This window comes from Chroicocephalus ridibundus, chromosome 4 (assembly GCF_963924245.1).
Source record: "Chroicocephalus ridibundus chromosome 4, bChrRid1.1, whole genome shotgun sequence".
Taxonomy (NCBI): domain Eukaryota; kingdom Metazoa; phylum Chordata; class Aves; order Charadriiformes; family Laridae; genus Chroicocephalus; species Chroicocephalus ridibundus.
Window position 1 is genome coordinate 43339249 of NC_086287.1, and position 107931 is coordinate 43447179.

At 40.3% G+C, this 107931-nt stretch overlaps 1 protein-coding gene across 11 annotated transcripts; it reads right to left on the reverse strand.

Annotated features, from left to right (window-relative positions):
- Window positions 1-1391: 1391 nt before the first annotated feature.
- On the reverse strand, window positions 1392-100054 carry NUMB (NUMB endocytic adaptor protein). Of its 11 annotated transcripts, none has more exons than XM_063331503.1 (12): window positions 99960-100019; window positions 91098-91375; window positions 37633-37776; window positions 25299-25373; window positions 19970-20047; window positions 14303-14377; window positions 12248-12388; window positions 10568-10769; window positions 8049-8351; window positions 6073-6222; window positions 5082-5225; window positions 1392-3361 (listed from the first exon to the last, which is right to left on the reverse strand). In XM_063331503.1, exons 3-12 carry the CDS (start codon window positions 37756-37758, stop codon window positions 2640-2642), a joined length of 2016 nt encoding a protein of 671 aa, XP_063187573.1. In that variant the 5' UTR covers window positions 37759-37776; window positions 91098-91375; window positions 99960-100019; the 3' UTR covers window positions 1392-2639. The 11 variants fall into 11 exon arrangements, with proteins under 11 accessions (XP_063187573.1, XP_063187577.1, XP_063187576.1 ...); XM_063331507.1 differs by having other exon boundaries at window positions 19970-20002; window positions 99960-100018; XM_063331506.1 differs by having other exon boundaries at window positions 8049-8348; window positions 99960-100018.
- Window positions 100055-107931: the final 7877 nt, after the last annotated feature.

Sequence of the window (107931 nt, forward strand, 5' to 3'; positions counted from 1 at the left end):
AGCATAGTCAAGGTCTGTGGCCCTGCTCAGGAGCACGGATAGAAGTTGACTGTGGTTGTATCAGAGCCTTTTGTCCCAGAATAAGCAGCCAGAGTTCTATAATAGCACTTTCTACTATGTCAGAGGCTCTATTTTTAGACTATTTAAATATTCTGTGTAGTCAGCTTTCATTTAAGCTGTATGATTATAGAAGACATGGCCAGGGAACGCTTTCTCAAGACTCCTGAGGGCTGTAGCAGCCACCTGTGTCCTGATGGGCAGGACTTGTAACATTGAAGGCGCTTCAGTTAAGCGAGTGTTTATTCTGCCCTTCCTTTCAGCTGCAGACCCATGGCAGTAGGGCTAGTAGTTGAAGGCACGCGCTCCACTGCTTTACATATGTGTCATCACTGTCACAGTTAACTAAAGGGTCTTTTTTACAGTTCTTCCATTTGGCAAGCAGAGCTTTCCCATCTATATAGTGCCAAATTGAATGTTTAACTTTTTTGATTTGAGAATCAAGATGGTCATTTTGGATTCTAAGAAGGTTGTTGGTCCTTGCTGTCACCTCCAGGACAGGGGACGGGTGTAGCGTTACTGGGCTGTTTTCAGCTGATCTTTGGGCACCGCTGTGAAAGATACGGAACTAAACATGAAAGAAAGCATGTATAGCTTATTCTATTATAAACGTTTGCTTGCTTTCTGAAAGCTGAAAAAAACATTGGTACCAACTCAAATACCACGGGGAGCGTTGGTTATTACTATTCATATTGTACTGAAAAGCGGTAAGAACCTGTAAAGAAGAAAAGCCCTGGTTTTCCAGACCACGTCACTGTGAGACTCGCCATCCTTGCCTGGAAATAGAAACTGCTGGCAAGCGCAAATGCTCGGGTCACACAAAGGGAGCATTTCTTCACCTTCAGATTATGAAGTCTGACTTTACCTTGTCTAAAACTACGTGGTGCGCATAAAAATGCGGTAAGGAAAAAGACATACTAACAGCACAGGTACCAACTTACTGGGGGAACAGAAAAGGAGTGAAAATACACCGTCTTCTCATGTGTACTACTTTTAGCAGCAGGGGCCATAAAACCAAAGTGAGTTTTCCTTTTTGAATGTTAGTGTCTTCATATTTGTCGCTATGTAAATACTCAGTGGTAGAAATTACAGTGATGCAAACCCGGAATCTGATGTTTTTCAGTAAAGCCCTCCATTTCAGAGCTTTAATTAGTTATGGGTCACAAGGATATTTGCAAGTCTTGAAGTTCAAGGTAATCTAACACAGGGCACGAAACGAGAGGTGTTAAGATGCCATTACTAAGCTTCTAGCTTGGGCTAATAACAGAGATAGCCAGAAGGGCAAATGCTGAAAACTGAAGCGGGGTGGGGGGGAATTAAGCTTTCGCAGACAGTGCTTCTACCACCAACATTTATTTCTGTTAAAGCAGATTATAAATCATCAGTACAAATATATATAACTTACATTTGCTTGTAAGGCCAAAGTTTAAAAGTAAAGTTAAAATGAGATGGTTTTCACAAGTCACCAGAGGCAGAACCTGGACCAGCTGCAGCCTTAACCACAAGGTTTCACAAATTGGTGGAAAAAAAAAATAAAAACAAAGTTAAAAAACTCTAAGAGCTATTGACAGACAAACATAAAATGGTTTCCCAGGTAGGCCCAGGATGTAGATATGATTACAGTAAAGTTGTCACAGTAGTGTTAGAACCAATAGATTAAGACAAAGAAACTGCAGCAATACATGAAAGGAAAAAAACCCCATACTATATATAATAAGTAGCTTGATTTCAATAAAAAACAGTAAATTTTCCCCATGGTTTTCAAACCATGACAATACTGTTCTTTAATTTTCTTTATTTAAAACTACGATATAATGACTTACTGGTTGTGATTGTTGTTGCAATATGCTACTTACAATGAACAGATACAAGAACAAGCTAGAGCCCCCTTTTCCACCCCCCCAATATTACTTACAATAAGAATCAGAGATAAATCAATCTTATGTACAATTTCTTACATCCAACCCCCTTTTTTTAACCTTTGGCAAGATTACTTACAACTCATACAGCTTTTAATATCCAACTATTTAAAATATTCTAAATGCATAAAAATAAAGATTTTGGCTTTACTTTATTCTTTACATATAGTATTCACTTTGTTACTCAAAATGGAAGCTCAACTTTTTCCACAAACCTAGCTTTTGCTAAGCAGGTGACAATCTCCCACCCACAGCCACCCCCCCACCCCACCCCAATTTTTTTTCCCTGAGGGGGAATGTCCAGGACTCGAAGGGCATCAGAAGGACACAGGTACAAAAATCTGCCTTCCTTTCTGTGAGATAATTGGTGTTTCTGCAGAACAGACTTCGGGACTGGGTGCCTTTCTTTGCTCTGTTTGACTTCCAGCTTTCCAAGTGAGGAGGGAACGCAGACTGGGGCGGCTCCGGGACTCCTTTTAAGAACCGCACGTTAAATTCTCTGTCTGTTTATATCCCTCCCCGTAATTGCTCCCTCTTTCTAACTCTTTTTCATTTGAAGGGACCTTTGGGATTATCAAAGCAAACTGATCAGAAACAGTCCCCTCTGCTCCCTTTATCCCTCTTATTCTAATGTACAATTTATCCACCCCCCCATAGGGCTGCTTAAAGTTCAATCTCAAATGTCTTCTGTAAATCACTTGAGAAGGGGTTAGTTGGAGAGGGATTAGTGCGCTGCTTTGCCTTGCTCTCCAGCGCTGCCCACTGTGCTTCAAATGGGTCTACCTGCGGAGCAGCGGCGGGAGGCTGCGAATGCTTGTCCTCTGCAGCCCATTTGCCACTGTCGACTCCGTTGAAGGCTGCCGAGCCGTTGTGCTGCGCGGGTGGGTGGAAGAAAGGGCTGGTGGTAGCACTGTTGCTTTCGTACTGAGGGAACGTCTGCTGTTTGACAAGACTGGGTGACTGATGGGGATGGGCTGCTGGAGTGTGGCTTGCAGTACCAAAGACGTTGGCTACCATCTGGGAAGGTGTGATCCCAACCACAGGTACGCTTGGGGCTGCATAGGTCACCCCGTTTGCTACAGCATAGGGCTGAGCCGGAATAAACGCTGGCTGCATGGGTGGTACCACCCCCACCGGCACAGGCTGGGGCGCAATGAAGGTGCTGACTGGGAAGGCTGGCGCTGACTGGGAAGCTGCTGAAGGAGGCTGTAGTAGCGGCTGTGGGGCTGGGGCTGGGGCTGGGGTTGGGGTTGGCTGCTGTTGGGCTCTGACAGTCTTTGAGACCTCTTCCAACCAGCGGTCTGCCTCGGAGGGAGTACGTCTGTGATTTCCTTGGAAGAGACTTGGCGAGGCCGCACCTGAGGAGGTGCTGCTCCATTCAGTGCCTGGGAAGGAAAGCATGGGCAAGTCATTAACGTTTCCAATCTTCTTCACCCTTCTATCAGTTAGAAAGGCTGGAGGATGTACACAAGAACAGACGCCTCCACAGTTGAAAGGACTGCCACCAACACTGGAAGCATCTTTAATGCATCCACTGTACTGTCCTCTTATAGTAAGACATTGGTCAAGAGGAAATAGAGAAGAGTTTCTTCGTTAAAATGCAAAATTATTTTTTTTTTCTTCATAGCAGATATCTGAGAGTTTAGGGCACGCAGGAGAGATGCCGCCTGCACTCATAACTTAGTGGCAATGATCTAGTGCATAACCACTAATTCCTCTAACTGGGGAGTATTGGTTTCTGAACGTACAGCTCAGGACTGGTGGACTGCCAGAACACAAAGCTATAAAGAAACCGGTTTTATGACTCGTTTGCTCTGTTTCCTAAATTAAGGCTTTACCCACTAAAGGACAGTAATGTAACGGTACTGGGAGTTCATTTTTCTGTCCCATACCCACTGAAGTGTGAGTACTCCCTATGATATACATGCACATTTAAGGCAATACATCTAATCAAATTACTATATATGTAAACTGTACTTACTATGACGCCTTTACGTTTTTCCTCCATCTCCACTCACTCCTCCCTTACTCTTTTCATATATAACTCAGGCTGTTAAACTCGCAAATTCTTTCGCAATATTCAACACAGCATTTTAGACTTTTCTTCTATAAAACCAGCTCTGATTTTAACTCAATTATCTTCAATGATTGATTAAAAAAAAAAATATTAAAAAAAATCACCATCATTTCCATTCCTCCCACAGTTTCAGAACTATTTCCCACCAGCTGAATTCTGGTTTTCCTTCTCCCTACAGTTTTCCCTCCCTTAGGGCCTTGCCTGGTTTCCAATGTGATGAGAAAAGCAACCGGGAATGCTGGAGATGCCTCTGCAATCCACGTGTTATTTGGTGTTTTAGAGACGTGGAAAATCATTACTGCTCAATAGTCTTCATTCAGCCTGATCTAATTAAACGCCATCCAAAGATCAGTTTACTGTTGTTTTCCCAGTGGGAACTGTTGGAGTCAGAGCTCAGGGGCTCTCTCTTATGGGGGAAGACTTACTGAAAATGGATCTAGTACTCTTACGAGGCCAAGCAGCACCTACTATTTCCCTAGCAAAATTTACCTTTTAGAGTTGAGCTTATACCAGGAAATGATGTTAGTTTGCTTGTAGCCTTCTAGCATACATGTACCACATGGGTGACAGCCATTTAAAGTACTACCTTACGTTGTATGTAACTATAGACAAGGATGTGAGGCACAGACTAAACTTATTACACAGAAGAAATGAACCTCGAAAGCCTTTAAGCGACCAACTTACTCTCTCCTTACGTACGTTAGTGGGAAGAACACACAAAAATTATTTTAGGTACACATACAGATTCTTTGCCCTTCATCCCCAAACACACACTATTTCATTACTTCCTTTTTAAGCACTGTATTTTCTAAGATGCTGCCAAAATAAGAATCAGTCCAGCTTATAGACCCAGAACCCATGAGTTCATCGCTTCCCTCCATCCACTTGTGCAAAAGGCTACTACTTCCGGCTTTTGTTACCGTTCCTTCCACTTGCCATTAAGTGGCACTGACAATTGTCTCAAGGGCTCAATTAGGCTTTTGATCCAAGTTCTCATAGCAGTGCACCGGATCCACTTCCAATCTTACCAGCGACCATGGCTGCAGCTCCAGTATTAGCAGCAGGAGCATAAGCCCAAGGATTGGTTTCCCGAACTGGCATAGCTGTGGACACTACAGCAGCTTGGGATGGTTTAGCAGCAAGCACACAGAAGGCAGAGGCAGTGCCATTAACTAAAATGGGAGCAGACAACATCAGTGCGATTAATTCATGCAAGGCATGCACGTGACGGGAATATTAGTGGGCCATGTCATACCTACCAACAGACAACAATTTTAGACACTTCCACATGACAGCAGTTGGTGTAAATTAGCCGAATGGGACTGACAGTTGATAAAGCCAGTAAATTCCATTTCACCAAGCCAACGCATGTTAACAGAATTGTGGGATGGTGGATTTTTATGTATTTGATGAGCTCTTGAGTTCTGATGACTGACGGAAGTTAAATTTGTTTTTACAGAGAAGAGAGATGGCTCACCAGAAGTTACTGTATGATTAATTTTAGATTCGAAAGAACAGATTTTTGATGTAAAGTAGCTATAACTACATTTAACAAGGAGAGGTTCTTCTTTCACACAACTGGTACAAAAGCCTATCAGGGAAATGAAGATTAGAGGCTGCTATGAGTTTTATAGTTGGCATCTTTCCACAACTTATCTAAGAGTTTGTGTGAAAAATAGTAATCATGTGGTGGCACAAAATCTCTTCCCTCGTGGGATGTGGTTCCTGTGACACACACTCGTTAAGGTTTTTGCAGCTCAGGAGAATGTTAAAATAGCCGTCATCTCAAAGCCAGTCCCTTTTACAGTAACTATCGTGTGGCAGGTGCATGAACTTTTTGTTAAAAACAAAAAACACAGAAAAACTAAACAGACGAGATGAATAAAGCAGGATGCATTCCCCCAGAATACTGATAACAGGACTTGCACAAGACATTAAGACCATGTGTTACGGGAAAGGAACATTCTGTGCATTCAAGCCTCATCCAGCACGACCACGGCACGCAAAGAAATCACAAACCTTGAAAGGCAGGAGACTGTGGTGCGACTACTGTCACTGGTTTTGTCATGGGGGCCGAAGAGAAAGGATCTTCTGACGGCGTGCTGAAAGCACTGGTGATTTGAGAGCACAGAGCACTAATGCTGTCCGTTTCCCCTTCTACCTCAGGGACTAAAATGTAAACAAAATTCATTAAATTGGAAGTTTAAAGGATATAGAAACAATTTACAAACACCGACGTAAAACTGAAATATAATCAGTTCCCTAATGTCCTAGATGTTCCTGCTACTGATTTGCATGACAGCTTTTTTTAAAATCTGTGTGGAAGACCTGACCTGAAATAGAACACCACATTAGTGTATTTTGTGACTAAGTCAAGAGGGTAAGGAGATCAGCGTTCCAGATTTAAAGTCGGTTATTACTGCTTCTCTGTGTTAATGTAAGAGGATGTTCATTTCAGAAAATAAAAGGGTTTTCTATAGCTTTAGTAGAGATCTAAATCTTTCAGTATTAAAGTGCTAAACATATCACGGATTTGGCACTCAGATTTGGCACTCTGTGAAATGAAAATACTTATGATAGATTTAAGTGTTCCAACAACATACTTCCCCAGTAACTAGTTGAAGCTGAAACGTGCTGACAGCAATGTACAGTGGCAAGTTAGGTCTAGAGTTAGAATGTTGACTGCTCCAGTTCAGCGGTAGCTGAAATCCCTAGCTCCTGTGGTAGAGTTATGAAAGGCAAAAGCTGACTGCTCAAATAAAACGGACGTTCAGTTTTAAACCAAGTATCAGCATAATGTGCATAAAGTAACATCTGGAGCAAAACTGCCATCTTACCAGATGTTCTCATTAGTAATAATTGCACTGCTTCTCAAAAGTACTGATCATCAGTCCTTCATTGCACAGAACTGACACGAGCAAGCATAATTAAGCACAAATAGTACAAAAACCATAAGATGTCAGAACACGACATGCACCGTATCTACAGTTCAGGGGAAGGCATGCCCAAAAATTGATTCTTCGAGGGATATTCCAACACAGGGCATGTGGTGTGACAGTAAGCAGCACTGGCAGCGGCATACATGGGAACATGCATCAGAAACGTTCTGAATCATGAAACACAGACTGTAGTGTGCTCAGTGAGCATCACCAGCGAGCATCACCAGTAAGCAGTGCACTGCTACTATAAAACCAATAAACTCAGTGCTGGTCTTAAAGTACAGGTCACCAAATAAGGACTATAAGAGAAGCCAGGCTAGGTATTTTTGTCGGTGTTGCCTTTGCCACAGTAATTCTTGCTTCAAAGCTTAGAAGCCTAAAACTAGCTCTGTTGCCAAGTGAGAGTACAGCTGGCCTGCAGGATAACCTAGCTAAGGGGATTCTAGGACATTATGCAAGGTACTGAGCACCCCGGGTGTTTATGTTGGGATGACTCTAGAAAAGCCCACTACCGTCATCTAAAAACTGTACCACGCATTACTGATACAGCCAGCTGTACCGCCTAAACAGTAAAGTTTCTTTTAATGCAAGGTGGAAAGCCATTTCATTGCTCTCAAAAAGAGGACTTCCCACAGGCAGAAGGACAGACTGCCGAAAAGCATCACACGATCCCACGACAAGCAGTTAAGGCCTTGAAGGGATTTGTCTCTCCAGATGCCCTGGCATTAAGTGGAGGAACTGGTTCGGTGACTCAGAGGGAAGAGCCAGCACCTACTACTTCACCGACACCCATTCCTGGAGCGCTGCAAGCTGTGCTCCAACATTTCAGACAGAGATTAGAACTGTTGGCTTCTGCATGTCAGTACTGCATTTGAAATTCTTGCCTACTCCCAAAGCAGAATTTTTCTGGCATGGTGCTGTTTGCTCACAAGAAGAGATCCACATGAGGTAGGAAGAAGGATTTACTAGAAAACAAGGAGTTATTTGAAGCCACAGAGAAGGAAAGGAGGAAGAGACAATTTAAGGTAATGTTTCACTGCAACCATTTGGTTTTACCTGAGTTTTTCATGGGGAAATCGGTCTTCCTTTGCACTGTTGAAGGCAGCTCATTTATTCGCAAAGACAACTGGCGTTTAAAAGGAGACATCTTTTGGCTAAGGGCAGGGAAGCCCCTGAAAGACCCTTGCCTGGCAAGCTGTTCTATAGGGGCATGCCTCCGTGGAATAGCGTGGGGATTGCTCATTTCTTTATCCAGAGAGGCAGCAACTTCAGCAGTAGGAGAGGTTGGTGAGCCAGAAGAGGGGGCAGTATTGTTTGGTGCAGCACCTGGTGCTACTGTTTTCACTTCTGTTTCAACTGCTGGAGGAAATACGGTGAGGTTAGAAAAGTAAAGCAAAGTAGTGTTCAACTGCCTGCCCCTACTCCCACTTGTTTTGAAAAGAGAAATGGCAGGAATTTACATAAATAGTATTCTTCCAAAAGAATTTCTAGTATCACAGTAGAAGAATCATTTCTTCTTCTTCGTCCTCACCATGTCACTTTACGTACATCCAAAGCAAAATTTACAAGGCTAGTCACTTCATAAAAAATGATAGCCTTATAAACGTATTCTTTCTAGCTACTCCCGAGACCCCAGCTCTAGAAATACTTGCAATTCATTTACGATTAGGACCAAAAAGCGTATTGAGACCTTTACTTTCCCTCACAAAAAACTGTGGCCAAAATATTACCACAGACTGTATTTTAAAGTTACTTAGGGCGGCACAGCTCAGCAGCAGCAGGGAACAGAACCCAGCTCTAGGACCTTCTTTTAAAAGCCACCCTCCCGCCCCCGCAGAATCAGCAGCAGCAGCCAAACACACTGCACAAGCTTCAGCGGGCCAAAGGCAGCAACAGCAGCAGCACTCAACAGGTTACGCTGCGTTCAGTGCTCAGGCTGCAGCTCCCCAGCTCCTCCGGGAAACACATTATGGACAGATGGAAGCGCGCTGCAAGGCAGACCCAGCCTCTGAGCTGACAGGCCTTGCTAACGCCAGCCACGTCTAGTGACTTCCTGTGTCACTTCTTTAACTGAACCGAGCTGTCACGTTACCACCCAGTCACTAGTTAGTTGCGCTGGAAGCTCCTCCGACTTAAAGTCAGCTGCTTCCTTTGGGAGGGTTCTGCATAGCACCACAATGCTTCTGTCACCCAGGCCTAACGGCAGAAATGTAGGATGAAGCCTAGTGTAAATCATGACACCTATGATTAGAATAGCAACAGGGATTTCTCCATCTCTAGGAAAACTCTCTCCCTCTTATCAAGGGAGTTGGCTCTGGGGGCAATAAACACAGGTCATCACCACAGCAGGAGAAGGGGAAACCTCAACACCCACGTGAACTCTTATTTTACCTATATTGCTTTCCAAACGTTTCAGGAGAAACAACGACTTTTTTTGTTGGCACATCAACAGAATAACTAGAAGTCTGGTACGAGAGGAGTCACGCTAGAGATTTCTGAGGAGCTGGAATGGTAGGAGGAACTAATTACGTTGTCTTGCAAGCTTCAGTACCCATGAGTTGCAGCTGCTCGTTCAAGTGAAACTTTTCTAATCAGTCTTTCTTGGAAAGGATTTCACACACCTTCATTGAGTCAAGACTTTGACTCATGCCCTCAAGTAACAAAGGCCTTGTGTTTAAGCTTCATTTAGCACATTCTAAAACTAACGTATGGGAACAAGCAGATGGATGATGAAAACGAAGATTAAAGTTTTGCAATCGAGTGGCGGCATAAAACTTGCTGCGGAACCCTCTGAAACAAAAGTTCCACTCCACTGTAAAGGGGGCTATGAACAATATTTATAATACTTATTTTTTGTTAGCTGTAGAACTCCACTACTTGTAATAAACTTGGGTAAGAAGCTCTACTTTCGCTTGAATTTCAGAATGCTTTAAATGACGTTTTAAATGGCTAAGAAGTAAAAACTAACTCCTCTCAAATCAGTTACTAGTTTTGAATGTAATTAACAGTGCAACAGTCATGTGTTTTATGGGGAGGGAGTTGCTGGTTGGTTTTTTTAGAAAGCACACTGATGGATCTGTTCTTCCCTCATGCAATATAACTCTATGCATACACTTTGTAACCTGCCTTAAAAATAAAAATACATAATTTTCTAAGAAAAATGCATATAATTTTCTGTTCATTTACCATAAGCGTTAGACTACAAAAAGGATTACTTCATGTTTGCCGAACTTGTTATATTTTTATAACATTTTTCTAATAAGGCCTTTTAGTACGGTACACCTACAGTGTTCTCTGCCATAAAGCAGGCTGACAACACAAAGCAGGAGCAGCTTTTGCATATGAAGCCACTTGTACTTTTTCTAGAGGAGATTTGGGAAAGTGCGCTATGAGTGAATCTGGGAGCATTTTTCATCTTGTGAAGTGACAAGCATCGGGGAATATGATTTGTACATAATCAGGTTCAAGAGAGGGAATGTGGCCAAGACGTTAAGCCTCAATCCCTGCAGGGGCTCCAATTCACCTTCGTGCTGGTTTTGCTCACTCTGGATGATTGTGTAAGTCGCACCCCGTACCTTTAGCATCCGGCATCTGTCTCATAATTTCCTCTCTCTCTGCTTGCTCAGTAGCTGTAGTGACCCTGAATGACCCCTCTCTAGTGAATGTGGTTCTGCTGGCATCAAAGGTGGCAGTCACTCCGCACTCCTTCTCTCGCTTCTGCTTTCGCTCCAGGCATGCTGCAAATGCACAGCCCACGGCATGACTCAACCTTTCCCCCTGTACAAGACAACATTGCGTCATACAGTAACTGGAACGGAAACATACATGTGCTTCGAGCATTGCAAAGTCATAACCTGCCTTTACAAGAGGGATCTAATTGAGGCATTAGAGAGAACTACTGTAATTGGCCACCTTTTGTATGGCTCTAAAATTAAACCCGGCGTATAAAGACCGCCAACAAATAATGCACAAGCAGTGCTCAACAAGGCCACCCAGAAATGAAAGAGATTGCTGGATATCTGTTTAGTTCAACTGCTACTAAGATGCGAGTGTGATAACGTGCCTGCACGGATCCCTTGCCTCTGGATACAGTTGTGCACAAAGAAACGCTTGTGAAGATATCTTAAGCAGGTGTAAGTCCTGAAGGACAGATAAGTGCTATTCTCAGATGGAGAAAGTTTACAGAGGGCTCAGGGAGACACTACGGTTGGGCGCAAGTGTGAAAATTAGAAATGCAATGGTGATTACTTACACCTCTTAATGGCCCTGACCAACTGCCCATGTTAGTATTAAGAGTGCCTTCTGAAAAGCACTTCCATTATTAACCAGTGAGGTCAAAAGGATCCACTGTCTGCAATAAGGAAAGGGAATTCAAGTCGGAGGAAGTCCAGCAATCCAGCTGATACGGCGGCTACAGCTGAGTCAGAAGTGCTACTACTACCAGCAGCTCAACTCATCGATTATAATCAATAAGTGAATTCACAGAGGAAAATAGAAACGCTCCAGCTCTAACATAGTTTTAACTGGGAATTTCTCTTTAAAGAAAAATGATAAATTGTCAAGTACAATTGCCCTGAACATGCAGCTCTGTGGAGCTCACGCAATGAATTTGCATGAGGTTTCAAGTGCTTTGTGTAATATGGGTGGGATTCAACACAAAGCAGAAAGAGGAAAAAGGCCAGATGAGGGAGTTAAATAACTTAAGTCTACACAGCAGGAGACTGATAGAAGTAACTTACTTTCAAACCTTCTACTGGAAAAATCTCTATCATTTAGAAGCAAACAGGATGCTAATTTAATTCAGTTTAACTTCATCTCTTAACATTCAGATGACTTTCCATTCAAGATAACATTCGCATACAAGAGGCTGCATTCATAACCACTCTGTATTTACTCACTATGATTTTATCCTGGAAAAACTGTCATTGCTGTTTCAGTTTTTGGCTGTATACATTTTCAGATGAGAATATCTCCTGTCTATTTTTAGAAGAGTAGTTCCCTTCTGCTAGAGATATCTGAGGCTGACTGCATTCCATTTATACACATGCTGGGCACCATTTCTCTCCACAAGATGACACCACAGAGGGATGGCAAATAATTCAGATATAAAGAATTAGAACTAAAATAATTTGCAAGGACTAACTAATATTTTAGCTGAAGTCAAAACATATTGCAGTGTTCTAGGTAGTTAATTTTTCCAATCATAACTTCCAGCTAGAAGCTGGAAGAGCTGGATACCACCATATTAAACTTACCGTGTCCTTTACAGCCATAAAGCAGTGGCATATCCAGCGTCTCGTCGTGCCATCTCGACAGATGTATGAGAATGCCCGGTCAAAGTTCCTGTCTGGTGCGCAGAAAGAAACCTTCTCTATTGTCTGATCAACTATAAGATCCTAGAGGGAAAAAAATCCCCGCCCCCCACAATAAAAGAAGCGTGAGGAAATACAGAGAAACACTTGAACAAGTCATTTTCAGCGTTAACTGCAAGAAGACAAGTTACAATAAAAAGAGGGTAACCTCATGTGGCTACAATGATCTGTCAATGAATTCACCATTCAGAATCTATTCCCAGTATGAAACAAAGAGGACAGATGACATTTTCCACCAGCCACCTTTGGAAGAAGCGTGCCAAGGCACCACTTAAGAATCTAGGAGGACAAACAATTCCTAAGATCTCTCCTCTAGACTATGGAGCTCACATTTTTGTTTTATTTTATGTTTACAGCAGCTCCGGTAGTCTTGCAATCAAAAAAAAAAATAAAAATCTTTACTGTGGTTAAAACACAATGCTGAAACTTATGGGAATGGTCTGCAAGTGTGGAAAGGTCTAAGCAGCTGCCACCCAAAAAGCAAAAGCTGATCTGCAATTAGCCAAGAGGGATGCAATGGAAAAGCACCAGCAGCACTGGTAGTACCACACAGCCCTGATTTGTTCCCACAGATTGATGGGAGAAGTGTTTCTAAAAAGGAAACAATATAATTTAACAACTATGCTATCGTCATTAAAAATTATTTTTTCAATATTTTTTTCAAAATCGTTCCTTTTAGTTAGTGGTTAGTACTTGGCACCTGTGCTAATGTAATCAACCACCAGGAGGCAATAGCATATTCTCTTTTTAAGCCCTGTGCTTTTAATTTCCTCCAGGGTCTGCACAATTTATTAAAATTCAGTTTTAAAAGATTAGATATATGCAGTAACATTTCTAAAAATAATACATGTACTGTTATTTTTAAGTGAGGCAATCAGTAGACTGAATTCAACTACCTAAGTACGTTTGTATTAGAAACTGAATTCTTAAGAGGCGGTAACTTTAGCGCTCAAGAACGACACAGTAAGCGCAGCCCTAGAGAAGCCCAGCCATAGAGCAGGTATGTGACTGGCAGCTGACCACAGGAGGATACGAATTATCTCTACCTGCTTCTCAGTGCTGGCTTGCAGAAATCATCTTTTAGGTTGACAAAGGGTTAAACGACATGAATATAAAACAAATTATTTTCAGACTAATGGCAGTAAAAAATGTTCCAGTAGCCAGGCCATCTTTTAAAATCCTAGTACACTTATAGAGGCAAGTCTAAAGCTCTTATTTCTAATTGCCCACATCTAGATAAAAGCAAGAGTCATTTGCTATTACACAGGCATCTTGGTGGTACATACTGTGCTATTTCCCAATTAAAAAAAAAATATATATACTTAAAACAATCCAGAAGCACGCTGCGAATACATTAGTCTTCCACTTCAGAACGACAGCTTAGATACTAGAATTAGAAATTATCATATTTGATACTCGGTTACTATTTAGCTTGAGTCTGAAGGCACAATCCCTCTCTATTTCATTTACTATGCTCGTTACATTTTTGGAAACTAGTTCTTGTTCATTCAGACCCACTCTGGGCTTTGGATGCACTGAAAATTATATTGATTAACGTGAGGTTGCTCACGTATTACTATGGCAGCCTCCTGCAGCGGTGCAGAACAAAGCCAAGGGACTCTCCTAGTTCAATATCAACAGAGCTTATCAGGATAAAAAACGGTTCATCTGGTAAATGCAACAAAAAATAGCCCAAGCTTTTGCTACCTGCCGCATTTTATGAAACATGTCTTGAGAGTAGTGTGGAATTAACTGGGGAAAAAAAATTAGCAGGCATACATATGTTTACAAAGCAAGGAATGATTAAACTAACCAGACACTTCAGTCTTCCTTTCAAATACCAACATTTGCAGTAACATAAAGATTGGTGTCCATTTAAAGTTATAGCACATACGTTATTATAGAAAGATTAAAAACTTTTGTCCAGGGAAATCTAACCTTTGTTTTCTCATCTACAACTCTGAGTCCATCCGCCGAAACCCACAGGACTGCTTTAACGGCTTTCTTCCCAGACTTTCAGAAAAAGAAAAAAAAAAGAAAAAAAAACAAAAACAGTTTTATGCCAACAGCATCAGACTGCCACCCGCTTCCCCTTTCCAAGAACCATAACAGTAAGTGTAGATGAAGTCCACGGTCAGTAGGGTGCCCAAAGCCAGATACTCAATCCAAGTTGCAAAACATTCAGAGAACCAAGCCAAAGCCAGTATTCCAGAAACAGCACGTTGTGGGGATGGGGAGAGGGCAAAGGACGGGTGGAGGCAAAAACAGGGTGTACGTCCACTGACAGTAAAGAATTCAAGACCGACCAAGTGGGTGAAGAATTCCACTAAAGAGTAAGAAAAACACTAATTCATAAGGAGTTACACCACAGGTAGCTTCTTGAGCACAAGTTTAAACATAGGAAAATTCTTACCTGGTATTTCCACCAGCCCTACCCTCTGCCCCAATAGTCGCATGGCAGAATCATGGCATCACCTTAAACCGGTGTCAAAAGCACCCAAAAATCATCAGTTGCTGTGTTATGAGCTTAATGCTAAGATCAATCATCCAAAACATGTTTCACTAATTTATTAAGAGCTAAATGTCACATCTTGGAAGAGAAGTGGAAAAATACGATTTCTTAACCATTTGGCGTGTATCTTGAGAAAGCAATGGTGCGTGGCAGGCTGACGCAGCGGAGGAGCTGTCTGGCTTTTATCCAAGATCTGACTGTGGGAACTTTCAGCTGCCACAAGCGGAGGGTAAGTAAAAGTGGGAAACACAGGAAGTCTTCAGGAGCCATTTAAACTACAGATTCTTTCTAGACTGTTTACTTTTTGAGGGAAAGTTACAGAAAACACTATAAACACTCGACACAATATTCTCCTGAAACCAATTAATTGAACATAAAATAGGTACAAGATGTCAACGTAATTTCACTGGTTGTTACAGAGAAATACTACTAGCAAAATAATTTATTTTTTTAATGTGTTACTTTAATTCACAAGGCTCATACTTTAAGCCAGCTAATAAACTATTCTCCCTATAACTTTTTTTGAAGCACTGGGTTTACATAGTTTGTGGCTGCTAATGGCACCCGCCACAGACCGCTGCGGGGAATGAAGAGAGCAACAACAACAACAAAAGATGAAGGGGTATCAGCTAATGGCTTCATGCAAGAATTGCAATTATTTTATTTTTTTTAATAGTTCATTGCGGATGTATATAATTTATATTTATATGGCAAGTAATGGAGCAGGCACACATTCTGGCATAAGCTACCAAGTCTGCAACATCAATTTTAATGCTGTAAGGATGAAATATCTTGGAGTGAAAAGTCTCCTGCTACATCACATCGGTTTCATTCTCAGAGAAAGCAGTAACTGTGAAGAAAACAGGCCTGGCAGGACTTCTGTTTGTTTTTGGGAAGGAACTATCTGTCCCAATTTCGGAAGCAGCAATGACAACCCGAGCATTTTCAAAAAGCTTGGTGAGAACAGAGAACGGTACTGACTTGTACGGAAGAGTGATTAAAAGAGAAAAGAGAGAAAATAAGCACAGCATGAAAGCAAGCTATGGAGAGTTGCCCACTGAAGCAAGTTTCTAAATGTCCATCAGCCTGCTGGATACCCCAGAGAAAGTTTAAAGTAAAACTGTCAGATTCTGGAATTCCTTAATGGAAAGAGTATAATTCACAAAGGAAGACGTAATTAAATTTACCATCATTTGTGTTTTTATATATATATATTTTTATATATATATATATATATATATTGCAGCATGTAAAAGTCACTTCTAAGTTTTGGTGTTAAAAGGCAGTAAATACTGATAGCCACAAAATATAGTCTATATTTTCAATGCTCAGACAGCTTCCATAGCATAAAAGTCCCTATTAAACCCAAAAGCAAGTGGTTTGTAGAGCTTTGTCTCCTTGAACTGTTTTTAAAAGGAGTACCAGTTACTTCTAAGCTGTTAATAGTTCTAAAATCTCTATTCCAAGCAAATACAAACAATTAAGTGAAGACAATGCCTGCAGGTAACTGTTTGGTTTAGATTATCAGCATTAGAAACTGAGATACATGTCTTTCCCCAACAAACAGTAAAAACCTTGTTTCTGCAGAAAGAGTGAATGGTTCCTGAAGTTTGTATTAAACAAGTCAAGTTTAACTGAGCTGGGTACTTCATAGAGCAGTACTGATCTTCAGCAGAGCTACTCCTCACCTGCTATTTTACCAAATGAGGATTTAGAAATAGCTAAGACATGGAACTTCATGTTTCTCAGAATAAAATGAAAAGCCTAAAGGGCTGTCTAAGTCCTCCTCTCCCACTGGAAACATAAGGTTCCTCATGCAAGATAACCAAACACGGGTTTGCTACACTAAGAAAAACAGAAAACACACTTTTATCTCCCAATTCCTTCTTCTAAATTTATGGTGCGTGCAGTGCTTAGAAGGGGTAAGTCCTTGCAGTCTATATCCCAAACCCACAGCTACTACTGTTGGGCAACGTATGATTTTACTGAATCGTCAGCTTAGCTGTGTCTGCAAGTGATGTATATGAACATACTTCTCCAATCAGTTTATATTGGCTATACAAATCAAAGTACTACTCTGTAATGGGTGGGATATTGCCACGTATATTGTGATTAGAAAGTAGAGATGAGCGTTTGCACTCCTGGCACCCACTGGACAAAGATCAGACCAGAAGCAAGATACTGCATGGGAAGTGACCTCCAATGCAGGAACGCTGAAAGGTTTAGGTGACTCCAAACAAATGTACAAATGTATTTAAAGCAAATGGTCAATATCTACTGGAACAGTGTGGTCTTAAATGTTGCTACCAAGGGACTCATCTAGACATCCGTATCAGTAGCTTGTCTTCATATTCAAGAGCTTTTGGATGACAGGACTGCTGGAGGAGCCACGGGTGCCACCGACTCCCAGGAGCCTGATCTGTCAGTGCTGAGTCAGCCCCAATAGAAACCTCGCCGCTCAGCACTTCTGAGGAGATCAGGTATCTGCTCCAGTGCGAGATTCGTTACCCGGACTAACTTCGGAGCCCTCAGAGGTCTCCAGGAGGGTGGGTGAGGCATTGGTCTTAACAGACAACAAGGCCCAAAGACAAAGCAGGACCACTGTGTGTTGGGTACAAGGGAAACCTCTCCAACAGAGATGGGCATCCACAAAAACAAAACAAGAAAATAAAATGAAGTGGACTAAATCTGAAATGCGCATTTTCTAATCAACAGTGCAGGTCACAAAAATTTAACTGTTAGAGGCAATAGGAATGTGGAGATCATAAGCAGCTATATTGTAAGCTGGAAAATAAAGTCTTAAGGATACCAGAGCAGAATTAAAAGTTGCCCAATAAGGCATTTTTTTAAACACTTTAAATTGTTTCTAGTCTTTCTGCTTATTTTATTCTGTCCTGGGACTTACAAACAGCTGTAAGATATATCTGGAGCCTAAGGTACATAAAAAGAAAATCTTTCATTTCAGTCACTGCATAAACCATTGCATGATGAGAAATACATGCGCTCGATGGAAGCAAAACATGGGAAAGATCACTGAATCCATACTACTATTCATTACAACAGAAAAGCTTAAGTTTTAAAATATGAAGAGCTGCCTAAAAAGACAGTTGATTCAGTTACATTGCATATGCTACATAAAATAAAACTGCAGAAGCCTAACCTGAAGCTATCAACAGACACTAATTTGTACTTAAAGCTGAAAAGAGAGTATTTTCAATACTAAACACTTGAAATCCATCAGTTTTACCTTTTAGGGGAGAAAACATGGGCAGGGAAAGAAGCAAACCTGTCTAGACTGACTATTTGAAAGCTAGTAGGACGTTTTAAGCAGCTCTGCGGTTTGGAATATTATATTAATCCCCATGCAAGGCATCTGTGGAAAAATTATAGATAAGACAGCCAAAAGATATTAGAGTTATTAGTATTTCTCAAATATTAAAAAGAGAACAGCTGTCTTTTTTTTTTTTTGCAGTTTTTCCCCTAGATTTGGCCTATTGTTGCCAGCACTGCCATACTGACACTGTGGGGATATCTTTGGATTTAAGTGCTTTCAATGCTATCTAATATAACTTCACAGGCTGAAGTAGAAGTAGGTGCCTCTTTGGCAAGGTATTATAACAAAAGGCAAAGCAAATCTACAAGGCTGTGGCAAAGTACTGGACTTCATAAAAAAAGCTACTAAGATATAATGGGGAAGCTGGCATATTTAATAGATAACTAAAAAAGTCAAAGACAGATTTTAAGTGCTATGCAAAGCTCTGTCCTTTTACATCTTTACTTCCTTATGTATCCTAAAATAAATTAATATCAGCAAGCAGAAAGAAATCTAACATATCTGATGAGGTTAAGGTGCAGGTTTTTCTATTTGTTTTAAACAAATTGTAAGTAGTAGTTAGCATTTTCGATTGTAAATCAAACAGCTTGTTTTCACTGCATTCTTTGTGGATCCCAGCTCTTAAATTTTGTTCGCCTGTAGGAATGATCTGATTAATCTGACAGATTACCACCTACCTACTGTATTTTGGCCCTTCACTATCACTACACTTTAGATACGCGCTTTCCCAGATCATAGGAAGAAACCTGAATTGGGGAAACAGCTGTCCCTCTGTGACATGCATCACTACCTGAGTGAAAGGTGAAAAAGGTGAAAAAAACAACTTTATTTACTCCCAAGTAATGCCAAAACAAATTTGTGACCAAATATGCTCCAAAAGATTTTTGTATGTATGAAAGTTACAAACCTGTTAGTTTCTATTTGAGCCAAAGTTCATTTTATAAGAAGATACTTCAGAAGCCATATCTTAGATTAACTCTACATGAAAACTAAATTAAAATGTTTTACAGGAATTGTAAATGCAGAGGCAGTGAACAGATGAGAGGCAAGAGAGAGCGCTCTTTCAGAGGTCTACACGCACCACCTTGCAGAGATGTAGACAGCAGGAATAAAACCACCCAGCCGCCAGTACAGTGCATTCTTAATAAGGACAAAGAGTTGCTTCTCTTCCCATCTAAGACACTGTCCTCATGAAAACAAGAACAACAATATAAACAGTAAATTTTTCAGTTCTACAGTTGAGTTGCAATTAGAAAAACATAGTAGGTAAATGCCTAGTCTCATCTTCGTATACTTTTGAAATAGGACTGTGCTCAAAAAAGAAAGGTATAAGAGTCGGTATGTGTAGGGACACTGCTTTCTCCCAGTGCTAACATTTGGGTCAACGTGGTGGTGCCAGGCAGCCGACCATGAAGCACTTACAAGGCACAGACCCCAACTCCTCTAGATGTTTTCCCAGGTGATGTAGGCCCACCCAAGTTTAAGGGTTTAGAAAGGAAAATTCACTTTTTTTTTTTTCCAGGAAGACCAAATCACTTCAGAACACTGGATTTCCGATACAGTCCACGCAGATTTAAGTTTCTGTTTCAGGTTGCTTTTTAGCCGTATTCTTTGTTTGATCAATGTATTTCCAAGTCTGTTTCAGAAGCAAATTATTCTGAAATGGATTAGGGGACTCTCAACACCCTGATTTTGTGGCAGTGCTATACCAGGGATGTAACTCCTTATAGTGCAAGCACAAATGAGGCATTAAACTTACTTTTCCAAAGAAGCCTTTGAAGAACTTCCTTTCCTGGAGGAACAGGGGGGACAAGTCGAGCGCTATTACTGTAGGTAGCTAAAATGTCCCAGGTTTTCAAACCAACAAGCACACACAAGAATAGGGTTTGGAGGGAAAGGAAGGGGTTTTTAGAGTTATCCATGAGAAGGTGCGACAGGCAAACGTGAAAATAATCCCATGAAAATGCAGATCAAAGGACACGCACACAATTCTAACAAGCTATTGCCCTGAAATTGGTGGAAAGAAGAGAACCTCAGCCCCAATTTCATGCAAAGTGTTACTTTATTTTCACTCTCCCTTGTTTAGTCCCTTTTAGTTAGGTTATAAACCAAACTTGGCAGCAGACATGGTGGTTAAACAGTTAAAATACTGTATGGGCTCTTGTAAAATGCAAAGTTCTAACTCCAGAATTACAGTCAAGTTTGCTCTATATCGATTACTCTTTCCCAAAGTAAGTGCTTTGTAAGCTGGGAAAGCATGTATAAAGCAGGGTTAAACACTGCTTCATTTTATTCTGTTAATTTGTTGCTTTAGTTTACATGGTGCTCTTAAACTTCACACCTTATGCAGTCTTCTCTGAACAGTGAGAAATTTCATCTTACCTTATGGTACAACCGAAACACAAATGAGATCCTTCCTCTTTCACTCCCTCTGAAGCCTTCCAAGGCTTCATACAATATTTATACAAATACTAGATATTCATTCTACAACTCTGAATTGATAGGCTGAAGAAGACCCCTTTAAAGACAGCTCAGACAGCAACAGTTAGGCAAGCGCTTCCTAAATTTCTTCAGCCTGGAAGTAATTGTACCGATTGCCCAATTCACATTAAGAAAAAGGCAGGACACATTTTTAAGTATATTTGTGTGCAGTTAAGTTTACTGGCTTTATTTTGTTACCAGACTGTGAAAAGCAAACTGCAAGATCTAAACTGATCTCCTGAGAGAACGCTTCTCTAGGCCACACACTGCTCCACGTTTGAGGGAAGCTGGCGTGAAGCACAGTGCTGTTCCCGCTATCTTTCCGAACTGTTTCGCTTGTAAGAAAGCTAGGAGCGAGGAAGAGGTGGAAAACTGCAGATGAGACAGAGAGCATCTTTGTGAAAGCCCCTGACCCCAAATTAACCCTGTGTAATTCCAACATGTTGATCATTGATAACAATACTATATTAAAAATATTATTACAAATATCCTGAGGCAGTGTCTCGAGAATTGATTGATAAACAAGGTTATATTTAAAACACAGCTATGGTTCTGACGCAAGCCAACAAAAGCCAGGAAACACAAAGTTAAGAAGGGAGTGTCAATCTTGACTTTGTATTTCCTGACTTCTGTTGCTGTGTGGCTCTGCCTGACATCCTTCCACAGAGCGTTTAACCAAGTATCTGTAACATATTTATGTCAACTCAGACACTGTAGAAAGAACATCTCTAAGTTCAGCCAGCTGAAAAGCTTAACAATTTTTAGAGGCAGGAATGGTTATGTATTTGGACAGGATATGCTGAACACTAGGAGGGGAACTAATGGATTAATCACAGTGTTGTGTACATAATGAGAAGGGGTTGGATGCTGCTGCCAAGTTGAGCAATGACTATTGCATTACACTAAATAACAGCTTTTTTTAAAGATAGCAAAAGCTAAAGAGATTCACCAGAAGCTACCTCATTTTTAGGTGATGGTTAATTTTGCTCTCAGCAAAATGCTTGTTAAACAAGATTTTTTGTTTAAATAAACTAGACAAGGTTAATGGAAAAGGCATCATGCAAAATGGGTTTTAAACAACACTAAGTTAATGTAGTTTAGAGATAACTAATGCATGTTTTAAAATATTAAATTATGTCTCTTTACCTGCTAAAACAAGAACATATATTAAAACAAATTCATCATTAAAAACAAAAAGTGGCAAGTTAGAAACCAATACTACAGGCTAAAGCTGATTTAAAATCGAAACATGACATGAGAGAGTATACTTTTGTCTTTATATGATGTTCCCATACCGGAGTCAAATACGCTTACAGGGCCCTTATGAAGTGATTTCCCACTTTGCACAAAATATTTTAAATTCAGTGAAATGGTTCCGAAGAAACCATTTAGAGATTAGTGTCCAAATACAAGGATCCTACCTGATATGAAATGTATACGCAGTTAGTAATATATCCCTACTAAGGGAAAAATGTAAGCTATATTGGTCATATCCTACTACTACGGGAAAAATGCAAGCTCCATTGGTAATATAAACCCATGTTAATAACAGACTGATAGCTGAATACATGGGTTTCTGATCTATTAATGAGACTGCAGTGCTATTTCATTAGACAGAAAATAGGGACATAACGAAAGTTTGTCTTCATTCATTCTAAACAATATTACAGACTGCACATTATAGTATTGTTGGTGTGCAATTTCAGAGCTATAAAACTGTAACAACAGAGTACAGTATGGATGAGGGATTCTCTAGCTAAAAGTGGCTTCTTTTACTCAGTTGTCAATTAAACAATGCCTGAATAAAATGCTCACCATCATTTGGTTTCAAGTTCTGCAAGATGCAATACTCAAAACCAATTATGCCACATTAAACAAGCAGGTAAAAAAGCCCTGTAAGGTTATTTCCCACAAGAAAAAAAAAGAGACAAGAAGATTTATTTGCATCTTTTCTTTCAAAAAGCAAAGCAGAAATTAAGCTGTGTTAACCAAGATTAACACTGTTCTATACTCTTCTTGACAAATTCCATAAAATGTTTTAAAGTCCATTAGTCAACCCTAAAAAAGAACAGACTTTGGTTCCCCAAATGAATTGCGAACTAGTGAAGAACAAGAATTAAGAGAAAAAAAATATATCTATTAAAATAAGTAAAGACAGAGATAACTTAATTTTTAGAAGATACAAGAGACAAGAATTCAAGAATTCTATCTCCGAGAACAGGACTATTATTTATTGACTGGATATGATTTATAAAACCTGCACATTACCTGCAAAGAAAGCAGTAAAGATTAAAATAGGCCACATACATTTTGATGTAGTTTAACCACATGAAAAGCGAAGTCCAATTTCCCTTAAGCTACTCTTTCAGTTTGAGCACTGCAGCTAAAACCTGTGATTCTTTCAAGACCAAGAGAAAGCTCATCAAAATAACCAAGCACTGTGAAAGCAAGAGACTTCCAAAGGAACAAACTGTTTTCTTATCGCATTCCTTCCATGCTGAAACATCATCCAGTGGTCTGGCTTTTGCTAATTAAGAGAGCATATTGTACAGGAGAGAGCTTTCAGTAATAGTAGAGTCCTAAAGAAATGCCACCAGTTTAAAACCTACATGCTGGGGCGAGGGGCAGGGGTTGAATTGCAGCAAGCAGCTCCAAATGAACCTTGGATCTGATGGAGTCTAGCAACCAAAGCTTACAAAGCAATTTCCGTAATCTGAATCTTCCTCTTGGGGCCCAATGAGAATTTCACCTCTGCTTCTCAACTTCCAACAGTGACAAAAGAGACAATGCGAATAGCAATCGCAAGAGACACGTGCTTGTGTCTGATCTATCAAAAGCTTCAAACAGCAGAAGAAATCAAAGTTATCTGAAGAAAACCATTGAATTTATGAGAATGGGTAAAAATTGATGCCATTCACAATTTGAAACAATGACGTAGCACAGAATAGGGAAATGAAATTATTTACTTCCAGAGAATGCACTGTAAAAGCTAGATATCGAAGTCTGACATTTGAATCAATAATTCCGGTCATCAAGAATCACAATCCTGGAATTATCCAGATTCCAGAAGAAACTGGGCGTTATGCTTTTACTGTGTCTCATTATTTATAAGCTTAGTTACACTTAACTGGCTTGTGGGCTTAAGGTTTATTAAAAAAACCTAGAGAACAAATACTTCACAGCATAGCTCCCCAGTGAACAGAATGAGAGAAGTTGCATGAAGTAGATACTGCAACGTTATTTGGTGTGCTAATAGCAAGTATTCTTACAGGACAAAAACCAGAACGAGACAAAAACGGATGCAATTCATTATGTGGTCGGTACTTGCACTTTTAGCTACGTAAACTAAATCCATAGAACAAAGAAACTCATTTATAATTTGTGTGTCCCTTTTTAATAAAAATCAATCACCAATCACTGTTGGACTGAATAGGAACAGATGGGATGCGGCTTTAGCAGGTTGCTATACATTAGCTGAGAGAGAAAAGAATGAAAAGACTTGATTTTAATCAGAGCACTAAACCAATTCAGAAACTTTACAGCACAACAGAAGAAAAGATAACCTATAATCCTGTGCTGTGTGCTAGGAAGAAGGGAAGAACAGGTTTAGTTGGAAGCCATTTGAGCTCTCACATTTGGGAGGGGAAAAAAGTGATGTCCAGTAGCAGATAATCTTAAATTAGCAAAGGTGCAGTAGAAGTGTGCGATGTACTTTCAGTAATTTTGTTGAGCTACAAGAATAAAAGAGTTTCTTCCACTAAAGGCATCACTGAAGAATGTATATAGCTAAGACACATAAGAGAAATGATGAAAAGGATTGCAATTCTTTATCTCCATTCAGACTTCAAATTTTAATGCCCTTTCTCCTTCTGTTCTCTTCAATGCTGTTTTAGCCTCAGTTCCTTGATAAACTGATCATTGCCTCTCTGGAGTTTGCTGTTTCTGCAGGATTTTGTGATATTACTACTGCAGGAAAGAGATGACAAGACCTCTTCAAATGAGCCATAGAAATAAAAGAGCTTTGAACGAGTGCCATTGACAGGAGCAAACGTTCACAGAAGCCAAACTAAGAGCAGCCCACTTCATGACATATCAGAATTAGGCAGCCTTCAGGCCACTCTGAGCAGATGCAAGCCAGATTATTTCATGCATGGCTACGATGTTGCAGTGCATTAGAAAAAAAGCAGCCTAAATCAAGTACTATTTTGTATAATAACAGTGAATTAAGTCACTATTAAAGTGGCAGGCAACAGAGGGAGAGAGAGAGAGGGAGAGGAAGAGAGAGAAAGAGAGGGAGAAAGAACTGTTAAAAACAATGGTTGAAGTCCCATGTGGGTACCAACTTAGCCTGAAAGGTCACACAGGATTTTTTACGCGTTTCTTTTGCAAATAGTTTCTGCAAGTCGAAAGCGCAGTTGTAACTCTCTCCCTCTCATCACTGGATTAGCACATCGCCCTAACTGCAGCAGCGCTCTCAAACCGGCCAACTGTTCTCCTAACGCGGGTCAGAAGTTCAGTCTTTAGCTGGGGCACTGCCGCCCCACGGACCTTCTCCAGTAACACTCACAGCCCCAAAGCCAGCTTTTCCATGAAACAAATATACATACAGATTTCAGTCTCTTCACAGCATCTTCACAGATATGCATCCCTCTGGATTCATCCACTTCGACGTGTCCCAAGTACTGCAGGAAAGAGAGTAGGGAGAGAAAAGCTTAACAACAGCTCCTTAAACTCCCTGGGTTTAAAAATCCAATCTCTGAACCCAGCTCAGTACAGCTGAGATGATGGACATTAACAGCACTCTGCTAGCCTTCTTTTGAGACCTGTATTTGGAGGTTTGACTTGGTATGTATATTGGGCACTGGCGTCAGTAGAAAGGCATAATACAACTAGAAATTCTGAGGGAAAGACAGATTCTGCTTACTCAGGGGAAAAAATGAAATGCAAAAGTAGAACTGTATTTTCCTTCTTATTCAGCTTGAGCTTTGGTCACTTTTTTCACTAGCATAGCATGAAAACATTAGGTCAAAAGAGTTGGCTGTGAATAAATTATTTTTGAATAATGATAAATACATTTAGTTATCAAAAACTGAATTATACTACATAGTAACATAACCAAATATATTTGAGTGTTCATGTCGAAATAGAAGAAATTTCATGTTACAAACAGGAAAAAAAAAAAGCCTTCTTCCCCCCCGCTTTTTTCTTAAAATTGTAAATCAAAATTGTTTAAGTTCATTACAATACCAGGCTCTTACATGGACACTGAAACATTCATCATTCTCACTAAAAGTTTTAAAAAAATACCAGTTTTCTGTATATTCGTCTTATCACAACTTATAAACAGCAACAAAACAACAATGTACAGAAACTGCAAATTTCAAAGCTTTTAAATTAATAACCTGGAATAATATTAGCCTATAGAGAAAGCAATTTCAAGAAATACATCAGAGTGTAGTGCTCAGGGTACTGTGAATAGTTTAATTTCACATTTTGTGGGTGGGGAGGAAGGTCTAAGTTTTCCAGTTTCTCCCTACCTTTTCCAATCATACTTCTTTTTGATAGGGGAAGGAAATGTTCTCTCAGAAACATTAATATCCGTATACAAAGTACTTAACTCTTGAAGTAAACCATAAAAACTATTAAATAACAGCTTTCTAATGTTTGGTAATAAGAGGTATAGGTCAAAGAAACCCCAATTTACATGGCATTGCAGGAACTGTATGCAATTCAGCATTTATATTCTATTCTAGCCGGAGAGTGAAGAAATGGGTTTAAAATATCGGAATCAATACTTGTGTCACTTAATGCAGTAGTAAACCTAGGTTTAATAATCTATCGAGAAGTCCCACTCCATCACAGAATATTCTGTCATGAGTTATCTGAAATCTCTGTTTTTGTTTCATTAATTAGGGTACCACACTTAACTAGATGGTCAAAAAAAGATTTTGCTGTGTAGCACCATGCTGAAGTGCTCTATCAGAATAATACAACAGATTCGACAAAACAGACAAACTCAAACTGTTTTAAAGATTTAATGGAATTTTGAAAGTTGAGGGTTTATTCATGGAAAGCAAGATACTCCAAAAGAGGAGATTCTACACGTTACCCTACATATCATTAAACTGCTGGAAGATTTGAAAGATCATAAGTGACAGAGGGCTTTAACATTAAATCTCACTATGTGGCATTTTTAAAACAGAGTAAATCTATACGGAACAATTCTGCAAGAATTTCCTTTAAACCAGCCCTCACAGCTGGAGAGCAGCTTGAAAAATAAATTGCATAGAAGCTACAAGGTAAAGAAAAGAGATCTGACACTTTAGAGCTTTTTCAAAATGAGCTCTGTGAGGCTGAAGCCTTATAATTGAATGCTGGAGCTGCCAAAACAGCAACTGTACTCCCTCAGCTGAGCTTGCTGAACACTTGCGCAAGATCTTCATTTCTCCAGAACACACACGAACTAGAAAATCTCAATCCTAAAAAATACACAAATATTAACAACTAAAGATGCATTTACTATATGTCTGCAAGTACATATTTATACCAACAACTAGATGTTCTTCTACCATGACTCCTCTGGAAGTCCCAGAGATGCAGAAATTCTGTGGTTGTGTATATTTGTCAGGGGAAAGTTTTGAGTTTGGTAACTTAAGAAAGTTTGTCAGCTTTTCTTTAAAAAGGCGGGGGGGGGGGGGGTGTACAGATGGGAAAAAAGCTGATGTTTATAGAGGACAGGAAAAAAAAGCTAGATGCATGGAATGAGCCATCTAATTTGCATGACCATTGAGTAAAGACAACTTTTGGATTTCCTGAGATACCTGCACATCTCATTTACCTCGGTGTAGGCAAAAGTTTCCAACTGAAGATTCAAACCATTCAGTCTCTGTACTTGGCAACCTGCCTTTTGCTTGGAAAAGGGAGAAACAGAGCAGGGTAAATATTGCCTCATGTCACACTCCAAAACAGACAACCCTTTTCCCCTGTGTTGCCAAACCTCTATTCAAGTCCCATGCTCCAACTTTCAGCAATCAGTCATGCCACTGCTGCTAGAGACAGCAAGTTTAGCTCCAGTTTTCAATGCTGCTTCCACTCCAGTGAATGGGGACATTATTGCACATATCAAGTGCATCTACCCACACCAAAAGGGTACAATCCACAGACCTCATTGAGCATCAATCAATTCTGAATTATAAAAGAAATTACACTGCCACACAATACTACTTCATGATATAGAGGACAAAAAGGTGCTTTGTTTGCACTTACACTTTACACTTTAAGCCCTTCATCAAAAAAAAACTTGTTCTTCCCATCACACCATTTTTGCAGAAGCCAGAACCTCATCAGTATCAGTATTGGTGGCCTTGTACGTTTTACAGCCAGTTTCAAAATTCTTCCTGGGGTTTTTTTCTAGTGTGCGGTGGTGGTGTGTTAATTTCTTATAGATACCCACATATTTTTAAGTTTCTTTCTTATAAAAATAACTTTCAACTGTATAATCTGAAAGCTGTGGTCCTCCTCTTTTTTTTTTAGCCAAGTGTCCCTTAAGCAGCAGGTCCCCTTCCAAGTCTTCAGGGTTATTTCTAAAAACTTTTTCCCCCCACCAGGCTGAGAGTAGATATACATGGTTCCTGTATTTAACCAGTGCTACAATATCTACCTGACTTTCAATGGGTAGTAATCAAAGACGTAAATATTTCTTCAAGATACTTGGCAAGCAGCTCTGCTCCAGACTGAGATTTTTTTTCTAGTACCCTTACATTTTAATCAGAACTGTTAAATTGTAGTTATATCACTGCCTAACCTTAAATTTGAAATATTATCTCAACTTATTAGTGCAACAGCATTTTATGAATAACATTTCAAAATTTAATAGAGAAAGAAAATACAGCTGCAAGTTAGATTAAGACATGGTCTGCTCTTCACAGCCTGAAATGGAAGTTAAAACACCAGAAATCAGGACTTAATAAAAATAAACCATCACCACTGCCACAGGAAGAGATTGCATGGAAATCACTTTAAAAAGCACATACACAAGTCCCACACTTCTATACACAACCTTTCAGGATCTCTGAAAAGGAACTTCCCTTTCAAACTAAAGGAGAAGAAACATATTGCGAAGTGCCTGGGCAACGACTTGTCCTATATAAGTAACGTCTCATGCAAATCCATCATGGCAACATTACCACACATGTGCTCAAGGACTGGGACGCATAATTACTGGGTGCACAAAATCAATGTGAACATCATAATCCATACCACAGTGGCTGATGACTTTGCAGAACGGTAAGGAAGGGGGTACCCTGGACATACTTGCAAAGAGCACTCCTTGTCACAAGGATCACTGCAGCTAGTGTTCCTCGAGAACGCGAGTACTTTTCCATCATGAAAGTGCACATAGCGGGAATGCAGTATTAATATTGAATGCATTCCTACTTAATTCCCATAGCAACCAATGAATGATAGCCATGACATCATCAATTCTCAGCCATAAGATGTTCTGTATGATATTTAATCATTATACCAGAAATTAACTACCAAGGCTTTTACAGAAAGCTAAAATCCTTGTGGGCAGAGTCCACATACAAAGTAACATAAAATAAAGCTGTAATTCAAATAAAATACTTTCAGGGGCTGTTGGGAGAACCCCTTAACACAAATATTTCTAAATAGAAGTATTGCTTATATTAACATTTTCAGGAAAAAAATAAAAAAATATGAGATGATGGTACAGCAAGTAATAATAATAATAATAAAAAAGAGACTGTTCTCTTTTACAGATGGTGGTGCTCGATATCAATCTCAAGTCAAACAGAAAGTAATCAACACAGGAACAAGTTAAACTGGCATGTAGCAAAACGCCCTTAGAACTTGAGAAGTACTTGAGAAACTTTATTATTTTTCAACATTTTAAATTTTTTCCAACTTCATCTGAAAACTAACAAGTTACCTTATCAAGTGGTTTTGGTGAGGCTATCCTACTGCCTTCCCCCAAAGATACGCTATTGAAATTGCTTCTAAGAAACATCAAGGGCTGATGTATCAGGTCAGAAACAGACCTACCATCTGTGTCCTAGTACAAGAAATACTGCCCTGATCTTCTTTCTTTGTTTTCATTTCTTTCACAAGCACTTGGCTGACTCAGTTTTCAAAATTTCAAAGTTCAACAATAACAGCTGGCAAAAAGAAAGATCCTTCACCAGAACTCCTTCCACTTGGACAACTCACTCGAGCCAGATTTGTTTGTTCAAGCCTGGTAATACGCTACTACAGCCTCTCTTGCAAACAGACGTAGCTACACAAATCATTGAAGTTCCCTCTGTAACAGCAGATGTTCACATGCGCTGTTTTATTTGCAATAACAGATTAGGTTCTTCAGGTTGCATTTGAAAGTAGACGGATGTGGGAAATGAGCTTACTCCAAGTCTTGGTCAAGATGTCCTGTGCTAGGGAACTAGCTGCCACAGAGAGAAGCACACCCCCGTTTCCTTGGTATTTTTCCTATAGGCAGTGACATTGCTCTTTCTTCTGCTGTGGAAGTACTATTCTCTCTACAACTAGGGTGTTATTTGTAACAGTAGGAGTGACTGCTTGGCATCTGCATGTGCAAATATGCTTCTGGAATTGGTATTGCTTAAGAACTGAAGCCTGAGCTCCACAGTTTCACAGTGAAATGCTGTCTTGCAACTAGCAAGCTTAAATCCAGAAAGCCTGGATACGTCTTAAAGCTGAGCTACTTTTCCACTGACTTCTGTAAGATTTACATTCCAATGTTCAATACTCTATTTCTCTCCACTCTCACACCCATGCTCCTGCTTTTTTAATTTATCGGTTTGAAACAGATGTTTGCTTAGACAGAGCTGTAGAAGAACAGACAACAAACTCCACGATTAAGCATCGAACAACAAAATAAACCTAATTCTGCTTAGTCAAAGCTACAGGTTAGTTATGATGCCACACATGTCCGTGGGGTCCAACTTCTTCCATTTCCCTAAGTCACCAGAAATGAAAATGTCTCACCAACCTCTTAAACCGCCCAAAACAGGAGCTGTAACAGTCTATGACTGCTAAATGTCTCTGAATAGTGCGGGTCAAAAGAATCTAACTCTAAAACCAAAGCAGTATTCGTACAAGTAGTTCTCTGTGTCTCATCACATCACACCCATCTAAGAGCCACACCGTGCATTTCACTTACTGGTTCTCATATCATATTTATCAGTGTGAACAGAAACAACACTGTGAGGGAATGAAAACATTTCCCCTTAGGGCTACTGAAGATGAAGCAGCAAAGCTCAGTACAGGACACACAAATGCTATACTCTTCATATTCTCACAAATCCCTAAAATGAGGCAAAGAAGGAACTCAGGAGGTTATATAAGACAGCACTTGCCTCAAGGCAGGATCTACTGCCACATCTACATCAGAGGAGTCAGCCTTGAAGTATGACGACATTTCTGTAACTGGAGATCAATAGGGTAGACCACCTACTCTGTAGTTTACATGCCTCACTGTTAGAAAGGGCGGTTGCTTTGCTGAGCTGTTGTTGTAGTGCCTATCCGAAATTTCCCTTGATGAGGCTTAAACCTGCTATTTCTCCTAGCTCCTTTACGGCTCCATGGATGTGCTGTTACACTTAGGTTTTCAATTGTTCACTCTGACATGCAATCCCTACTTTTCCAGGAATTCAGAATTAAGTAAGTAAATTTAAAGTTTTCTTTTTTTTTTTTTTAAAGAAAAGCACAAAGTTTTATAAACACACTGCACAGGTGCACATCGTACCTGTTCTTCAAGTCCTGCAAAAAAATCAGTTTCCACTTATGACACTGGAAACCCCCTAATTTTAAAAAACAGAACACCCGGAATTGAAAAATTTATTTCCAACACCTAAATTACATTTAAAAGAAGTATTTCTGCAAGGACATTCAAACCATTTTTATGGCTCTAAACAATAATAATCATATCTTTAAAACAATTTGAAGTTTACTAAACAATTTATGAATTTGACCTTGCCCAAAGACAGGAGAGTTTTAAAACTGAGTAAGAAGCTTCATTTAAAACTTCTTGTTTGCAAGGCTATTCAAACAAAACTAAAGGTTGGACACAAGCATGAAAAGTTTAAAGATGAGGGACTGCATGACATTCCTTTTAATCGTGACAAAAATACATAGGAATATATTTGAGGCAACTCTCACACCTTCTTTTATGATCACAATTCTTTTATAATTAGCTGTCTTCAAGCTTTTTTTCCTGTGATCTTAAATGCTTTAGGACTTTAAAAATGTGCCTTTGCTTGCTGCTGGGTTAGCATTCAATAGAAATGGTTATTGTTCAGTGCAAACATCAATGCGTGCCTTAAGAGGTAGGGATTTGTAGTGTTTAATGTGTAAGGCTCTGCAACATTTCAGAAATCAGCAGATTTGTCACATTAACTTCTTAAAAATACTTAACATAGTTTCCAAAGACTATTCAAGCATCTCAAGCTTTCACAGTCAAAAATATCACATGCCTAATTTAAAGGAACTTCAGCATTTAAATCTTTAAATTCTTTCACAGATACTATTATTTCAAACTAGAAGTGCATTTCAGACATAAACTGAAAGCCCCAGTTACCTGGGCTGAGTACCAGGCTTTCTGATCTGGAGAACAGAATCACATGCAAGCTGTGTTTACAAACGGACCAAAATAGGATGTTATTTCTAATATGAGATTTATGAATTAGACAATAAGCAATAAAGTTCAACATGCAAATTCCAAAGCTTAATGAGGACAACTGGGCAGCCTCGAGCGGCGCCAGAGCACACAGCAAAGTGACAGAAATGGCCTATGTCCCACTGATGGCAGTTTCCACACAGCCACGTATGGCCTAGTGACATTGCACACTGCCGGGTCACAGGGACTCCAGGGATGAAAACTGACACAGGTCCCAGTGAGGATACTCTACAAGACTCAGGGCGAGTTGCTCCCTTTTCTTCTGTCTCTGCTTGAATACAGAGCAATATGGTGTCCTCCAAACACCTCCCACCAAAGCAAAGGCTAGAGAGGAAACAGTTGAAGAGTATTTACACTGTGAAGTCAATTCTTTTATGTGTGAATGTACAACTGCGTCCATACAATTTTTATTTGTCAACACTAGCACAGAAATCAAGATTCAGTGGAAAGGCTAATTCATATGATACCAGGCACTCAGCAGCAAAGCCTGGACTTCAAATTCAAAAATAAAAATATGGTTTGTTACTCTACAACATGGACCTTTTTCACTGGAATAAATGGAATAAAATATGCAAGCAAACTTGCAGGCCTATAGGCAACAGTACCCTTCGGCACATTAAGGTGGGAAGAGACTGACCACCAAAAACATGAAAGTGAAAGAATAAGGCTAATTAAATTAACCCAAGATATATGTGACTGTTGTGTCTTCTACAACCACATATAGGAATCAGCTGTTACTATTCCATTTAACATGCCCAGTTGGTTAGAACCACCAAGAACTTGCAAATGTTTGATTTGTTTAGTCCTTTTAAGTAGAGGGAAATGACCTAATTTTTCTCATATAAATTTCACAGCCCAGCTACTCTAAAGTGCATTTGTATGAATAAAAACTACTTACCCAGAGGGACATTCGAAAAGGCATTTCAGACAAAAGAAGCCCTAGTGTCAAATATTTTAGTCATTAAAACATAGAGCAGCTGCATGTTCGCAGTGAGGTAGTGTCTGGAGCAAGAAAGCAAGTTTGAAAACGTGTATGTCAATGAGCTTCACTTCTTGCAATTACAGTGTATAAAGATTGCATAAAAATAAATTATAGCACTGATAAGCACGACTGTAACGTCTGTTAGAATAATTTACTTATGTAGTTTAAATACAATGTCTCAGTCTAAGTCCCTTACACATTACATGTATCTGTCATGCTTTTTCCCCCCTCAGAGAGAGGATTCACTACTGAAACATGGTCATTACTTTTTAGTTTGTTAGGACAGCGGAAGAGAATTGACCCCTGAAAATATACTTTTACACAGATTTTCCAGCAGCTGTAACAGTGTCATATTTAATAACAGGGCAACCCTGAGTACATCTATAGAAGCTGCAATGTATCGTGTCTCCACACCACAAAAGTTAGGAGAGCAACACCATTACATTCGCGATGGAACAGCAGAAGTTTGCAAGTGACACTTGTCTAAACACAAGTTTAACACCCTTTTCATACCCTTGCTGACAGACAGGCACCTGCTTCTCTGCTGATGCAGCGGAGTGCAGAAAAACCACATTCAGTTGTATGCTCCAGCATCCTGGCCCTTCTTCCAATGCAACTTTAGCTGATTCAAAGCTGTTTAACGCAGAAGAGCAGTGCAGGGAAGTCAGTAGCCACTACAAGGCCCTATATTGAATGTGTCAAATTACCACCTCAAGCGTGGTTAGATTTCCAACACAGTGAAGAGCTATCTTTAAATACATTCTACACACACTAAGATGACTGAGAAAAATACGATCAGTAGCTCATTACATACAACACAGTCACTCCAACTAGTGGAAAAACACAGACTGTTAAACAACAACAAAAAAGTGTTATTGCCTAAAAGTAACAGTACGTGCCCAGGATTATCACCATCTCCTAATTTATAAGCACAGCACTGGAGAGAACCAACTGTGCATCAAATCCACTTTCCTCAATTTTAAAGCAACAATGTATAAGGAATTTTGCCAATGCTTTCCACAGAGCATCTCCTCTACAGAAATGAAGATGATCCATAGATGCATCGGACTTGCTCAAAATCCAACAGCACGCTTATGGACTTTAATTACTAATAAGGATCAGCTGTGGACGTGGCACAGGAAAAGCATCGAAAACTGTGCCAACATAGAAATCCTTTCAACAACATCAAACCTGTTTGCAGTACAGCATCCTCAAAGCACAATGAACGAGCAGGTACGGGAGTCCCTATCCAACACTAACAGAATGAAGCCTGAGGCAGGATGAAACCCTATTTGCAACATGACTTTCAAAGCGCTTCCACATGTTCTGTAATATCTAAAAAAGGATAAATCTGTCCTAGCACTCTACAAACACCCCAACTCCAGGCAAAGTATAAATGCCCAAAGGCAAGAAGTTAAAACACACACGAACTTAACACTACTTTAAGAGAGTGACATTTCTTTCATCGATCAAACATTCATGATCTTTCTCTTTTACAAGAGAAACCAAGAGCAATTGTTCCCTACTCTGCATTTGTACTAGTCTCCTATCTCCAAAAAAAAGGATGTTGAGTCTTACCTAAATTAAAATAGCAAGCATTAGAAGAAACAAAGCTCTCAACATGTCTGCTACTACATTAGTTTCATGTATTTTACTTTCATACAGAAAACCCTAAAGACAGCCGTAGACACATTTGTTAACAATTCTCAGGTCTTCACCTGCCGTACAGGTAAAATCTTCATCATCCCTGCACAAGCCGGACTCCAGTCTTTCCACTCAGCTATGCTTTCAGCTCCAAAGAACCACAGCCAATGATTTTTAGAGAATGGGCAAGGCAGACTATAAACAATAAGGACAGACTAACACACACATACACACACACCCCCTGAAACATTACACTGTCGTCGAGCAGCTATACTACACGCAATGGGCCCCTCTGGAATACCCACTTAGGAACTTTGAAACATGGTGAAAATATCTTCATTTTCTTAGACTTGAATGCGTTCCTATTCATTAACTATTTTTCCCAAAATCTGTGTTTATTCTGCTCCACTGAGGAGCATCAGGAAGAAAAGTCACCTCATCGGCTATTTAAGAATCTAGGCGATAGCGTACTTTTCCTGGAATGTACGAATTTCGAATAATACCCAAGAACAGCATGACAGGATACTCTCCTTCAATAGCACAAAGTTCTATTCTTTTTGCAAGCAAAATATAGTACCACCCACTAAACCGATGACTCTACATCTGGTTTATCTCGTTCGCTCACAATGGCCATACTTCCTGTCTGTATCTATCAAACACCAGTTAACACCCACTTTGCATCCCAAGCCTAATAAAAGTTTCCACTACTGCCCATCTCAAGGCACAGTATGAATTCTAATCGACTAAGCTAAAATACCTCTTAATGTCAAATTGTTCTGATTTTAAGTTTTCATCTAATTGCAACTTCTTTAAAAAGTCTACCATTCTGATCAAATCAAGAAACATATGTAAAAATGCATTTACTTCAGAGTATTTTTTCCAATGAACAAATTACATTAATTCAGTGAATTCCAATATGAAGTGGGCAAATAAAGGCAAACAAGTGCCATGATGATGACAGGATGCAAAGACTCCTCCATTTCTACACCTCTTCAGCACAGAATAGCCTAAAACCTTTTTTGACTTTGGGTACATGTGCCCAGAATAGATTAATGCTTCATTTAAATACAGGAAGCATTTGTCATTCTAAGTGCAAGTCCTGACTGCAAGTCAAAGAAAAAGACAGTCTTTAAGCAGCAACAAATGGTTCACAGCCTTTGTGTTCAGTAAAGGACTGAAAAAGTTGGAGTGAAAGTAAATGTCTAGAAAGCCAGCATTTTGCTGTTCAACCTGCGTAATGGCTAAATTATTAAAGAAAATGACAATCCTTAAACTAACACCTCTGTTCTCTCCTAGATGGTGCTAAACCTTAACCTAAATTTGAGCTTCCACAGAGCGGTTACTTTCAAAGCTCTGGCAAAACACCATCACAGTTTAGCATTGGATTACAGTTCCTTCCTTCTACCTGAAAACTAACACAGGACAAAGACCAATAAGCAAGCAACCATAACAAACTAGAAACCTTATGAACACTTGAGTGTATGTAAAAGCACACATAAGCAACTATAGTAGGGTAAAGTGAATGTAGGAATGAACGTAGTGTGAAAGTTCTCAGATTTATTGTATATCTGCACATACCCACAGCTTTACAAAAACATGTAACAGCCAGTTTCAAGAGTTCCACTTAGCAGCATCACCTGTTTAACTATCAGACAGAATTACTTCACGTATAATACAGACAAAAACTAATAAGAGGTCCTTAGGCATCAGAACCATAGGCTGTTTTCCTTGTGCATAGATATTTAATCCCTTCGCTTTCCGTAAGTGTCATCTGCTTACAATCTATTGTAGAGTTAGTATTAGCGTGCTTTGAGGAAGAAAGCTTTTGATTACAAGGGAAGCATATGCAACAAGCCACCTTAATTTCATATTTACTTTTATTATTATAGTTCTTAAGCATTAGTATTATTCTAAAATATTAAAATAATATCATTTCTTAAATAAAGGGGAAGGAGAAATGGTGACACAAAAGAAAATAACTATTTCTAATACTCCAATAATCTGGAATGAGTTCTCAGAATTCAAAAAGGTAATTTCAGTTTCACATGCATTAACAGTCTGTAATACACACACACACAAAATCACAGCACAGAAGACACTCTCAGAAGTTAGCAAGTGCTTATAACCTCAAGCGCTGGAAGGAAACCCAGGTGTTACTTTGCAACGTTTTCAGTTATCAAAAGGGAGGAATGATTCCTTTCCAAGCACAACCCACCGCTTACCTTACAAGTCAAAACCGTAACCGTAACTCCACTTTTAACAGAGAGAACCGAGTACCTTTCCACGCAATCCAAGAGGTCTACCATTTCTGCTCTTCCAGAAAAATGAAGACAAATATTATATTACTCCTCTGCCTAGCTACATGATTTATTTCAACTAGATAATAACGCAGCATATCTCAGACAGTGATTTTCCAAGGCATTCGTTACATGACTCATCTGGGTTTTTAAAAAAGCCACATCCTTTGCAATGAGAGCTGATTGTAAAATAGGTCAGTGTGTAATGAAGCATGCTGCTGGCTTATGCTTGCCAAAAGAACCCACAAATAATAATTCATGGCAAGAGTATCTCATGGATATCTGAAAAAAAGGCAGAAAAATCTTACCTTAACAGGAAAGCTACACTTGCCAGTTCGAACGCCTTCTTCATCAGTCTGCCACTGATGAGGCCTACTGGCCTCTGGGACATAGACATCTTTCTTTCTCCTAAAGCTTTGCCGTAATTTGTTCATTTCTCAGATTTTCACGTCCTAGAAGAAGAAAAAAAGAACATTGCCAATAGGCACCAAACCACACATTTAGCCACTTTGGATCAACCACTATCTTGACAAATGTCCCTGTGAAAAATCTGAGCTTCTGCAGATATGAATGGAGGTACCTGTGAAACGAAAACATTTTGTATGTAGATTCAAAGATAGATAGATATTCACTTCAAAGTGGAAAACACAAATCCACATTACTTGTTTAATATCTTTCCACAGCAACTGATGTATTAGACCCAGGAATAACTATTACTCTTGGGCATAAGGTTACCTAAAATAGCTGACAGAGAAGCTCTGAAGAGTGACGTACACGAAATCCTGCCTCCCCAAACTTAAACACCTACCTTCAGCAACCAAGTGAGACACCAGTAGCACAGGCTTCCAAGGCACCCATGCAAGGCAAGGATTCATAGCCCTAAGACTGCCCTAAAATTAGGTGCCTGTGCTGTTCTTTAAGTACAAGTGACAGGTTCATGCTTTTATTGAGGGGCACAGTCCAACCCTTGCTTAGTCTACTCGTAGAAGTTCTTATACTTAAATAAGAAATGCACTGAAGTGACTACCATGTCCTGGGTAAATCTCTAAACAATTACATAGTCTTACTTCTTCAAAGGGGGAAGACAGTTCTGTAATAACACTTCCAAAGCCTAGAATTAGATGCTTTTTATACACGATTTTCTTATGTATCAGTTTCTATATACAAGCCAGTCTATACTTTAGACATGCTCACCTTTACTAGATTCAAACTACAATTAGCCAAGAAGATATCAAGGAAAGCACTACTAATACAAAGATTCAATATTCAGCTACAGAAGTAAAATCATATGGGATATAACGTGGGGGAATGTAGAAAACATGCTGAAAGAATTCTTGAGATATTGGTCCTCTTTCCCGAAAAATAAGCCTTCTTACAACTGTGACATCTAATTTTGATAGAAAAAAAAAAAAAAAAGACACTGCAGAATGCAAGGCAACAAAATCTCACTGGATTATATATGCTTATTTCCCGCTAGATTAACTAACTTACAGAATATAGATGTTTATGGGTGTCAATAGGCAGCCCTTGTAGGAAAGCAGGTTTAAAAACAGTTTGAACACTATTTTAAACCTTGAAAAGAACTAGTGTTTTCCAGTTAAAACTATTTCACATAGGTGAGAAAAATCAACACATTCATGTTTGTGGTATCTGACATTTAAGAAGCTTAAATTCAAAATGCAACAATTTCAAAGCTGAACAAGAGTCAGAAATTGAAAGCGTTACAGAAAAATCACTGCCCACCAGTACTAATTCCAATCAGCCAAATTAAAAATATTGTTTTATAACTCATGACGCACTTTAGCCACTCCAAACAACAAAAAGGTGTGAGTTTTGTCACTGACTCCCCAAACTCTCCTTCAGCAACTGTTACTTTCCTCCTCAAGCTGTAAGTCATTAGGGAAGCCAGTTCCCACCGTTCCTTATGGGCATGGCATTGGCTCATTTCTCTAGAATCTTCTGCCTTTCCATCATCTATTAAAAGTAATACTGTACAATACGTACTAATTTAAAGATATACCCATGGATAAGGAAAACACCACTAGAAGTGGGAAATTTAAGTGTGGTGACGTTAATACCTGTTGAAGTGCAAATACGCATGCTACTCATGCACGAGTTCAGTGGCAAATGAATGCAATGCTGCCTGATCTTGTAGCATTGTGGCGCATTCTTTCAGCATAAGGGATAGTTCCTGAAGTATTTCTACATTAGCGAAACAACCAGACCGAGCTCCACTTTTGCAGCAAACACCTGCGCCCAAAGATGCTTGAGGAGCGTTTGAAAGCAATAAGGTGCAGCACTCCAAGCAATCCAAATCTCTCTTGCAAATTAAGTGAAGGGTTCAGATGTACGGCAAAGGCCAGATGACTGTCCCTGGAAGGGAGCATGTACCTAAAGTAGCCACCAGCTCTAACAAACAGTGTAAGAGCAGGGATAGGAAGTTGCTCAGGGATTCTCAGTCCCAATTATCTAGTTATAAAGTAGCGTTAGCTTCATTCCTTCATAGATGCAAAGTGCCTGACGTAACTAGTTAAATGAAATATTTTCCTGAATTTACTTGGTAGGATTTCGAGATTAGAACATGTGTGCAAAATAAAAAACACGCACATTTCTTATCACTGAAGAAGCTGAGGCAGCTCCTCTACAAACACAGTTTCTTTATTTTACAAGCCATTTAAAAAAATCTTTGAAAGTGCAAAGGCAATTCTGAAAGTTTTAAGAGAAGATGCAAGGCTTCTATTCTCCATTAACGCTTAGAGAGGCATTAGAGCAGTATTAGTTATGTATTTTGCTTCACCAACTGCAGACAGAGGAGTCTATGCATCACTCAGCCTAAAGGAACCAGAATTTCATGGGGGAAGCCGTTCAATCACCTCGGGAAGGTGACACTGTACTGCAGCAGATTGACACACGGCACCTCAGCTCACGAGGACAGACACCCACTGTTGTCCCTGCGGAAGACTGGCACGATGAGCTCCTGTCGCGTCGGTGCAAAGCTCAGGAGTGCCGTCAGCCCAGCGCTTAGAGCCCACCCACCCGACTTGCGCTCGGGGGACTGAGAAACGGGCACAGACACCCTGCTCCGCCAAAAAGGACAACAGGTTCTCAAACTGGTACAAACAAATGCAGTAAGACTCACTTGCTGGCATTCTGAGCATAACAGATGAAAAAAACGTGTTGTGGATATTTCAACCTACACCCATGTAAAAGCAACCTGTGTAAGAGTTAGGAAGGTAACTCAGAAGCTTCAGTAAGTATCAAAACAAGAACCGAGAACAGCAGGCAGCTGCTGTACCACTTGTGAAATCACAGCCTAATTGCCTTATCGGAACATTTGCTTATGTGAGCATTTCCTTGGACTTCTCCCAGGAAGCATTGCTTTTGCCCATGAGACTGGTACCTTATCAGAGATTTATTCTGACCAGGAATCTCAGCCCACGGGGTAGGATGAGAAAAAAAAAGAGTTCTTCAACTACACTTCCTATGAGAAGCTGAAGTGGCATTTTGCCCAAAAGTATTTCCTTTTCACTGAAAAACAAACCCATTTTCCTGCATGTTCTAATTTTGAGGTCATGTTGGCAACAAGCAATTTAAAAATAGCTTGTTCTATTTAATAGCAATGCTGACAAATAGCAAAATTAATTTCTGGCCAGGCAACCAGTGAGCTTTCTCCAACTGCCATACTCGGATGTCTGAGATGTCGGACTGTTTGGAGTAGGTTGCAAACTAGGTTGCCCTATAAACACCTAATTTGCTTTTAACATGCATGTCAGCCCAATATAACCAGGATTGCCATCTGACTGAAGGCGTTAAGTAAAACAATTCACACAGGCGCTGGGTATTTGAGAGGAGAAGCACATGAATTGCTGCAATTAGGTGCTTAACTTTCTACTAATTTTGTCTGGAGCTCAAAATCCCTGCTCAGGAGCTCTAGAGAAGAACAAGCGAGCGTTTTCTACTTTGAATCTTTGCAGGGCACTTCACATTTCCATGCAAGCATAGCAGGCCCACCGACACAACGAGAGACACCAAGCTAGCCTGCAACCAGCCAGCAGGGTATTTTCTACTGACAGCATCACTGATACTGTACAGAGTTTTACACTCTGTCTCGGGATTAGGCAGGCTGGAAGTTATTCGTCCCTGATTTTTTTCTATATTTAGCAGCTGAATTGTGTCCTGTAATTAAAAGCATTTTGAAAACCCCCAAGAAGAAACAAATCAAACTACCACAGACACTATTTCCTCTTCACTTTTACAAACCCAAATCCAGTTCGGACCCGGAGAGAAGACATGGAGAAACAGTATTCAAAGATTAAACCTGGCAGAAAGCCAAGATGGGAAACTCAAAATTCTAGCTAAATCACAAAACGTAGTATTATATCAGAGACAAACCAGTAACAAAGGCTGAAAGCACTAAAATCTTCTGGAGAAGAGAGGAAACAGAGACACTTTGGGTTCTGTACATTTCAAGGTTATCTGAATGTTCATGCCCCTTGGAAAAACAAACAAACAAACCAACCCAACCCCGCCCCCCCCCCCCAAGAAAACCTTCACCACTTTTGCAATCCAAGAGATTACAACATTAGACTAAACATTACACCAGTTCCCAAAGCACCATACGAGCATCTACAAAAAGCATTGAAAAGACAAAAGTTATTCACATAGTGAGTTTATATATTTATGTTGCTATTTGTTTTTATGCGAATGGATGTATTTTAGGTATTTTGAAAACACAGCTCCAAAGCCAATTTAAAGAGAGCTTTGGCACCATTATTCTTCTGACCACCTGAAAAGGTAGCATTTTAACCCATATCAGTTCACTGACAACTCAGGGGCAACAGAGGGACAGAAATAACATTGTCACGGATAAAAGTGCATGTTGAAGCACTCTCGGCTTCATTGCCTTGTGCATCATCAGGTTATGGCTGCAGAACAAATGACTGCAAGATAAACTAGCATGTTAATTCATGTCTCGTTAGCTGCTCTGCTGTATGAACGTGTTCACTTTTACCCTTCAGTGAGCACAAGCCAGCAATTTACCCTTCAGTGAGAGATGGGTAAGCTTTCACATTAACTGAAGCTGGATCAGGTGGGGAGCTGCTGCTGATGCAAATGCAGTTTAGCTCCCCTCGCAGGAGTTTACGCATATACCCATACCTTCAGATAAGCAGTTCCTTTACATTTTGCATAAATGTTTCTTGCATAGCAGTTGCTGTTCCAAGATGATCCAAACTACAGAATCCGCAGGGCAGAAGGGCAGTATTGGTACCTGAACTGAGTTTGCAAATTTAAGTGGTTAGATTTTAGGCAAGGGGTACTACAAATTTCACACTAAGCAACCACCTACAGTTTCAACATTGAGGACGAAAAACCAGCATAACCCCATTTTTACCTTTCTTCTGAACTCTAGCCCTCACAAAGGTTATTTAATCCACATTCAATTACGTGGTATCTTTTTTGTTTGCAATGGAAAAGGATAAAACTTGATTTTAAGTCTTCAGTTCAGCTGTTTTTTTAAAACCATTCAGAGCGTTTGGGATTACTTTCTGTTTTCTCACAGAATTGAATACTGTTTTCTATTTACTTTACCAATTTAGGAAAAAAACCCCACAACAATTCATGGGTCAAGTAAGGGCAAAGTACTCTCTGCAGCCTGCAACAAGTACAGAGTAGCCAGGGCAGGGAGGGAACACACACACCCCGACCCCAGTGACATCCTCCTGCTTTATAGTATAAATGCTGCAAGCCTGAACCATCAGGAGTAACATCAATAAAATTCCTAGAAGTACGCATTTCAAACACCAGGGAAATCTAGGTTTAAGTACAACGTGTTACAGGGATCATTATAAAATTTACAAGCCTCCACATGAAAGTAATTCAATTAACATGTTACAATGAGACTAAGTATTTTAAAAAAAATAATCTCATTCATATCTCCATTGCCTGCTGGCCACACACAGGTGAGGTAGGGGCAGCTGCACAACTATCAGCTATGTCCTCTTTCCCAGTGAAACGCACCTAATATTGCTAATAAAAAAAAGGACCAAGCCAAACAGAGACCAAAACCCAAAGCAACAAGTTCATCCATCTCTAATATGTTTTTTGCCTAAGAAATACCAGGCATTTCAAAGCTTTCTGAATAAGGATGCGTTTTTCCTGACAAAGTTACCTGATACTTAAGACCTAAGAGGACATGCGAATTATCTTAATCTGATTAAAAAAAAAAAAAAATGCGTTTGCCTAACCTACTTAGTAGGAGAACACTCCAAAAAACATTCCTTGGCACAGCTGTGAAGATCTGTATCCTCAGAAAACTCCATGGCTTTGAGTTCTTTGTGCAAGTAAAACCTGGACACACCTGTCCGAAGACTCAAGTCTAACAGATATCTTTTTAGCATTACCAAAGCTTGAATTTTATTACGAAATCCACAAGGGTTCACACCAGGAAAAGCAAACAGCCTGCACTTCTGCATTTCAGAAGAGTATTCTGCATTGCTTTTTCCCATAAAACTCAGTTCACTGCTGACACTTGAACATTATTGTAAATCTTGGCTATAAGCAGGACACTAGGACATCAGTGAGGAATTATGCTTGTTCCAAGTCATTTCCTTGTGACAAGATTTTGGCAGGCTTATCTGCAGTATGAGCGCAAACATAAAGAAGTGGTTCAAAACATTTAGATCTATTTTGCTTTCTAATGCATATTTTGAATCTCTAAATTTAAGATGACAAGGCAAGAAGATTTTATTTATAAGAAAGAGGCAAGCTAGGAAAGCTAGTTGATTGCCGCCAAGGTAAATAGTCTGTCCCTGTCTATTATGAATCTGCCAAGAATGGAGTTTTAGTTCTCTGAAAAAAATCCTTATTAAGCATTGCTGCTAAACAAACAGTCTCCCCTCCTCTCCCACTCACACAGTACAAAAACATGTAATGCCCTATCTCTCCAAGCCTACTGTAAAGGTTAGCCAAAACTTGCTGCAATTGCCCTGCAACAGCTTCTCTGCAATTATTCACCAGCACAAGAACACAGAGTACCCTTATCTTCTAAGGAAGAAAAGGTCACCCCATGTGTCAGATTTTGAATGCAGAACTTTGAGCCTTTTTGTAAGTTTAGATCCCATAAAATCTAATTAAATCCAGCACTGTCACACTGGAGCAAACCAAGGCATGTAACCATATGAGCATGCTCACTAAAACCTTAACAGTCCTGCTTACGCAATACGGTATGACTAACCACATTACTCACCACATGGCTTTCCAACCCATTTACCCTTTCATTACCCAATTAAGATCTAATAATACAATACTGCAAGTAAACATTCTAAGACATCAAAATACACATAAAGGTGAAGCATGAGCTAATTTGTTGAGCCAGTAAATACATTTTGTTGTTGTTGTTATTATTTAGAATTCGAATTAAGGGGATTTTCCTTGTTGTAGAAAAATGCAGTGTTGGATACATAATAAAAAGATTACTGAAACAAGCACATCAGCTGTAGAAAACTCACCTTCCAGCAGTGAAAGTAATATTTAGATCATACTTTGAAAACACAGCAGAAACAGCAAACTCTTGATATAACCCCAAGGAGGTCAGAGCTGTAACGATAATATCAATTTCTCTGACAGTGTTCTTAGAAATTGTGGTGCCCTGTCATTGTAAGAAGTGAGGTACTAAGCATCCTCTCAAAGCCATCAGTTTTCTTGCTGTCTCATACCTGAGCTAAAGTATCATGTGAGAACTCCACAGCTGTTTCCAGAGCACTTGACAATTCTATCTGCACCACAGATGAGGGTGAAAGAAGGGGAAAAAAGAATGTTATGACAGCAACATCTTACTGGCAAAAAACAGAGTTAAACAAAAATTGCAGATAGCTTATGAAATATCAGGAAATGAAATCATGAACTGTACTCCAATACACCGTCAACAATTGCGTGGCTAAAACATTCGGCTACCAGAAGCCCTATCCTAAGTCTTAGAATTTTGCAAAATATGCCAGACTCTTCAAACATAAATATCCCTGCACTGCAGCAATTAAATACAGTATTCAGTATTCCATGACAGTATGTAACAGAACTACCAGCACAGCAGCTACACTCAGACTCTCAAACTGTCAGAAAAATACGAGTTTGATCATTGCAAGGCAGAAGTTATTCCTAAAGATAAGCCACGCAATAAGAAATCACTTGCCTCTCCCAAACCTGTGAGGTTCAGCAAATAAAAGAAAGCAAGCCCTGTTTTCTCCATCAATAACTATTCTAAAGCAAATGTGCCAATTCATCAGCCTCCACAGTGACTGCAAACTCTGACTACGGTCCTGACTATGGTCCAATTCAATATGCTAAAACGTTTTAAGTGCAGAGATATAAGGCAGTAATCCCCTTGTTTTATAGACTCACTCTAAAAATACCCTGCAATGACTGTCAGTCACTGGTGAAACGTGGGTCTCCTAAACACTCCACACAAAAAAAGCGAGTTGAATTATATATACTACCTATAACAACCGAAAATAAGCAAAAGTTTTCTAGAGAAACACTAGCTGTGCCTTGTGGAAAGCAGTTCAAGCAATTCTGCTTTGCAGCTCATCTGCATGCATGTGAAGAATTTTAACTAACCCAGTCACGCCATTTCCAAGTGAATCATTTACATTTAGGGCAGCTAAATTTCAGACGACTAAGCAGTTTTCAAACATGAACATCTCCGGTTCAAAAGGTATCTTTAGAAATATATATGGAATTTAGAAAAGAAATTGAATATTAAAGAGAGACAGACCAAAAAGGGCTAAAACAGTGGAAGAAGATTTCCTTAAATCACCCAAATTCAACAACCAAAGCTTGAAGTTAAATATGTTAAATCTCACAAAAATAAATGCATTTTCAAAAGTAAAAGAGAGTAACTTTTACAATTAAAAGAAGCATATTTTATTGGCAAATCAGTCACAAATCTCAGGTTTTTACAACAGTGTTACTTCAATAGAACCTATAAGTGTTTTAGAACCAAATAATCAGTGTTTGAACTGACAAGGAATTGTATCCAGTACAGCAGACATCTGCTGCTTAGAAGCTGAAAAAGTCAAACATAAATCAATCAATCATACCTTTGTGCTATTGACCTGACCGTTACCTACTTACTGTGAGTTCAGAAACATATGAACACACACTGTATTTTTGGTTCCAGATCCAAAGTGAGTGCAGAAACAGCAAACAAACAAGATACAGATGCAGAGCACGCGTGTCAGGAACCAACATGGACTCTAAACCAGATCACTTGGAGTTGGAGGATCCATTTTAGCAAGATTTGGGGAAAAAAAAAAAAAAAATTCATACTGAATCTTTACACAGTGTTTCATATACAATGGTCATGCTCAACACAGAAGCGAAAGCCACAGCATTTTGGTCAACTGATGCAGCAACAGCGCTCTGCACCAGCACACAGCAGCCCTCAAAGTCCAGTCTACGTGGCCCGTGTTCTGAAAGCATTTGCAACAGCAAACTTTAAATTCATATCGGCTTCATGAGAAGTCCTCAATGGGAACGGATAGTAGCGCTGCCCATCTGTCAGCAAGTAGGATTTGGGTATAGAGAAAGTAGGTAACTCACACTTGGTAAATCCAGAAGAATAACAGCATGCTCTAATGCAGAAAGAGGAGTTGTGGAAACAGTGATTTTTATTTCATCCATATATGCTCTCAAAAGCAAACAGTTAAGTGTCTGTTTACAGCTATTGCAAAATGTTCTGGAGTAGATTAAACTAAGCTAATTTCAGAGATTCAAGAGGATCTCACAAGAAGAAATTATTCTGTAATAAAAACAGCAGAGAAAAGCACACGGAAGAGGGGTAAGAGAATGACCCCAACTACAAATAATGCTGAATATGAATTCAGCTATTACCATTGTCTAGGAAAGATCATAAATCACATGTTTAGTCCTCTAAAAATGTAACTGTCAAATAATCAAACAGTAGGAAGAATTATCATGAAAGGAGCAAAGAAAAACCAGTGAGAAGCCGCAGCATAAAACCAGACCAGAACCACAGAGTTCTTGTAGTTACTATACCCTTTCTGAAATGAAACAAAAAGGTGCAGGAAGGTACCAAGGATAATTAGGACTGCATCAACAGTTTCTGCTCAAGGACAGATTAGATACAACAAAGGCCTTCACCTCAGAAAAGCAATTTACTGGTGGGGAGAGCTACAAAAACTATAGTACCACAAGTGTTAGAAAATGAACAGGGAATGATGATTGTCCAATTTTTATGTTGTAGAAATTGTGGAGAAACAATGGAATTCTGTAGCAGTCCAGGTTTCAAAGTAAGAGCATTTCCCTCATAATACAGAATTAACTTGCACAATTCCTTGCCCTGGGATGTTTTACAAACTAAAAACAGAAAAGGATTAAAAAAAAAATAAAATTATTTGATCAAAACTTCCAAAGGTTATTAGAAACTACAGTGGAGGTGCAGCCTCCCATTCAGGAAATCACTCAGTTTAATCCAACCAGCTGGGCAGGCTTATTTCATGTCTGCCTTAACCTTCTATTCTTCCTCGGGATCCAACACCGACCGTATCAGAGAGAATTACGGTGCTACGGAGTCTTTGTTGCCAACTAGCGTTAACTCACAAGCTGGTCTCCCTTCAGTACCAATCCATCCGGCCAAACCCCTGCGTTACAGCTGTCGCAGCATCGCAGCAGAGCTGTTGGCGCCCAGCTACAGCAGGATCGGCAAGAGCTGGCTCCCTGCACCTGCCTGGTAAGCATCTCCCTTTCCCAAGCCCACAGGAGCTTAAGTTTCTATAGCTCAAGACATTTCAATGAAAATCAGCACGTGAATTTGTATATTCCAGATAGCTCACAAAATTTGAATTACTGTGGCAACAGGCCATGCCTGCACTAGTCAATCTCAATTAGAAAATGAAAGTTAGCTTAAACTGCTGTGAAATACGTGTGAGGAAGAATTAGCTCATCCATTCCCAGGATGACAGATGACTCCTAGTTACGTTATACCATTACTGCAGTGGGCCCAAGCACTTCAGTCACTGCTTGGCAGCTGTTATGTGGCAGTTCAAGACACTTTACCCGCTCCCATCCTCCAACAGTTAGATAAATATAATTAAAGTCCTTTTATCTGTGCATTTTCTTCAGCTTGTTGACAATAAATCAGTCACTCTTGACTGCAGCCAATGCAGAGGAGGAGGGTGAGTGTCACAAGAGGCATTTTTAATATTAATTTATAACTCATGAAGTGAAATTGTGAAGGCTTTGCGTCAAGCTTGTGTGAAAACGACAGGTTGTGATAATAAAAATGAGCCTAGAGAAAAGATACGGTAACTTTTTCTGGCTGTCAGAATATTGGAAAAATCATTTGATCATCCCTCAATAAATCTAGCAACACAGAAAAGCTCACTTCCACATAAAGGATGGGCAGAATCATCTTAGAGAACTCGCTCTGGTGCCCAGCACAGCAACTGTGGCTGCCTTGTAAGAACATAATTTTTTCTTCTCAGAAATATTCTTATTTATTATATTAGGAATTAATGTTAACATTTGTACACCTGCCCAGTGCAAGTTTTGAGTTGTTCCATAACTCTTTTCTCCTAATAGCTCTTTGCAAAACATTACCGGGAACTAACAGGATTATATCTCAAATCTGTTCGTTCTACACAATTGTAATCAAATCAGAAGTCAGATACAAGCTACAAATTCTTTTCAGCACACAGGTTGCAATGTTTTCTGAATTCCCCCACCAGCTAAATACCTTCAAAAATATTCTGCGTCCTCCCTCAAGTCTAATACAAGTCACGTGTTTCATCACCACAGAAGAACTCACAAAATGTAGGGACTACGGTGACAGATTCTTTAAACAAGAGGTGTCTCAACAGGGTACTCTAAGACAATTCCATCTTTCTGGTACAATTTGGTACACACATATCTAGTGTTCCTTATGATTACACAGCACTTAAAAACTCATTTTGTGCCTAACGTTTGCCATGTCCGCTTACTGCGAAGCCTTCAGAATATCTAAACCCAACTTCAGTGGCATGCTTACTCAGCAATTTTGAAAATTATATATAGCAACATAACCAAAGATTTCTCTTTTAAAAGTATTTGACTTCATAAAATCTTGATCTACGTAATTTGTGGCAAAAAATGCCCCAACCACAAGTGTCATAGAATCAGTTACTAGAACATAATATTCATATGACAGCAGCAAGAATACACTGACTTGGTGACTGACTTACAGGTTTTTTCCCTCAGATTCTGCAATACTACTTTTCTTAAAAATCTCTCTCTCTTGAAGCTATAATCTTGACTGAATGGATATACAAAAAAATATAAACCTATGGGATGAAAAAAAAAACAGAGAGATGATAAAGTCAAGTCAAATATGGGCTAAAAAAGGCTTCAGCTGAGAACTTACGTCCTTTCCTCCCTGTGCCTCAAAAGCCAATAAATGTTTAGAATATTTCAAGTATTTCTTTTAAAGAACCACCCCACAATCTGAAATTGTTACACCATTATAACAACTTGCCACAACTCCAGTCAAGACTGGATTTTCCTTTGTTTATGGCAACAGACCTGAGGCTTCTCAGACCTATGGCAAAACCTTTTATCTTATTGATTTCAGTGTTTGCGTATTGGGTGTTGGGGATTGCAGTTGTGGGTAACTGGGGCAGGGAGTGTAATCTCAATGGAATTGGGAAAGATTTTGGGTGGGGGATTTTCCTGTTAAAAAAAAAATTCAAGGATAAAAAAAAAATCAAATCAGTCAGACTGCATTTAAGGTTTGGGTTTTTTTGGAAGAACTCCAAATCATGTTTTTCAGATGGGGTCTTATAAACAGATGCGTACTTCCCTCCCTACTCCCTCTTCCTATCGCTTGGCATTTTAAAGCCTTTTGCTTACAAGGACAGTAGTGTTCATCTTTATGGAGGCAGTAGATTGGAATTTAACTGCTATTGCTATGAAATTTCACAGGCGCTATTTTTTTTAAATATTGGTAGTAATCTCTCAGACATTTCCTTCCACAGAAGTCACCAGGTTTCATTATGATCACTAAAATTAGTAACACATTATTGCTGATCAGCAATAACATATTATGAATCCACAATTACATGCTCAGTGAAAATTGACACATACAACTTAAAATGCCCAACTTTAAACAACTTAAAGTCCAGGGGTCCACATCCAAACCAGTTATTTATACTCTGATTACGCTCAGTGGAGAGAAAAAACAGTTCAGTTATACAAACCTACTTTAAGTATACCTAACAATGAAAATGTATTTCTCTAAATACATAACTCAATAGACATCCAAACAGATTGTTTCCATCCTTTTCACCTAATATCAAATTAATAATTACAAAATTCCTCCATGTAGAGATTTTTTAAATCAAGAAATGTAAGCAGTACGTTCAATTCTCCAACAATCTAGTTAAAGTACTTCGTCTTTCAAGCACAACAATGAGATGTTAATTCCAGCCTGCAGACAACATTTAAACCACTTATTCCAATACAACATCCTCTAGTACAGGGGCCGGGAGGTGGGGGGGGGGGGGGTGTAGAGGGGGATAATCTCAATTTGTTACCTGAGATAGACTGTTCCAAACTAGTAAAACTGCTTTACCTACTAACTGCACTGCAAGCACTCGCATCAGCATTTCAGCTTCTAGTAAAAATTAAATCTATGGTAATTTAGCACACAAGCCAAGTCGTTGGCTTCGAATATAATGGATTCAGCCTTACTGTACCACCTTCCTGGACATAAAATATTGGGATCTTAATTCAACTTTTTTCTGTTAGCTTTCTCTTCCCCATATTAATTCAAACTGTTAGCATAGGTTTTACTACCTCTTTCAAGCTCAGCATGGACTTTCTGCTACAAGGCAAACAAGTACTACAAACAAACATGCATTAAAAGCCAGAACAAGCCTTTGCATGTATGTTTTCCTTGCAAGTTGTACTCGCATCTCGAAATGGATTTTAAGAGGAGGCCACAATGTGCGTCCTAATACCAACAGTTTAAAATAACCTTCACGTAATAATAAACAACCTCCACAGAAATTGTCCGTAGAATCTAGAAATTAAGATCAAAAGCGTTCCCATATTCTTAGTACAGCAAGATACAGAACACTTACTAATGAGACGAAGTTTAACCAACAGTACTTTAACAGTTGGTCAATCATACTTTCAAAAGACAAAGCTAAGATATGCATCTGAAAATGCTAGTGCTGCCTTCAAGGGCCCCAGTTTATCTATACAAGGAGCTAAGACTATCACCTTCTTCCACGAATACCAAAATCCCATAAATATTCACATGGACAAAACTCCTATTTCACCATTACTCATGAACTGTTCTCCCACCTAAGAGATTCTAACCTACTGTGTTTATTTTAGCCCTGATCTGCAAATACATAGTCAATTTAAGAAAAACAACAGAAGAGCATGAAAAAGTGCCTATTTCAGCAAAAGCTTCAAATGAAAGTATAATTACAAGCAATATCTGCTGAATTAAGTCAGAAGCATCTCAAGCCATCAGTAAAGCTCATCTTGTCAGCTAGGGACAGAAAAGAGCTACAGAAATACTGCATGATGTGCTGCAATTGTGCACCTATTAACTTTATTTAAAATAGTCTGCCAGCTGAGACACGGACAAAAAGACAAAGACATTCATTATTCGAACAAATTGAGTTCTTGGCTTTCTTGCTACTGTTGTTCAAATCCAGGAAGAAAGTCCAATATTAACACCAGACTGACCTACAGAGGTAAGTACAGAGAATACAGATCCCTAAAGTGGTCCTCACATTAGTTATGCTACTGGTATAGAAATTACCTACCTCACTACCGTGTTCTTAAGCAAAGTAGGATTTTGTTTATCATATATGGGATCACGTTTCTATCTCTTTCAGATGGTTACTTGTATCCCGCAGCCGTGTAGCAGGTGATGTTCTCCCGGGAGGGAGCTCAGGCTGCCCACGAGTCAGTACCGGAGTGCAGGCAGGGCTGCCCACAACAGCGGGAATTCATCAGCTCCACCAGTGCCAACAGTCCTCACAAGCACACCCATCTCACTGAATGACCTCGGCCAGGCTGGAACTCTGAAATCCACATATGTCTCTCACCTTTCTAAATCAGCTGTTGTTCACTACAGCAAAGCTGCTACAACGATCTTCTGCAACAACACAGAGGTTGGTGGCAGAGTGTGCCAAAAAGTGCTTTTGCCCAGAAGTAACACATGCTGGAAAACCACGCGGCTGCAGTAGCCTCTTGAATCATAAACGGGCTGTCATCTTCCCAACTTTAAACTGCTTGGCAAAGGAACAAGAAAAGCCAAACGGAAACAACCAGGAAAATTGTCTTCATCCTCCCTGGGCCTCATGTTCATCGGAGCAATCAATGAAGCTTCAAGCTTCGTACAGACAGAAACATCACCCGACAACCCTGAAATCCCGCACCCATCGTCAGCCTTCCTATGTCTGCAGCACAGCACACTGCTACCAGTCCCTCTGCAAAACCAGACACAGCACAGAGCAAGTGGCTCCAAGTCATCACTCACAGGAGGCTCCTCTGAATAACATATTCAGATTCTACCACTGCCATACTGTGCATTGCCTGCTGATGGACGCTGCAGTGGCAAGCCACAAATTTCACTCCTGGTATGAAGGAGTTTGACATGGAAGCAGTATGAGCTCCACAGCCTGGGCAAGTAGGCAATTGTGCTGCTGCTGCCCAGGCTGGACGATGAAATGACGCGCCTTGTTCTCCGTACCAAGACAGCAACACATCACCTTACTTCCACAAAAGACAGCTGCCTCCTGGGGTGGCAAGTGAGCTTGGAAGCAGAAGACAGGATGAAGAGGAAAGCAGTCTAAAAATGCCTGCAATGTAACAGCTGGCACCCAGCAGCAGGGCAGGCATGATAGGGACTTGGTACAAAGGGCACTGGATATTGTGCTGCAGATTCACACAATCATAAAAGTCACAACTGTGTTATCTTCACCATTGACTGGTCACAGGGTCCACTGATTTGAGCAGGACCTTGAATAAACTCAATTATTCTGGCAACTGACTGTAGCTTAACTACTCCATTCATAGATCACTATTCTTAACAGTGTCCTCTGCCTTCCCTGTCTCAGTCCAGAAACCATTAAAAAATAGTCTATTCCTTATAGAAGGTTCATTTGTCCCTTATACAATAGGCAGCATACAGGACATTGATAATATGGATTATTGTATTATAATTTAGAATGTCATTAAAATTATGTGGGAGACAACACTAACCTTCCTTTACAGGGAGTCAATTGTACATTCCTCAATTACCATACAATTCCTCTATATACATATAACTTCACCTTATTTACTACACTCACAGGAATGGAACCCGTGAGCAGGGGGATATAAATAGTAAGTCGGTGACATAGGTACTGAATTAAGATAGAAAGCTATCTTATACCACTCTAGGAAAATCAGATCTCCTAAGAAGCTGGCATAATCCCTGCTTGCTGGCAAGTTCCACAAGAGTGGATCTTGACCACAACCCCTGGGAGACCAAGCATGATCTTATGTCCCTTTGAGATTACCAAAGCCCCATGTTTCACTTGGCCAGAAAACATCAGTGCCCATGGCTGAACTTTGAAAGTCCACTCAAACTGCAGTGTTGTTCCAGCAGCTTTAGCAATCTTCACCCCTGGTTAACTGATGGCAACCAGTGTCTTGCAAACATACATCAACAAGCACTAACAAACCAAAGGTTGTCTACATCCGAATGGGGAGCGTCTCCCTGCGTGCATTTTCTAGCACTTGCTGGGTGCAAATACCTCACATTACTTCCTAAAAGACAGATTTAATTTCAAATTTCACCTGTCCATCAGGTGCCACGTCTCTATTTCAGTGCCATCCTTCTACTTTGCTTATGGTTTGTTCTGTATATTCCCAGCTCAAACTTCACCTCCTGAGATTATCTCCACAGCAGCATCTTACCTGCAGCTTTTTGGAGCTGCACACATCGCACCAAACAGACAGCTGCCACTATTAAAGGCAGTGGTCTCCATCAGCAGTATTATTTTCTGGAAAAGGAAAGGATTCTCAGACAAGAACTGCAGAACTCCTCATCTCTCTATTAAGAGGTTTCTTTTGACCCTAAAACCTATTTGAGGTTTCATTTGTAGCAGCCCACTGCTACACTGTAGATAGAGATGCTGAAAGCATTTATACCAAGCCTTCTCTTCTAAATAAAAGCATTTTATCACACAATTTTCCCAGCATCGAGACTTGAGAAGTTGGATTCCTACTCAGAAAGAGCAGCATTGCAGAACTCATATAAATGAGGAGGAGAAAAAGCCAAGTAGCTATTACGTATGTTTCTCTGGCCAATTTAGCCTCATGACAGTACAATTATGCAAGTGTCTAGGGCATTTGAATTGCATGCCTCAAGAAGTACCGTTGGAAGCCACAAACCACCTTTCCTCAAATTTCACACTAAGCATATTTAAGATCTATGCCAAATTGATTTTTTCCAGTGGTTAGGCAAAGTTGATAAACTCACAAATGCCACCCAAAAAGATAATCACCTATGCAATAACATGTTCTTCAGTTATTTACACACAATATTTTACATAAATAAGGCTTCTCCAATGAAATTTATCAAGCTGCAGAAGCAATAGCATAAGAATTTACTAGGGTAGCCTAGTTTAGTCACTCAATCTTTCCTGGTAAGAAGAGCTGAAGTATTTGAACAAGTTCAGAGTTCTTAATGAGTTTTATATTCTTATTGTTCCCTCACTTTGGAGAAAATACTCTATAAAGAGGCCACATTTGCAAAAATCAGCTTCTCCTTTTCCCCCTCTCTCTGTTGTGAAATATGAGGACTGGAAATTGACCTCCAGCACTGTTTACACAGGGACTATATAGAAACATTTCTATGAAGTACACAGTGTCTGACTATACAAACCAACAGAACTTTCTTAGCCTTTCCAAGTTGTGAGTTTGAGGGATGCCAACACTATTAAGCAACAACAGTTTCCAGCACACTCCCATTCACATTGCCTGTTGGGAATTCCTTGTCACAGGAAGGGGCTGCAGTCCATGCATCACATCTGACAGCTACCGTGGGTTTTCTTTTTCCATGCCCTGTCCTCTTTTTCTTTCCTGTATTAGTCCTTCTGTGTTCAACCTTAACTCATGGCCAAGTCCTATCTCGGTCAGTCTTGGTCACTTGCATTTTAGAAGCTTCTCAAGATTAAGCATTACAGCCATGCTGGCTGGAAGTAGACTTCCTAGTGTTAAAAGATGAAACCTCCTTAACCCTGAATCTATAGCAAAAAGAATAGGATGAAATTCAGCGTACCCAGGATTCTAAATCCCAAAGCTGAAAAGCAACCACAACTATGGGAAGTCATTCCCATGACTCACAATATTTAAAAAAAAAAATAATCTATTGAGTTTGTGAACTACACCAGGCCTTTCTTATTACTCACGTAGCTTCTCTCTCCCTCAAATCTTACAACAAAAGAAATAAAGATGAAGGTGACAAAATAACTTCACAGTCTGGAATGAAATGCTTTTCATAGCCTCTATCGTGAACCTCTAAATTGCGACAGGCTGCTGTAACAAAGCCAAGATAACCGAGGCTATCTTGGATTGTCCTACCACCACACCCAGGAATGCAACGCATGCCAAAACTCAACAGTTGGTCGCTGACGTAGGCGCAGGAGGAATCACAGTGTGGGACTGAATCAGTTTCTCACCGCTGGAATAATACATTTAGGCGGGTTTGCTATAAACATCTAGTTCTGTAGATACAGGAGGAGACTGGAGCCATATGTAGGAGACCCAAATACTAATTACAGAGAGTAAAGTTTCAGCAATATAAAATTACAGAAGAGGGGGAGATTTAGGAATTGGCCTACTTTAAGGCACATGCCCTGTGCACTCTGAACTCTCATGAAAACAGAGCAACTGAGAGATAAGGCTGTGGAAGAAATCAGGAGTTTGGGCGACAGACAAATTCCCTCTTATTACATACTGATGCACATGATCCTGTTACTGAACTAATCTTTTCTAGATAAAACAAGTAAACTTTGTGTCAAAAAAATATATTAACTAGTAGCAGACTGCCCCGTAACACAAGACATAAGGATGAAGACAACACACACGTGTGTCTGACATACCACTAGGCTAAGGAGCATCAGCAGCCTCCATGGAGTTTTGTACTGCAAACACAACTCTGCAGCAAGAGGCATTTCCATGTTTTCTCTCTCAGAGAGGGGCTGTAAGACTGGCGGTTGCTCTACCTCATTCCTATCCTGCTTCTGCAGTGAAAAATCATAATATAGGTTACTAACTTGACAACACACTCAGACTGAATACATGTTTTATTAAACCGAACTTCTGAAATTCCTGATCTAATGGTAATTTCCAGAATAACTGAGATTAATCTTTGAAAGTTTCAGTATTTCAAGCAGCACGAGTTAAAACTCAGACACCAGTGCTGAGAAGATAAGCCAATTCCATCCTTCCTTATTATCTAATAAGGCAAAAGATCCAAAAATATTTGAATGACCAGGTAAATTAACTTTACAGAACATACCTAAAATCTGCCCATGTTTAAGATCATATTCATAGATGGACATACATGTGATCTGCTCCAGTTTTTGCGTTTTAACTGTTTTCACTCCTTTTGTTTGTTTTTTTTTTTTTTGTTTGTTTGTTTAATTGTTTGGGGAGGATGCTGTTCTACTAAGAATATTTTTACTTTTCAAAATATTGTCTGCAGTTAAGTGACTTTTCTAAGAAGGATTTTTGAAAATTTTGTTACTGTTACGGCCCTCTTCTAGAAGCCACCCTGGAGTTATGAAACAATTAAAATCTGAACAGATTAAAAAAAAAAAAAAAAAAAAATCTTACAAGAGTCAGGACATACAAAGCAAGCTTGTAATTTTTTTTCCTAAAGGGGTAGAGGGTGGGGATTGTGCAGGACAGGGATATTTGACATTCTGATTTCCCCGATTCTGGGAAGAAGGTTAGACAGCATTCCTTAAATATTGGACAGTCTTGACATTCACAGTAGGAGGCTATATTTCCTGCTGGGTAATAATATTACGTTACACATAAAAATGGTTACATTGGTAAAATTAAAGTATCTGCAACACGTGAAACTCTCAGCAGAGCTCCCCTTCTCTCCGAGACTCCAGAAGGGACCAAGGCAATTGCAATACACCATCAAGAGATGTGACCGAACACCTCTATAAAACCTAAGCATCCCAGGTTGATACACATTATGTAAAATTAAATCCATGTTCACCCTGGCGCAAAATCAGAACCGAGTCCTCTGGCTCTAATTCTCCTTCATACAATTATTTTGGGAATGGGGAAGAAAAAGAAACTATGTGCTTTTATAAGATATAATTACCCATAGATTATGGGAGCAGGCAATGAAAGAACAAAAAAGTAAAGGAAATAAGGACTAAAACACGAATGAAAAGAAATTACTTCATCGTTAGCACAGCTATTGCTAGGTGGCACCTTATCTAGCTTTTAAGGTGGCTAATTATTGACAGGCATCACAGAAGAAATAGATTTTGAGTAGAAATCTGAATATTAATAGCATTATGGATCAGCTTATTGAGTATGATGTTTAAAACAAATCCAAGCAAGGCTGAAGTCTTCAAACGAGAGAAACATTTCAATTTATCTACTAAATGCAATGTAAAAATCCCCAGTGTTTATTTAATGAATTTCAAAGGTTCAAATTGTTTCAACATATCAGTAACTAATATTCTGAATCTATTTTAAGTGGTTAAAGATCCTCAGTATGAGTACAATTAAAAATATTATTTAAAGATTCACTACATTGAAAGGTTTTGGTAGAGATGAGTTCAGAGAACTTAAAAGAGCTACAGTAGAATAAACTTCCTGAGGATGCCTCACAATTCATTTTACATCTTTCATAGAATCTCTCAAATTTTAAAACTTGCAAAATCTTAAAGTAAAAAGATGTGGTATTCAGTTTTTAAGAAACGAAGGGGAAGTTCACAAGCTTAGTTCAGGGAATAAACACATTACTCAACTAGTCAAAGAAAGCAGAACTGACTGAGAGTACACTGTCGTACCTAATTCAATCAGAAGTGCTAACAAATACCTCCTTTAATAATTTTAATCCAGACCACCCAAGATTTGAAAAGAAAAGCCTCCTATGAAACACTTACTTTCACCTATAGAATTAACTTGTTGGTTTCCATAGTACTTAACTTACCATTTGAAAAAAGAGTCTGTTGTTTTAAGTCCACCAATTACTACCCACACAGCCAGTTACACATCACACAAATAAATCCAGATGATGTAATTCTCCAAAGTTCAGAGAATGAAAAGGTAAAACCTCTTCCAGAGAGAGCGGGTAAGGCGAGACTGCGGCTGTGACACAGGCTTTGTTGGACAGGCTGCCCTGAGACACTCCCTGCAAATTCTCTTCACCACCCACATCCCCTTGTGTGAGGCACACAGACGTGACACACAACAGGAAGGGCCTGGACAGCCTTCCTTCTAGGTCAGGTACACCAAAACGCTTCTGGGAAACCTCAACAAACTAGGCATGGCCTTGGGTCAAAATAAAGGCTATGTCAAAGGTACCTAACTTGGATCTGTAAGACACTGTGGTGCACACAAACCAAAGCCATCTTCAGCTATCTGGTTTTACAGAGGTTTTGGTAGCACCCGCATCAGTTCCCAGGTATCTGACTCCAATCAAACATTTTGGAAGAGACTACTACAGTCATAATACATTAGGACATCTCCATTAGAAGCAGTAGCTATATCCTGCTATAGAAACTAACACAGCTTACCAGGACCGCCACTTATCACATTCCACCTGAAGCAGCACCGACACTGTCTACATAAAATTATAAATATAATCTACTGAACCCCTTTTTTTTTTTGTTCTGCAGTTAATGTACTCAAAGTCCATCCACTCAGAGAATGGAAACCAGTGGGTTTTAGCAGGCAATAGCAGTCCTCTTCTTGGGTACAACACCTTAAGCAAGACAGTGACACCATGTCTGTTCTGCAAAGCCTGAGTAACTGCACCAGTGGGACAGGCCACCGCAGGCTCCTTACTCTCCACAGGGTAACATCCGGAGCAAAAAATTTTAGATTAGCTCTTGTGTATGTAAACTGCGTAGTACATTTGGTTCTATAAATTGAATTGACTGTGTGAATCCTGCTTTCACCCATGGTGTTCAAGTCTGTTGAATGACTGGTAGAACTACTTTAGTCTTCAGCACACACCTATAAAAATAACTGTGCAGAAGAAAGGATCTCTAGGTGTACTAATAAGACAGTTACAGGCCTGGAGAGCAGGACGCTTCAGCCTCTTCCAAAGGAGTGTAATACTTAATGGAAGCAGGGGCCTACAATTACACATTTAAGTCCCAATATACATTTTTACAAGATTACAGCTGGAAAAAATCCCCTGTCCTGAGAAGGAAAGAAGCCAAAGGGCAGAAGAAAGATTGAGACAGGAAGATATATCAGGAATATCAGGAAGATATTCCCAGAATTTCTCACTTCAGCCTTGAATTACAGAAGTCACTGGTGGTTTTCATCGCCCCCCTCACCTCCCCACAAATATTCAGTCAAAATGGTTTACCTAGACAGTAAAGACTGGAGCAAATATCTGGACTAAGCACCTCTGGGAAAGGTGTCTGCAACTACTTACAAATCTTTTTTTTTTTTTTAATGACAGAAAACAAAAAACAATATTTGGTTATAGCTACCAGCATTGTTTAATACTGGTATATGCCAGCCTCTGCATTTTTGTCCAGTTTTCTTAAGTACACTTACTTATTCTGTCATGCCAGGTACAAGCTACTGTTTGTACACAAGCACAAAAGCAGAACCCTGTATGACCCCTGTATGAGCTGTTACTGGGTTTAGAGCGATCAGGCAATAATATGCACATGTCCTAGAAGAGAGGGGTCTAATTATCCATCTGCAAATTAGAGAGCATCCAGCTGCAAAGAGCCTGCTTCACCAAAGAGAGCAGAAGAGTGAGGATTCCCAGACAGCAGCTCTGTTGCTGTAGGAAGTAACGTAGTGCTGCCATCCACTAAGATCCACCACTCTAGTACTAAACATGCTGTTGCATGACAAAAAAGTTCGCTATAATACACGTACCTCTTTTTCTAGATATTTTCTGTAAAATATCCCATCCCTTTTCAGTTGCACATGCGATTATTTGATAAGAGCACTCCTCTGGATTATTACTTCTCACATTAAGGCCTTAAGCAGCCTCAATTCAGCAGCATAGCTATAACTGGAAAAGTGATTTTGCCTTGTAACTATATCAAATCTAATATTTTGAAGAAGCTTTAAATTCAATACCTCAATCTTATTTTAAGATAAAGATTCAGAGTCCAATGTTAATATTGAACAATGAATTTTTGCCAACATATGCTTTTTTTTTTTTAAAAAACTAGGAAAAGGATTTCATAGGTTCTAAATTCTGACTACCTAACCAGAGAAGAGTAACATCATAATGAATTTATATCCACACACAAAAAAATTGGGGAAGTGCTTTCAAATAGCATTACATGAAGTGATAAATTACATCTGGCATTTCAGACCCTTGAGAGAGTTCTCAATATTGAAAAATGAGCATAGAAAAAAATGCACAAGCTGCACAGTAAAGAGACACACTTATTATGTAGGAGATCATCAGCAATTTGGGGGTTGTTTTGTTTTTACATTACCAAAGCTATTAAGACCATTATGCACCATGTACTCTACACCCCACATCTAGTTTATTTGACCAGTTCAGTCTACTGGCTGGTACAAAAGGCTTTATTGCATCTGGTCCCTTTCCTGCAAGGAGGAGGCACATCTTTATCTAAACTGAGCTAAGCAGGATAAACGGAATTAAAAAGGAAACATTACTCAGCGTTACTGGTATTTTATCTCTCAAGATCTCTCAAATAGTGGTATAAAGTTTATCATGGCATCTGCTTAACCCTACCAAGAGACTGGTAATTCACCTTGAAAAACAGCTTGACGAGCTTCTGTGAAAATCCAACACAAGTCTAAAATGCTTTTTGCTATGGTAGGAAAGAATATAAGCAGCAAAACAAGCCCTTCCTTCAATCTGTATAAAGGCTGGGGGGGAAGAGCCAAGGGAATAAAATACCGTTTTTCTCTAATATCAGTGCTTTAACTTTCTGTCAATGACATGGAAAAAGTACATGCATGCACCAAGTCAATCTGTAAACTGAAGAACATAGGTTGATGTAAACATCACTAGTTATTACACTATTTGTAAGAGTCTTTTATATTACATATTACATTATTTATATTACAAATATTACATATTTGTAAGAGTCCTGAGGGAAAAAATGCTTCCTTAGGATTCACAAAATCACCACTCCCATTCCCATTCAGAAAGTGGAAGGGAACCTGATCAACTGAAAAGGTGCAGTTTAAATCCCAAAGAAGTATACTGTAAACGGTACATAGACAGATAGACAGCAATTGTGGTTGCCAAGGGAAAAAATTTGGGGGGGCGGGGAGGAGGAGGAGGAAGTAGCAAGTATTCTTTAATTTGAGAATCCAAAAGCAATTCTTACAGTTAGAGAACTTAAAGCGAGTTTTAGGCAACATCATCCTACCACTTCCCAAAACCTGGGGCAGCAGAGGCAGTGACTCCAAGATGACATATTTACAGCACACAGAACCCACACAACCACTACCTATTCTATAATTAATCACCAAAACAAGATGCTATTATGAACACAATGTCTCTGACAACATACCACATTCAGATGGACACTGAAATATCTTTTAGATAACAGAACTCAGTTTAATCTGGAGTTGGTATTTCCTGGCCAATGATGACTAACTCTTCTAAACCATCATTAAGTCTCAGGAAATACCCACCCCCAACATCAATTACTATTTAAACATATACCAAAGCGTTATGTTTTGAACATGTTCACTCATAGCGAAATATCCTATAGGCAAACGCAAGGAAAAAAAGAACTTTCCACCAGACTTCAGGTAACCAAAGTACAAAATCAAGTCCTGATATTAATAGCAAAATGTAAGTTAGGGCCAGACTTCCAGCTCACTTAACCTGGATAGTTTCAACGCAGAATAACGCCGGGCTCTTACGCAGTCTTACCTCACTCCTTTCATTCACACACAGAAATGGTTCCTGAATTAAATCAATTCAAATCACTAGTAAACTTGGCATTAAGGGTTAAAGAAGAGCTTGGACTATTACGGTATCCATTTGTATGCTGAGGACAAAGGTCTCCAGAGAGCCCTGCGCTGCTCTGCTGTGCCCTTCCGTCAGGTGGACGGCCCCGTGGCCTCAACCCATTTCAGTCCTCAGCAGCCCACACGAAGAAGAGAGACAGACGGAAGTGCCTCTCTGCAAACTCAATGAGAATTCATGCCTTTTCATCTCCATTTTCCATTCCATTAAAAACAGCAGAGAAAAGAAAGCACTTCTCAGCTAAAAAAACCAAAACAACCAAACCACAACCCACAGTATCAATCCAGTAAGTGAAAGGCAACATCACATTTATATTCAGGAAGGCTCAGGAGTGGACAATTGTCCTCTTCATTTCTGTAGAAACCAAAATTAAAGACTCTCAGTAGGAAAGTCACAGCTATAATCCCCTCTTCCACATCTCCCTGAAGGTATTATTAGAAAGTTTTCATCACAGTAGTCAACACACCACTATGTTGTGCATATTACATCTAATTCGAATAGCCTACCCACCCTGCTTCCCATGATTGCCCCTCCTATCCTTTTCCCATCTTTTTTTCTCCCCTTTAAAGGAAAAAGATTTACTTTACAGCTGCTGTGAGTGCACCAAAATTATGTCTAGTTTACTTAAAATTACAAAATAATGATAATCCCTGATGAAATTGCTAGGCGCTATTAATTACTGTATCATTTTTCTATTAGAATTCTATATATTTAGCTTAAGTTGGCATGTGGCTTTCTGCAAGTCAGTAACTTCTTAATTAATTCCTAAATTCCTAGCAAGTATCAGTACTTAAAACTTGTACCTTGAAGCAAGTCTACAGCTTTTTTATCAACAATGATTTTGTTTCAACAGACATTTTGGTCGATAGAGTCTACTGACTGAGCAACTGAATACAGCAACTTTTTTTTAAAAAAAAAAAAAAAAAAAAAAAACAAACAAAAAAATCAAACCTCTTATGAAAATTGATATTCATTCCCAACCCTCCTCCCAAAAGAGCTAACCACTTATCAAACCATTGCATTAGATCTTCTGGCAGCTCTTTCAGTTGTAATCAGAGATCAGATTTACATTCAGATCTTAAGAAAAAAAACCACCACCACCACAGCACAACACACACACACCCCTTCATAATTTCATTTTAATTTACAAAGACAGCTCCTTTGCGCTCATCTGAAAGTGTGTTATATGTCATCAGTAAAATGGGATCCAGCTTTTTTTGGAGAACACTTTCAGGACAGGTTTTTTAGACCAGCACCCCCATAAGCAGAGTGCTACATCTGGGAAAACCCATTAAACTACTGGTTTGGAATTTAGCGTACAGGCCAGCAAGGAAACAAACCCAGTCTTCACTAGCTGGCATGATACCCTCTGCATTCCTTGTGTCAAGTAGTTCTTGAAATGTTACTGAAATTAAACCAGTGACACTCCTTCAAATTGGGAAACCTACATAATGAGTAGCAGTAATCCAAGTCACCCAGAAGCAGCGCTCACCTAACACCAACTCACAGCCCCGTAAGGCCAGAAGGGAGGTGCTCCACGGAAGAAAGTTCAAAATGAGACTTCCAGCAGAAAACACAGCTTTAAAAAACAAACCAAAAACTCCCCACCAACCCAGCCCTCTAATTCCACTATAAGGTTGTTTACTAGTCAGTCTATATAGATGTGAAGGATGTAAATTAAGAGTCATGATTTGAGGGGGGGGGGCGGGGAGGAGGGGGCGAAAAAAAAATCTCCCTCAACATTTATCTCGCTACGTTTAAAACAGCTGTGTCACGTAGAGTAAAACCACCTGCTAAACTGTATCTGCAAAGCAAAGGTAGAGTTTTAAACCGTTTAGTACAAAGGTCTTCAAGAAATTGAGCTTTCATAAATTACGGCTTTGCACACACTCCGGTTTACAACATGGACTTTGTAAAGATTTGAGACTTTCATAGTGACGTGTTTCTGAGTACACAACAATATGAGGAAGTGGTGTAGCTGATACCCCTCTTCTCTGCAGACAATCACATATCAAAGGTGCATCATTGTTTAAAATGGCTTCAGTTCTTAAGGATGAAGATCTATTCCCTGTCCTGCCTTGACCTCAAGGGAGGGACACACTGTCCTCCAAAACATCCTGTCAGGAAAGCAGTAACAAGCGTGCAAATTTGGAGATTAGGATAATAAATACAGTTTTGCTAGTTACTTATTTCGGCTTCCAAAAAAAAAAATTATTGTCTAAGAATATCGAGGCTTTTCTAACCAAGTGTCATGGTTTAACCCCAGCTGGCAGCTAGGACCACACAGCTACTCACTCACTCCCCCCACCTTTCGCCCCCAGTAGGATAGGGAGAAGAGGCTGAAAAAGGAAAAAAAAACAAAGCACCTTGTGGGTTGAGACAAAGACAGTTTAATAGAACAGTAATGAAAGAGAAAGTAATAACAATAATAATAATGGTAAAGATATAAAAATTAAAAAAAAGTGATGCAATACAATTGCTCGCCACCTGATGATCGATTGCCCAGCCCATCCCGAGCAGAAATCACTGATTCCTGGCCCTCAGCCAACCCCCATTTATACACTGCACATGACAGCTATGGTATGGAATATTGCTTTGGCCAGCTTGTCCTGTCTATGCTCTCTCTCAGTTTCTATGGGAAACTGAAAAAATCCTCGACTTTATATAAGCATTACTTGGCAACAACTAAACCAATATGTGTTATCAACATTATTCTCATGATAAATCCAAAACACAGCAGCTACTAGGAAGAAAATTAACTCTATCCCAGCTGAATCCAGGACATCAAGTCTTGTCCAGTTCAGAAATGCTGCTGAACATGTCCACTTTTGCAGCTGCAGGGAACTAGGAACAATATACTTGTTCCTAGTTCCTAGAACAATATGTGGTGATCTTGTGTGAAAGCTTTCATTTGTTAACATCCATTCTGTTTTGGAGTTACACGTTTCCTGAAACTGGTTCAGCAGAACAAAGTATTTATTTGCTATCTCTTCCAATAGAGAGGTTTGGAATTTATCAGAATATAGTCCAGGTCTGTTCATTAAAGAAAATGTATTCACCTGTTTAGGAAAGACGGGATGCTTACTGCTTTTGTAGCTTTTTCTGTGTTTCCTTTTTTAGGACTACATCCCCAAACCCACAAGGAGACGCCTGTGATGTAAGGAACAAGGTCAACAAGTATTCTGATCAGACTCATTTTCCCTGTTTCTTAGTATTGGCACCAAGTCCTTATAGAACAAACTAGTTAGGTCAATAATAAACTGCAGGGCACTTAAATGAACTGGTAATCTTTTACCCATTTCCCTCCTAAGTAAAATTACTGCTTTGCTGGTCAGAAAGTCTTCTCAAGTACACAATTAACAGAAAAGATTGGCCCAGACTGCCTGAATGGCTGCTTCAAATGCGGTTTTACTGTGTTTGTATTAGCAGACTTTTATATTTAGTTACCATTTCCCCCCCGGATGGAGCACCGATCTCTGCATTTTTCTTGAAGTTCATGGAAATGGAGAGCGTTGAGCAAATAAGCAACATTATTTCAATCTTTTTTTAGTAAAATGTCTACTGAAAACTACATAAAAGCTTCATTCAGTGAGATCTGGTTCAGCACTATAAACCCTTAAAAATGTTTACTAGAGTGAGACAGTTGGATGAGCTTGCTCTCATATTTAGTTCAATTACCAAGTGTCAGCAACCAGTTTGCATTTCTAGATATTTGCATTTGAAACTGAGATAGGAAAGAAAAAAAACTGGCAGATAAGATCTCAAACAGTTAATATTCTTCCAGTTCAAGCTCTTAATACATTAGATAAAATGCATTACCTCTGTTTTTAACACCAGATTAAAATAACAGCTAAGAATTTTTGAGGGACAGAATGTCATTTCATCAAATAGCAAAGAGAATTGTGCAAGCAACAGATAACAAAACACAGAGCCAAGTCACAGGGTCAAATCTGAGCTTGTGTATATTAAACCCTAGTTCAAACAGCAAAGCACACTTACATACCGTAGTTTTTACACAATGACAAAGCAAATCACACAATCCAGACTGAATAAACTAGATGTCAAGATTTACAGATTCTGGTTACATTCCTTATAATGTATACACACCCCTTCCTACAGAGTAAAGCAACATTGAGATCTCTGTTTTTCAGGAACTAAAAGTAGAGCTAAAATCACAAATGCTATTTTAAAGAGCGATAAAATATGTTAGTGGATGGAAAGTTTCATAAACATAAATTTTTTAGAAAGTGCAGCTATATTATGAGCTACAACTTGGTCTTTGTACAAACTTGCAGCAAAAAAAAAGATAAATAATTCACTTCTTCAGAGAGCTGTTACAAAACTGGTTTGATTTCACCGTATTTTTAGGGTTCAGCTTAAATTGCACTGAGCAAGATCTAAGTGCAAAAGTTAATCCTTGAGGTCCAATTTCAGACTGAGCAAAGTTTATCAAAAAACCTTGGCTGAAATTTTATAGCCTCCTGGACTGCTTACCTGCCTCTAACGCTATGGTTCACATATTACACTGTGCCATAATTACCCCTCTCTTAAACAAGAAACCACCTCTGTTAAAACACTTAACTGTATTGCCACTGCAGAATCTTCGGCAAACTACATAGCAGTCACTCTACTGCACATACGGAGGAGCTGACTGACTACCATCCCTTTAAAAAAGGAAATCAACCCCATTTAATTCCTGCTTGGATCTAGACATCTGGAATCAAGTATATACATGAGGAAGAACCACACAGCTGCAACTGTATAAATATTTTTCTTATCAATTCCCTGCCAAGAGCATCTCAAAATTCTAAGATCAATTTCACAGACAAGAAATAAAACTAAGGTCACACAGGCAGACAGGCTTCTAGAATTTGGGTACCCACACTTGGGGTAAATGAGAGAACCAGGGCCAACATACAGTCTCAACTTGGATCCAATTTTCCAGATTTTGTTTCCTATGAACTTCTGAGGTGGAGCTGGTGTCTCCTTAAATTGGCATAATGATCATCACTGATTTTATCATAAGAATTTCTGGCATCCACTTCAAATAACAATCCAGTAGACAACACACATTCCAGCTTGCATTATTAGGATTAAAACAGGAACCTCTTTCCATTGACATGTTCCTTCCAACAACGCCTATCTACGCAATTGCCAAACTGACTGCAATTGATTGCAGTATGATGATGCACAGGTACATCGGTATATTTGTCAACAGAAGATGCCACAGCAAGTTTAAGTCTTCAGAAGTTTGATTCATAAATAAGCTGGAAAATGCCCCTTTAAAAGTGGTTATAAAACAGTACCTTGGAATCCATAGAGCATATAGAACAGTATTTCTAGGTTCAGTACACTAGGAGAGACTTTTTTGTTGTTGTTAAACCTCCAGCCAACCAACCTGCCTTCTGCCTTCGCATACCAACTCATAATACTTGTGCAACTTCATTATATAAATGAATACATGTGGACATCTATCACTGACACACTAATAAAATCCATGCTTAGCTGCACCAAATCTGCCAAGCCAACGTAAGTAAAAAGATAACCACAGAAGCCCATGAAGATGTTGTGCGTATAGATGAACACCTGCATCAAGTATTAGAGGCAAGAAGTTAATTTTTTTCTTTGCATAATCACATTAATCAACCTACATTTTTCTTTTTATTTTGGCTTAACTATGTTGATGAGTACTTCCACTCCAGAGACTATCTATAATTTAGAAGCTTGTGATGGCTTTTTCAGTCTTGCACCACCATTCATGAAAGAACAAAGCCATGGAAGGGTGTCACAGTCTCAAACCTTGATAAAGATGTACTAGAACAGCACAAAACCCTAAATAAGAAAAATTGATACACTGGGCTTTTTAGCAGAAAAGAGCATCATTTAGTAGCATATAGCTATTCCAAGTTTTTCTCCTGAAGCTTGTGAACTATTACCTGTTTCGAAGATCAGATGGAACACTGATGCTACAAAACTGTCGCTTTTCACTCCTTCAAGCAAGTGTAGTCACATTAGTCTTTTGCTTGATAAGGTTTATGAAAGGTTTCATAATGTTTATGAAGGTTTATGAAATAAAACATTTCATAAATGTTCATAAAATAAAACCTTATAAGGTTTATGAAAACCTTCCAGAGTTCACACAACCCCTACTTACTGTGAAAGTTAGGGCATAACAATCAATCCAGGTCATCTTCTTCAAGTCCTTCTTTTGGACTGCAATTCCTTGTATCGAATGCTTTATATGGCTGCATACAAGATGCTTACCATACACCCCAACATTTCTATTAAAGCTATTTTGGTTACCTGTAAATACAGACAAACTTAAGGAATCTGTTCCTAGTGCTCCTCTTAGCCTTCACACTCAAAGGCTTTGTCTCTTCACAATCCACTTTTTATGCAATGATTAACTCCAGCTAAAACATTTCTAAAGATGAGAACTGCAAACCAAGACTATATGAACATCTGAAATCTTGAAAAAGATGTGCTTAAGCAAATAATAACATGAAGTGGCAACACTGGTTCTGAAGATTTAAAGATAGCTGGACAAGATGTCGCATTTTTACAAAGAAATAACTTGGAAACCACATGCAACTTGTGGCAGCAGGGCTGACTGTACCAAGCATAACAGACTGTGGGCTCAGCAACACCAGGCTAGACCCCAGCGACACTGCAAGTTTTCAAGGGGCAAACCATTACCTAAACTGTGATTAAAGCCACTTTCAAATTCCTTGCTTCATTGAACTCTGACACCCAGTAACATTTAAATAACAGTCCAGAGCTGTGAAAATCGCATCCTCGACTCTTCAAGTACCCTTACAATAAATGTTTTAGCTTTGTTATCACATTCTTCTCTAGGACTTTGATAGGTCTCTCCAAACAGTTTTGCATATTTTTAGCGTAATCACCATGCTTAATGGCAGAGTGCTGCCCGAGCCCAAGCACAAGCAGTCTGCCAACAGCCAGCAGTGGTACGAACAGTGAAGTACGGGGATGACGGTGCTGGAATGCAGACAGCCTTCTAGCAGATTTGCTCATTGAATGTTTTTGAACATGAAATTTCCTGTCAGCCCATTTCTTCAGCCTGTCAAAGCCCCTCTGAACGGCAGCACAACCGTCTATTGTGTCATCCACTGCTCCCAATTTTGTATTGTCTGCAAACTTGATGGGGGTGCACTCTGTCCCATCATTCAGGTCATTAGTGAAGACGTTAAACAGCCCAGGCCCTACTATCAACCCCTAGGGTACACCACTATTAATTGGCCTCCAGATGGACTTTGTGCCACCACTCACAACCCTTTGAGCCCAGCATTTCATCCAGTTTGCAGTCCACCTCACTGTCTACTATCTAGCCTATACACCATCAGCTAGATTGTCAATGAGGGCGTTAAGGGAGAAAATGTCAAAAGCACTGGCAAAGTCAGACAATATCACCTGCTCTTCCCTCATCCACCAACCTAGTCATTTCGTCACAGAAGACTCACAGGTTGGTAAAGCACTATTTCCCCTTCATAAATCCATGATGACTATTGCTAATCATCTTCTTGTCCTTTGTATGTTTAGAAATTGCTTCACAGGAGAACTTGCTCCACCATCTTCCCAGAGACCACGGTGAGGCTGATCAGTCTGTAAATCCCCAGACCCTCTTGTCCTTCTTGGAGGCAAGAGTGACATTTGCTTTCTTCCAGTCCTCAGGAATAGTCTTCTATTGTCACAGTCTTTCAAAAATAACTGAGTGGCTTTGCTACGACATCAGCTCCCTCAACACTCATAGATACATTCTGTCAGGTCCCATGGACTTCCTTATAGCAAATTTGTTTAAATGTTCCCTTACTTGGTCCTCTTCTACTGAGGCTAAGTCTTCATCGCTCCAGACTTTCCCACTAGTCTCTGAGACCTGGGATTCCAGAAGGCTAATCTTACCAATAAAGACCAAGGCAAAAAAGGCATCAAGTACCTAGGCTTTTTCCATGTTTCCCCTAGTCTTCCTTTGGCTGCTGATACTCTTGCAGAAGCCCTTCTTGTTGCCCTTCATGTCCCTGAACACTTACCTGAAAACAGAGGTCCAAAGCCACTCCCAGTCATACCTTTTCTACGTTCCATTACTGTCATTCCTCACACACCCACAAGCAGGACTTAAGTTCAGATTCAACAAAAGTACAAAATAAGGGAAAAGGCACTTCTTGAAAAACTTCTTGTTGGGCGTATTCTAACTTAACCATTTAAATACAATACAAACGAATCAAGGAAACCTTAACCAACTCGTTAGAATTAGCTCCAAATTGCCTCTCTACCCTGCTTAACCTTACAACACAAGGATCACGCTAATGATGGCTAAATTTGCTCCTACAGTCAAAAATAGCAAGCCTGATTGACATATGTGATGTGCAGTGGAATGAACATGATTAGGTAGCAAGACAGCTGTCTCAACAGCAGCACAACTTCCCTGTTTATAATCGTGATGAAAGCAAATTGTTACTTTCAGGAAACTGAAATGATGCATCCCCGTGGTTACGTATTCTGGTGTTTTAGCACATACAGCTCTTTCATCTTAACTTATCAACCCATACCTTACTGTCTGCCCTGCATTTCTGGGGCACGGCACTGTCATACGTATGTCAAGAGGTGAAGCGTTAGAACAAATAATTTAAACAACTCCCTAGGTCTGGATAGGATGCATTAAAGAGCTCTGACTGTACGGAGCAAATGACTAAGCTACTAATGTGCACATACTCAAGCCAGCTCTTATGCCACAGGATAGTGAATGTTGCACTCATGTTTAAAGGGTGCTAGGAGCAGGTCTGAGAATTAGTTACAAAACATACTTTAGGGTGATAAACTGGTTTAAACAAAGTGTCACAAAAAAACAGCAGCACAGAAAGCTCCAGAGAAGCTCAGAATAGCTGATATTAACAGCTTGACATCTGTAGAGAGATGAAAATGAGATCATCTTTACACTTATAAAAACATATTCCCAAACTTTAGCCTGTCTCAAAATAATAAGTTATTTCAAGTCTCATAAGTGGGACAAGCAAAACCCAATTTTGTAGAAATCCAGATGTGCTTTAGTTGTCCATCAGAATTCTTGTCAACTACATTTAGATGAGTTGTTTAAAGATGAAAAATGTATTTGGACTTTCAGAAAGCATCTGGCAGAGGCTGATAAGAAGCGTCACATATGAGAAACTAATTCTCAGGGTAACAAAAAGTGATCATAGGACTCCACACCAGTATCTTTCCTCCCTCAAGCTCACAAGCGATCCACCTACACACGAGTGCATACATGGCTTTCACCAATTGAACAACTTGAATGCTGCTTTCCTACCACTTCCCTACAACTCCTCTTCCTCCTATACATTGTGCCACACCATTGCTAGTCTCTTGGACAACCCTCTCCAGCCAGAGGTATCCCAGCCATTCTACCCCTGTGTGACATAAGGCAACTGTAGAAACAGCAACAGGAGGAAAAAAAAAAAAAAAAAAAAAAAAAAAAGGAGAAAAACAACAGTACATCCCTAACCAGTTCCCTACAGATCAGTAGCTCCCAAACTGATTTAACAGGTTTACCAAAAAAAACCCTTTGAAGAAAACTTTAATTAAATCTATTCCAAAACAAGCACCCATTTTGTCTCAGTGCTCTAGGTAAAACTCCACTGCATTTACAAGTATAATCAGTTCAGCACAGTCCTCCCTCTTTCCAGCATCAGTACTGCTATTTTTGTTTGACCCCAAACCACGCTAAAACTGAAACAGCCAGCATGCAGCTGTTTCATCTACTTCTACTGATTTCCACAACCACGTCAACAAAAGTAGAATGGCAGATGAAGAAATGTTGGGAGTGGTACCTTCAGAAACAAGTCAGTGAGGTTTTTTAGTGTCTGTTTAAGTGTGGTAGTGAATATAAAGATCTGCCTGAGCAAGTATTTTTACTACTGAAAATGCATCATATGTGTACAAATCATTTTTTTTTTCTTTTTAACCCATCAGCTTCAAAACTGCATGGAAGAAGTACCAAAACAAATGAGTAAAGAAGAAAGGTAAGGTTCTACAAAAATTAGCATTGTTTATTTAAATTGTATTCATGTACTAGTTACTATTAACTTCCATGCGTTCAAAAAAGCAAAATTGTATTACTTCTCAATACAAGAAGTGAAAATTCCGGTATTAACGTGAGACCTATGACATCTCAAGCCTCCTTAAAGGCCAGCACACCTAAAGTTTAGTCTGTATCAACACAATTCTGACCAAGTATTTGAAAGCCTGACTTGAAACACTGCTACAGGTCACCCCACTCAGCATTTCTTACGTCTGAAGTGGCATCTGAGTATGGAAAGCAGAGACTCCTTTGTACCTCTACGAGTTCGTTCTGCAAGCATCCAAAGAAAAAGTAAGATTGACTTACAAGAAGCATTTTTATTAAGATTTTGAAATAACTGTTTTTGTCCAGAAACTGTTAGCATTCTGTAATTAGCAGATATGTAGCTCTATTAGAGTCACAGTATTTAGTTTCTTAACAAAACACGCATTCAGAAAAAGCTTCATCATGGCAAAGCAGAAAATTCTTTCTGGTGATCCACAGGTCAGACACGGCTCATCAGACAACTCCATCTGGGCCTTTACTACTTTGGCTTCTAAAGAAATGGAATTTAGTTTACAAAACTGAAAAACTGAAAAATTAGCATTTCCATGCTGTGGATCATTTCATAGTATTACTTCTCTTTCCCAAAGAAAATTTCCGTGTTTGTTACCAGATCTCACCCTATTTGATGGTCACCACTAACAATCAGCAGTCAAAACATTACAATATATCTATCTATGCTACATGTGTCTGGAAGAAAAAAAAAATTAAGAAAGAAAATAAATCTTAAGTACCTTTAGTATGAGGAATGGTTTTCCTGCTGCTTGTTTTTAATTACAATATGCCCAAAACCGAAAATTGAACTCGATACCTGAAGACCCTACCAATAGTTTCTTATTCTATCTTACAAATTTCACTACATATAAGGAGAAGAAACATATCCTTATTGAGTTTTTCTCCAGAGCTAGAAATATCATAGGTCAGTCATCAGCATGAAAGCCAGCAACAAGCCCATCACAGCTTTCCTGAGCACTAAGTGGAAGCACTAACAGTGAGCTCTGATAGGCCAAATTTCTCAAAGGACTTGTTTAAGGACATTCTGTTTTCAGAAATATTGATACGACCAGCATAATGCTACTAAATATTGCAATTTAAGTCCCCACCAGATCACCTGTCTGCATTAAATTGCACATAAGCATACTATGACTTCTGTGCACAACTGATGAGAAAACAACAAGCAGTAGCCATTCCATAAAGAGCAAAAACAAAAATAAATGAAAAAGTCTTCAGGTGCTGAATAATGGAATTTTCTGCTAGCTTTCCCAAAGCATATTGCTGGTTTCATTACAATTTTACAGTTTGAAACATCAAGATCAAAACATGCAGCACAGGAAATTTAAAAAAATCCCCCCCAAAATTAAACAAAACAAAAAATGAAACAAAGAAACTACAACCCAAATACACGTATTTTGTATTATGCTGGTTACCACTGAACAAGAAAAACTGGTTTGCCCACATGGACAAAAGAAAAGTATTACTCGCCCAACCAATGTTTCCCTAACTCAACTTTACTAAAATGAACACACTGTTTAGTCTATCCTTCAGGAAAACCCAATGACTGTACAGATTAAAGTATTTCGAGTGGTCTAAAGTTTCCCTTTCTGACTATGCGAAGGGCAGAAAATGGCAACAGTGGTTTGCCAGCACACAGTAAGACAAAGGATGAGATAGAAAAGCCATAATGCCAGTGTATCATTGCGGATTTGAACTTAACACAGCTGAAAAGTTTGTGTGATAGTTGAATATTTGAAAACCCTTGACTTCACCAACAGCTTTGAGAATAACAAGATCTGTCAAGATGCAACACTTCACCAGGAAAGCTGAACCCCACCTTCTTAAGCATCTCTGAACTTTCACGACAATCTCCTAGAGAAGGTATTTAGATACTTCACACACACACGCACTTTTTTTTTTTTAGAGTATCTGCCATCACTTGAAAAGTTTTGTCTGGAAGTAGCCAGATGTCTTCCATCATCAAATTATTAGTTATTCTGCTTTTTCAAAAATATTGTAATTCAGGATAATATTTATAACTGTAAAGGCATTACAGATGAGAATTTCCAGTAACTAAGAGCGCAGGGACAGCCAGAAACCTTGCTCCAAGGTGATACATACAATCTACGGAAATGGAGATTTTAATACATCTTTTTTTAAAAAACAAGCACCTAGTTTACACAGTTTGAAATTGTTTCTAAGATCCAATGCTATTGTGTACACACAGACCCGAGACCCGCAGGATACTGTTAGAGAACATTTTTCTAGCCTCCCTTAAGACTGCAGCAACTTATAAAACTTGAGAAACTGCAACATTCATAAAAGAGTGATCCACCTCTCCATCTTTCATACAGAATATTTTCCATTTTCTCCTAACAAGGATTAGACCTATTTTCTGTTGTTAGTATTGTATAAAATTTGAAGAGGATATAAAAAGGAAATTCACTATTACACTATTTATGCCCCATTTTTAGATATCCTTGGCTATGAAAAGTCAGCTCCCACCACCCCCTCCATTTCTCTCTTCTCATCTCAGGGACATAATTCTTCAGCCTTAGATGTAAAACATCATAGGGGAATACCTTTAAAGTAAAATATTAGTAGCTCTATAAAAAAACCCGCTTGCTTAAATATTAGTCCTAAACTACTTTAACATCCATTTAAAGGAGAACATTACCTTTTATGGACTTTTATTTCAATAAATTAAATAAGTAAAAAGCAACCTGAAAATGAATTAAGCTTTTAAATTCATCTGTGTCTATATATAAACAGAGGGAGAGGGGAAGAGTTACTATCTGCTTGTTTTAGAAACAACCACACGCGTAGCATTCCAAGGCTGTTCATAAAAGATCTGCTGTGTGGAGCCACCTTTGAGCCTTGCTAATGGGGTTTTGCATATGAGAGGCTTAGAAGAATCCTTCAAGGTATCAGCTCATGGCACATAACTATCTTCAGCTACATTACATGGGACATCCAATAGGTTTGATGATGAAAATTTAAGTTCTTACCATACTAACAAACAAATCATAGGTTACTGCTGCTCTTCCAGACAAACTCATTCAATAGAGGCTAAGTTTTCCGAGTAAAACCATGGACCAAGTTCATATTTGCTAAAAATAGAACATGACAGTAGTTTGCATCATAATCATACACTTCTTGTGTTGATATGACAAGTGGTTTTTTTTCTCATATTTAACTCACTGTCATCTTTCATAATAGTCTTCTCTCAATGGAGAAAAGAGGATACACAAAGATACAGGGAGCAGGCACAATTAACTTTCACAGTAGTTGTTTCTCAGGCCTGCCAGGTATTAGTTACAAAAGTCTGGGCAGTTAACTTCCTACTGCCCGATTCTACAGTTTAACTGTATTTGGTTTTATTTAAATAAGAAAACAGAGCTTTTTAATTTCGCGTATTTCTGTAGTCCGAATTTATGGTAACAATTTAGATTTACGTCAAATCCAAACTCAAGTTACAGTTTCAGAGGTCTTTATGCATACCGCATTTCTCTCTTCAAAAAGCAGATGGAGAAAGACAAAAGCTCTTGAGTGGGAGGAAGCAACAGAGAAAGGGAGGAATGTACCAGCTTGCCAAAAATGTGCCACGGCCTCTACAATACAATGTTAATAATTTCTGCCTAATGCAAATGCAATAAAGGTCAGCATTTTATATCCAGAGTCAATCCCTTTTCCTATTACTGGACAAAAACCACTACAGACTTTTTTTTTTTAAAGAATGACTCATTTTACTGTTTCTTTAAATTGAAGGGTGCCATCTGAGGTTTCTAACAACATTTTTCATAAACTGCTTTCAGATGTATGGAACGAAGGATTCTTTTAAAGAGTCTGGTTTGCTGTTTCTGGCTTTATTTCCAAAAGTTTGGAGAGCATTTTGCACTAAAAAAAAAAGCAGTAAAGTACAATAGGTTTTTCAACTTCTTTGGAAAAACGAGCATAATGCAATACTAAACTCCATATTCCTGAGAGCCATTTTAGAGAAGTTCACCTAAACAACTTAAAATAGAGTAATCTGAAGCACATCCTATGCACTACTTGGAGTACATATAAGTTAGTTCATATCTGGTAGAGAGGAAAGGACAGGTTTTGACTTGCACAGTTCAGCCACAACCACACTGTAGAAATATTTGATTTTACATCCTGCTTTTTCTACTCTAAGTCCTATTACGTTCAGAAAATAGAATACTTTTAGAAGGAACACTCCAGAGATTCTAATGTTTGCTTCACACCTTGGGAGCTCTTGCAATGGCCATACTAGCTATTCAGCAAATAAAGGAAGGGCTTCTAAGCTCATTTGTAATGCATGGCTTCTTACATTACTAATTTGAGAATGAATCACATCATATAGTGATACAGGAATGAAATCTTTCTTTTCTCTCTGCTCAGAAGTCTCCAGACCTCCGTAATACAAATATTTAACAAATAAAGAATGAAGTGCAATCTCACTATTTCTCTCATACGCTCTGAGCTTCTGTCACAAGAATCACCATAACCACAAACTAACCTCTACTATCATGACTTCACAGAGTTAAATACAGGCATATAAACCCCATAAAATTTAGCTGCCTTATCTTAAATTCAAGTGGGTTAAATGTTTACCTTTGTGATCAATTAATTGGATTAACAGGTAAATAGGAGCCCACAGGGGAAAGGAGAAGGAGGTGCTTCTATTTGTGTCCAGCAGAGGTTAGCGTTAGGCTTAATACTGCTTGTATTGTACTCATGCCTGGGAAGAAGAATATTTAACAGCAACATCTGCCAATATCAGAAACTGACAAATTCAGAGGTACCAACAAAGGACTAGTTATGGTGTCAGATTCCTTCTCACAATGAATTTATTTCACTATGGATTATGACTAGTCAAACATAAGACCATGTCTACACAAAAAGCAACACAGACTACATTTCCATCATAGGGACTATCTTGGATTCTAGTTATGCCAGCAGGAAAGTAAGGGCCAGGTGAATACTTGATGCTGCAGGAGACAGAAGAAACAACCTCAGAACATGTAGGCAGGGCAAGCACCATCAGCAGTCCACTCACATGTTTATCACTGAAGTATTGCCTACAGTTTAGGTGCCCGCATTTTAAGAGAAGCTTTGTAATTGTGTGAGCCGATGCAGGCAGAACACAGGAACAACCACAAAACCACGGATGAAAGGCAAAGAACAAGTTTAATCTCGATACCTCACAGAGCGGGGAATCTCCGAAGCAACACCCGGGTAGAGGCACACAAGCAGGGGATGCGGGCACCGCAGAGTGAGAGTCCTTGTTAGCAAAAGCATGCGTGGACTCCCTGTTCTCGCTGGTATTTAAAGGGTTCAAATGGGCATAGTTTCCCACTGTGCTTTGATCTTCTTCAACAACAGGCCAGGATTCTCAAGCGGCTAGATAAGGTGTCCCTGAGCCCATGCAGAGGTCCCTGAGAGCCCATCGCAGACTCTCAGCTAGATAAGGTGTCCCTGAGCCCATCGCAGACGTCCCTGAGAGCCCATCGCAGACGTCCCTGAGAGCCCATCGCAGGCTTACGTTATCTAAGTGCAAGTGTTTTACTTGCAAGCACCCAAGACTGAACAACAATTAGTGTGATATACGTGTTTCCCAGCACCCCAGGTGCGAGTCACTTGAGCATATTTAGAATCCTCCTCGCCGATCTTCCGTTGCTTTCCCACAGCAATATCAGGTCATCATCCCACTCCCACACATACATGAAAACTGAGTTCTTATACTCAGGTTAATTGACTTCTGAAATATATAACAGAAAATTAAGCAACAAGGAGATCATAATCTAAATGACAAAGACTTCAAACTTCCTTTCATCTTTTGCTTTTTTCCTGCTAGATCAAGTAGCTGGCATTTGATACTAGACCAATATTTGTAGTTTACTTTTAGCCACTGGAATAATTTGCCAAGGCATATGAGGAGAACCCAACATTTGAAGTTTAAAAAAAAAAAATAGGGAGTGTGGTTTACAGCATAAGCTATAGTTCAAACAAAACATGGCTTTGCTGCTTTAGGTCTACTTTGTGTAAGTTTTTACCACAGAAGGTCACCAAAAGAAACTGTATTGTGTCTTATTTCCAACTATAAAATAGGTGGACCTCATAAAAGATTTGCAATTAGACTACATTGGTTTAGTTCAAAATGGTGCCCCTAGGAAAGAAAACAAAATGAGGAAAAGAGAGACTCAACATAAACCTTATCTAAATGCCGAGAAGTTAAATTTGGAGACAGGAGTGGATGTCTGCATGACAGAGATGAGATTAGTTGCATTTTAAAGCTGCCACCTTTCTCCCTTAAAAAGAAAAAAGGAGCTGCTGGAGTGATGAGGGCAAGGGGAGACCCAGGCTGAGATACCTCGTGCCCAGTCCCTAATGCCTCTAGGCTGAACGAGCTCACCATTTGGGGTGGTAAACCTTTATATAAGCTAAACACACATCCTCTAACTCTTTTCTTCTCTTAGCACCTCTTCAGAAGTATTATTCTCTTGAGACAAAAGTTTCAATACTGCTATTGCCAAGTTCCTTAATGTCATCTGCCCAAACACACTTGGACCTCCTAGATAAGCCCACCTACTTGATAGGGTATCAGAGTCCTTACCTCAGACAAAGAGAGAACCCTGTACCTTATTATCTTGATGGGGAATTTCATAAAGGCCAACACTTGGGGTGTGCTCAGCACAGGCAAAGGGCAAATGTGCAGCCAGCTCAGCACCCGTACCCTAATCTGAATCACAAACTATAAGGGAGGGGGTCAGTCACATAAAATTTTTACAGAATAGTCTACAGATCCCACAAAACTTTCATTTAAGCAGAACTTTGCCTGTGACTCAAACCCTGGATTAAGACATACTTCACTAGAAATCTAAGCACTTGTCTTCACTGTTGTTTCGGGGGCTGGTTTGTTTTGTTTGTTTTTTGTTTTGTTTTTTTTTTTTTTTTAAAAAAGTTTTAGTTACTCAGAGTATACTAGGAACAGACCAATTTAATTGGAGATGTGCTAAAATACGTATTCCACACCACAGAGCTTTATAGAGCTATGGGAATGAATGCTCTGCTGTTAAAGAAATATTACTCCTTTTAACTCTGTCAGGGTGAAGAGGAGATACCACAAGGCAAAGTTTGGTGGTTTCATTTGTTTTGTTGTTTTTTTTCCCAGAGAGGGGGAAAAAAGTTACAGCATCTGCATTATCTAAGAGCAGACAACTCCAAACTTGGGACCCACTTTTGCACAGCCCACTGTTTGCAGACTGAATCAATATACAGAGACAGACTCTCTTTATCTAGGATAAAGGCAGGCTGAGCTATAGTGTACATATTGACCTCTGCAACAAAGCCTGGGACCCACCCAGGTAGAGTCAGCCCAAGTCCACTGCTCATAAAGCCACGGAGCTACAGAGCTACCTCACAACCTCCGTCTTTCTTGGGGAAGCACCAGCCCCATGACAACTCCCCGGCATTGGAACCACCCTGGGAAATGCAGGGCCCAGCACAGCTCTCCTCTGAGCAGCCCCACTTGCTTCCCCTCACCCCTGAGAAAATAAAGTAAAAGCAGACTGGGAAGCCCAGTGTCAAGACACAGCCAGAGCAGCTCTACAAAAGGCAGCGTCTCTGAGACAGACCCAGCTCTGTGCAGTGGCTAGAGAGGACAAGAGCGGTACCACGGCACACAGGCCTGCTCAGTGCACAACCAGCCGTTGGTGGAAATGGTAATTCTGCATGGAGCCGGTGAGCAGCAGCTGTGCTGCTTCCTCAGCCCAGCTGGGACCCAGCAACACTGCCGGCTGGGAGGCACTGTAATAAGCACTAGCCAATAGACCGTACGGGATCCGAGCTGACTTTGCATCTATTACTAAGCAATCCAGAGAAAAATCCCAAAACAAAAGCAGGTATTGACTATACTTAGGCATAGCAAAGGGTCAGAAACAAAACAAAAAATTCTGTCTTAAAGGCTGGCCCCTGAAGCTAACAGCAGGCTGTCTCTCGTATAACCAGCAGGCTTCAAAGTATGGCAGACACTAATAGTTCAACATATCGGGACTGAGCTAACAGCAACTTATAGTTGATCTTTTCAGAAAGTACAGAGGATAACATACAACATGCAAGTTCAGGCTTTTACTCCATCTACACCAACAACATCCCAGGTAGGGTATTAAAAAAAAATAAAATAATCTAGGCTTTTACAATTTTTCAGTGTTGACAAAATCACTTCCACTTGGAACTTCATTATTAACTATAGTTAAGGCACTGTAACACAAAGCATTGAGAAGAGGTAAACCGAGATTTTGCCAATGCTAGGAATTGTTTCAGTAGACCTCTATAAACACTATCGGGAGTCAAATGCTTAACGAGGTCTGTCTTCACTTGCCTAGTTTGTGACTATAGTAACACCAATAGTTTTTCCTAATACCAGCAGTTTTTCTACTAGGTAGACTTCACACACTTAAATTTAAACACATTACACCGACTACTATAAAACTGCATTTCACAATTTCTTTTGGACTTTGGCAACATTCTCCCCCAATTATTAGAGCAAACCTTTGAAAGACTTGAACCTTTATACTGAGAGTTTCAAAGTAACTGATGTCTGCCTTCATTAAGATGATTAAAGAAGAAAAGCAGAAAAGACTGCTTTAATACAGATTTAGGCAAACGCTTGTACGTAACCGGAACTTGGCAGTTTTTATTGCATTATTAACAATTACTGGACCTTATCTTAGTCCTGGCTTCATTTGAATACACATTTTCAAGACGGTCCAGCTTAACAAGGTGAAGGAAACCTGTGAGAAATACAGTCTTTTCTGTTCTTGGCACCTAAGTTGCCTTCAAGTTTAAGAGCACAATAGAAGAGATAATGAATAAATACAGTTTCGCACCTTAACGGTGAAGTCGTGTCAGCCACCTTTATAAATTATCCTCCTCTGAAGAGCAATCTGCCTCTACAACCAGTTACTCCAAAAGCAAGGAGATCCTCCATTACAAGTCTGTGTGTTTTAGACTCAAATTCTACTGATAAATTTACCTTTGGCAGAATTTCTTTTGACAACAGTGCTAAATGTTAAGGATACCAAATACCAAACTGCTTCAGCAGCAGCACATTAACCAATTTCCAGACATATATATGTAATTTTCACATTTGCTATTATTTTTATTTCAAGTTCTATTTTGTAACTGAAAGCTGTACTAAGAATAGTACAGAAGACTAACACAAGGCTTATCTAGAGTTGGAGACTTCATGTTTGATTGGTAGCAGCACTAAGACAAATAACGACCTCTAAAATCATCTTACCATCCAAAAAGCAAGACCTTTTTGTAAAAGTTGATGTTATGAGCTGCTTAATAGGCTAATTTTTTCTCAGTGCTGCTGATACTCTTTTTGGGGAATATCAGCTTGCATTCAGGCTCCTACAGTTAGAATTTAAAAATTACCACACACCCTTGAGCATTGTCGATTGGCACTTGTGGTTAACGCCACTATAGTCCCAGTAGAGTTGAGGCTCAGGAAAGAACCTGGAAATTTTTCCATCTCTACTGCTACCAACTGACCCAAGATTCTCTTAGCAACCAGGCTGAAATTGCCTTTAGAGGTAGGATCCCTACAGACGAGGCTTCATATTTTAAGTCCTGTTAGTTGAAAAGTTTGGATCACAACAACCCCATGCAGCGCTACAGGATTGGGGCGGAGTGGCTCGAAAGCTGCCCAGCAGAAAAGGACCTGGGGGTGTTGGTGGACGGCCGGCTGAATATGAGCCAGCAGTGTGCCCAGGTGGCCAAGAAGGCCAGCAACATCCTGGCCTGTATCAGGAATAGTGTGGTGAGCCGGACTAGGGAAGTGATCATCCCCCTGTACTCGGCACTGGTGAGGCCCCACCTCGAGTACTGCATTCAGTTTTGGGCCCCTCACTACAAGAAGGACATCGAGGTGTTGGAGCGTGTCCAGAGAAGGGCTACAAAGCTGGTGAGGGGTCTGGAGGACAAACCTTATGAAGAACGACTGAGGGAGCTGGGGTTGTTCAGCCTGGAGAAGAACAGGCTGAGGGGAGACCTTATCACCCTCTACAACTACCTGAAAGGAGGTTGTAGAGAGATGGGGGCTGACCTCTTCTCCCTGGTGACAAGTGATAGGACGAGAGAAAACGGGTTCAAGTTATGTCAGGGGGAGTTTAGATTGGATATTAGGAAACATTTTTTCACTGAAAGGGTTATTAAACATTGGAATAGGCTGCCCAGGGAGGTGGTGGATTCACCATCCCTGGAGGTGTTTAAAAAAAGGGTAGATGTGGTACTTAGGGACATGGTTTAGAAGTGGTTTTTGTCAGGGTAGGTTAATGGTTGGACTTGATGATCTTAAAGGTCCCTTCCAACCTCAGCAATTCCATGATTCTATGAAAAAGATTGCCCATTTTCAGTCATTGTTATTTTCCAGCTTACCCAGCAGTTAAGAATTACGTTGTCTGCTTCAGTGGATGTATTTTCACTCTCAGCAAAGCCAGTCACAGAGGATTTCTGGGTGTTTAAGTCTACGTATTTTAACACAAATTCTAATTGTTAGATTAATCATGAACACTACTAAATTTATGAGCCTGAAAAGCTTCAGCTGGCATGACTGAACTAATTGCAAAAAGAAATTACAGGCTTGTGACTTATCATAGCTGTGAGATCCTTCCCTCACTTTCATATCCAGAATTGATTTTAAAAGAATCACGGTAGACCTTGTGGCTCCAGCATCCATAAAGAAAAAAACAAAACAAAAAAAAAAAACACAACAAAACCAAAGAACAAAGTGTACAAGCTTTGGAAGTCACCTCTATTTAAATAGATAGTCCTCACTGTGTACTTACAACCTCTAATTACTTAATTTCTTGTATTATGGTTTTTTTTGCTCCTTGAAGTGTCTTTTGAACATACCCTTTTGTCTTCAGGAACTAATGTATTTTTTAACCCCTGAAAATGAAAAAGAGATCAAACTTAAAATAAGACTGTGTGAGGAAGAAAAAGCTTGTCTTACACCTGCCTCCTCCAGGATCATTGCTTGTGTTAACCTAGCATGGGACCTAAGAACCACAAGACAGAACATACCTTGAATAGCAAGAGTTTTGAAGCAACACATTCCTCCTCTCGTGTTGTTAGTACTTCTTTGGTGCAAAAGCCATTATCTCTGTGCTAATAAACCACTTCACTAGAAAATAGCCATGCACTGAGTCCTCCAGTGCTTTTGCAGGAAGATCTTCACTTGCACAATTTAGACAGAGGCCTCTACAGCCTGTAGGTTGGCAATTGCTCCAAAACCACCACCAGATCTTTGATCTGCAGCAGCAGCAAGTCCTCCTGAAAGTACTTGTGGGATTGAGAGGAAGGGTGCTGACTGTAAAGGGGCAAGAGCTGGAAACCATATCCAGGTAAAGGCTTCCTCTTAAGCTTTGCCTGTTCTGAGCAAACGTGCCTCACTAAGAAAGAAGCAGGAAATGTTTCATCTACTCAGTATGAAAACAGACCTTTCCAGGATGACATCTGCACTTTCAAGTCTTCTCAAAGTTTTAAGCTTTTAAGCTTTCCCACTTGAAGAATAATGGAAAACTGTGTTTGACAAGAAGAAAATTAATTTCATTCATGATCAAGTTTTATGAAACAAGTAGAAGAGGAAAAAAAACAAACTTTCAATATCAACTTTTAAGAGGTGGACTTCATCCAGATTATTTCAGAATCAAACAAAAACTGATCTCCAAAAGTCTCACACAATGTTTCTGCTAATATGCATTCTCACTTTGAAGACTCTCAGCATTTTTTCTAGTTCAATTTCTATTAAACTCTTCACTTTGAAACGAACCTGTTCACACTCATAGTGAAGAGCTTTTCTGAGAGAAGTCGCATCAGGACAGTTGCAAAGTCAGAATCTGAAATAACTGCTCTCAGAATTAAACAAGTTGGACAAACCTAGCTGGACTGAAGGCAACTCACCAAAGGCAATTCATCCTCACTGTAATTTAAGAAAATTAAATGAGTTACATAAGTAATCATTTCAGGAGGGAGGATGTCAGCAAGTAACTTGGATTATCAATCACCTTCATTACCCTAACACCTCCTTTGTATTAAATAGTGCTCAAAGGCATCCATTATTTATAGTTTTCCCTGGGCTCAGACTTCTCTGCAGCTATCTTCTTAAGGTACATGTATAGGACTATCTCCGTGCCTAAGCACAAGTCTCGCACTTCACTTTCAGGCAGCCCACTATGACACATATCAGCAGAACCCCTGTGCCCATATACAAGCTATTTCACAAAGATGAAGGCATCAAGGAATTAAAAAAAAAAACAACAAAACAAAAACAAAAAAACCACCCCAAACGCAAGGGTTGCTTGCCAAATTCAGAAAGAATTTTGATCTTAGCCTCCAGCAAAACAGGGATGGGTTATCTGATTATGCTTCATTTGAAATAGACAAAGCCTCTGACTTTAAAAATCTGAATGGCCTGTCTATACATAGAGATTTAGAAATTACTAGAACAACTGGGTAGAACTTTTCTAGAAACACCAGAATACCCAATTCTGAAGACACCATTGTAAGAATAACCCCTCATTACTTTAGGCATCAAAATAAGATTTAGCCAACACACCCATACAGCTTATCAGATCACCTTTACAACATTAACACACAGGAGACCTGACAACTCCATTCAGCAAAGAGTCAAATCACAGCTGTGCCACAGCAATTAAGCTGTCCATTTGGTGTCACACACCAGAATGAAGGGGATAGGGAGAAAAGTGCACACACTCATTTCTCAAAATTGACCATTCCTGCTACAACTCAAGCCCAAGTAACATCCTACCAGTGAATTACTAATATTAACAAATTTAGAGGCTTTTAAAGCAAAGAGTAGGAATAGATTACAGTGTTTAAATGGCAAAAGCATATGGATTTTATAATGGCATGCATCCACAACAAAACTGAACCCGCAGCATTTATGTTGGGAAGTTTTTAGGCAAAACCAGACTCGTTTTAATAGAATCAAAGCATACGTAATCCCATTAAGATTCTTCTAGATTAGCTGTCCTCATCACAGAAATAAACAAACTGGGAAACCATGTTTCAAACTTTGCTGTTTACTGCCTATTTAAAGTCAGAGTTGCACACAACCATGCTCAATCACCCCTCTTTAAAGAAAAAGACTGCAAACTAACAGAGTCAGAAAATTCCATAGGAATTTTAAAGATAAAGTACTAAGGTATAGCTGAATAAACACAGCAGGCATCTTTGCCAGGGAAACAGATCAAACTGTACTTAATATTCAGATTCTTCTCCTAAGTTATCTGTAAAATGCAAGTTTACTTCAAAATAGCTTTTAAAAACAGTGATTCCTTGGCATTCATCATCACAGAGTATTACAGAAAAGTTGGCTGGAGCAGACTGAAATTAAACACTTCCTCCTACCCAAATAAATTTTACTGAGTCTGTAATCATACAGCATTTCTTTCATGGCTAAAATTCTTTCGCTCTTCCATAAATACAAGGTGTTTACCTCACTAATAACCGGTCCATGTGATGAATTTTCAAACTTAATTGAGCTCAGCTATACTTTAGGTTTCCTTGCACAGGCTGTTTAAAGCTAACAATTTTTTTTTCACAGAAATTCTATACTCTTGACAGACCTTGTCTGGGGACTAACAGACTGATAATCAGCTACAACGTCCAGACATGGGTACTTGGTACTGCTGTACCCTTTTGCTAGAAAGGTAAGTGGTAGTTAACATTAAAAGGTACTGACTTAATGCTTCAGTAACACAGAAAACAGTAACAGAGCGACCGTGTCACAGCTATAGCCTATAACAGGTTAGATATGGTTCTACATCTTTAACCAGTGAAATACAGATTTTTACAGTACTGAACAGTTAGGGCAAGTGTCTGCATCTGCACTTGCTGGTGCCTCGGGGTTTGAAGCAGAGAAATACAAATTCTGCTATGTTTGATGCAGCCTTTCTGAAAGTAAGAGCTAGTTAAAATGAAGACATTTCCAAAACTAACATACGAATGCTTATTTACATGTCATCATCTGTCCCAAAAATCAATGCTCACTGAGCTCTCTGTATTGTAAGAGGCGGCTCCTGAAATAAATAAGGTTTCCTAGGCAGATAAGAGGTTCCTCTTCCTTCCCGAGAGGCAGAGAAACGCAGTCAGCAACAGGGTGAGATGAAAACAGACATTAGAGTCCCACAAGCAATAACCTCCTTCCTCTCACAGCCTAAAGTTTGCCATTGCTCAAGCTTCTGCGTAAGTGAAGTTCTATAATGCAGCTGTTCCCGTGCAAGCCCAGCACTTGTTCCCTAGCCATGGTTATGCAGCTCAGGCACCCAACAGATCTCCTCAAAGCTGGTGCTTCCCCACTGCTACCCACCTAACACCAACCTGCCTGCCATTTTACCAAGTAACCCTCATTCAAAGCAAAAAACCACTCACATACCGAGTAAGAGTGTTACATCCATACACCAAAGAAAAAAGTAATAAAAAAAACAACCCACACAGTCCTCAAGTCGGTTACCACAACTTTCACCATCCTCTCCTCCTTCATAAGAGAGCCCTGACAACTAAGCTGGAAGGCCATCCTTGCCCTCGCCCACATCTCTAGTCCAGTATAGCTTCTACTGCTTTTTTTGGAATGAGGAACCTCTTCAAAGTGATGACATAAAACACTTCCCCCTCATAAAAGTTGAAACGCTGTACTTTTTCAAGGGCAATTCCTTTTTTGTTTACTACTTTGTGCAACTTCTCCCCTCTCCCCACCCAAACAACTTTTTTTTACTCTCCTACCATCCCAAAAATCATCAGCATGCCACTTCCACGTGGAAACTTGACATAGGTTTAATCAGCTGCAACTGATCTTCTTGATTCCCTGCACTGGAGAACCTCGACTGATGTAACCTACAATCCCTTCACATTTAAACCAGGTTGCAGGACGTGGTTGTACCAATCCAAGTGCCCATTGCTCCCACTAGTTCCCTTTCTCCCTTACACCAGGATTTGCCAGACCACTCAGAGACAACTCAGTTCATCACAGCAGCACAAAATACTCACTTTTTGATGGATTCATTGAATGGTTATGGTTTACAAGAGTCGAACACAAAAGACACAGCAGAAGCACACGATGGGCAATGATCCAGTGGTAGCAAACAGTCAGGATAAGAATTCATGAGATATCTTTAGATATCCTCAGCAGTGTCATTGCCAGGATCAAAAATACTTGTTAGTGAACAGGACTTGCTTGGGAAATACATTTTTGAGCTTAAAGCTCACACCCTGGGCTGTTCCTACGAATGTCATAACGCTGCCTGGAGGCACATCTACCACCTCCTTCGGTGGTATTTTAGAAGGAATGACCCATGAACCACAGAAATGTTTTAAACTTCAAAAGAGGCTTACAACTATAAATCCCAAGGGTTATAAGCATCTTGCAGCTTAGAGTGTGGCACCTTAACCCGAGAAAATAAGAGGACTCCAGTCTTGTCTGTGTTTTACTTGCTACCCTGAGCAGCAAATACCCTTTCTTTTCAATGAGATTCTTGCATTCCTCACTTTCCACCATGCACCACGCAGAACCAAAACATGATTCACAACCCTGAGTCTGGCATGCCAAGAACCTAAACATTAATGTTGCAAAATTTAAGCCTTCTGGATTTAACCGCTAATAATATATTAGCAAATAGATCTGTAGAACAAAATAAAAATTAAGCCAGATATCGTAAGTTTGTCTTTCACTAAAAGAACCTGCACCTTTCCCCTTGACATTTCTATGGGAAAAAGGTTAAGGAAAACAAGAGGGAGGAAAAAACCCAAAACATTACAAGAGAGGATCCATCAACCAGCTTCCTCTTCAACAAGCCTGTGCCACACCACGGAACGTTTTAGTTTGCAAAATCAACAAGAATTTGCAATTTTCTTCAACATCCTTTACTTTCTGTGTATACAAAATTACACAAACTGCTGCTGTCCTGCCTCTCCCCCTTCCTGTTACTCCGAATTTCTGATATTCAGATGTTCTATTAGTCACAATTAAAGAAGTGTTCTGCTACCTGCTTAAAGACCACTACACAATGATATAGACTTACTACAAATCAAGGGAAATTTTTTAAGCGCTTTAAACTATTCCCATCATCTTTCAGATAAACTGTGGTATTTCTATTCCAAAAGAGACAAGTCATAAAAACCTTAAATGGATGCAAAGAACTTCCCTAATTTTGCTACGAACAAGACTGAGAGTAATGAAATATGTTACAATGTAAACATTAACCCCCTCACACATTTCCCATGCATCTGAACTTAAATGATCCCAACTCCATTAGGAAAGTATACCTAAGAAAATAATATACATTAATGACAGTTCTCTTGGTTAAGTCCTTTACAAATGTTATTGGGACTACAGACTTGTGAGGGGCGTATGGAGACATGAACTCCTATCTTCAAGAAAATAAAAACAACTTCTAAATTGCATGAAAGGAAAGAATTAGCATTAAAGCCCAGGAACTTCTGTAACCCAGTTCCAAACTTAAAACAGCAGATAATGAAGTCCCCAAAGTAAACATAGAATTATGCAATATGTACTTTAATACAGTAATGCAGCTTGCTTTAGCACCTAAGCATAAATGAGACTGATGTCCATACACTCCATAACCGCATTACCAGGGGAACATTACTTTTTTCTTTTCTTTTTTTTTTTTTTTTAAACAGCCTATTGAAGCTAAATAAGTACTCATTAATGACACCTGACATGGTGACTACTATTTGTTTTTAAAGGATGAAAATACATAATGTGGTGTTTCTGAGAAAAAAAACTAAACAAAAAAAACCCAAACCACAAACCAAGACCATCCTTGCTACTTCCCTAAACTAACAATTGTCTTCAATCATTCTGACGTGCCTAAAAGAAGCAAGAGCTAGGAATTACCAGAATTCAACAAATGACTTTGCTTAGATCTTAAAAGCTACTAAGTCCTGAGTGGTAGGGCTATTCACAGTTCCACGTAAACAGCCGTGCAGAGAAGCAATTCCCAGGTATTTTGCACTGGCACCATTCCCCACTTTCTGAAAACAGAATGTCCCAAGAATTAGGCCTGCAGCTTTAAGCCAGTATTGTTTAGAGCCCTGACAGCCATACATGCCTCATAAATGCTGCACCACATGGTAAACCAAGAAAAGTGCAGTGTGAAAACACAATTTTTAGTCATGAACTACTGGTGATACCCAAAAATGCCACAAAGTACATTTGAAAGCAAGTCCTGGAAGATGAAATTAATTCTAAGCTGAATTTCAAAATACTATGGCTGTAGACATTTTACACCTACCACAGAACAGCAGTCCTCAGTATCTGGGCTGATATGATGCAAGACTGGCAGATGCCAGTCCCTTTCGACTGAAGAAACTGGGACACCAATTCACAGTAGATTGATCTAGTATCTCTGCACAGAACTAGACCAGATGCAATGCTATCTCAAATAAATGAGTCAACAAATCATTAGCTACTCCATGAAGATAAAGGCAAATGTAGTTGCAACTAATCAGTTGTTACACATGTGATATGTCTCACAGCAGAAAGATGCACATCAGAAAGTTGAAAGACCATCTTTGAATGTGGAAAGGAAGCTTATGCAGAATTTACCTAGACACTGAAGCAGTAAACTGAACAATAAGCAATCATTTACGTAAAAGCCACATTAAGAAGACTGGAGTACGCATGTTTGTACATTTTCAGATGTAACTGGATGTGAAGGGGAACAAAAACCCAACCTCATAGCCCAGGGCCGTAAAAGAAATGGAGGTTTCCATTCTTTGGGGAAAATCTGAAGGAAGGAAGGTTCGGGCACTACTGTTTTTTTTTTCCCTAAGGTAACATTATCATTAGCAAGATAAACTGTATCTTCACAATCACCTCATTAATCATTTTAGCATTAGCCTACATTTTGTCCACACCAAGTGACTCCATTCTCCACTTGATCTAATGACGTAAAAAGCAAAACATCCATTCAACTATTACTATTTACCTGTGGTCAGAGGGCTGCACAGCCTTCACTTGCAGAAACCCCTACTTCTAGGGCTATTATGCGAGGGGACAGAGCTCAGTCTGGCCACTGGATTGTGATACACTACATGGGGAGCAAGGGCTAAGGCAATGAGCAGAACCCAGTTGGTTCGGATAACGTCTTGGTATCTACTAGAAGCAGACAGTGAGACAATGGGGTCATAGTCAGGAGATCTACCATCACTGATGGGTTTGAGATGAGTTCTCATCTGTGAAACCTACATCCTATGGCAAGACCAACAGCAGTTGTCTGCTCACACAACCAGAGCTACAGATGCCTCTCTATTGAAGGTGAAGCTGTCATTACCTGTGCCGTGTTAGTGGTTGCCTCTCTCTTATGCATCAAGAAGAAACTCCAGGGAAACAGCTCCTGAATGCATAATCTTCACCGCAGGTCGCACCTTTCGAGGGTGAAGGAGACAGGCAGGACCACTTCCAAAACGTACTAGCTCATAGTTTCGTTAGCCATATGCACTGGATCCGTGTCACTTCCTTTTAGGAATAGCACAGCCCCTCTGCTCTTTCACCCCCACCCAAAGCTCCAGCGCTAGAGCTTGCAGAAGTAGAAACAGGGAACTGATCCTGCTGTAAAAAAAAAAAATAAAATAAAAAACACAACTGGAAAACAGAAATTGTTGTTTTTGTTTATTCAATTCAAGAAAGGAATATACAATCAAACAGTCCCCAGATGCTAAACTGCAACTCAGAAGTGCAAGAAGCTTAGCCATCATCAGGCAAGACTGGAGATAAGTCACGATCCAGCATCTCAGACAATTCCAGGATACATTACGTTTCCAAAAAGTTTCTTACCTCTGCATACCTAATTTACTTTTCTGAAATGCAGGAGATGAAAGAGAATAATAAACTAGCAAATCAACCAAATTCCTGCAGGTGATAGACAACACCCAACAGGAGAAGGTGAGCTCTTTTGTGGAAAACTGTTTTTTTCCAACCAAGTCACCATACTTATTCATTCACAGCAAAGCACTACAGTACGTTATTAAGAAATTAAGACAGGAAATAGAGGAATAAGGAAACTAAGACAGACTCAGATAGATTTCCACCCTGGATTTTCTCAAAAAATAATTATTTTGATCAACTTTCTTATCATCCTTAGGATTTTCAAAACAAGAATAACACATCCACAGTTCACAGGACCTTGCTGTATTTGGTGTATCTGTATTTCTACCTCCGCACTGTCTGCCTCAGAAGAAAGGAAGAACTAAATCTACAGTACCAGAATAGCAATTTAGCAGTTGTTAAATTAGTATGTGTCAGAGCTGAAATATTTAATTATTTTTTTTCACTTGAATGATGAATATTGTTTACATTGTAAGATTTGTAGAGTTGGGTCCTTAGCTTAAAGTCAACAAATACTGTAAGCAGACAAACATCATTGACTTTTTCTAGTCCCAATTATGTTCCTGTTCTGTGGATGGACAAGATACCAAACACTACACGGATATGACTACCTTGAGAACAAACTCTTGCACGCAAAGTAAACAATGTCCAAAGCAAGAGTTAATTACACAGAGAATAAGTGATTACAACCGAAAATAAAACTGAAGTACAAGACCAAGTCTAAAATGTGAGGTAATGGACATGAAACCGTATTACATCTGTATCAACAGCTAAGGTTGTGCATTTTAGCAACAAAGGTCATTTCTGAGGCACAAGGTTTGTACTTTTAAGACTGAGGAAAACTTTCAGATAGTACCACACATACACCTCTTTAAAAGGGGTGTACCCTACCTCACTAAACAGCAAAGAAATATTTTGGGGGTTTTTTTTTACTGTTCCAAGCCTATCTTACAAGCTTTCATTTAATGCCTTTGAACAGTCATGAACATTTGTATTGCAGTATTGAGGAAAAAATAACAGCAACCTTATTTGGAGGATAACACTCACAGACTTTGAGCGTGTCTTATGAAAATCCAAGACACAAAGTATTCAGGTTGGTAAAAGGCTAAAATAAAACCTAAAAATTATCTTGTTGTACCACTGTGCTATTCCTGGGGGCAACACAGAAATAACCTAGTTACCATCCCACTCATTACAGTCTGGTGGAGGACTCTCTAGGCCATCTAAGATAGCAGGTCAGAATTCGCCCAGACAAAATAAAAACTGAAGGAAAAAAAAAGAAAAAAAAAAAGAGACACACATAATGCTATTACAGACATTCAAATGAAGTTATAAACAATCTATATTCAATATTAGCATGATGCACCTATCCAAAACACACCCAGAGAGTTTGACAAAGCATTCAGTGACTCTATTTGCCAGCTGCATACAGTAAATCCAAGATACAGCTTAGATCAAATATATATATACACACATGTGTATATATATATACACGTGTATGTATATATAAAATCAACTATGAAAAGCCTGTTATAAAAACAACTACTTTATAGAAGCTTTCAATAAATATCCTGGCAAAAAGATCCAGGCCAATTGAATCACAGTCCTTCATTCCCTTGCACGAGGCTGGCTTTCTGCGACGAAGCTGAGAGAAATACACAGGGCTGCCCAGTTGCTCAAAGACTGAGTGGCTTTTTACAGGCTACTTTCTTTACATAGGAAAATCCATGGATTGCACAGTTGAGAGGCATTAAAAACAAACAAATTTCCTCTGAAAAACAAGTTCATGTCATTTAAAAAAAAGAGCAAGTAATCCTAATGTGTAAATAAATAATATGTATACAAACGTCATGACACTCTTTCAAAGCCCCCCCTGCAAATCCAGTTAAAGAAAGAGCATGTTGCATAAGAGATGCTTTTCACGTAGACACTGCAACCTCTGGAGATAAAACCAAAACTTATAGACACGAGCAAAACTGAACACGATATTAAGTTAACCTCTGATAACGTTCAAGGCCTGTTAATACAGAAGTGTGCACAATTAATTCTAACTATTAATTAGACTACTGATAGTTCACTGAAGGGGGAGGGGAAGGAAAGAAACCCCCAAATTCCACTATATCTGTAAATACCTGCTAAAATACAAAAAGCAAAACCAATATCACAACCGCTGAATCCTATAAAACCCAATCTATGCAAGACCTTAAACTAGACACAGAAATTCTCATACATGGTATTTTCAGGCTGGGTTTGCAAATTTGACGCATAGGTGATACACGTTTCAACCTCAAAGGCATAAACGCAGACTCTGCACTGATCACAACTACAAGGAAGAACCCACGCAGTAACCCTGGTCCAGCACAAAGCACTAAATCTTGACTAGTACCACCTTAATCACAGGTAAATTATTTCTTGGGCTTTTTAGACCAGATTAAGCCTCACAGGCTATTTGGAAACAGCATCACATCTCATTCTTGTAAATGAAAAATAGTCAGCAGAAAGATCACGTTAAGCAGACTTTGACAATAAAATAGCCAGCCTTAAAAAAAAAAAAAAAAAAGTATATGCTTTACAGAGGCGTATTAGTAAAGCAGAGGAAAAGGCTTCAAAATTCATCTATCCCACCACTGAGACATGAGCCAGCCACAACCCCCAGAGCACAGCCCAATACGGCTCTGTAGCCCTGCAGCTGCCATCACCTGTACAAATCAAATAAGCATCAGTTGTCTTCTCATAAGAAAAAATACCCACTGATTATTTTCCACAGAATTTAGGTTATTACTTTGAGTAAGAAACAAATATTAGAGCAAAAAAGCAAAGCCAGCAATTAAGTTCCATGGGACTACGGTATTTGCTTCACATAAACTGGTCTGGTGCTACCGAGTTCCAGAAAAAGACATCCAAGAACAAAATTAGAAGATTACTGTTAAACACATTTAGAAGAAAGGAACATACTTGCTTTTCCCTCTTGCTGTGCATACGAAGTAAAAATACAAATCCAACACTTTTACCATTAGTTATTAAACAAAAGTTAGACACAGCCTATATCAATTTTGAACCAAGTTTCTATTTGTGTCATTCCTCCGTATGGGGAACAAATTCCTATGTCTCCATGGATTTTTACTTCAGCAGTTGACGAACTAATGCCTTGAAAGCAGACTACCCTCAATCAAAATCTTAAGTCAACACACAAAGATATCAGCTAACTACAGACCCAAGCATTTAACAGCCACTAAGCATTCACTTGCAAGGCAAACCCAGTAACTAGGAGAGTTTGGCAGTTTTACGCTCAGCGGTGCCCATCAGCAAACTGCACAGCCTTGGTAAAGCCAATGTATCTCGAGTCCTGGTGGATCATGGCAACGAGCTTCTTTAACATTCTAAAATCAGTCCACTGCTGAGAGTGGAGCCTCGACACAGGCTTGAGCTGCATTAATCAAGTTTAAACAACATTAAAAGTAGAAGGAAAGAGACATCCTTCAGGTTTGTGGGGTTTTTCCCCTAGAAATTGATTAGAAGTGGTCACATCCAGATTAAGAACAGTTAGCATACAGTAAGATTGGCTCTGGCCAAACGCACCAGTGTATGTTTGTTCTTAATAGCCTCAGTACTACTTGTAGCTCCTAGATTTGTGCCCTGTGAAGAACCCCAGGCCAACAACCAAGTACGTACCTACAGAAAGCAATTCTGATTAATAAGCTCTCTGGGTATACCTAAACATTAAAGAGTACTGTTTACAATCTAATTCACCAGCAAGTTCCAGACTGTTGTTTCCTAGAAAAGTAAAGGTAACCAGAGAAAATTCCAAACAGTTTGGTCCAAGTCTTAATACACTGTATTTGAAACCACTATTTCACTTAGAAGGCTAATAACTTTGATTCTGGCTTCAATATCAAAACCCCCAGCAAAATCTAAAAAATCCTACAGATTCAGCACTTGAAGAAACCAAGAGGTTTTTTTACGACACACCCCCCCCTCCCAAACTCTGAAATGAATGGCTTCACATTTTCCTCAAGAGCACCTTTACATTTTGGCATCCATATTCCTCTTCCAGCCAATTTCTCACACACGAATCATTTGTCCTGACACACTTACAGCCACAGCTCTGCAGAAACAGAAGATATATAAATTACTATCCTGAAACACCTTTAAGCCATCACACCTGATAACTACAAAACAGCAGGACTGTACAAAGAATTACTCTGTAAAGGCAAGTATTGAACAAAGCAATTCAAGTTTTCACAGAGGTACCTCCTACAAAACATTTAAAAGGATTCTGGATGAATGTGTAACCACAGTTACACATGACGTGATGCCGTTTTTACTTCTAGACTGATGGCAGCCTATTAATGCTTGTGAGTCTCGATCAATAGAAATGAAAAGAAAAAAAAACCAACAAATCACTGTCTCCTGCACAGTGGAATATTCTTCCTGATCTTGCTTGTTATGAAAGTTTTCTTCTTTCTGATGCAATATCTGCTTTAACTATGCACTGTAAAGAACAGTAGTTCAAAATAGGTATTTGATGGATCCCACAATTAAGATGAGAGCAAATTATCTTCCAGACACAGCTGTGTCAGTCTGATGTTACCCCATCCCTAGCTCCTCATCCTTTACCCGCCGCTGTTACCAATGTGCCAGCTGAGAAAAACAGAAGAACACTCTCCAATTTATTTGAGGTTTTATTAGCCAAGCCTTGTTAAAACAGTTTGCTATCGGTCTTTGTCAACCCAGGTCACGTTGATGGAAAGGTACGGTTCCAGAAAAGCTCAAGGAAATTTAAATCAGAGCTACTATGGGCCCATCTCCCACCCTCTATCTCATTCACTTCAACGGGAAGTCCCATTCCCACCCCCTGACCTGGATGCTCAGCCACTTCAGAAACATGATCCAGCCAAAATCCAACAAAACAAAAAAGCAATTCATTACCAGCCCGATTAAGTCCCTGACTTTCCTTAACTCACAGCCACAAAGGCTTCCTTGCCAGCAGGGGAAGATGAACAGTAAAGGAAGAGGCAGGACCACCACAGCCCCAATCTAAGATGCCAAGTCTAGACAAGCTTAGGCAAAACTGAAATAGAGCTGCTTCAGAAAAGAGCGGTCACAGCCTCCTCCTATGTGAGCAATAACATTTGCATAGCCATGAAGTCAGCCAGCTCAGGCAGTTGATCCAACAGAAGCTCAACATTTTTCCATACCACTGTTTTCAGCTGGATCAGCAAAGAAGGACTAACAGGGAAAAATAGCTCCTTTTGGCAAAAGCATCTTCAGAGAAATCAAAGCTGCTCTGGTGGTAATGCAACAACATGACTAGAGGACACGTTAAGTCTTAGCTGGATCAAGTTTATATTTGGTATTCTGTAGAAAAATAAAGGCAATACACTCTAATGTCACTTACTAAAATTGAAATCCCTGGACTGAACAAGTAATGTATAATTTTAATAGATGGTCACTGATCAACATAAACTTCAAAAGCAAGACTAAGGCCATGATTTCACATTAGTTTAAACCAAGCTTGCTTGATACGCTGGCAAAATAAGAATATAAATAACCTTTGACACCTCCCCCCCCAAAAAAGAACAAGGTCAGCAGAGTGTCAGATGAGTGCAATAAGTAGGACAGGACCCCAAAGTCAGCAATTAAACCAGCTTAGGCTGCCATGAGAATCTCTTACCTGAGAGATTCTGTAAAAGATCTTTTCTAGAGTGCAGAAGATATAATTTCTATATCATTAGGGCAATTTAATTTTTTCCTAACGTTATACAGCTCCATCAATATTACTAGTAGAAAAAAACCAGCTATAGGCAGAATTCAAGAATCCTGTATGGTGCTGTAACAAGCTCTTATGAACACGCGATAAAAAAAATCTACAATATGTTTTCCCAATAGCCCCTTTTCATAGGGAGGCAAGCACTTTTGCAAGGATTGTCACTGTCATTTCAGAAAGTTTTTATCCCACCATGCTTATTATGGTAGGAAAGAAAAGTATTTACAGATCATCCCGACACCAAGCAGCTATATAGAATCATAGAATTGTTAGGCTTGGAAGGGACCTTAAAGACCACCTAGTTCCAACCCCCCTGCCATAGGCAGGGACACCTCCCACTAGGATCAGGTTGCTCATATCAAACTATGAAATGTAACACTTGGAAGTCTTGCGAGTTTTAAGAGCCCAGCGTGGCTTTTTGGTTTGGGGTTTTTTCTTCCTAAATGCATAATGCTGTCAGCTACTAATACTAAATCAGAGGGTTTCACAACACCAGGGTAAGAAGATAAACAAACTTGTCTACTCTGTCTAGTTTACATGCATCTTCAGTTTCCACACATTTAAGAAGTAATAAATGCAGGAAAGTAATTCCCAGGCTGAAAAATAAATTTTCTGCTAATAAGGATTTAAATGGCTGATTTGAATTGCATTTCATATGTATACTTCAGGAAAAAATTTCTTTGATGTGTTATGTTTCGAGTTCTGTAAATCAGTTTTCACTGAGGCTTAAAACCAACACCTTACCCAATCACAGGTTAAAAAGAGTTTACTGTAGGATAACTCAGGCTATCAGAAGACTTTGGGAATCACAGGCAAGGATGAACACATCTCAAATTCATTTTTTTGGACTTCAGTCACGTTATTTTTTTATTTCTTCTGTGAGATTTTTTGCTAAGGAAAAAAAAAAAAAAGGAGCATTTCCACAGAGAATAGCCAAGAGATGAAGATATGGAAAACACACTGATGAGCAGAAAAACAATACTGTTTCTCTATGGTAACTATTAACTCCTGCATAATCATAAAGATCTTTTTAGCAGTAAACATAGATCAATAAGTCAAATAGAACTGATGAGTCAGAAATCCATTTAAATATTTACACTTTTTGCTACAAGCCATACCTAGAGTAATATTGTAGCCAACCAGAATGACTGTGCCTTCCATTTTACCCATTCTCCTCATTTGGGAGCCTATCTGGAGCAGCAGGAAGGTCAAAAATACAAAACAACGCAAAGCAAAACAAACCCCCTCAAACGGTACAATCAGACCCTGCTCACAGTTATAAGTATCTCCCACTCCGGACAGCTGAATTAAAAAACATTGGCAACAACCTTGAAGATACAAAAATCAACCCAAAAGAGCTCCCTTATCACTTCATAAACCATTAATGAGCACGTTACATAAATCTACTGGACCGAAGGAGTTGTACACCGGAGCTGCTGCAAGACATTAACCCTCCTCCGAGGGATGCATCATTTCATTCTTGAAGGCTGTTCATCTCCACAAGCGCAATAAAAAGGGAGCTAAGCGCATTCCAAACAGGAGCTGCCTTTTAACCCTTCGTTAGCTACCGAAAGCCAAGGGAAGGGATGCTCGCCCGCGGCCAGGGCCCACCCGGGGCACACAGCAGCCCTCCGCCGACCACGCTGTTGCTCATCAACCCCTTCGACGAGCCGAACCCGGCCGCCCGTTCCTTTGTGCAGCCCGGCGGGCGGCTGCACGGGCAGAAAGGGACCGGGGGAAGCCGCGAACGGCGTGAAAAGCGGCGATTTTCGCTGCTTCGTGCGGGGGACCCTTCCCCCCACTAACTCCCGTGGCGGGGCTGGGCCGTCCCGACGGCTGGGCTCGTCCCGACGCCTCCCAAACTTCACAGCGCCCCAGCCCCGGCTGAGACGAGGCGGAGGATTTTCGGGGAAGCCCAAACTTCCCGGCGCCCCCCGCTCGCCGCCGCGGCGGCGGGCAGGGGCGGGAGGCGATACAAAGCGCCGCGCACGGCGACAGCCGGCCCGGCAGCGGCCGCGCCGGAGGGACCCTCTGACGGAAACCTGGACGGGATTCAAGGCCTAGGAGAGACCGCAGGCACGGGCGGCCCCAGGAGAGGGAGACCGGGAAGCGGCAGCGCCCCGGGGGTGGGGGGTCCCACCCCACCTCCGGGGGCTGGCGGATCGGTGCTCCCCGCCAGGCCTTCGCCCCGGCTCCCCCCCCTGCGGGCTCCACCTGCGCCGGGCCCCCGCCCCACCCCACCCGGAGGATCGCGCCGGGGCCCACCCTGCTGCCCCCCGGGGCGGGGACCGGAGGGCGCCCCCGCCTCTCCCCCAGCCCCCACACGCATCTTCCCGGGGCACCACCGCCCGCCGACCCCCTCAGGCTTCCCCCGCCTCCAGCGTCGTCCCCCCCCTCGCCCGCAGCCGGGTCCCCCCCGCACCCCGCGGGGCTCGCACGCCTCGCCACACCCGCCCACAGCTCCGGCCCCCGCCTGCCGCAGCGAAGGCCCTGCCCTACCCCACACCGCGGCCTGGCCTGGCCTGGCCTGGTCGCGCTCACCTGCTGCCCGCAGCCTCCTCCCTCCAGCGCCTCCTCAGCCGCCCGTCGCCACCGAGCAGCGCCGCCGCCGCCGCCGCTCCCCCCCCCCGCCCTCCCGGCAACTGCTCCCGCCCCCGCCCGCCCGGCCCACGCCCATCCCGACAGTCCATTGGCCACCCGCCCCGTCGTCCGGCCTTTGGATTGCTGCGAGGAGCTGCTCGTCAAAGCCCTGACCCCGCCTCTCTCCGCCCACGGGTCCCGGGTGTTTTATTCACGCCGGGGCTTTAGCGCCCCCACTCTTTTGCAGCCGCTTCTGATTGGCTGGAGCCGTCGGAGCAGCCTGCCAGGATAGGTTGGCAGAGATGCCAGCTGCGGCGATGGACCCGCCTCGCCACTCGGCGTTCGGCTGCGTTGACGCGGCTAAGGGCTGGGTTGCGCGGCTGGAAGGCGGGCGGCCGCTGCCGGGGCGGTGGGGCAGAAACCCGCCCGGTGCCCGGGGGTCCTCCGGCCGGCGTTCCCCTGACGCGGGAAGTGGGGACGTGTCTCCCCGTGAGGGCGAGCTCAGGGGTAGGCTGCTGCCTAAAGCCTGTCACCGGCATGGCCGCCCTGGGGGCTTTTCCCCGAGTGGGGAGACCCCGTGGAGAGCCCCTCACGGGAGAGGCAGCCGCCCCGGCGCGGGGTGGCGGCAGGGGTGGCTGAGGAGGATGGTTCCCGCTGGCCCACCTCGGTTTCCCCCCAAAAAGCCACATGTGATAACTGTTACCTTCCCCAGGGGCTGCTGTGAAACGTGCCTGCTCCCCAGAAACGTGGCACGGAATGTCCTCCCTCGGCCAGAGGCCGCGTTTGTAGGGAAAAACGCGCTTAACTTCCATGACTGGGACCTTCTGAGATCCAAGACGTTGTTTCAGCTTCCTGCCTTCAGCCCAAGCAACACCAGCCTGCCTCCATTTTCCGAGCAGAGGAGATACCGGGTTTCTGGATTCGGCAGGGGGTGAGGCTGCGCTTCACAGGGGAGTCACCCAGGGGAATCCACCATGTGTGGCACCAACGTGGTGGCTGCGAACACAGGGCCTGGCCTGGGCGCCTGATCCAGAATGTGAATTTCCAACAGCTGCCTCCTCTCCCCAGACTTCTTCAAGCAGCTACTTCATCCAAAATGCAAGCCAGAACAGTCCCCAGAGGATTCAGCTACCAAAAAAAAAAAAAACCCCAAAAAAACCCAAACCCAAAAGCAACCAAACCCTCAGGAAACTGAAATGCAAAGATTACATGAGGTTTCTCTGCATCATTATCTTCTCCCTGCATGCACCATCCCCCCTGTTCCTCTTTGTTTCTGAATCAAGCAAAGAAACAGAGCAGCAAAGAACATGGGCCTTAATGTTAACTGGCAAACATCCAGAAAATAAAGCAACTGAAATCAGTGGGAATTTCAGAACACTGCGTGCAAAAAACATCTACCAAGCTCATGCAGGAGGTGCTTGGGCAGAAGTATGAGTGTGACGTTGACTCTGAGTTTCAGACTGATGCTCTGACCCACAAACCATTGTTCACAAATGAACCTTGTTCACAAATTAAACTAAGAAGAATATAGCTTTTTTTCCTTTTTTTCCTTACATCTTTTTGCATATCCCTGTGCTTGGAAGGCAAAACCAAAGCACAGAGCTGCCTTCCCTCTCACTGTTGCTTCTCAATTACTTTCACACTGCTGTTCTCAGCCAGCAGCACAACACAGCCATCTTTGAGCCAAACATGTTCCAAAATGACTAGACAGACAAATGTCTTGACATTTCTACCAGTCCTGAGTTTTCTTCTGATTTGATTAAAATATTCCTGACCTGGCATAGTTCTTAAAATACTGCATTCCCAGTAGCTTTCATGTAACTCTTCATCTTATTCAGCCTCTGGATTTCTGATAAAAAAATGTATAAAACATGGTGCCCTAAACCTTGATGTCTAAGGAACAATTCCTATATTATAAAGATGCTCTAATTCCAAACGAAAAGTATTTGAGGGCTGGCAAGGAAAAGGCCAGGACATGCTATTGTAAATAAAGTTCTAATGTATGCTTCAGCTATATATAGCTTTCACAAATATTTATTAGATAGTAAATTGATTTGTTGCCATTACCGCTTCTCTGCTTGGCTGTTTGTATCTCTCCCTAACTTGACCTTCCCTTATAGTCATTGATGACCAGAGGGAAAGGGGGCTGTGGTGGGAAAGGAAAGGAAGATGACCCTACAGGTTACCTAGCAGGACAAGCTGAGCATCTGACATAGCAAACTGCACACTCGCAGTGCTGCGATGTGGGTCTGAGTCACGTTCCCTGTAGTCAGTCTTCCCACAGAGAGTTTCCATGAGAGGGGGGAAATCCATTCTCCAAGGCCTGATACTGGAAGCAAGGCTTGAAGGCGGTATAATCCTTACGGATAACAAAGAAGTGGGAGAGACTTCATAGCTTCCCCAAGAAACCCAACCCTATTTCACCCTTTCCACCTTTTCTTTAAGACTGAGAGCAGGGCTCCGTGGGTAATATGCGGGATTAATGGATTTGGCTGTTTCTGCCATGCCCACTTACTCCTTTCTAGCTGAGATCCTTCCTGGTCTCAGTGGAATGGCAGGACAGCACGCTATCCCCTAAGGACCTGAGAGTATTTTACATGCGCCCTCATGATAATGCAAACTCCATATCCTCACTGCAGATGCCCAGAGGCTTAACATCGTTCTCCCCTATTGGCTACCTAAAACAATGTCAGTGATTTAATCTCCCTTCTCTAATCACACCATAATATTATCCCTTCTAGGAACAAGCCATACCAGTATAAATACTACAACATAAGCATTTTTATGCTGTTATAACTGCTCACCCAAGAGCAAGAGAAATCGATATTTTTGACAAAACAGATAAAACAGTGGGAGATTGTGTGTGTGGATGAGCACTGAAAATGTTCAAAAATACTTCTAGAAGGTGCCATATAGTCTGGTAGCGATACAAATCTACTACAGGAAGCAAATAAGCAAGTACCACCTACCACGCTCTGAGCAGAGCTGAACAATATGGTTGCTAACCCAAGACATCCTGTTTGCACGTGCTGAGTCAGAGGTGAGCAAGCAATTTAAGAGTACTTCAGAAAACCTTCAGTATAGGTAGCTTTTACAAGAGAAAAAAAAAAAGAATAAAGTCTTTTGCCAGTCTTCTGAAAAGGTTTAACTTACAGAAGAAGCAATCGCTGAATGGTGCTGCAATATGTTAGCATGGCTATATGTTCATTTTGAAACAGTGAGCATAAATATATTTAATGAGCAAAGCTAGGCAGTTGCCATCATTCATACAGAAAGGATGTGAACAGCAATCCTTTAAAATCTTTCTTCCATGGAAAAGCATCACCCAAGCAGCTTGTCAAGAGCCATAGTCTGTGCATATCAAAAGAATATTCTCTAGCACACGATACACAATTATGCATGCAGGAACAGCTTGACTATTCCTTCTATCTTGATTGCCTAGATGTGATAAACGGGGCAAATAATTCATTCAGGTTCTCTTTGCTTTCATTTTAGGATGGGGATTTTCCCCTCATGGCCATTTACTTCTCTCCTTCCGCTGAAAAGCAACAAGACCAGAGTCTTGGAGTCTGCAGCTTCGTGTTTAGTCACTGCCTACAGAGTCACTGCAGATGGTATCTGCTCATTGCTACCAAATGCTAGATGGCGTCTATTAAGAGCACAAAAACCCTCATAAAATTATTTCAAAATGCTTTCAAAGTACACATGCCCCATCAAGGGGGTGAATAAGCTCAGTCGAGGGTAACCTACTCAAATACATTACGTAAATTCAGCTTTAACTTACAAAGTATGTATTTTAGTGTCACACAGGACAAGAGAAAATGCCTCTGCTTCCAAATCCCTCCAAAAAGATAATTTCATAGGGAGGACTGGACCTTGTAATTATTATTTTTATAAATTTGTTTTAATTGGACTGTTCCATGGTAGGGAAGATTTCTTCTCTCGGTGGGGCTTTGTGTGCAAGATAACCAGGATTAAAGACCACAACCAGTCACTGAATAAGAAAATCCCTGAGAAGAGAGAAACAGCTGGAGACAGGCCAAAATCTCTGCCAAGAGATGCTTCAGTGAGTGAGTGCATTCACTCTGATGAGGGGGGCCAGAGGATAGCTCTTGAGAAACAGTTCCTGAATTAGCTTTCGGTCTTGTTATCTGGCAGTGAACTCTATAGCTTTCACAACGAGGAGCGGGCTTCACAATCCAGCCCAGTGTCCTTCCAGCGATGACATACTGGATGCCACTAGGCTGTATGAGAAAGATTGTCAGCTAAGGAAACCCGTTAGTGAAGACTTGATATGTTCATTTTCCTTACTGGATATTGCTTTTGGCACGAGAACAAAACTGACAGTGCAAAAGGAAGGTTGCCAGCAAAGTAATAATGAGAAAAAGGATTAAACTGAGTTTAACTTTCTAAAAGTGACTGGTTTACATTAATGGTTTACCGGGAACACAGAGAAAGTGCTGGGCAGTTTGCATGGTGGTGAACAACCGAGTATCCACTACGCAGAGAATTGCAAAGGATTTTGCCCTTTCTGCTCATTAGTGAAGACTGCATACAGCTGTGCAGGATCAGGCCTTACCCCAGCTGCTCTTTAAACTTGAGATTTCCATTATTTGAACAGGGAATGGCATAAGGTTAAAGTATCAAATGAACTCTACATGTCTTTGAGGTGTCATTTACTTATTTCTTGTGAAGTCACTTGTGGCTCTTTAATAAGTTGTGCTCACCACATTTTTTATGTCCTCTTAAATAAAACACGTGTGGCTCTTGGCAATGCAGCCTATACGCTCATAAAAACTGAGTAACTTTGTGCTAAATTCTAATTAAGAAATTTAATTGAGCCTCCAGTTGCTACTCTGTCTATGTGAGCAGCAGCTGGGGACCACCTAATCATTCAGAGATCTGTGCTACTTTCCTTTTGTTTATTTAAAGAGCCGTACGTGACACTGTTCTTTCTTTACGACAAATTCCCTTGAAATATTGGACAATGAATGAAAACAGCGTGTAGACCTTGTGGCTATTCCTAGACAACCATCTGAGTACTCTGTAAGTGATACTGAAGCTCCCTCTTTTTGCCTTAGGTCAAAACCCTTTCTTGTGTTGCACAGAAAAATAGCAACATTCTTTATTCTTGAAAGCATCTACTAGTAGAAAGGCTAAATTGCTGAAAGAAACATTTTATTGTTTCACCACCATCATTTTCCACCATGTCCTCCGCTCTGAGACTTTGTTATACATCAAAACCAAAATCCAACGTCAATCATCTGTCTCTTGGCAGTAGAAAGTGACATCTGCATGAAGATCAGAGCCCTCGAATGAGGCTTTGAACCCGCCGTACTGGTAAACATCCAGAATAGCTTTGCTGCAGTCATTACAGGTATTCTGGTGTAACTCAGGTCAGGCTCTGTGTCCAGTGACCAGCTCCTTCTGAGAAGGATCAGTTGCACTACAGAAAATTAAACAGTAATACAAGTAACAACACAGAGGCCCAGATTTTTCAAAGGTCTTCCCCCCCAAGCCTATTTAGCCATGCTTACGTATAATTAAACTATACAATAGCTTAAATTCTACCATATTTCAAAGCGCCTGTATCTTGGTTTTGTTAAGGGCCCAGTTCTGTTGAAACGGTTTCAGCTGATAAGATTATTCTGGTAAGCAGGGCTTAACCTTAGGAAAACAAAGAATGGATTGAAATAGAGAGCTCACCCTTCCCTTCTCTTCCAGCCTACACAGGCAGGCACAGGCTGCTTGCACATCCCTCTCCTTTTAAACCCCATCCACGCCAGTCACCTTGCCGGGAAAATGCAATATCCCCTTCCACGCGTGTTTCCCACCGCAGGGGTCCAGAGCGATGATCGGCCTCTGCCACCTGCTGGCAAAGCCGAAAACGTTCAAGGCATTAAACTGGAGGCAAAAGCATGGTCTGCATCAAAAGAAGCGTGGCCAGCAGATCCAGAGGGGTGATTCTCCCCCTCTACTCTGCTCTCGTGAGACCCCACCTGGAGTACTGCGTCCAGCTCCGGAGCCCTCAGCACAAGAAGGACATGGACCTGTTGGAGTGGGTCCAGAGGAGGGCCACAAAGATGATCCGAGGGCTGGAGCACCTCTGCTATGAGGACAGGCTGAGAGAGCTGGGGTTGTTCAGCCTGGAGAAGAGAAGGCTCCGGGGAGACCCTATATCAGCCTTCCAGTACCTAAAGGGGGCCTACAAGAAAGCTGGGGAGGGGCTGTTTGCAAGGGCATGTAGCGATAGGACGAGGGGCAATGGTTTTAAACTAGAGCAGGGTAGGTTTAGATTAGACATTAGGATGAAGTTCTTTACAATGAGGGTGGTGAGGCACTGGCACAGGTTGCCCAGAGAGGTGGTGGAGGCCCCATCCCTGGAGACATTCAAGGCCAGGCTTGATGAGGCTCTGAGCAACCTGATCTAGTTGAAGATGTCCCTGCTTACTGCAGGGGGGTGGACTAGGTGACCTTTAAAGGTCCCTTCCCACCCAACAGATTCTATGATATTCTATTCTATTCTACGTCTAAAATCCAGCTCCTTTAGCTAAAACCATCAGGGTACAAACAGGACAACTTTCTGCTGCTGTTGCTTTTCCCACAGCTTTGTCTGCAAAGGCTGTGCCGGCAGAACCCTATCAGGAAAACACCTCTAAAATTAAAATAGTTGCTCTTGCATATGTACAAAATGAGTCCCAGCTGCTTACAGCACAGTGACAGGATGTGAGGCTCTTCTGTTGTGTTGTCTTGGTTTTAAGGCAATCCAAAAAAACCTTAAACCTTTAAGATGTCTGCATCTGTTCTAGAATTAAAAATTAACAGCTGAAGTCATCCTCATTAGGCCTAATTAATGATTTCTGCTTCTGAATTGTGGTAAAATTGAAATGCAGACCTGGGATGAAAGCCTGGGAAAGGTAAAGTTAAAAGAGGTAAAAATTCACTTTTCAGCTGGTATCCTAGACCCAGAACGCTAAGTGGCCCACGCAACAAATCTGCACATGCCTTGCGAACGTTAGCTGCTTATTTAACATATTGTGCAAAGCTGATATTCATATCTGTGAGAGGCTACTAACACCCTTGTGAACCAGAGGATTCCTGGGTATACTTGGTGATTGCTCCAGTTAAATGCTCTAGGCTCACAGCAGCCTCTGGAGATGAAATTCTCGTGCAAAATCCATTCCCATGAATTACTGGAGTCCAACAAAAATTATTCTCACAGAAGTATGGCATAGTGAATTTCTTGTACTGAAGCTTGCTCTTGATCAGAAAAGCATCAATACAGTCTGACAATGCAAACCCCTCCAGTTTTTCATGTTTGCCATGAGCTGAGTCCTGCTGGTCTGTCCTTTACTCTCCAGCAAAGCTTCCTGTGCTGGAGCCACAGCCTCTGGAAGCGCAGAGCAGCCCTCGGGTACCTGCAGTGCCACTGACCCTGTCCTTCTGGGAAGCCTCAGGCCTAGGAGAGAGATGGAGAGAGACCACAGGTCTGCCCAGGTTATTAGGTAGTTAGTGGATTTGGCAAAAAACCCCACAAACACTACATGACATGGCAGCCTGTTGGTTCTGGGGATCCTTCGAGAGGACATAGCCTTTCACCTGGTGTCTCCATTGGAAGCACAAGAAAGGGAAAGGAGGGGTGGCACACCAGAATTGGCTTTGTCCAACTTGGATTTCTACTCCTTGCGCAACAGAACCTTAGGAAGTAGGTCTTGCCTCTTGCCTCTTGCCTCTACAGTAGCTGGTGATACAGTAGCCTTGAACAGCACAAAACACTGGGGCGGAAGGCTCCTCAGGCCTTACTGACACTGAGTTAAAAAGAACATATAGTTCCCTCCTTACTGGAATAATGCAGCTAAATTTGAAATGCTTTGTAAGCAGATGGGTTAAACATCTGCTGGGTTTAGTTGGATAAAAAGAAGTCTTGAGACAT

Excerpts from the sequence above, each read along its gene's own strand:
- NUMB (XM_063331504.1), bottom strand. The coding sequence starts at position 37,758 with ATGAACAAATTACGGCAAAGCTTTAGGAGAAAGAAAGATGTCTATGTC. Across the intron at positions 25,374-37,632 it reads AGTGTAGCTTTCCTGTTAAG|TACTTGGGACACGTCGAAGT; the intron begins GTAAGATTTTTC and ends TCTTTCCTGCAG. Across the intron at positions 3,362-5,081 it reads AGCTGCAGCCATGGTCGCTG|GCACTGAATGGAGCAGCACC; the intron begins GTAAGATTGGAA and ends TTTCCTTCCCAG.